The sequence below is a fragment of the Sciurus carolinensis genome, chromosome 2 (genome assembly GCF_902686445.1).
Source record: "Sciurus carolinensis chromosome 2, mSciCar1.2, whole genome shotgun sequence".
NCBI classification, from domain to species: domain Eukaryota; kingdom Metazoa; phylum Chordata; class Mammalia; order Rodentia; family Sciuridae; genus Sciurus; species Sciurus carolinensis.
In genome coordinates, this window is record NC_062214.1 from 11,021,701 (window position 1) to 11,162,568 (window position 140,868).

The 140,868-nt window shown below is 51.0% G+C and overlaps 1 protein-coding gene across 1 annotated transcript; it reads left to right on the forward strand.

Annotated features, from left to right (window-relative positions):
* The first annotated feature begins 19,212 nt into the window (after positions 1-19,212).
* B4galt5 (beta-1,4-galactosyltransferase 5) lies at positions 19,213-96,062 on the forward strand. The gene is made up of 9 exons (XM_047540867.1): positions 19,213-19,495; positions 71,909-72,043; positions 83,721-83,834; positions 84,997-85,121; positions 88,364-88,480; positions 89,845-90,032; positions 90,654-90,776; positions 92,612-92,713; positions 93,420-96,062. The coding sequence occupies exons 1-9, from the start codon at positions 19,381-19,383 to the stop codon at positions 93,565-93,567; spliced, it is 1,167 nt and encodes a 388-aa protein (XP_047396823.1). The 5' UTR covers positions 19,213-19,380; the 3' UTR covers positions 93,568-96,062.
* The last annotated feature ends 44,806 nt before the right edge of the window (positions 96,063-140,868 follow it).

The following is a 140,868-nucleotide window of genomic DNA, read 5'->3' on the forward strand; positions in this document are numbered from 1 at the left end:
CTCAGTGGTCGAGTGCCCCTGCTTTCAATCCCTGGTACCCTAAATAAAACAATAAATAAATATGAATGATATTATTATTAAAATAGTAACTATGGTTATTGGCACAGGTCCGGCATCCCTAATCCCAAAATGTGCAACCTGAAATGCTCCAAAATTGGGATTTTAAGATTGGAGGTTCTCAACTGGTAAAGCCCATATTCCAAAGCAAATATTCCAAATCCCCAAACTCCAAAATTGGAAGTTACTATGGGTCCCAGCATTTCAGACAAGGGACACTCAACCTTTAGTCACTAGAGGAGAAAGGTCACACTTGTGCCCAAAGAGGTATGAACAGTAATGCTCGATTGTCTTTCTTTCTTTTTTGGGGCATGGGGTGGGGGTGCTGGAGATTGAACTCAGGGTCGCTTAACCACTGAACCACACCCCAGGCCTTTTTTTCTTTTTCTTTTTCTTTTTTTTTAAATTTTGAGACAGGGTCTTGCTGAGTTGCTGAAGCTGACTTTGAACTTGGCATCCTCCTGCCTCAGCCTACTGAGTGGCTCAGCACAGCAAGTTGAAAACCTTCCAAGTGTTTCTCAATAGGGGACAAATGAATGCATGAAGACACATCTCCCCTATGGAATCCTGTGCGGTGATTCAGCAGAAAAAGGAGAAAAAGGAGAGCCAGGTGTGGAATCCCAGCAACCTGGGAGGCTGAGGAGGGAGGATGACAAGTGGGAGGCCAATGAGGCAACTTGGCAAGACCCTGTCTTAAAATAAAAATAAAATAAAAAAATAAGGGCTGGGGCTGTAGCTCAGTGGCACTTGCGTAGCACGTGTGAGGCACTGGTTTCCGTCCTTAGCATCGCATCAAAATAAACAAATAAAATAAGACATGCTCTCTATCTATAGCTACAAATTTTTTAAAAAAATAATTAAAAGTAAAAAAAAAAGTAAAAGGACTAGAGATGTAGCTCAGAGGTAGAGCACTTGCTTAGCATGGGTAAATCCCCAGTACCCAAAGGAAAAAAAGAAGAAGAAGAAGAATGAGGTATCTATATGGCCTGATATGAAAAGACTTCCAAAGTACAGTGTTCAGTGAAAGAGAAGGAAGTCGCAGCATATAGAGAGGGTGAAAATTTACATAAAACACAAAGTGGTCCACCGGCTTCACATATTTGTGAACGCCCAGAAAGAAGGTGTTAGGTCAGTGTGGTCTCCAGTCACATGTGGCTATTTACATTTAGATGCAAATTAATTCAAATTAAGTTAAATTTAGAGTTCCTCAAACCCTCAGTCGTCCTTGAAGTGCATCCATTGCTAAGGATAATTTTTCCACTGTTGCAGAACATTCTACTGGATGGTGCTGATCTGGGTGGAAACAAAGGTCACTGATAACAGCAGTCACCCCAGCACGGTGGCAAGGGTCACAGGAATCATTTTTTTAGACACACATTTATTGCACTGCACTGTGCCGTAGGCCCTGTCCTCAGCACCGGGACTCCAGCCATGGCTGAAACAGACCCAGCAGCGCTGCCGGGGTTTGTCAAACGGGAAAGTGGAGCCCAGAGCCTGGGTAGAGAATGGGGGCAGGTGACTCGGGTGGCCACGAGACATCCTTTTCATTGGCAGACATGATTTTTAGATGAGGAGACTCCTTACTTGTATAATTGGCACTTTGTAAAAGGAAACAAAAGTACCCCAGAGAGGAAACTTGGACTCCCCCTGCATCTGTGATCCTCTCCACCTGTCCAGGAGACCCACGGAGCCCCCCAGAGGTTGAAACTACTGAAAGCACCTCTGGGCACCTGGGCTAGAGTGATCCAAGCTCCTGAGAAATGCACGCTCTGGCAGCGAGGACGGACCCGACATTTAGCAAGTGCTTGCCTTCCCCGGGCCCTTTTACTCATTTCATCCTCAGGACAACTCTGCAGGTCCGCATGATCTACCACCTCCAGTTTACAGATGGAGAAACTGACACCGATTACTATTTTGGTGGAGGAGATACCAGGGATTGAACCGGGGGCTCTTTAACCACCGAGCCACATCCTCAGCCCCTTTTTGGATTTTGTTTAAAGACAGGGTCTTGCTGAGTTGCTTAGAACCTCACTGAGTTGCTGAGGCTGGCTGTGAACTCCTGATCCTCCTGCCTCAGCCTCCTGAGCCCTGGGATCACAGGCATGGCCATGTGCCCAGTCTCACACCTGATTATTTAGTGGGAAGCTGGCCTTCGACTCAGAAGGCAGCCTCCCGAACCCTGGGTCTGAACCCCCCTGCTTCAGCACGTGTCGCCTGCAGCCAACCAGGACGGTAAACAGAAGCAACCAAGGCTTTGTGTGTTCAAGGCCGTGTCACTTGTGTTTGGGAGCATAGACCAAGCGGGAGGAGCTCTGGTGGAGGATGTCGGAGGCTCCCTGCTTCCTCCTTTGCCTACCATTCCCTGGACATCAGAGCAACCCAAAGCCAGTCCGGGCTTCTCTGCTGTGGGACTGGGGTAGAGCCTGGGCGAGGCCTAGGTTCCTTCCCTGCACCACAAAACAGAACAAGCCACATCCTCCCGCGGCCCGCACCACATCCAGAGCAAAAGCCCAAGCCGGCCTGCCATGCCACGGCCCTCTGCGATGGCCCTGCACCTGTCCCCAACCTCGCCCTCAATGCCTGCTCTCCACTCCAGCCACGCGGGCCTCCTCGCTGCCACTCTGACCCACCAGCTGTGCTCCGGTTCCTTACGCGCCCTAGAATGTCTTCCAGAAAACCTCCAGAGTCTGTGTGTCTCTTGGCCAGCAAGAGTGGGATGGGGAAGGGAGAGTCCCAGGGAAAGACGTCACACACAGAAAGAGCAAGCACGCCTCAGTTCAGGATACAGGGGCACAGCTGTGTTCCTGAGAAAAGAGACAGAGGACGAGGTGGCAGGTGGGCAGGGTCGGTCAAGGCAGAGTCTGCAGCAGCCACTGGGGCTTTCGTGAGCTGTGCAAGGCTCCAGGGCAGAGGAGGCACATCCGGGTTTGCTTTCCCAGGCACTGGGTCTCTGCAGGGCCTCCTTGCTGCTTGTGGCTCCCGTGGTTTGCCTAGGAGGGACCCTCTGTCTCGTCTCCATCACCAACTTACTCAATAGCTATTTAACAGACACCCCTGATCTCCCCAGGAGGTGGAGACGCAGCAGCAAATGTGACTCTTTGGTGGCCAGTCATCAGCTTTCTCTTTAGACAAACAGTAGAAATGACTGGCCTCAAACCTGTGATCTTCCTGTCTCAGCCTCCAGAATTGCTGGGATTACAGGTGTGCACCACCACACCTGGCTTCAGTCCCTATTGCTGCAAATGGGGATGAAAATGTTACTAATTAATAGGGTTGTTGACTGGATTAACTAAGTTAATACGCATGACATATTTGGTCTTGTGTCCAGCTAAGTGCCGGCTATTTTGATTGTTGCTGCTGCTGCTTTCTTCTTTCTTTCTTCCAGTTGGCCCTGGGAATTGAACCCAGGAGCACTTTACCACTGAGCCACATCCCCGTCCTTTTTCTTACTTTGAGACAGATCTCCCTAAGTTGCCTAGGGCCTCACTGAGTTGCTGAGTCTGACCTGGAACTTGAGATCCTCCTGCCTCAGCCTCCTGAGATGCTGATTGCAGATGGACGCCCCCACACCTGGTTCTTTCATCCTTCTCTCTCTCTTTTTCTTCTGAGTTCACAGTGCTAGGAATCAACACCAGGGCCTCGTGCATACTAAGCTCTTGCTCTACCGCTGAGCTACGCACCCAGCCGTGTTTCTTAAACAAGTCCGGGGGCCCAATCCCCACTGGTCAAAAACTTTCCCACCCTTTGAAGCACACAAGGTGTTAAGATACAAGCTTGGCAGTGTGGAGATTCCTTAGAAAACTTGGAATGGAACCACCATTTGACCCAGCTATCCCACTCCTTGGCCTATACCCAAAGGATTTAAAATCAGCATAGTACAGAGATACAGCCACATCAGTGTTCATAGCTGCTCAATTCACAATAGCCAGATTGTGGCACCAACCTAGATGCCCTTCAATTGATGAATGGATAAAGAAACGGTGGTATATATATACAATGGAATATTACTCAGCCATAAAGAATAATAAAATTATGGCATTTGCAGGCAAATGGATGAAATTGGAGAATATCATGCTAAATGAGATAAGCCAATCTCAAAAATCCAAAAGACGAATGATCTCACTGATAAGCGGATGATGACACATAATGGGGGGTGGGAGGGGGGCAAGAATGGAGGAAGGAGGGACTGTAAAGAGGAAAAAGAGGGGTGGGAGGGGTGAGAGGGAAGGAAAAAACAACAATGAATCAAACATCATTACCCTATGTAAATGTATGATTATGCAAATCGTATGCTGTTACTCCATGTACAAACAGAAACAACATGTATCCCATTTGTTTACAATAAAAATAAATTAAAAAAATAAAAAATAAAAATGAAACAAAACAAAACAAAAAAAAAGATACAAGCTTGGGAGTTCAGCAGAGCTCCTGACCTCTGGCACGAACCTAGATACATTTCTGTCGCTTATAAGTCACCTGAGCAACCCCAAAAAACAAAGCTTGGAAGTTGGTACCAGGAAGTGTGGAAGTGTCTGTACATTGCTTCACAGTGTGGAAGCAGCTTTGGGGCAGAAAGCTGAGGTATCTAGGAACAGGAAGTCATTTGGATAAGAAATGCTACTGGAGACTGAGGGAAAGGTCAACCTTGTTATAAAGTGACAAAGAACTTGGCTGGGTCGTGTCCACATCACAGTGCTTCACGGAAGACAGAACCCATGTGCGTGAAATTGGCTACTGCAGGGTGTGGTGGCGCATGCCTGTAACCCCAGTGCCAGGGGAGGCTTGAGGCAGGAGGATCGCAACTTAGTGAGACCCTGTCTTGAAATAAAAAGCAGAAAGGCTGGGGATATCGCCCCGTGGTGGAGTGTGTTCAATCCCCAATCCCTCGTACCACCAAAACAAAACAAAAAGTATGTTTCTAAGCGGAGTGTTGAAGGTGTGGCTTGTCGTAGATGGGAGAAGACAGAAACGTTAATCAAAAGGGAAGCAGAACTGGAATATTTGGAGGATTCTGAGCCCAGGTACATTGGGGAAAAATGAAAAACTCTTCAGGAGAAAACAAAGGTGTCACCCAAGGACCATCCGATAAGGGTAGTGTGGGTCTATTGTCCAAGAGAACTGGCGAGTTCACGGGTGGGGTGGGGAGTGCCAGAGCCCAGCAGGAGGCCAGCACAGAACAATCTCAAGGAGGGCTGAAAGCGCCTGTCCTTGCTGCCACTCCAATAACGAGGACATGGTTTTGAGAAAAGGGGAAAAGAAGGTTTATTGCTTTGCTAGCAAAGGAGAAGCACAGCAGACTCCTGTCCCGAAGGCTGCGATTCAGCCCATCGGCAGGAACAGGGGACTTTTAAAGAGCTGACTCCAAGGCTCCAGTCCACGCTTCTCTGTTGGAGCTGTGATTCACGTGTTAACGCAGGAGATGGTCATTTCTGAGACCTTCTGGTGCTGTCCCCAGAGTCTGAATGACTTCGTTCCCGTGGTGGGAGTGTGCTCAGGGACAGGTGACTCTGCCCAGGATGGGGAGGAAAGGTGATCCTGTTTCCCCTGGGATTAGGGAGGGGGAGAGATCAGGGAGGAGCAGAGAGAGAGGAAGAGAAAAAAAAGTCCATTTTTAAAATAAGTGGCAGTGGCAGAGCAGCAAGGGCCGTATTCAAAGCTTAAAGTGGTCCAGAGGTGTGGGTGCCGAGGGGCTCGGGCTGCCAGTGTCACCCCAGGGCTCCCCACACTCCACTTCACCTCCTCAGCTACCCATCCGTAGCCCCGGGGCACCCAGCATGGCATGTGCTTTGATCCCCAAAGCTGGGGATGGTATGGCCACCTCTACCTAGGATTTCAAGAATGCCCATAAGCTGTGGGACCCAGGCAGAGAGCTGCTGTGGGGACAACAGAATCCCCCAGGGATCAGCAGAGCTGAGGACAGGGCTGCCTGTGAGCCCCCAAATCATGAGTCCAGCCCGAGAGAGCCACAGGCTAGACTCCAACCGCTGAGCTGGGCACCAGCTGCAGCCGGCCAAGCCTTGGGGACAGGGCCACCCTAGGCGTCAGGGCCTAACTGCGGCCCAGCAAGACTACGGAGGCAGGAGGGCCACCCCTGAGGGTCTGGAAAGTGTGAGCCAACCCCAGTGAGCCTGGGGCAGAGACGTGAGTGGAAGAGTTGGGAGCTGCTCGGGACCTTCCTGTTCCTTCCCTTAGGAATGGGAATGTCTATCCTGAGCAATCTGCCTCAGCATGAGTCACACCTTGAGTTGTGCCCATATCTAATTTAGATAATCTCAGAGAAGACTTTGGACTTAGACTTTAAGGTTCAAGAAGTGAATTCAGACTTTGAGTCTGTTGGGGCAGAAGGAATGTATTTTGCAGGAGAGAAGAACAGGAAATGGAGGTGGGGCAGGGTGGCTGGGAAGGAGCGCTCTAGTCTGAACGTTCCGGATTCTCTGGAATTCATATGTAGACACTGGAGGGTGGAGGGGAAACTTCCCTCCACCCTCTGAAGTTTTACTGGAGTGAATTGACAATAGACAGATTAAACAGGAGAAAAGCTACACGCATATATTAACATGAGTGGGAAAATATCACAGCACAGGAGTCACACACAAAATATGAGACTTTCGGCAGCCAGATGGTTGAGGCTTGAATAACTTTCTGAGCTACATTATTGAATAGCCATGAATAGGGAGGTTCTTGGGGGATCTGGAGGTGCTGATGACCAGGGATGGCTGAGGTTAGGGGAAGGATACATGGTAACAAAGTTTGCTTTATTTATTTTGGTCCCAGGGATTGACCTCAGGGGCCCTCAACCACTGAGCCACATCCCCAGTCCTATTTTGTATTTTATTTAGAGACAGGGTCTCCCTGAGTTGCTTATCGCCTCGCTTTTGTGAGGCTGACTTTGAACTCACAATCCTCCTGCCTCAACCTCTGGAATTACAGGTGTGTGCCACCACGCCTGGACAAAGTTTGTTTTATTATGTAGATAAAGTATCTCAGGTAATCTCTCTGTTGTCCTCTGAAGAATAGATGAAAATTCTGTCCAGACAGGCAGGTGCCCTGGCATGGAGGTCTTTAGTCTAAAAAGATTGGTCAATCTTGCCTGATTAATGAAATTTCATGATTGTTACATTCCTTCTGGGATGGAGCTTTAGAGGAAGTTCCTCCCTGCACTTTGGGAGATAAAGACTAAGAGAGGAGAAAGTAGGGGACCAGAAACGTGGGCAGGGCTTTAGAGAGCAACCTTGAGGTTGCTTTCTTGAGTTCCAAGTCATCACACTTTGGTTTGGTTTTTCATATTCTCCTTATGATGTGTACACACAGAACCTAACCTAAGTGGATTTTAAAGTACTTCCTCAAGCTTCTTATTACTATTGTGATTTAAGTTAGAGCTGACAACTTATTCCTACTTCTGTTGGCTGAGAAGTAGGAATGACATCTCTCCTCCTGATGGGGGATGATAGGGTCGATCAGGCTCAGATACGGCAGCCCTTCAAGTCATCTTATGTATCAGAATCCTGCATAGTCAGTGCCATCGAATCAGGTTTCAGGGGTCAGGAACTCGCCAAGTGATGGAGTGCACCTGGATGGAGTTCATAAAAGGGGCCCCAGGGAACTGCCTCCTCTTCCCCCATTGAGAGCTGCGAGAAGACACCAGCTAACCAGAGCGCAGGGCTTGGCTAGGCACCGAATCTGCCAGGGTCTTGGTCTTGAACTTCTCAGTCTCCAGAAGTGTGAAAAATGCACTTCTGTTGTTTATAAGCCACCCAGTTTAAGGCATTTGGTTATAGCACCGCAGGGACTAAGACAGTGGGTGGGAGGACGGAGGTTCCAGGGGGCAGGTAACGGGGAGTTTAGCAGGCCAAGAAGCTCAAAGTACAGGACGGAGAAGCACCAAAGCCACGTCAAGGGACAAGCAACACACTAGAAACATCGTCAGCTCGTGTACAAAAGGGCTAATGTCTCCTAGTAGATAGCATCTTCTTTTCAGAAATAGAAAGAGAAGTGCGCATCCATCCGGAAAGTGACAAAATGACCAGAAAAATACAGATGGTTCCTAAACACGTTGAAAGATGCTCAAGTGCGCACATAAAACGAAATGCAAATTAAACTACACAGAGACGCTACTTCCACTCAATCAGCCTGGTGAAATCAGGCACCATGACAGTTTACTGCTGGGGACCAAATGGTAGGGCCAGAGTGGCACAGTTGGGTGGGGTCAGTCACCAGTACAAAGATGCACCTGTTGATTCAGAACGTCCATTTCTGGTCTTTTATCCTGCAGGCTAATCTCCTGGGCAAAATAACGTCTGTACTTTGTAACATTGTTAAGGTAAAAAGTGTAGAGGTTGGGGTGGAGTGGAGGGTGGGGGTGGAGTGGAGACTGGGGTTGGAGTGGAGGCTGGGGTTGTAGCCCAGTGGTAGAAAACCAGGCCACCAGTTCTATCCCCAGCACAAGAACAAACAGATTTAGGAACAACCCAAATGTCTATCAGAAGACTAGTTAAACAAATTACAATTTATCCATAAAATTGAATGCTATGTAGCCATAAAAAAGAATTGGCAAAGTCTAAATGCATTGGTAGATTATAGGAAAGGCAAAGTATGATTGTATGCTATTCTTGTGTACCAGGGTAAGGGAGAAGAATCTAGATTTATATTAATTTTTACATGCATGAAAACTCTGGAAAAATGGACAAGAAACAAACAATAGTGGTTAGTTCTCTCTGTGTGTGTGTGATGAGAGGCTGGTAGTGATGAGAACTGGTTCAATAAAAAATAAGAGTGGAAGTTGACTTTATTTATTTTTTTATTTTTATTTTTTGTTTTTTGGGGGTACCGGAGATTGAACTCAGGGACACTCAGTCACTGAGCCACACCCCCAGCCCCATTTTGTGTTTTATTTAGAGACAGGGTCTCACTGATTTGTTTAGCACCTCACTTTTCCTGAGGCTGGCTTTGAACTCTGGATCCTCCTGCCTCAGCCTCCAGAGCTCCTGGGATTACAGGTTCACTCCACTGCTCTTGGCAGATTTTTTTCTTACTGGATTTAACACACACTCTCTCATCCACATATATATCAACTTTATTGAGAAACATTACCCATACCATACAACATATCCATTTGAAACATACAATTTAAAAAAGCTGAATAAAACATGCAATTCAATGTTTTTTAGTGTATTCACAGAGTTGTTCAACCGCCATCACAATTGATTTTAGAACACTTGCTTCCCACGCATTAGGAACCCCACTCCCATTTCCCAGCCTCCCTAGACAGCTCCTGTCTATAGATCTGCCTATTCTGTACATTGTCTTAAACGAACTCAAACCCCAATGTGGCCTTTTGCTACTTCTTTCACTTGCATAACGTTTCCAAGATGTATCCCGTAGTACCATGTGTCAGCACTTGATTCTTTTTTTTGGCTGAATAATATTCCATTATACAGACACAACACATTTTGTCTGTTCACCAGTCAATGGACATTTGAATTGCTTCCCCTCCTGGGCTGGGGTACCTAACGCTGCGCACAAGTTTTCCTGTGGATGGACGTTTCCATTTCTCTTGGGTCTACCCCAGGAGCCAAATAGCGGATTCATAGGGTAACTCTGATTTTAACTCTGTTTGAGGAACCGCTAGATTGTTTTCCAAAGTAGCTGCACCATGTCACACTTCCCTCCAGCAGCGCACGAGGGTCCCGATCTTTGATCCCTCTTAGTACTTTTCCCCTGGTGTCGGCGCTGGGGTGGCGGCCAGCCCTCCCGTGCGCCAAGCTCGTGCTCGGCGCTGAGCTGCAGGCTGCTCCTCCTGCGCTATCGGTAGCGCCCAGCCGTCCGCACGTGCAGGTAGGCAGCGCCGCAGGTGAGCCGGGGACGGCAGACGTGGACTGTGCCCTCGGCAGCCAGCGTCGCCCACTGCGTGTCTGGTTTTTAGCTCCCTCTTTTCTCATAACATTATATATATTAATGACTGAGGGAGTTCTGGGTCGCTGGTGGTAACTGCTGCGTGGGGTGCCACCAAGTGCCCAATCGGTATCTCATTCGCCCTTTCGGACCGTGGGATTTGGCGCCCACAGTTTCTCTGCCACGCTAGGCCGCGCCCAGCATCTTTCTAGAACTCTCCTCCTGCTCGCTTGGCCAGGGTTTCCTTGGAGCACATTTCTAGAAGTAGAATTTCTGGCAATCTCTGGATGCAACTGGTATCTGGTTGTGATCTTAATTGCATTTCTTTTATTATTTTTTTTTTTTGGGACAGGGTCTCTCTATTGTTACCCAGGCTGACCTTGATCTCGTGACCCTCCTGAGTCAACCTCCTGAGAGCTGTATTTACAGGCACGCGCCACCACGCCTGGCTGGAATACTGAACTCCGATGTAGGCAAGTGTACCAATCTTCCCCCGATACTTTGGGCTTTTTATGCCTGGTTTAAGAAATTCCTTTCTTGGAGTCGGGGTACAGCTCAGGGGTATAGCATGTGCTTAGCTCCAGCACCACACACACACGCACACACACGCACACACACACACACACACACACAACCAACAAACAAGAATTATCTTTCTCTCTCAGCTAACATAAAGACATTCTGTATCTGCCTTAAATCGTCTTTGAGGGGCTGTGGCTGTGGCTCAGTGGTGGAGCGCTTGCCTAGCATGTGTGAGGCACTGGGTTCGATCCTCAGCACCACATAAAAATAAATAAATAAGGTATTGTGTCCATAAAAGAAAAATCATCTTAGAGCTTTTGGAAAAACTACTTTTAAAAGTATAATGATGCCAAGGGGAAGCCAGGCTTAGTGGTGCTTGCCTATAATTTCAGCAAGTCTGAGAGGCCGAGGCAGGAGGATCATAAGTTTAAGGACTTCCTGGGCAATTTAGCATGACCCTGGCTAGAAAATTATATTAAGGAATGACGCCAGAGGAATCTGTAAGATGGCTTTATATTCCTTGAAAGGGGGCATGATTTAAAAACTTGAGAAGCCACAGCTACATCCTCTTCCCATCCTGTGGCATGTAAGGGTACCAGAGAAGGCACTGAAATGTGCCTCTTTGGCATAGGAATATTTTGAGTTAAAGGTCACTGAGAACCAGCAGAAAAGCTTAAAAAAAAGGAAACATGTTTTCCTTTTGTAGAGGAAATTCACATTGAAAGAGGAAATTTAGTCACTTTCCTGTGAATTTCCGCACCCCCCCCCGCCCCCGCCCCCAAGCTCTTTGTCCTACGTTTAGGCCAAGATGTTATTGAAGCCCAAGTTCTACTCAGCCCTGAGGTCACTCAGCACTGGGTGCTCCCACGCGTTCGTGCTGGATGCCTGTGTTAATGAACTTCTGTTTCTACTTCTTGTTAGTTCATCTTTGACTAGTTTAAAGCACCCCAGCAGAGGAACCTCAGAAAAGATTTTGTGTCTTCTCTACAGACTTCTAGCTAAGGCCGGAATTATATCTGCTGTCATGTGGGGTTGATTGATCGTGGCTGGGCTCTGGGATGCTAAGACCCTGGACTCAGATTCTCTTTCCCTGCCTTTGATCAACAGCCTTCATTCCTGCTTGTGACCCTGGGGCTTAGCTGGGCCATAACTCCCCCTTCGGGCCCCCATTTCCACGCTCTGGCTGGCTCAAAGCCCTCCCCTGGGATGCCTGGAACACTTGTGGAGAGAGGGAGAGAGAAGCTGAAACAGCTGTGGTTCCTTCCTGAGACCGTGACAATATCTGATTCCTTCAGACACCTGCCACAGCATAATGTCCTTGGCTAATCGGCTTCCACTGCTGCCGACATGGATGGCTTTTCCTCTGAGCGGTGGGTGCTATCTGGAGCCCTGTCCATCTCCTGAGAGTCAAGATATTTTCTCACCTACTGGTGAATGACCGAGCCTGGCTTTGGGATGTCAGCTATCGGGGCTGGGCTGGAGCAGGGGCCACAAGTGGCTTGAAAATAGGAACTTCCCATGGGAACTTGCCAGCAACTTCCTTGACCAGGGCCATTTCAGGGTCTTCCTGGGCCCCTCGCATTTTTTTTAAGTCCTTTCCCCATCCTATTAAACATAAGAAAATTGCCCCTCCCCCTTGTCCATTAGATGCATGCAATTAGATAGAATCATCTGAGTCCAGAGGCTATATTTTGTAGACATTTTAAACAAACATTGATTATTTTCAATTTGCAGTTGCTTTTTTGATTTTGGAGTCAGTATGGGTTTTCGGGTCTCACATCTTTACGTGCCCTTGAAATAGTCATACACTCGGGCTCTGCATAATGGTGTCCGTTGGTGAAACTGCCCAGCCACCAACTTTCCATCATCAGACCAGATTGGCCAAGCCCACAATAGTCACAGAATCTCCAAGTACTCGCCGAACACCTTCCTGGGTTTAAAACCACCGGCTGCTTCCAAACCTCCTTTTTTCCTTTACGTAGTGTAAGTGGATATTTGTAGGGATTCTTTCTCCTCTTGGCAGAATCAAGGAATCTTGCTGAACCCTTCATCTGTGTATAATCTTGGAATGTGGCCTGAACCCCCTTCTCTGTATAAGACCACAGGATATTTGCAGACCACCAAATTGTAGGTAGTCATGACCCGTTGGCCTTGCGCTCCTCTGTGTGAGGGGAATATTTAGAGAACAGCCTCCCATCTGTAGGGTCATGAACTGCAAGCAGAGGCCCCAGGTTCATCCCATGGGACCTCGACCTCCATCTAAGAAGAATCCAGAAAATGAACGCCTTCCTCTGGGCAGAATCATTCATTGTTTGAAGAGTATGCTCCTGCTTTAGAATTGCCAGTTGTGTGAAATCTTTTACAAAAGGTCTACACAGCCCGTCTCTGTCTGTACACTATGTAACATCGTCAAGCCTCCTTATTAGGTATGAAATCATGAAACGTTTCCTGAGTACTTCCTGCTTTTGGGGGCAGTAGAATAACTTTTCCTTCTTGTATAAAGAATTATGAAGAATAGCTAGTTAATCATGGAAAGTGTACAGAGCCCCTTCTTGTGACTTGAGTTTTGTACTGTTTACAGACCCCCTGCCTGGGTATAAAATCACTGAATGTCTGCAGAACCTCTTTTCTTATCATGATGGAATATCTTATCTGTGTGGACTTGGAATGTTAGCAAAACCCCTCCTGAGTGGATTTATGGGATGTGGATTGAGGATTGAGCTCCCTGCCACATATGTGCTCCGGGAACATTGCCTGAGCCCTTGACCATGCAGACTCCTGAAATGTTGGCTGATCTCCCTGTGGTATGGAATCACAGGATGTTACTTAAGCACATTCTTCAGTACAAAATCCTGAAATCATCGGAGGACCAGAGGGCTGGAAGAGAGCAGAAATTGGACATGTCCATGCTCCATTACATGTTGGAGAGAAGCAGGGGCTAAAAAGCACCATGGTCAGATCATGGAGGGTCTTAAAGACCAAATGAAGGTTACGAATAGTTCTATAAACTATCAAGAGCCACTAGAGTTTTGAGTAGACGAATGATGTGATACCAATTGTGTTTGAAGAAGCTTAATCTGGTAAGAGAAATAGGTAAAAAAACGGAAGGGTGCTGGTTTATAAAAATAATCTTTAAAGACAAAACAAAAAATTGACTTTTATGCACATTTCTTTACTTACTACCTATGGTGGCTTTTGTGCTACAGTAGTAGAATTAAGTAGTTGTGACAGGGATTGTACAGCTTGTTAAAACCAACAATATTTACTATCTGCCTTTTACAAAAGAACTTTGCTTACCAGTGTTCTAGTGGGAAAATGTAGCCTGAACTTTTTTTTTAATGTTTGGAGTTTTTTGGTATATTTTTTCTTATAGCAGTCTCAACTGAATTCATAAGTAGCTCATTTGTTCCTTTATTTGACCAATATTTACTAAACACCTGGCATACGCCAGACACTTATTGAGGCACCGGGAGTGTAAGGATTAAAACCGAATTTTTGCCCTTAAGGACATGTGAAATGTAGCCATGTGGAATTTAAGGAAGGGGAGGAAGAAGTTGGGACTGTTGCAGAAGTCAGGTGGATAGGTGTTAGGTGGTCCAGAAAAGTCCAGCTGACTCCTGGCACCCAGGTGGCACCGTCATCATCATTACTCTTATTTTCTCAGAAGCTGCAGTTCCTCAGCAGGCATACGTGTCAATTCCACCTTTTCCTCCCTTTCTTTCTCTTTTTCTTCCTTCCTGCCTTCCTTCCTTCCTTTTTTTTTTTTTTGTAACAATAATTGAATTCACTTAACCACTTAACCACTGAGGCACATTCCCAGCCCCCTTTTTTTAAAATTTTGAGACAGGGTCTCACTAAGTTGCTTAGAGTTTCACTACACTGCTGAGGCTGGTCTTGAACTCGAGATCCTCCTGCCTCAGCCTCCCAAGCGCTGGGATTACAGGTGTGCTCCACCTTGCCTGGCTCCATCTATTTCTCTTTGCAGCAAGAGATTCACAATCCCAAGTAGATTCAAAGGCAGGGGAATTAGAAAAAGTTTTAGAAGAGCATAAGTTGGACTGTAGTCAAGGGTATCTTTGGAATGTCTGTTCTGCTCAGAAAGACACTGCAGCAAGGTTTGTGCTGGACCGGCATCCCTCATCCAAACACTAGGGCTAGATGTGTTTTTTGTGTGCTGGGGATTGAACCCAGGGCCCTGTGCTTGTGAGGCAAACTCTCTACCAACTGAGCTATCTCCCCAGCCCTAGATGTGTTTTAAAATTTAGAAATTCTGAGAACTTGAAAGGTAATATGGTGTATTCACTAGATATTGTATTATCCTTTAAGCATAAATTTAAATATTTCCTCAGTGGGAACATATAAATATTCGTATTAAGTGGGATAATGATTATAAATAGCTTTCTGTCCTTTAAGGCCAGGTCTTGTTGTCAAATAAATTGTGAAACAACTTTAAGTTTATATATTTGTCTAAGGTTTGAATTGTGGCTACAGATCTATGAAAACTAAGAAGAAAAAAAATTGTAAATTACTTAAATAGACCTCATCAGAAAAGTGATTTTAAAAAGTGTGACCTAGTTATATGATGAAATATTATATAGCAGTGGAAATGAATAAACTCTTTTCATGTGTCATTATGGATATGTCTTATAGAAATGATGTCAAGAGAAAGCAAGTTGCAAAACAGTACATTCATAATTAGCTAGGATATGCCAGGTTATGCCACAGTAACAAACAGCCCCTATATCTGAAGCTTAAAGTTTTCTTTCTTGTTCATGCTATGAGCTCAGCACTGGCCCAAGGCAGTTGGAGGAGTTTCCTTCTTGTTCTGGAACTCAGCTGCTCTGTGGAACATGATGATTATTTGGTAGAGGGAAAAGAGCGGCATAGAGTCACTGGTTTTTAAAGATGCTGGCAGGAAGTGACATGTTCCTTCTGCTCTGAGTCTTGTTTCTCCTGAGAGGGGCTGGCTAGCCATAGCTCAGTTGGAGGTTATTAGGGTGAACCTCGTGGTCAACCAATGTTCAGCCCTCAGGAGTTGCTGGCGGGAGCCCCTGGTGGCTGCTGGGACCTGGCGAGCAGTTATCTGCATGCCCGAGCTCTTTATCTGCTACTACTCCTGGAGTTTGAACTGATAGTCACCACTCTGTGATGTTATCTTACTTCTGCGTGTTTATAGATCATGCAATGGCGTCCTCAGGGTGTGGACCTGGAACCTTCTCTAGGAGAGTCTGAAGGGGTGAACAGGGCACCATGTTGCTTGTGATTTTTGCCTTTAGGCTGGATCCTTTTCTTTGTGTTTGGATGGACCAGCCTGCAGTTGGGCATTTAAAAGCACAGGAAGCTCAACTAAGCTCTTCTGAGATCTGTCCAGGGACCTCCCTTTCTTTAGGCCACTCCCCTGCTCCAGAACCTCCAAGAGCTCTGTACAGCTCACAGGAAAGATCACAAAAATAGCAATGGCCCCCAGGGATTGAGCACCTGTTACATGCCAGGTACTGTATGGACTCCCTCCCAAATCCTCATGGCAACCCTGGGGGAAGGAACTGTATGATCTCCATTTCACAGACGTGGAAATGAAGGTCCAGGGAGGTGAAGCATTTAACTGGTGAGGATGAAAGAGGAAGGCAAGGAAGAGGCAGGACCAGATGGTCACCAGATCTGGCTGGCTCCAGGGGCCTGCTGAGCCCCAGGGTCAGCGTCCTGCGGTCTCATCCTCACCTCTTCCTGTTCCTTGCAGGGACCAGCTGCTCCAGCCAGCCAGGCCCCCCTCACTGCCCCTTGAGCAAATCTGTCTGACGTCCCTTCCAAGTCAATCTAGAATCCCTCAGGTTGCCTTTCCCCAACGCCAGCTCAACAAGTCCTGCTCTGGCTCACTTCCCCACCATCCCACAGCTAGCCTACAGGAACCTCCGCTTAGTCATCTCTGCCTCCGCCGTGCCCCGCATGCGCTCAGGGCACATCTGGTGTCCTTCCAGCATTTCTTCAACAATTATTGAGCACCTACTGGCCACTGGGCACTGTTATGTGCAAAAATATGGCAGAGAATGAAACGAAATCCCTGCCTGTGGGAAGCTTAGTGTGTCTTGAGGACAAACATGAACAAGTAAACAGGTCCCTGTACCGTGGGATGCCAGGCGATGAAAAGTGTCACAGAGAGCCACAGGTGGGCCAGGGCGTGGATGGAGAGGCCAGGGTCAGGGAAGTCCTGGGGTTGGTGACACTCGCACAGGGAGCAGATGCAATGAGTCTGTTTGCCTGCGGGACTGAGCAGCCCAGGGAAAAGGAGTGAATACCTGGGTGAGCTGGAAGCCACGTGGAGGCGAAAAAGGAGTGTGAGGAAGGGGTTTGAGATAGGAACCCCAGCATCCATCTTCTTCTCCATTTAAAAGTACAACCAACTGGCAGGCCTGTAATCCCAGCTACGTGGGAGGCTGAGGCAGGAAGATTGCGAGTTCGATCCCGCCAGATCCTGACTCAAAATAAAATAAGACAAAAAGAGCTGGGGATGTAGTTCAGAGGTAGAATTCTCCTTGGTTCAGTCCCCAGTACTGCCAAAGGGGAGGGAAAAAAGGGAGAGATGTAACAGGGACTGGTCATCAGCATTTACTCTAGATATGGCAAGACCTCCTGGCTTCTGTCTATCCAGAATAGACTGGATGTTAGAAGGATCTTGTGATATCATTGCTAATTTACTTTTTCTTTTTCCCCTAGCACTGGAAATTGAGCCCAGGGGCACTCTCCCACTGAACTTTATCCATAGTCCTTTTCATATTTTTATTTTGAGACAGGGTCTTGCTAAATTGCCTGGACCGGCCTCACATTTGTGATCCTCCTGTCTCAGCCTCCAGACTTGCTGGGATTACAGGCATGTGCCATAGCACTTTGTAAGGATAATAATTGTTGAATTCAGGTGCAGAGTGTGCAAGTGTTCCTTGTATTGTTCTTTCAACTTTTCTGTGCATTTAAAAATGTTTCTTAGACATGGGTGTTAAAAAGGATGATTATATTGGCTACAGGAAAAGTATTCAAAGTTGGATTAGTTTAGGGATTCTGGTCCACGGCCTTTCCTGCACTACCTCACATAATCCACTCACATCCCTGTGGGGTGGGCAGCCCTGGGCTGAAATGAAATGAACAGAAACTCAGAGGTAAGTGGTTTGCTCGAGGTCACACAGTCAGCTTAGGCCAAGTCAAGAGCTGATCCCACTTCTATCTGAATCAAAAATCCCTGCTTCTCTTTTTAAAACCACTTCTCTCCCGTCCCATTTCCCGGGGCTGTTGGATAAGGTGAGACCTATGTGCATTTACGATGTCCTAGGCATTGCCTGTATGCTCAGATCCTCACAAGCACCTCATATGGTCACTACTAATGACATGCCCATTGTATTGAGGCACAGAGAGTTTAAGTAAGTTGCTTAAGGCCGCACAGCTAAGAATGGAAGAGCTAGGAGCTAAAGAACCTGGGCAATCTGGCTCTAGAGCGCCCCCTTAAAAGGGTCAAGTTAACAGTGTAAAAATCGCTTTAGGAACATAGAGTTGTTTCTGGTTCTCACAGAATCCCTGAAGAGTTCTCCCCCTGGCTCTGGCACTCCAGGTCAGGGCCCTGGTTTCAGATGTGTCCACATGGGGGACACTTGCATCTTAGATCCCTCTGGGAGCTTCTTGAAGCTGGTGTGGGTGCTACCGCCTCTCCCCACGGGTCTTCAGCTATTGCTCACTACCTTCTGAGCTGCTCTGGATCAACTCTGGTCTTGAGGTGCTGTGTTCAGAATGGTCCGGTGCTAAAGCGATGGGGTAGGACACCAACCTGCCTACAGAATGAGCTGGGGGTCCAGACAGAACATGAAGCAGTTCCCCATCAGTGGTCAAGGTTGCCTTGGGAGACAGGCCAGTCTCCAGGGGAGGGGGTGACTTGCTTCTCCTATAGCAATGTCAGTCTCCTCATCTGTACTTGTTCTGTGGGATGTGCACCTGTCTTCCTACGGCCCTTGATTTTGTGCATGCCGGCCTTGGATTCACCCGGGGGCCAGTGTGCCTCTCCTACCTCAGGGCCTTTGCCGCTGCCGTTCCCCCTGGTGGTAGTGCTTTTCCTCACTTTAAGCTGGTTCCTTCTCGCTCTTCGGTCTCAGCTGACGTTCGCCGTTTGGGGAGACCTGCCTTGTCTACTCTAGCCTGTGGCCAACACGTTCTCCTGTTTTATTTTGCTCATATCTGCTATCAGTACCAGATCATTATGCATTGATTTGAGTTTATTCTCCTCCACATGAATGTGAGTTCAAAGAAGACGAGATTTTATCTGTTTTGTTCTCGGCACCAACAACTGCATCTGGCATTCCATAAACAAAGCGTGAACTGAATGAATGAACGACTGAACGAGACGCAGGCCAGGCCGACCCCCGGCCTACAGTCCCGTTCCTCTGCCGCAGTGGGCTGCCCGACGCGCCAGCCTTTGCAGACGGCCCCTTGGCCACCTTCTAGAGGCGCCCGGGCGCGGAGCGGGCGGGCACTGGAGAGACGCTCCCCTCCAGCCTGGGCTGTGGCCGCGCGGGGAGAGGGGCTGTCGACATTTGGCGACGTTCCCCGCGGCCGCCGCGCCGCCGCGGGGGCGCCGGGGGTCGGGCGGCGAGCGCGCGCGCGGGTCTTTTGCGACGGTGCCCGGCGGCGCTGGCCCCGCCCCCCGCCCCCGCGCGGCCGCCCGCCCCGCCCCCGCCGCCGCGCTCGCTCCGGGCCGCGCGGCCCCCGCCCGCTTCATGTGGCCCGGCCCGCGGCGGCCAGCGGCTGGGAGCGGCGAGGCGGCGGCGGCGGCGGCGGCGGCCCGCGAGGCCCGGGAGGCGGCGGCCGAGGCCCAGGCGGCGGCGCACGGGAGCGGCGGGAGCAGGCCCGGCCTTGGAGCGGCCGCCCGGCTGCAGCATGCGCGCCCGCCGGGGGCTGCTGCGGCTGCCGCGCCGCTCGCTGCTCGCCGCGCTCTTCTTCTTCTCGCTGTCGTCCTCGCTGCTCTACTTCGTCTATGTGGCGCCCGGCTTAGGTAGGCGGGCTGCCCCGCGGCGCCGACCCCCGCGCGGCCCGAGCCCGCGCGCCTCCCCGCCCTGCGCGCCCGGCTCCGGAGCCGCGCCCCGCGCCGCCCCGCGGGACCCCTTCCCGCGCCCCGCGCCGCCCGGGCCCGGCTCCCGGCATTCCGCGCACCGGCGCCGGCCGCAGCGCCCCACCTCCCGCGCATCCTCCGGGCGCGCCGCCGCCCCGAGCCCCCGGCCGCCGGTGCCCGGGCGCAGGTCCGCCGCGCCCGCGCCCGGCCCCGGGTCCTCCAGTCGGAGCGCGGGGCAGGGGTGTCGTCCGCGCTCCCCTTTCTTCCTCTCCGCCCGCGCCCAACCTGGCGGGTGGGAAAGAGGAGGCTCCGCGGTGCCGGATGGTCCTCGTTGGGGACCCGGGGAAGTTTGAGTGGGCCCTAGAGCAGGGACTGGGCCGGGGCCCCGGGGAGCGCGGCCAGGTGGAGGTGGGGGAGCTGGAGCGGAGGGACCGGCACCGGTTCTGCTCAGGCTTGGCCTTTAAAGGGAAGACCGCCTGGGAGCGGACACCCCTCCCGCACCGACTTCATCAGACAGCAGGCGTGGGGGACAGAGGACGCTGGGGTCAGACTGGGATCCCAGCCCCTGCCCGGGGTGACCTTGGGCAGGTGACCCAGCCTCAGCTTTTCTCCTCTGTAAAATGGGGGTACAAGTCCCAATCCCATAAGGTTTTAAGGGTAGAAGTAGATGAATGCTTTTTAAAGCTCTTATCACTATACCTGATGCATAAGAGTTTTCAAAAGAGTAAAATCTTTGATGATATGTGAGTTTCAGTAAAGAAGGGAGTCGTTGGAAGATTTAAGGAATGTATTACCTGACTTGGCATCGCCATGGAACTCTAGAGAAAACCTCAGTGTTGGGCGAAAAATGAGCAGAAGATGCTTGCTGTTGGGGGTGGAACAGGAAGAGAAAATTCTCCTAAAAATTTCTGGATTATTTGGGTGTTAGAGGTGATGGTTTAACTGTAGGGAGAACGCCTTTTAGTATTGTAGTAACTAGTGCCATTGTCTGTTGACTGCCAATTCTGAACTGGCTGAACAGAGAAATTTCCAGATACAGCAGGAGATTCTTTCCTGATTATCTTAAAAAGCATATTTCCCTTGGTGGTTAATATTGATATTTGGTACTGTAAACTGGATCTGGGAAGATGGAACAGGCAGCATCAGATTACCCTAACCATTTACCCAGTCTTAGGGAAATGCATGCCTCTAGGGAGGTACAGTGCATAGCTTGTTGGCACTTGATGAGTAGATGTAAAAGGATAGGGATTCTGGCAGAACAAGAATAGATAACTAATTAGTGGAATTAATTGAGAAAATAATTCATTAGCATATCAGATATTACATTCTCATAAAAGTGGGTGTGAAATGGTGGATTGGGACCTAAAGGTAGTCTTAGAGCCATTTTTTCCCTCCTTTTGTGAAAGTGATACATATTTCTGGTCTGGCTCCATAAGTCAGCTGTATCTAAAGGGGAAACTATGTCCCATTGAGAAGATAATCACCCTTTTGATTGGAAAGGTTAGGAGCCAGACTCTCTAACAGAAATGAAACTTAGGATTAATCAGGGTTCCCCAGTTGTAGGCTTTTGGTCCGTGGAACCCCTGCGTGAATAGATGTGCTATTTCCATGCCATATCTCGTGTCACTGAAGGATGTAAAGCACTTTGGTTTTCATTACCATCTCCTTGGATATGCGTTTGCAAAGGCAGATATATTTAGGTCTTGGTTCTGTTAGTGGGAAAGAGGAACAGTAAAAAGGATGTGGAGGGCTTCACACAACTGCTGTTAGATTCAGCTGTTTGTTCTAGCCTCTGTTGTTAATGAACTTAATTTTTCAAATGTCTAGCTTTGGACTGGGGAGGCAGATGCTTCCAAAAGATTAGGGCAGCCTGGAGGAATACAAGGTTTTATGTACCTTGGGATATGAAGACCTTATTTGAGACAGTTATTAAAATGAGCTTAGAAAATATATTGGTTTGAACCACATGAAATTCCGTTTGTAGGTCAAAACAGCATATAGTAACTGTTTCATATAGTTTGGTCTAAAACCCTTGCAGATAATGATACTTCTGTTTTCTGGCGCCATGGAAAGTGGCAGACTTGTATTTCCTCCCAGTTTAATTTTTTTTCCGGTTCTTGCTCTTGATTTGTTTTGTAAAACTTGTGGCCATGTGCTCAAGGACAAAGAGAAATCATCCCTCCAAGAGTCCAGCTGTATTCAGAAATAGGTAGGCTTGAATTTGGGATGAGAAAAAGCACGTAAGCTCCAATAAGAGTTTTAAAGTTATTTGTGTTTAGTACAGCCTAGACAAAATTTCAGCCTAACTATTGGCTTAGTAGTTTTGAGATGATTGTAATTCTTAGTATTGTTGATCAGTTATCGAGAACAAGGTGAAATTTTCTTGGACTTGAGGGTTTTCTGTGAAATGGGGGTAATGTGGTACCATGTCCCCTAAAAAATTAGGTACCAGGAAAATTCCTGAATGTGACTATAGTGTGTTTGTGACAAATGCAAAGTACCCTAATATCCCCATCCCAATTCAGTTAATATTTTTAAAATATGGTTGCATTGGATATTATGTTTTTATTAATTCAGAAGTAGTGTTTTATATCAGCAGTTTAGGAGAAATTAAAAGGATGGGCAGAAAGTATGAGAAGAGTGGATTTGAAAGAGAAAGTGGAAGGCGGTCAGGTGCGTGGACGTGCCCAGATGTCGCCCTGTCGCTGATCATGTGTGTCACCTGAGGGTGGAGGCGTCCCTCTTCCTTTCAGGGTTCTGAAGAAAACTTTGAACTTATTTATGGCCCTTTAACTTAAAAAGAAATCTAAGAGCTCAGAGTACTTCTAATATTGTAGCCTGATCAGGTCTTTTAAAAGATAACAGGTGTGAACCATTTATAAATACACATATAAAGTGCTGATTTCAAGACTTTAGGGTTTATGGTGCCATCATATGGCAGGGTACAGGTTCCTGACCTCTGCAAATGTTAACACAGCAACCAGTATTGTGTGGTTATGGGTAGTAGTTTATACATTAATAGAATTTTGTTAATTAAAATTCTGTTCTACCATTTAAACTATTTTTTTTTTTTTTTTTTTTTTTTGCGGTACTGGGGATTGAACTCAGGGCCTTGTGCTTTCGAGGCAAGCACTCTACCAGCTGAGCTATCTCCCCAGCCCCATTTAAACTATTTTTCTCTTGTTCTTTGATTGCTGAAGAAAGGAAATGACTGATTTTTTTTTTTTTTTTTTTGGTGACCTTAGTTCCAAGAAAAGTTTGATTTATGACTGGGTTTTAGAAGGCCGGAAGCAGGAATTCTAATTTCACCTGACTTGATCAAATGACCTTGAGCAAGTCACTTGACTTCTCTGATCTGATACTTCAAAAAACAAAAAATGAAGCTGTTTTTGAAAAGCTAGAACTGCATCTTAGTAGAGCTTTTAGTTAGCTTTGAAAAAAATCATACTTCAATAGAGCTAGGGAAATGTTTAGTGTATAGAAGGCTGAGGGTTCATTTATATGCTATACAAATATTGGACCTGAGATTTTAGAGAAGATATGTATTTTATATGATCAAATACCATTTTTTCTAATAACCACTAGAAATTTTCATATTTCCCCCAGTCACGTATATCATGAAAATTGACTTTTTTTTTCCTTTACACAAAAATGCCCTCTGATCACCTCAGTGCACTTAATGCTTGGGCTTTTCTTGCACAAAATGTATATGGGGAAATGTGGGTTATTTCATTTTAGACAATTAAAGAACGTCATCCTGCTAAAGCCACCTTCTGAATTTCCCTCAACCCCCACACACTGGCTCACATATTTGAGTGTAGTGTCCTGCATTCTTTCATGGAAGGAATCCATATTTGGAGAACAGGTTGGCGTTATGCAACTGAGCAGCAGCACCACTGTTGACCAGGATTTTGGTGGTGGTTTGTGCCCTCTCTGTAGAGGTTTTGCTATTTTGGAGGCAAGGTCTTGGGTTTGGAGTTGAAATTTTGTTTAATAGTAAAAACAGGCTAGCCCTGGACAATCTTTGGAAGCAGCTGTTCAAACAGGCTGGGTTACTGTTCTGGGACATGGGTACTCTGGTCAGTGAGCACCTTCTGCTCCAGTCCTGTTTTCACCCCTGAGCTGACCGGGCCAGCTCTCTGGGAGGACAGAAATGCAAAGTGGTGGCAGGCCACAGTGCTGCCGGCCCTCTCGTGGCCTTGTATCTTGTGCTTTTTCGACGCTGGAAGATGTGTTGCACGCATCCAGTAGTGTGGGGCACACAGGCTTGTAGCAGGCCAGAAGCGAGGATGCGTGGGAGCCCTGGGAGAGGAGTGGGGAAAGTGGCAGTAACGAGGTCTAGAGGCACAATCGGAAGCCAGCAGACTGGGCGTGGGTCTGGGGGAGGGAGCAGGCGGCTGTGTGTCTATCAGTGAAGGCACAGTTGTCCTTCAGGTTCTGATGCTCCCCAGTGAAGGCACGTCCGCCCACCTTTGCCACGGTGAGAAAGTTAAAGGAATCTTAAGATCAGTGGTCGCTAGTCTGACATTTGAGTGTTTTTGCTTGTTCCTAGATATGGGGGATCTTTGAATTCAGGGTTTGTTTTTTTTTTTTTTTACTTAAACAGTAAGAAATTTTATTACTTTATTTAACAAAAGTCTTCAAGTTGGCAGTTCCAGGGTGGATTCTAAAATTTGACTGCTGTTTTCATTTCATAGATGATCATATGAACCCAAGTTGAGTTATGAACTTGCCCTAATTTGAGAATTAAGATATTCCCAGGTATGGTTGAAAAGACAAGATTAATCACAAGAAAAAATTAGAGGGAAATAGGAGGGAGAGTGTAATCAGGTGCTCGGTTGCAGATACTGACCCTTAGTGAGATGGGGTTCAGATCTGGGAGAGAGGTATGTGGAGAGCTGTTTGTTGCTTGCTTAGCATAGTGTTTGTGGCACCTCCTCTTGTCAGATGTGCTTTGGGAACTGAGCGCTTTAGAAGGGGTGAGGCGGAGCTGTCTCATCAGGGTACTTCCCTTCTAGGAGAAGGGCTTTGTACTTGTGCTTTTATTATGGTGGGGAGACCTGTAATACAGGCTACTTTGGATTGTGCTGGGAGTGACTTGGGAGAGCTTTTTGAAGAGGCGGTGTTTGACCTGGGGTAGAGCCAGTCACTCGTAAGTTTTGGGTGCCATGGGGTGCCCAGTACACATGAGGACTCTGAGACAGGAGCCAGCTTGGGTGGAGGTTGGCTGGAGTTTTGTGAGTGAGGGGCCAAGGGTAGATGAGCTTGGGAAGGTAGGAGGCCAGGTAGGGCCTGCTGGCCACGGGAGGACTGGCGCAGAGGAGTGAAACTTGGCGGAAAAATCAGCCAACCCCGTCCCCCTGACGGAGCAGGCACATCAATTTTCTTGCTCCTCAGATAGAGGGTGCTGCTCTTCTTAGGGTGGTGGTCAGAGTGAAGAGGGACCTGCCTGGGAAGGGGTGTGGCACAGCGTGGCACGAAGGCCCCGGTGCTCCGATGCTGCCGGTAAAGTGAGAGGCTCAGAACCCACTGTGCCGCCCAGTAACCTGATGTGCCTTCGTCTGCTCTTCTCTTGAACCGAGAGGCTTGACTACAGTCCGGACCCCAGGGTCCCTCCCACATCTGGAGTTACTTGATTGGAGCTCGAGGTAGAAGCAGGATGGTGACTCCTTTACCTAGTGAGGACCTCCCCAGCTCTTTGTGAGCTTGCAGTGCTGGGGATGGAACCCGGGACTTCCTGTGGGCTAGGCAAGTAAGCACTCCACCACGGAGACGCGGCCCAGCTCTGGGAACCACCTCCCTTTTTTTCCTGGTACTGGGGACTGGACCTAGGGGAGCTTTACCATTGAGCTACATCCCCTATCTCTGCGCTCCCCCCCGCCCAGCTGTTTTTTTTTTTAATTTGGAGATATTTTGAGACAAGGTCTCACTAAGATTCCCAGGGCTGACCTTGAACCTGCAGTGCTCCTGCCTCGGCCTCCTGAGTTGCTGGGATTACAGGTGTGCACTACCACCCCTGGCTAAGGAATGCCATTTTTAAAGGTGGGACTGAGAATTCCCCTCCTCCCTTCCTGGAGTGCAGAGCCAGCTTCTGTGCAGCTGCAGAGTGGCCAGGGCCCTGGCAGCTTCAGGCACACAGCCTCAGTCTTTGGGGTGAACGAAGAACCCCCAGAGAGCAGTGCTGTTTCTTTAGGACATTTCCCTGGGAATACAGGTCTTTAAATTTCTGCACGAAGTCTGTCCTGGAAATCATTTTGACAAAGAAAGGGGAAAAAAAGAAGGTGTGTTGTTTTGGTCAAAGGGAAGAACTTGAAGAATTTCATGGGACTGTCTCTGGGGTGGTAAGAATATATTTTTTTCCCCCTTTTTCTTTTCAGGCCTCTTTTGTCCTCAGGGTAATCCTTTTAAATTTTAATTTGCAAAGTCAGTCCTTTGCTCCAGCTTCACACTTCAGCTTTTAAGCACGAAATAGAGCCCTGGACTCATTACCTCAGTCCTCTAGGTAGTTGGATGTTAAATGAAATGGATACTACGTTTTGACCCAGTAATTCTTTTTATATGGTGGCTTTGTATTGAGGAGCATCCCGACTCCTGCCAGTGCTGGGGAGTCCGTGTTTTCCCAAGCATGGGAATCACATTCAATTATTCACAGTGCTGCTTCTCTCAAAGTCCTCTCTCCTTCCCCCTCCTTTTGTTAGTTGGAGTGAACAATTATTTGCTCCTGGGCATTGTTCCCCTCCTTTTCAGGTTTGAGATGCCCAAGTACTTTGCTGCCAGCAGAAGGGAGCCGGCCATTGTTTCTGAGGTGCCTTAGTTACAGCATCAATTATGAACAACTCTCCTGGCGTTGGCCTGGGCTGCGGTGAACAGGCGGGTGCAGGAGAGCGCAGACAAAGCGGCCCAGGGCTGTGTCTAAGACTTAAGTTCACGGGGGTGTACTGGTAAGCACGACTGTTTATTATTTTTTATTAAGAGGAGATAAGATGTTTAAATAAATATTAGTACACAGGGAGCTTTTTCACCCTCCAGGGGTCTTAAAAGCACAATTATAGATATTGAAATATTTTGCTTAATTCCCATGTGTTGAACAACCATAAACTTGGAAAGATGGAGAAAAAAGAAAAAGAAAACAGTGTTTTTTTCCCCTAAAAAACTGCTGGTTATTCCATTTCGAGGAGCTCTACCTCGAAGCCTAAAGTGTATTCGTGGTTGGATGCGTGTGTGTTCTGTTTGGGGACCAGTGGCTTGTGAAGGTCAGGAAACAGTGTTTTCCACATGATGTGGTGTTGTCTTTTTGTGTGTAGAGTGTTGGGGAACGAACCAAGGTACCCCTCAGCTACCTCCCCGTCCCTTTTTATCTTTAATTTTGAGGTGGACTCTCGCTAAATTGTCAAGGCTTTGAATGTTTGATCCTCCTGCTTCATCCTGGCGTTCGCTGGGGTGACAGGTGTGCACACACACCTGGTGTTGTGGTCATTTTTGTGAAATTAAAAAAGGAAAAATCCTTTGTTTCTTTTCAGAAAAATAACAGTCATCAGTTTAAGGAAGTCAGATCAGATGGACCAAAAGTGATAGTAGATTGACTGCAGGATTTATGCCGTCTTATTTATTCCAATTATTTTCCTATCATGTTCCTGTTATCCTACCAACACTTGTCATTGTCTTTCTTTTTAAATTAGTCATGCAGCTCAGTGGTTGAGTGCTTCCCCTTGTGCCTGGGTTCCATCCCCACACTGGAAGGAAAAGAAGATCGCAGACTTCCTAGCGGACGCAGAATGACGTCCCGTGGCGGTTCAGCGCATCTCCCTCCCACTGGCAGTGCTCAGCATCTTTCCGTTGGTACCTGGCCATTTGCATATCTTGTTTAGAGAAATGTCTATCCAGGTCTTTTACTTTTTTTTTAATTTATTTTTTGGTACTGGGGATTGAACCCAGGGGCACTTTAACCACTGAGCCACATCCTTGGCCCTTTTTTATTTTTTATTTTGAGACAGGGTCTCACTGTGCTGAGACTGGCATTGAACTTCCAGTCCTCCTGCCTCAGCCTTCCGAGCTGCTGGGATTACAGGCCTGCACCACCATGCCTGGCTGCCCATTTTGAAACTGGGTTGATTGTCTTTTTGTTACTGAGTTGTTAGGAGTTCTTATTTTATTTTTTAATGCTATTAAAACTCTTATCAGATTTGTGATTGTCAAATACTTGGTTCCATTATGTGGCTAGTCTCATTCCCCTGATAGTGTCCTTTGATGCACAGTGTTTAAATTTTAAAAATATATATTTTTTCATGGTACTGGGATTAAATCCAGGGCCTTGTGCGTGCTGGACAAAAACTTACAGTTTTAATGAGGTCCGATTTTTTATTTTTTCATTTGTACTTTAAAAAGATACCCTGTCCTGTAAGTAGTGCCACTTAACTTTTACTCTGTACGATGTTTCTATTTCTTTTTCTGCCCATGGTGCTACTGAGCTGATTGCATTTTATTTTTTTGGTAGTGAGGATTGAACCCAGGGGTGCTTAACCATTGAGCCGCATCCCCAGGCATTTTTTTTTTTAGTTGTTGATGGATCTTTATTCATTTATCTAATATGCTGTACTGAGAATCGAACCCAGTGCCTCACACATGCAAGGCAAGGGCTCTACCACTGAGCCACAACCCCAGCCCCACAGCCATTCTTACATTTTATTTTGAAACAGGGTCTCACTGAGTTGCTGAGACTGGCTTTGAGCTTGTGATCCTCCTGCCTCAGCCTCCTGAGCTGCTGGGATTACAGGTGTGCCCTACCAAGCCTGACCCAATCTGATTTTTGAGAAAGCTAGAATCAGTTTTTTTTTTTTTTGGTTGGTTTGTTTCTCTTGTGCTAAATGTAAGCTTGGTGCTAGTTTCTTGGTTTCAGTTTATCTTTAAAATGGTTCTTCTGTTGGCCAGAGCTGAGATGCTCTCCGTGGTTAGAAGTCTGAAATGTTTGAATGAAAAGTCCCCTGGCACCTCTTCTAAGCCTGGGGTCAGGGTCTGTCCTCATCTCTGATATTTCTTGTTTGCCAGTGATTTTGTTCAGCAGGACTGAAATAGAATTCAGGTTTTAACATCTGCTTCTAACTGCAGTTCTCTAAACCTGAGACAGGGCTAAATGTGGGGGACAGTACAATTTACAGGTTATGCATAATACAGAAGAGAAGTTTGTAAAATATAGGTTGAGAAACAGTTAAGGAGACTAGGTTCAGTGTTGGGTCTCCCTCCACCATGACCTGTTTGTATTGTCCTACTTAATAATAAGTAATAAAAATAAATAGTAAAGACACTGAGGCGGGGCTTCCAGCCTGGTATTGTGGGATTTTGTGTGTGTGTGTGTCTGTAGATTCTAAATTGGAAATTCTTTATTCACCAGAACATTCCATCTGTCTCCCCCTTCCTCCCTAGTCCATGACATGGACACTGGCTCCCAAGATGGTCCTTGATGACCAAAGATGGGTGTGCTGTGACCACAGGATTTTTCCCCCCTCTTCTTTATAATATCATCTGAAAATGAAGAGTCTTTGAAGAATGGGGAAATAGTCTAACTTAGAGAAACCTGCTGGACTCCTGCAACTCTGATGTGGTAAAATCTGGCAGTTTTATTAAGTTTTTCTTGATATCTCCTGAATTGTATGTGTTCTTATCCAAGTGAGAAGGATAATGGTAGTGATTATAAGCAGTTGGTACTTGCAAGTATTTAGAATTTGGGGCTTAGGCTGAAAGGCTGAATCACAGCCGTGGCTTCGCATCTGCCGGACTTGCCCCTGTTTGCATGTCCGGTTGAGAGAATGGTTGGTAACCAAATGAGGGCCAGTGGAGGGTGGCGGATCTCAGGTTCTCTGCTCATTTGTGTATGTTGAAACTTGCTGCACAGTTGGGCCTTTAAGGTAAAGAACTGAAAGGATCAAATAAAAACATGGATTTGTAAAAATGTTAATTACAATTGGAAGTATACTTCATAGCACAGGTTCGGATTCATGACACCCTGCAGTCAGATGCTTGGCGGCTCTTGGGGCCGGGTTTGTGAAGACTTGACAAATGTGTTTTTTGGTCCACTTAGGACTCAAGACAATTTTAACCTTAATTTCAAGTCGCAGTACTTTGTATTTTATGTAGCATTGATATAATAATCCTTTGATATCGTAAATCACAAGTGAATGTATTAATGGTTTGTCTTATACCTAAAACTGAAATCTATATGAAAAAAATTGACAAACATAAGAAAACAATCCGTACTGACAAGAATTGGGTTAGGGCATTTCACCCTAGTCGTGATAGCCCTCCCTCTACCACTGAGCTACATCCCAGCCCTTTTAAAATTTTCATTTTGATCCTGCCGCAGTGGTGTACATTTGTAACCTGATTCAGGAGACTAAGGCAGGAGAATTGCAAGTTCGAGGCCAGCCTGAGCAATTTAGTGAGATTCTGTCTCAAACAGCAACAACTGTGTGGGTGGCAGTGGCTTGGGGGCCTGAGGTAGGAGGTTCACAAGTTCAAAGCCAGCCTCAGCAACTTAGTGAGGCCCTAAGCAACTCAGTGAGACCCTGTTTGTAAAAAAAAATATAAAAAGGGCTGGGGATGTGGCTCAGTGGTTGAGTGCCCCTGGGTTCAATCCCTGGTACCAAACAACAACAACAGAGTGGCTGGGGACCTTGGGGATGGTAAGTGCTCCTGGGTTAAATCCTGTCTGCCATGTCCTGAGTAGCTGGGATTATAGGGGTGTATCACTGCACCCATTGGTATAGTAATTCTTATCTATTGCTGTGAACATTGCTTCTAATTTTCATTAGAAAATATTTGGGTTAATGTTTCCGAGTTTATGGTAAGATATACATTTATGGCTTGAATATGGTTGCCAGTCCTTGCTTTGGACATGAGAAACTGTTTTGTCCTTTACTTCTTTGAAAGAGGGATAAAGAAGAAACACTTTCTGAAATTGAAGTCCATAGGGGTGATGTGGACAGTAAGCCATCCTGCACAAATAGCTAAGCCTCTTGTGTTCCATACTATTGAGTAGAAAGTGCAAGTAATTTTTGCTCCGTTGCTAAGATATGCTTTTAATCTTAGCGAGGCCAGCACCCGTTGGTTGCATTGTCTGGAAGTGGCCGCAGGAACCCTTCCCTGTGCATACTGGGCCTTGCTGTGTGTGAGCGAGTGAGTGGGAGGAAGTTGAAGCTTGGGTGTTGGTGTTGGATTGATTTTCTGTTTCACGGTTGACTTGGCATGCTTGGCTTTTTCATTCTGGTTTAAGTATTAGGAATCTTAAGATTTGTAGGAGTTAGAAGATTTGGATTTATTTGAATTTCATTTGGCACTAGGGGAAATTAACTCTAGGTTAAGGGCTACTTTTTGGGTTGGCTTTATGTTAAAGGTAATTTTTTTCTTTGATAGTTATTACAGGAAATTTCAAATGTGTAAGTGTAAAGTGCATAGTATAGTGGACAAAAGTAATTTTTTGGTGTGACCAGGGATTTATGGTGCAACAAATAAAGGTGAAAGGGCCAGAAGAGTCCTCTCCCCGCAAAGCACAACATGACTACAGACTCATCCCAAACCTGGATTTTTAAAGCTTTTTGGTTCAGGCATCGTGCTGACCCAGGTCCCTGTGAAGAGGAATAACAGTGTATAAACTCCCGGGAATACTGTGGGGATTAAAGGAGAGACTGTCAGATGTTTGCAGGGCTTGCTGTACTTGAGTGTGCTTCAGATAAGGTGCCAGTCCCCTGACCACAGCAGTGAAAAGAGAGCTGGTCAGGTAAAGAAGGAAATTCCTTGTATTAGCAGCCCAGTGACCTCTGCATGCAGGGGAGTTTCTAGAGGATTTCAATTTTTTTTTTTTTTAACCCGGTGTTTTCATCTGAACTTGAAATTTAGAGCCACGAGTAAGAAACCTCCGAGGAGAAACCTCCCATGTGGGGGCTTTACCTTGAAGGTGCGGCTCAGCCCAGGGGCAGGTGCCGGGGCCGCTGGAGCTGCTGAAGTCTCTGAGGTGCCCAGGGATCACCTAGTGTACGTGGCACCTGTGTCCTTTTGACTCCCTCGGCTTTTTCCCCTGAGAATCTCTTGCTAATTTCTGCAGCTATTTATATCACTTTGATTCAAGCCACATCGGTGCTTACAAAGGAAAGGGTGGCAAAAAATGCCCACGTAGGACTTCTTTGGCACACAGATATTATGGTTTGTATTTAGTCACATTCCCCAGTAGCCACAAATTAAACGTCACCACTGGTCTCGTTTTAGTATTATTAGTTTTATTAATGTATTAGTTTTACAGTTAGAATAGTCCGCGCGGATTGAAGCCACCGTGTCAGGCGGTATTGTGCGGGTGAAGTTCGACTTCGTTGTGAAGTTTGAGACTTACTGGTAGATTATTCATGTGAGTGAGCTGTGTCATCAGAATGAATCATGTCTAATTAGGAGCTAACAAACGTGACCACCCTTGTTCTGCTGAACAATATTTTAAGCTATTAAATCAACTTCAAGAGTCGTAAGAGGAAATTCACTAATTTATTCACAGTGTTATCACAGGTGTTTGGCTGCCTCTCGCCTTTGTACACACACAGATGCCTCAGTTGGCACCTTGGGAGTTGCTAGGTCAAGAGAAGCAGCACAGGAACAGTTCAGTGACTGCGGGGTCTGTGATAGGGGACCTCGTGCTGTCTTCTTGCGGTGAACCCTTTTCCAGGGAGTTGCTCCCGGTTCTGTACCATACATCATGTCTGGGTGAAGATTATTTCTGGCCAGGGATTCTTGATAGCAAAGCTGTAAAGAAAACACGCGTGCTGTCTATACTGATCGGGGAACCTTAATGGGAATTTCTAGTCCCTCTGGTGTCAAGTCTGTTTACTCTCGTTCCTAAATGCTGTTGATAGGATTTGGTGGAAGGATTTCGAGTGTCGCTGAATGTCACACCAGCGTGGTCACTGTGAGAGCACCGTAGTCCTTTCTCCCTTTGCTTGGATCCCACTGAGTGGAGGTGCAGCCCTTTTCAGGGAGCCGTTTGGACTCAGTGATTGTTTCTTTGTCTGTCATGAATGAGTGAACTCGAGCCAGGCACCTTGAGCACCCCAAGCCGGGGAGGCTGAGGCTGGAGGATTTCAGTTCCAGGCCAGCAGGGCAACTTAGTGAGATTCTGTTTCAAATTAAAAGTTTTAAAAATGGGCTGCGGCTGCAGCTGCATGGTAAAGCACTTCTAGCACAACTGAGGCCTCAGGTTTGGTCCCGCCACTACAAAAAGAAAAGAAAAAGATTAGGAGATAGGGTCACCAGGTTTGTTTCTTTGGAGTGGAGACCTAAGGATTGACCCCTGGCCGCCGCCCGCTCTCCACTGCGTTCTCTCCTTCCTGGGACGCAGCGTGTGGCGCGCTTGTACTGTGAATCCGTGGGCAGGGTATACCTTCCCCTGCCTCCCCTAGCCCCACCCGGCTGTCCTCGCCCTTTGGGAGATCCCACGTGGAAGTGCTAGATATAATGAACATTCAGAATATTTCTTTGCTTTGCTTCTGAGTTGTTGGAAATGATTAGGTTGAAATTAAACGTGATGTTTTCTTTTTCCACCTCCCTTTTTAATATATATGTGCAGTATGAGAATACTGTTGATCTCATGTAATTTTTTTTTGTAATGGTAATTATATATAGTTAGTTTTGCTATAATGTGACTTAAGCATTAAGTCCCAAAAATCACTGTATTATACAAAATTGTTCAATAAAAGTCATAGAGCTTTTGGAAAATTAACGGTATAGGTAACTATCATTCACAAACTCCGTTAGTGACACATTAAAAAAAAAAGGACCAGGCAAGGTGGTTCTTGCCTGTAACCCCAGTGACTTGGGAGACTGAGGCAGGAAGGCAGAAGGGTCGCAAGTTTGAAACCAGCCTTGGTAACATAGGGAGAGATCCTGTCTCAAAATAAGAAATAAAAAGGGCTGGGCTGTAGCTCTGGGGTAGAGCACTCGCCCGGCATGTGCGAGACCCTGGGTTTGATCCCTAGCACTACCAAAAATAAGGACCCTAGTGAAAACATTAGCACAGTTTTGCACATTAAATGTTTAAGAAATACCACAAATATGACATTTTTACTTTGAAATAGTCCTAAAGTTTGTTTGTGGAACTGGGTCTTCACAGACTTGTGGCCTGTGAGTCATTGTGAAGTGGTGGCAGGAAGGTGTCAGCTGAGCGTGGCTCACTGGTGTGCTGAGTAGCCACTGTAGTGTGCCTATGTGCGTGGGTGTCTCTTCAGGCCGGGGTGGTTTTCTGGGTGTTCACCAGGGAGGAAGTTGCACATGCAGAAACAGAATTTGGCTTATGCTCATTGTACCTAGATATTTCAGTTGTGCTGGAACAAACTTGACTTGCAAAACAAGCCTTGTAGCAGAACTGACAGTATAAGGCAAAATGTGACATGTAATTTGAATAAATATATGGAATTTTAAAAAAGCTTTGAAATGTCAATTTGCAGAAAAGTTGCAAGTTGGGTCCAGTAGCTTTTTCTTGAACTGTTTGGTGACATGATGTTCCCTCTTCCCCAGATCCTACAGTTTTACCAGCAAGGACTTTCCAAGAGAAGCCCAACCATTCTAATTAAGAAAATGATATTAATACTTTACTGTCTAATCCTCCGATATCTATTAAAAAGTTTTGCCAGTTTCCCCAATGGTGTCCCTTTTATATCAAAAGGATCCAACTCAATCATTGTATTCCTTGTCCTGTTTCTTTGGTCTTTGGTCTCCTGGAAAATCTGGAAAAGTTCTCAGTCCCTTCCTTGGCTTTGTGACTTTGACACTTTGAAGGATGACAGGCTGTCCCTCACTGGGAATCTGTCCGGTGGTCACATGTTCATTTTTTTCTCTTCTGGGAATGGAACCCGGTGATGGTGTGCGAGGCAGGCGCCCTTCCACCGAGCCACCTGCTCAGCCCCTTCTGTTTTGAGGCAGGGTCTCCCTGAGTTGCCCAAACTGGCTTCAGTTTGTGATCCTCTGGCCTCAGCCTCCTGTGGAGCCGGCCTCACAGGTGTGCGCGCCGCACCCAGAGGTCCTGCGTTCTTGATGCTGTGCAGGCGATGTGGCCGGTGACCTGTCCCGCTGCTGTGGACGGTCACAGGGTCACTGTTCGGGGGTCTGCTGGTCCTTTCACTTTGGTTGGCGGCGCGTGTGGAGCGGCAGAACCAGGTGCACGCTCTTCTTCCTGACTTTGCGGGGTGGTGGTCTCTCTGTCGGTAAGGACTGGGCCCTTTTTCTTTTTGTGGTGCTGGGGAGCCTTCTTTTTGATCGGCACAGACCTGCATTCTGCTGTTAGTTTCCGTGCGTGATCGTGCTGACCCGGCCAGGGGAGCCCTCGCTGCGGCCGCGTCCTGAGCCCCCGTGCTGGTGGGACTAGGCGGTTCAGAGCGCGCCGTGCCGTCCCGCCCCCCAGCTTTGGACAGGCTCTTTCTTCAGACGGCCCTTGGTTCTGGCGCGTGGAGGACGGCCGCTGGGGAACCAGGGTCAGGGCGCTGGCGGTGCCGTGGCTCCTGGGCCCTATCACGAGGTGGTGCCAGGCTCCTTGGTGGAGGGAGTGCGCCCGGCAAGCGGAACGCCCCCCATCCCCCCACCGCAGGGCCAGTTGCGGGGGGTAGGGGCGCCCCCTTCCCCTCTTTATCTCCCGCTGCCCTTGGCACACTTCTTGGGTCAGCCCCCTCTGCGGCTGAGTTGCCCTGCCAGCCGCCTGTCTGCGCTCCTGCTTGTGCCCCAGCACCCCTGCTGGCTGCCAGCAGGGGCGCCCTCCTGACCACGTGGACACCGGCACCTTGCTCTTGGGGCGAGGCTCCCAGGGCAGGCTCCCCACCCTGAGCTCAGGCATCCCTTGGCTGCCACCTCTCCCATTCCCCAGCAAGGGATGTCTCTCCGGTTTGCAGCCCCACCTCGCATACCCACAGAAAGGGGAAAAAGCCCCGAAACAACAATTCTGGGGTGCCGTACCAATGAGCTACATCCCCAGCTCCCCCTTTTCTTTTTAATTTTGAGACAGGGCGTCACCAAGTTGCTGAGGCTGGCCTTGATCCTGTGTTCCTGCCTCAGCCTCCTGGGGTTACCGGTGTGTGTCCGCAGACCTGACTTGTGTAAAACTTTTGGATAAGTAAATTCATATTTTAGGGAAAAATATTTGTCTTGGCCATGTCATCTAGTTTTACATTCTGACAATAAAGTCACCATATCTGCCTGATTTTCTTTTCTTTCTTTTTTTTTTTGCTTTGTTTCGTTTGGGGCACAGGGTAGCCTTCCGTGTCCTGGGCTGGGCTCCAACTCCTCACCTCAGTTGATCCTCCTGCCTCAGCCTTCCAAGTAGCTGAGACTGTGGGCACACGGGCCACATTTGAGACTCTTTAAGACTGTTTTCTATGTCTCTTGGTGTTCCAGATAATCTTGATTTCTTCGTGTGGACTGCACATTTTTAGCTAACCATAGGGTGAGGTTGTGAAAGGGCCATCCCTTATGATTGTGATCGGTTTTCCCCTCCCCTCTTCAACCCTCCTCCTGGACAGGGACTGGGGTTTGAGAAGCCCTTTTCCCACACGTGCTAACTGAGTCTGGTTTGTCTGCTGGCGCCCTGCTACCCCAGCAGCCCATCTCCCCCTCTTGCTCTGACAGGGGCCACAGGCAGGGCGGGCTCTCTGAGACGTAGTTGTGGTCCCTACAAGAAAACCAAGGCTTAAAACAATCCAAGAACTGGTTCACAGCTAGGTGTGGTGGCACATGCCTGCAGTCCCAGCAGCTCAGGAGGCTGAGGCAGGAGGATCACATGTTTAGACAAAGCCAGCCTCAGCAGCTTAGCAAGGCCCTAAGCCTTAGGGAGACCCTGTCTCAAAATAAAAAAAGCTGGGATGTTACTCAGTGGTTAAGCATCCCTGGGTTCAATCCCTGGTACCAAAAGTAAAAGAAAAAAAAAAAAAAAAAAAAAAAAAGAATTGGTTCACAGTGACTGAATTTTTTTTTTTTTTTTTCCACATAAGGGAGTTTATTAAGCAAACAGAGTGTTTCCCTGCAGGGTAAGAGAGAAAATGAGAGGAAAAGAAAAAGGGCGCGCTCTAGAGAGAGTGTGGAAAGTGAGGAGGAGAAAGTGAGTAGGAGAAGAGAGCATGAAAAAAGCCAGTGACTGAATTTGTAGCGGACAGATCCGTAGTTGGACCCCAAGTGGTCACCCCTACCCCAGCCTGTGCTCTTGAATAAGGTTTTTTGGCTTTTTGCTGAGGCTGGCCTCAAACTTGCAATCCTCCCGCCTCAGTCTCCTCAGTAGCTGAGATTATAGGCTTAGGCCACCATGCCCAACAAAGAGGTGTAAACTCTTGAAAGTTGTGGTTGGAAAATGAAAAGTAGATGCCATTAACGGTCTGGAAGCACGGTGCTTAAGTGGCTGTATTGCTTGAATAGGCCCAAAGTAGCGGTGGGCAGAATATGAAGAACAGAGCTTTTCTGATTTCCCTCTGGAAACTGTTGTGAAGATCAGTCTTAAAAATGGGTACTTAAACTGACCGGTGCTTTTGAAGGAAGAGCAGGGCAGACCTCTGCGCGGAGCCTTCAGCTCTGCTTGCGTGGAGTAATGCGGCTAATTATTCAGAGGGGAGTGTTTCCAGGTGCAGAACTTAACCACTTTGTGCCTTTGTTGCCTTTCACCTCAGCTCTCCCTTGTCCCTGGCATTAGGCAGGTGTGAGGTGGCTGTCTGGGAGCGGGAACCTCCCAGCCTACGCGCTTTGCAGGATCGTTCTTTATGCAGAGCTGCAGGCCTGCCCTGGAGTCAGGCTGGCACCTCACCCTCCTCTAACTGCAGAGCCAGGCCAGTCATGTCTGAGCAGAAGCACCCACTACTGGCCAGGTGTGTTTTTTTTTTTTTTTTTTGGATTTTGTTTTCCTGTCCTTGGTGCCAGGGCCTCACAAATGCTAGGCAAGTGCTGTCCCACTGCGCCACAGCCCAGCCAGGCTTTTTGAAGTCTCTTAAAAGTGGCACAACTGAAGGAAGCTGGCGTCTTGATGCATAGGCTGTAGGAGAACAAGGCCATTCATACCCAGAATTCCTGAACTCCGGAAGTCAGAGGTGTAGACAGCTTAGCCTACAGGCCCTAAGAAGCAGCTAGCAAGTTCCACGCCACGTGTGAGCTCTGTGTGGGACAACAGGAATTGCCTGTAGCTGGGCCATCACACACTGCCATGAGCTCAGGGCCAGCCATTCCTCCCTTGCTCCCATCCCAGCTCTGCAGTTTGCTGGTTTTGTGACTTGGGGCAACTTACTGAACGTCCTGTTTCTACATCAGTTTCCTTAGGGGATTGATCATAGGGAAGGGCTTATTAGCGAGTCCCTGCAGTGGTAAGCATTTCCAGTAAATGCTAGCTGATGCTAGGATTGATATTCTGCCTGTTGGGATGGTATAATCTTAGATGTGGTCTAGGCATGAATTCACATGTAGAACAGGATCTGAGGAGTCAGCCTTTTAAAGAGCAGCAGATATTCAAGATTACTGGGCCTACCTCTGTGTTTTACAGATGGGAAAGTGGGACTCTTAGCACTGTTACTGGGTTTGCTCAGCTAGACTAGAACCGAGTCCCAGCCGGCTCTACTGTGGAATTACCCAGCTAATCAGGAGCTCCCCTGGTGTCCAGGTGATGAAGCTGGTGTGGTGGTGCCGGGCGGTGGGGTCGAGCTGGGACAGCCGGGGAGAGGCTGTGTAAGTAGAAGCAGGGCACTTGGTGGACTTGATCTTATAATTCAGACGACAGTAAATAGGTACAAGAAAGTTGACGCAGGAGAAGGCCTGTTTCTAGGGGAGGGGTTGGAGCCGGGGCACGGCCTGCTGCTGCACAAACCTGGGGCGAGTGGGGTGCCCAGGTGTTCCGTTGCTGGGAGAGCCAGGTTGTGTGGGTCTTTGAAGTGGCAGCAGGGCAGATCAGGTACAAAGGGCATTGTGGCTCCATCATCACCAGGGTGTGATAAGATCAGTCACGTAGGGGTCACTGCAGGTCAGGTTTGTTTTTTCCCCAGTAGCTTTTTCTTATTTGGATTATAAAATAATATATTCAGTGTATAAAATGGGAAATACAGCAAAGCATAAAGAAAATCAAGGCAGCCTGAAGTCTCATAACCTAGTGATAATGTGCTGTTTCCTTCTGGCTTCTTGTTTTTGTATCTGTGTAATTTTAAAAAAACATAATTGAGCTTGTATTGCGTGTACAAGTTTAGGAATTGACCGAAAGTGTTAAAGAATATTCTAGAGGTGAAGCTAGTGTCCGGTTTTCAGTCTGCTAAAAAAAAAAAAAAAAAAAAAAAAAAAAAGTCAACTCTACAAATCCCACAGAAGACCTACTTTGGGGTGCGCTTTATTAAGGGGGGGTCTAAAACTGGTGACTGTCCCATATCTTTGAGGTTTTTTTTTTTTTATTACTATGTATTTTTAATTGACACACAGTAATAGCACATATTTGTGGGCTGTGGGGTGCCTTCCAATGCGTGTATTAACGTGTACTGATCCGGTCAAGTTATCGACACATTACCTCAGTCACGTGTCATTTCTTCGTGTTGGGGACATGCAGACTCGTAATTTGGAAGTCATTTGATTGTTGTCGATCATGGTTATCCCACCGTGCTGTAGAACACCAGGGGCCCTTCCTCCCGTCCACCTCCTGAGCCCTCTCGCTGTCCTCTCCCCCCAGAGCCTCTCCAGGCTTGGTTTGGGATCAACTGGCTTCCACGCATACGTGAGAACTGCGGTATTTGCCTTTCTCTGTGTACCTCTGTTTTTATCAGAATGACTCATATTTTCCACCCATAGGTTGTTTTAAATTAAAATCATAATAAATTCCTTAATCATCAAGGAGGCTGCCTGATTTGACAAACCATTTTGATCATTTACAGCTCTTATCTGCCATTTGTTAAATAATACCCAGAGCACAGCCATAGTCTGCTAATTTATGTTAAATTAACTGATTGCAGGGTAACTCTAGGTCACAGCAGGAACAGCATTCCATTCTCTCTAAGCAAGCGTTCTATTTGGTCATAGGCAGAAGAGAAAGCCAAGTATTCAAGGAATATAAATTATAGATACATTGAAATCTGAAGATAGAGATTCTTCCCTAGAAAATTTTATGCCTCTACGAATTCATAAAAACAACATTTCAGGAAACAAGAATTGTTGTTGTACCTATGTTGGGCATATTAATCAGTGTGCCTTCTTTGGGACTACACGTGGAATTATTCCATTGGAAAATACCAGCAGTACATTAACCATTACTTTTCCAGCAAAACATGACTTTTCTAAGATTGACACCAGAGGCGATTGTTCAAATGCAGTGGTTAAAAAACAGTGCTTTTTCTTGGAGGGGAAAAGAAGGGTAGGATTTGGGGGAGGGGCTTGAGGAAACTTTTAGGGGAGATGGTGAGGCTCCTGGTAAGAGATTTGGGTTACACGGGTGTGCATTTGCCAATGCCCAGCATGTGTACACTGACTTGTGTGAAATTTTACCTTACCAGGAGGGGAGAAAGATAAGCTAATCTTGATTGCTAATATGCATGCTGAAGTATTTAGCAGGAAGGGTGCGGATCTCTAGTTTACTTGGAAAGGATCACAGAGTAAAATGGTGAATGGACGGGTGGGAAGACGGATGTGTGTGGCAGGTGAGTCAAGGTGCTGAGTGTAGGGGAGCGTCCACTGAAATTCTTTGAACTTCCCTGAATGTTTGAAGATTTTCATGATGAAATGTTGGTGTAAGCATACTATAGTTAGCATCTTTAAAGTTCTCATGACCCTAGGGCAGCAATGGAGCCATGTGAATCCCACACCTGCTCTGATCGTTTTAACTTGGAGATGGGCAGACAGGGAGCCAAAGGTTCTTTACTACCTGAAGGGTCTCCCATTGTGTTTCTTGTCTGAAGATTTTTTTTTTCCTCATGAATGTACTATCCTGGGAGTGATTAAGTAAAATAAACACTGTATAACTGTCAAAGTGCGCTCTGTCACTGAGCTATATCCTTCTACTTTATCGAATAGTTATTTTAAAAAAACCTATGAGTGATATCTCTGGATCTTTTCCTATTGTTTTCTCTTTCTTTTTTGTTCTGTCTCTTGGTAATTTTGATTTAAAACCTGGGCATCGTATATAAAAAAGTGTAGTAGCCCTGGATGGTTTTTATCTTATTTCAAAGAAATCTCATTCCGTTTGTTAGGCAAACAGGATAGGGACTGGTCCCATGTAGCCCCTTGGCAGCAGCTGGCGTCTCCCCCAGGCCCCTGTGTGTTGCGGGCTTGGTCCCAGGAGGATGCCTTTGAGAGTGCTAGGACCTTTGAGATGTGGGCCTAGTGGGAGGAGGTCACCCAGGACCTACCTTTGAAGTTCCCTTCCTCACTTCTTTTTGCTTCCAAGTGAGTGGTTTTGCTGTTACTCATTCCCATCATGATGTACCGCCAACTGGTCATGGACCACTAAAATTGTGAGCCAGAATAAACCCTTTTCTCTTTTCTAAGTTGGTTATCTCAGGTATTTTGTTACAGGAACAGAAAGCTGTCTAACACAGCACCTGAGCTGAGCACAGATATCATGTGGTTTGGAGTCAGGCTCCTTCTCCCTGTCTGGGCCCAGCAGTAGTTCCATCTGAGGACCTGGGCTTGCACTGTGGCCCTTGCCCCGTGTTGTCTTCACTTCAATTTTTATCTCCCAAGTGCATGGAATCAGTGAAGACTGCTGTGCTCCTCAGAGGCTTTCTACAGGAGCCTCCGCCCTTCGTACTTGGAGATTCTGCAAATGCCTTCAGGAGAAAACTGACTCAGTCCTTTTCGCCAGGATGCTGGCCCCTTGTGTCTACTTTTGTTTCTCCAGACCTGAGCTGCTGTCACAGGCTCTGTTGATTCCCTGCCTGTTAGGAGCCACTCCAGTCCTGTGCTCAGGCTGGTCGCCTGCTGCCTCAGCCTTCTGGCACCCAGATTGTCCAGGGTCTGGAGGACACAGCAGCAGCGGTGCGCTGTGCACCCCGAGGGCTCACCCTTCTCTTGGATTTTGTCTTTTCAAGCGTGGTTGCCTTGGACGCTCTCTGAAGGCTGCACGCTTTTTTTTTTTTTTTTTTTTTTTTTGTATTCTGGCTGTTCTGGTTCTCCTAGGGATCTCTGGTCTGCCATAACTACCTGGTCATAACCCAGAGCAGGAGCAAGTCTGGACGCCATGAGAAAGCTCCAGGACATCCTGAACAGTAAAGATAAGGAGCCTGGCAGTTCTCAGTAGCAGAAGCTACTTCTCGCAAACCTTTATACAAATCTTGCAAGTGTTCTTTATGTTATAGAAAAGATGATGTTGATTAGCCTGTATTCGACTTACTAAGGAAGAAACAGTTTAAGGATAATTGAAAAGCAGTGTATTTGTTGATCTGTGAGTGACCCAGCCAGTATAAACTTAATACTTGCTGGTCACTGCTGCTCTTGGTGTCCGCAGTACCGGTGGTGAATGTGAGGCAGAGTTGGTTCCTGGGCTCGCACTTTTGCCATTGGGCTGGACAGTTCTGTGGGCTGGCATTCCTGCTGGCCTTTACCCACTTAGATACCAGTAGCTCTTTTCCCTGGTTTTGACAACTAAAAATGTCATCAGATATTGCCAGAAGTGCCCTGAGACCAGCAGCAGACTGCTGGTCTAAAGGAAGGGATTAACATTTTTAATTTTCCAATATTGCCAGAGGAGTAGAGTTGAATGTTGAATTACTCAGGTGATTGTTTTTGACCATCATGCCATCTGCAGCCTCGGGCTGACTGACAGTCTGAGCCTGTGGGGACTCCTGGGGTCCCCACGGTTCTAGGAGTAAATGGATGCTTTTTCATCATTGGCTTGCCTTCTGGGTATTGAGAGCTCTGGTCGCTTTTTCTCTGTCCTAGGTAGAGAAGACAGTCTCTGGTTTCTGGGTGGCGGAAGTGCACAGCCTGGGCGTGCCTTCGCTTGCGCTTCTGCGGAGCAGGGAGTACTGTTGCCTCCTGTCTTCTTTGCTAGCTAACGCACGTCCAGTAGTTTCTGAAAGCTGACAGGGCAGATCAACGCAGAGAATGACCATAAGAAATTCAAGGTAGGAAGCACATTGGAAAAACTAAAACAGAGTTAAAAGAGAGCAAAGGTTCGGGATCAGCCTGGGCAAAAAGACCCTGTCTCAGTGACAACAAGAGTGGGAGGATAGCTTGGAAGACGAGCTGGAGTGGACATTCCGAGTGGTGAGATGGCCAAACATAATTGGAGCTGTTGGTCACTGTTCCTCTTGCCCTGCAGCTGTCTCTGGTTTTCTGAGTCATCTGCTTGGAGGCAGAGCTGCGATTGGTAACGCGTGCCTTTTACACAGTCCTCCCGCCCGGGCTGGACTCGTGCTGAGGCCCTCGGAAGAGGAGGCCCTCCGCGGTGCTCAGGTCTGCCGTCGTTTGTACCTGTTTGTTTGTGGCAAGTTTTCCCTTAAATACGTTGAAGTTTCTCTTCAGAGGAGGCTTTTTTATTATTCCTAAAGAACAAGACTTTAAAAGCTCTCCAGAAATGTCCGACGACCCAAGGTGTCTGCATGCCCGAAACCCGAGTCTGAGTGTTGACGAGAATCGCGTTCGCCTTCCGGGTGGTGGCGGTCATTTTCCTGCCTGGATAAGGTTTCTTCTGAGTTCTAATTTCTGTTTTGTACGATTAAAAGTCCTTTCACACCCCCTTTATGATGGACAGGTAGAAGAGAGAGATACGAAGGAATGGGACAAAACTCAGTTGTTCTGCGGACGCCGGTGCAGGCGCGGGCCCAGCGCGCTCCTCCCGCCTTCCGTGCCCACGGCCCTCTGGTGGCCGCTCCAGAGTCTGGCCTCAGGGCTCAGCAGCGCTCTTCCTGCTGCTCTCACACGCAGCCCCGGCCGGGACGCAGGGGTTGCCTCTGTCTTGAGAGCCCGGGGTACACAGCTGTGCTGTGGTTAGAAGGCACCGCGGCCGCCTCTCCCAGGAGCCGGCTGCCCGGAGAAGGGCCGCCCAGGCCGCAGGAGCATCTGCGTCTCACTCTTGCCGCCTTTAAACTCAGACCCACCCAGCAGACCTGTTGAACGGGCCCCTGAGGTGAGATGGCACGTCTGCGTGCCGGAACCGGAGTGTCCCTGTGGTAGGGCCGCTGGCTGTCGTGATAAGTTGTCTTCCTTCGCGTTCCGAGTAGCCATCGGGGGACTGCTTGCACCAGGGTCAGGACTTCCCTTAAATCTGCACTCTCTCAGAGAAGGCCTTGTAAAGGTGACCGCACCACGGCTGACCCGAGGCCCCTCGCGTTCTGGCCACCACCTCACGAGTCTCACCTTTGTTGTTTCTCGCGCTCGCAGGGCCAGGAAGCCCAGTCGTGAGCGGGGGACCACGCAGCTGGCAGGGTTGGGAGCTGGGGAGGATGGTCGGAACCCGGGAGGGCCCGGTGGCTTCTCCCGGCACTCCGCAGACGCGCCTCGGCTTCTTGGAAGACTGCTGCGCACGGGTGGCTTTGCACACTCTTCCTGACTTGCACACTGTCCTCTTCCACGTGTGGAAGCAGCTTCTCTTTTGTTAATTGAAAGGTAAGTTCGGAGCTGGCAGGTTCAGAGCTCGCGCGTTGCTTCTCTCCCTGCCGGGGCAGGGTGCCACTGCCCTCCCCAGGAGGGGCGCCACTGTCCTCCCCGTGAGGCCGAGGGCCCTGCAGTGCGTTTGGGTAGCGGGCAGGGGTGCGCAGCTCATGTGGCAGAGCCGACGCTCGGGTCCAGCTGGTCCTTGAGGCTGGGCCGCGCGCCTCTCAGCCAGCGGTGCTTCTGTTTCGGGTCTGCGGGGCTCCTTGGCTGCACTGGAGACCCTCAGGTGTTGATGGTGGATGAGTTAATGCACCTAAAGGCAGCTTGGGGGTAGAAACAAGGACAGCCTCATTTTCATCCGTCTCACTTCCCTCCGAGGGCCTGACGCATGCTGACGTCCTGAGCGCTGGCAGGCCCCAGGTGCGGGCCCACTGTGGAGGGTGTTCTCTGAGGGAGGCAGCTCCGGGCCCCTTCACACCACCGTTAGGCCTCTTGGTAGAGGTCCTTTGACTGTTGTTCTAGACCATTTGGTATTTCCAGAGAAGCTGGAAATGTGAATTTTTGTGTGAATTATAATAGCACATATTGAGATAAATATTGTATGTACTGTTTCAGGCTTTATTCTTCAGTATTTTACAAATATTAATTCATTTAATTCTGAGATATGGATATTATCCCCATTTCATGGATGAGAAAACTGAAACAAAATAGTTAAATAATTTGTCCACAGTCACTTGGCTGATGAGGATTTAAACTTACATAGTCCCCTTCCAGGGTTGGTTGTTAGGAAGAAAACCAGAAAACACCTGGCAGACCAGACAGAACACACTGATGTGCAGATAGTTGCACCTTCTGAATTGAACATGAGCTATTCCTGAGTCAGAACAGCTTACGAGGGATCTAGCTTGACGTGATCACAGCTGTTTGCCCAGCTTGTGGCCCCCGCATGCATCCCAAGCCCTGCAGGGTAGCAGAATCATTATTTGCCAGCCAAGTGGCTTGCGTTGGCCACCAGGCTGTTTCTTAGCTGACGTTCAACATGTTAATGACGTTGAGAGCCCAGGAGTGTCCCCATGTCAGCTTAGCACACAGAGGTCCACCTATCCTGTTGCCTTTCAAGGCATGTCTGTCTTTAAATCCCTAACAAATTGTTCTCTGTGCAATCCTGGATTTGCTGGCCTTTTTATTTTTTTAGAGGCGCTTTACCACTGAACCACATCCCCAGCCCTTTTTTATATTTTATCTTGAGACAGGGCCTTGCAGAGTTGCTCAGGGCCTCACTAAAGTGCTGAGGCTGGCTTTGAACTCTCCAACCTCCCACCTCAGCCTCCTGAGCCACTGGGATTACAGGTGTGCGCCGCCAGGCACAGCCTTGCCTGCTTCTTTCTTCCATTTCTCTGTACCTTTCCCCTTTGCAGCGGATTCTCCATACACTGGGTTTTATTTTTCTCTTACGAAAGGAGATAAAGTTTCATAAAATTTAAATATCTTGGAGCCAGGCACAGTGGTGCACTCCTGTATTCCCAGCAGCTCAGGAGGCTGAGGCAGGAGGATCACAGAGTTCAAAACTAGCCTTAGCAACTTAGCAAGGCCCTAAGCAACTCAGTGAGACCCTGTCTCTAAATAAAGTATAAAAAGGGCTGGAATGTGACTCAGTGGTTACACACCCCTGGGTTCAACACCGGGTACCAAAAAAGAAAAAAAAAGTAATATAATCTATAAAGTTAGAAGTTCTGTAATAATTCTGTTAATTCCTCCAAGTAACTGTCATTAACATTCTTTTATGCTTTTTCCTAAATATAAATAAATATAATTTCTGAGTTTATTTCAGGTATATTAGTCTCTTTTTTGGGGGTTTTATGGGGGTGTGAACCCAGTAGCACTTTACCACTGAGCTACATTTAAAATTTTGTTTTTGAGACAGGGTTTCACTAAGTCACTGAGGCTGGTCTGGAATTTATGATCCTCCTGCCTCAGCCTCCTGTGTTACTGGGATTACAGGTGTGTGCTGTGCCCAGCAGCGTTGAATATAAAAATCACATTTGTTAAGCCCTTTGCCTGTCAGCTGGTTTGATACTTTACCTGGTAAGTTCAAAACCTAGAGTTCTTATAAAGTGGCCTTTGGGGTTTCCTTGATGTTCTTGATTGTGAGGTAAAGAATTTCCTATCGCTCTCCATCTTTGATTTTTCTTGTGTGATACAATACTCTTTTCTTTGGTTAAATACTGCCTCTAAAAAGTAAGGTACCAATTTTTTAGCACAGGTTTGGTTGTTTTTTGCTAACCTATACCATTTTATTAACCCACTCCATCAAAACAGAATTTTTTCCCCCTCTGGTTCTGATTATTTTAGCTGAGGAGGTGGAATGAGAAGCAGTACTAGGAGATATTGGAAGAGGATAATAGCATATTTATGAATTAAGGTGTTGACTTTTTGGGGGGTGGTGCAGGGATTAAGGCCAGGCCTTACGCATGCTAAGACACTTGCTATAACATGGGCCTACCCAGTCCTGATTCTTTTTTTTTTTTTTTGAATTGAGAAATTTACCTTTAATTTTGGAGCATTTCTTTGTATTTGGAATGTGTCATAAATTGCATTTTCAGATTCTAGTTTCAGTCACGTTCTGATCTTTACCATCTCTGTTGACTATTATAACGCCCCCTCCCCAGTTAGGATAGAAATGGCCAGCTTTTCCCGAAGGCTCGCTGAGTACGTCACGTATAGTTTTTCCTCTGCATTGGACAGATATTTATTGGGACGCTCCCAAATGCTCTGCACTGCTCTGGGCACTGGGGTACATGAGCAGAACATACGAAAACACGTGGAGCTGTGTTCTGTATGCAGGGATCAAATCGAATAAGAAAGCAAATCCGTTGTCATATTAGGTGATCAGTGCTAAGCAGGGGAAGGGAAAGGCGAGCTTCTGGAGGGAGAGCCGGGAGTCTGTAACGCTACGCAGGGTTCAGGGCCGGGAGGGGGAGCACGCGGGCAGCGGCCCTGAGGTGGGAGCTGGCACGGGCGTCTGCGCAAGAGCCAGGCCACTGTGGCTGGTGCGGAGTGAGGGAGGCCAGCAGCAGAGCTCAGAGGGGAACGCAGACCGTGGGGCTGGGGTGGACGGGCTTGCTCCATTAAGGGGCGGGTGCAGATGTGTAGGCTTGGCCTTGCCCTGCGCTAAAGCATCCAGGTCTGTGCCCGGACAGTGGGGCCTGACCACGTTCCTCCAGTGGCCGACCTTTGTGGATTCCGCCTCCTGCTCTGCCAGCCTCGGGTGAAAAAACACGGGGCGCGGAGGCTGGGAGTGTGGCACGGTGGCAAGGGTAGCACTTGTCTGGTTTGTGCAAGGGGTGGATTCAAGTCCCAGCCCACACACTCACATGGTCTGAAAAATAATTCTACGCTGAACGTTTTTTTCCACACTGCAGACATTTTTCCTGGTGTCATTGTTCCATTCACAGTAAAGCATAACAACTATTTATGCAGCATTATGTTGTATTACACATTCTAATAGCTATTACGGTGCACAGAGCACTTGCGACTCTTAATGGATTTTAAGTTCAGAACTTTAATGTTCTTGGGTTAGGTTTCTTACTTGCTACTTGTCATCTGAAGTTATAATTCTGGTTTTTACATGCAGCTTTAAAAATTGTTCAACTGATACTGGGCATGGTGGCTCACACCTGTAATCCCAGCAACTTGGGAGGCTGAGTCAGGAGGATCCCAAGTTCAAGGCCAGCTGGTCTTAGCAATTTAGTGAGGACTTGAGCAACTTCATGAGGCCCTATCTCTAAATAAAAAGTAAAAAGGACTGGAGATGTGGCTCAGTGGTTGACCACCCATAGGTGGTTAATGTATAGGGAGGATGTGCACCGCTTATGCCAAACACTATGCCATTTTTTTACAAGGAACTTAAGCATCCATCTTGCTGATATTTCATTTATAACTGTACTTATAAAAACGTACAGTAGGCAGGATTCAGCCCCCAAGGTTTCTGACTTCTGATTTGGAGCCTTGCAAGTCGTTGTCCAGAGTTTGATGCTTTCTCTGAGTAAGATGAGGATTCACTGTAGGGTTTTTTTTTTTTTTTTTTTTTTTTCAGTATTTTTATTTGTTGTTAATGAACCTTTATTTAACTTTACATTGAATGAATGGGTTGAGAATTGAACCCAGTGCCTCACACATGCTAGGCAAGTGCTCTCACAGTCCCAGCCTCTTCCCGAAGGTTTTTGAATAGAGTGGAACAGTTTGCTATTTGAAGGGGACAGATTTCTGTTAACAAGGACAGGAAGAGCATAGATGGAGTGGGTTTGTAGGTGGGAAGGACAGTCATCTGGTGCTGGACAAGTGCGGGTTCCCTGTTAGACTTCTAGGTGGAGAGCCTTTTAATATGCAAACCTGGTGCTTAGGGTAGAAGGCTGGGCACATAGGTATTCAAAATCATGAGTCAGGATAGAGTCATCAAGGGAGTAAGTGTAGAGAGGGAAGCCAAGGTCTGAGTCCGGGGGCTTGCAGCATTAAAATGAGAATGAAAAGTGAAAAAAGAGGGGCTGGGGATGTAGCTCAGTTGGCAGAGTGCTTACCTCGCATGCACGAGGCCCTGGGTTCAACCCCCAGCACCACCAAAAAAAAGGAAGAAAGAAAAATGGAAAAAATGCGTTGTCAGACTGCTCTCTCTTGGGGAGCATTGACTCTGATTATAGCCGTATATAAAGCATTTTGACTCTAAAATGGATTCAAAATACAGAACCTTGCTGGATGTGCTGCACCTGCCTGTAATCCCAGTGGCTGGGAAGCTGAGGCAAGAGGATCATGAGTTCAAAGCCAGCCTCAGCAACTTAGGGAGGCCCTAAGCAACTCAGTGAGACCCTGTCTCTAAATTAAATATAAAAAGGGCTAGGGGTGTGACTCAGTGGTTGAGCCCTTGGGTTCAACCTCTGGTACCAAGAAAACAAACAAAACAGAATACAGAACATTAATGTCCCTAAATAGTAAACTTAATAAAGGTTAAGTTTATTATTTACTCCTATAATCTTATAATTCTAATTTTAAAAAAATTTAAGTTGTAGATGGACACGATACCTTTATTTTATTTATTTATTTTTACGTGGTGCTGTGGATCCAACCCAGTGCCTCACACATGCCAGGCAAGCGCTCTACCGCTGAGCCCCAGCCCCAGCCCTATAATTCTGATTTTTACGTGCAGCTTTTAGAAGTCGTGGTAAAATACTCATAATATAAAACTTACAATTGTTTAACGGGCGAGCAATTCAGTGGCATTAAATATATTGCAGTACTGTGCAGCCTCATCACCGTTGTCTTTTTCCAGAAGTTGATTCCATCATCACAGCAGAAACTCTGCGCCCCTTACACGGTGACTCCCCCGCCACCCTGGCTGCCCCTGCCCTACCTCACGAAGGCGCAGCCGTCCAGTGTCTGCATGTTTGTCTGGCGTATTTCACAGAGCAGGTTTCAAGGTTCACCTCTGTCACAGCGTTACCACTTGTGCTTGTTGTGGCACTTGTGATGAAACCCAGGGTACCCTCCTGTGAGCTACACCCCCAGCCCTTTTTATTTTATTTTTGAGACAGGGTCTCACTAAGTTGCTGAGGCTGGCCTTGAACCTGCCATCCTCCTACCTCAGCCTCCTGAATTGCTGGGATTACGGTGTATGCCGCCGTGCTCAGCATTGGTTTTCTTCTTTGTCCCCGGGGATTGAACCCTGGGCTCTCTCCATTGAGCTTCACACCCAGCCCTTTTTATTTTGAGATCTGGTCTCACTAAGTTGCTGCCATCGACTGTAGCTGATTATTGTCACATGGGAATGCAGGTACAGGGCTGCGGGGTGGCTCCATGCTAGATCATGCCCAGTGTGTTTGATCTCCAACACCACAAAGTGTCAAGTTAGGATTTTATAGTAGCGTTTACTTTTTGTGTATGTATGATACCACGGATTGAACCCAGGGGTGTTTTACCAATGAGCCACATCCCCTGGCCCCTTTTTATGTTTTATTTTGATACAGGGTCTCACTGTGTGCTTAGAGCCTTGCTAAGTTCCTGAGGTTGGTCTTGAATTACTATCCTCCTGCCTCAGCCTCCCGAGTCACTGGGATTACTGGTGTGTGTCCCTGCACCTGTCTCTGGTTTTCTTGTTAGTTTTGTTTTTTTAAACATTTCTTTCTTTCTTTTCTTTTCTTTTTTTTTTTTTGCAGTGCTGGGGATTGAACCCAGGGCCCTGTACTTATTTACCAACTGAGCTATCTCCCCAGCCCTTCTTTTTTTTAATAACCTCTTATTAAGTCTTCTAAGAGGAATTCTTTGCCACAGAGAGGCTTTTGAGCTCGGCCTTGTGCTCCTTCCGCATGTGCAGGAAGTGTCAGGAGTCGGTGAAGAGCTCCCTGGCGCGTGCGGCCCCTCCCTCACCGCGTGGTGCTGGTAAAGTCGCAGCAGTGGCGTTAAGTAGCTGGATGGTTTGTTCTCCAACGAACATGATTGTAGCGACCTACGATATTATACGTATGACATTTTAAATCAAAGGGTAGGTCTCATTTGAAATAGAAGACATGGAAAAGCTCCAGCTTCAGGGTGATCATCGAGTCAGAATAGGCTTCTTTTGAAAATGGGATCAGTTGTATGTAGCGAGAGGTATTTGGAGAACATGGTTTCATGGTTTCGTAGCTTGCTCATTTGACAAATCGCTGAGCTTGGGGGCATGTCCTGTAATGCTTCCTTACTGCTTTAAGGTACGTACTGTGGCAAAGTGAGTTATTTGCCTTATCTTCTAAATAAGCTATTCAGTCTTTGTCCGATAACTGTCTTTATGGCAGTGGTATGCATCAAGGGACAGCCTGACTCTCCCTTGGGGTTCAGGAGTCAAGTCCACTGAAAGCTCAGCTGGCATGTGAATAAGGTGTTGTTTCTTTAGCCAACGTCCAGTATTGTGGGCAATGTTCAGTAGTGTCTTGACTGAGGTGGCCAAGAATTACCACGTAGAGAACGAAAGTTGATTTTTAGTTTCACATCAGGACTGGCAGTTGCAGGAACAGACCTTTTCAGTTAAGAGTCAGAGGAGAAGAAAATTAAGAGGCAAGAGCTCACGTTTAAGATGGAGCCTGTTTAGTCTAGTGTCCAGGTAAACCTTCCAGGTCATTTCCCATAAGCTACTGAGTCATCTCAGCAGTTCTGAAAGCAGCTATAATGAAGATTGAAAAGGAAGATCAAGAGTCCATGGTTCTCTCCTTTGCACTGTGGTTAGTTCTGGGCTTGGCCTTACTGTCCCTGTCCCCATGTAATCATCTGGTAAGCAGAAATTTGAGTATATCTCAGAGATCGGAGGGGACTTTGCTGTGGGTTCCAGGAGCCCTGAGGACATGTACTTCTGTCCTTTAGCAGTACCAGCAGTACCAGCAGTGTTCATCTGAAGTGGCTCTGGAGGCCAAGAATCTCCAAGGCCTTAGTATTAATAGCTCACTTAGCAGTGGGCTCTTAGCAGATCAGAACAACGATTGATTCTCAGTTTGATTTTCCATAAATGGGAATAGTACCTTCTTTCTCAAAATTAAATGAAACTTCTTGGCCTTAATTTTCTTTTTGATTAAGGCATGAGGAAGTCTGAGAAGAACATGTGTCTTTGTTACACTTCCACCTCGGCTCATCCTCCGAGCCTCTGTCTGCTCCTGGATGTCTTCCAGGGCTTGGTGATTTCCTGAGTGTGCATTAGTAGGCTTTCTTACAGATCTCTTGGCCAGCTGGCTGCCACATTTGCCCTTCAGAGAGAGCACCTGCACCCAGTGGCTGTGTCCTCTCGAGGACTTGTGACTCCTGGCTGGTGCCTGTCCTGCGGCTGCAACAGGACAGCAGCTACAGTCTTGGAACGGAGGTGAGTGAGCCCAGGCAAGGCCTCCCCTCTGGTCCAACCACATTTCCGTTCACTTGTTCAGGGCTGCAAATAACACTGGGCCATGTTTCCAGTCCTGTTTGAGTTCCAAGGCTGGCTTTGCTTTTCCGTGTTGATTCCCGTGAGCTGTCCCTGGGACATTAGCGGCCGTGTTGACCTTGGTCTTCACTTAGCTCAGGGGCCCGTGCCATTTTGCATTGGAATACCAGGAGCACGGTCCAGGCCAGCTTGCAGTACTGTTCTCTGCCTTTACGTTCTCCTCTGCTCTCAAAAAACAAGGTGTTTACTCTCTTGCCTGAGGTGGAATGACTTTTAGAGCATATGCCAACATATAATTTAAAAGACATTTTACCCATAACATCACCCAAACAAGAGATGTAATTCTGGAGAGTGTGACCTATATTTTATATGGTCTTCTGATTACATATGGTTTTTGTTTTATCCATTTACGTGCATGAGGGAAAAAGCAGTTTCCACTCTTCCCATGAGCAGACACTTCCACTTCAGAAATCAGAAATTCATTGGATTAATATTCTTATTCATTTTACCACTTGTTCTTGAGGAGCCCTACTTTAACAGAATAGCCAGCAAACGTTCACACCTAGCCTTTGGGCTCAGAGATTGGTGTCTTTACGGTCTAAGTGGTGTGTGAGGGCATCAAAAGGAAAACTAGCCCCCGTGACCGACGCGCAGGTTGTCAGCATAGCGCTGTCCTGCTGGGTGTGGGGGGGTAGGCGGCGGTGAGGCTGCGTTGCAGGCTCAGTGTCCATGGTGGTGCTTTTAAGTCTAGACTGTTGGGAAGGAGGCTAGAGACTTCTCTTACGCAGGATGAAACACTTCAGCGTGCTCTCGGGTCGATTCTGTACGGCAGGTTGTGTTTACTGACATCTCCGATACTCTGCAGTCCCTTTTCAGCCCCTGCTCAGCGGGTGCCATTAAAAAGTTGTAGCATTCTCTAATATTCAAGGTTCTTCTGAAAAACCTGCAGAAATACCCAGGGAACCAAAAAATTGCAAAAACAGAATGACTATTGAAAGATTATTAGCACAGGTACCCATCCTCGAGCACTCAGAGTGTCCCATCACACAGTTGTGAATGGCTGTGTAGGTGGCGGAATACAGAAGGCTTCGCTGCACCTCGGGATGACCCCCGCATCACTCAGCAGAAAACAGCAGAGTGGTCTTAAACATGGGAACTAATGCTGTCTAAGGTGTCCTTTTACCTTTCGGTCTGATGTCCCCTGCCTTACAGGGCCAGACAGAAGCGCATACGCTCCTACCCAGGTTTGGCCCTTGATCAGCCACCCTTCAAGCATCTTGTGTGCCCCTGCTCCGGTGCTAGGATGGTGGTGCCTACCCCAGGCACAGCCACAGGAGCTTTCAAGAGGCGAAAAGTGAATTGGCAGGCCATAGAGCTGGTCTTAAAGGTGCTCATTCTTTTTTTTTTTTTTTGGTCCTGGGGATTGAGCTTGGGGGCACTCAACCACTCAGCCACATCTCCAGCCCTGTTTTGTTTTTTATTTAGAGACAGGGTCTCATTGAGTTGCTTAGTGCTGCCCCTTTGTTGAGACTGGCTTTGAACTCATGATCCTCCTGCCTCAGCCTCCCGAGCCGCTGGGATTACAGTGTGTGTCACTGTGTCCAGCCTTTTTTATTTTTTTAAAGTACTAGTATGATCTTCAATCAACAGCTTAACTTCCTCTCTGCTTTTATTACTGCTTCCACCATCAGTTTTTCAGCACAGATGCAGATACAGTCTCTAGAATCGCTTGGTATTGGTGTCTTGCTGTGAGCATCATCCTGAGCGGGTGGTGCTCTGACTGCCAGTGAGCAAGACACCTTAAGAGTCTGTGGCTTCATTTAGAGGGGTGGTTTGGTTGCCATCAGTTCTACTTGATACATTTTTTTTTTCTGATGAGTGAATTTTTCATTTATTCTTAATATATTTAACAGCTTTCCTGTAACCATTTAGGTGTTTTTAATTTACTTTTTTACCAAATAATATTTTAATCCTTTAAAGGGGAAGAGTCATTTTGTACATAGGGACCCAGAAAATGTGGTGCTTTGAGTGAGGCTGGGTTTGGGGTGAGACAGTAGTGAGCATGGGGACTGAGGACTCTGGATGGGCGGCTTGCTGTCATTGGGGTTCAGCAGTGGGGTGTGCACTGAGTTGAAGGTGAAGTCACTCACCCCGTAACGATTTGCCAGATCATAGAAGCAAAGCCTTGAGCTGAAAAATGTGCTCCTTTCTAGCCCCGATCTGATTGTGAGCAGCACAGGTGGCTGCTGACAGTTCCTGAGTGTCAGGCATTTGCTAAGTGTAAAAATAACTCCCGAGAAGGGAAAGCCAAGGAAAGGAGGGATTTGGATCTTCAGGCAGCAAGAGAAACAAAGCCCCAGATACTGGATTTGCTGGGGCAGTTCTGTTAGTATGGAGCTGCCTCCTGGCACGGAACCGGGTGCGCATCGGCGGAGGCTCTGGGGCAGAGGCCGCCGGGAAATCCACGGCCACCAGCAGAGGAGCGCGGGCGCCTGTGGTGGGAAATGTTAATTGGCCTCTGAGTGAGTGAGGAGAGACTGTTAGGATTCTTATCCCTTGACAAAGGTTCTCCCTCTGGCAGCTTGTTAGTATTTAAAAATAGAGCGCCAAATCTATTACAGAGCATCGTAATTTAATTTTTGTTGCTTTTCAGAGCTGTATGGCTGCCAGCACAGGATCCATATCCAGAGGTCTTTGGGCCGACTGAGTTTTAACTGCTAACCTCTTTAGCTTCTTTACAAAATTTATTAATTTTTCTTATCATGGTGTGCGCCGGCCTGGGGCTTGAGAGTAACGCGGGCCTCCTGTGTGACTGAAGCGAGCTGCGGGATGCGGCTTTGGTCTTCCTTGGGGTCTTTCCCGCTCCCTCTCCTCTCATCCCTTCCCCTCGCTCCTTCCTCAGCTCCTGGTTTCTATAGGTTGTGAGTCCCTTCCAACGCTTGTTTGGGGCTTTACCTTCAGGATCAGCGTTGTCTGGGACATGGGCTGGTTCCTGAGAGCTGCTCTTGTCCCTTGTGGCCAGATCGGGAGAGGCGAGAACTCAAGTGGCAGAGGCAGGGGCGGCAGTTTTAAGGGCTCTTCCAAGGCATGCTAAGCAGGAGGAATTTAGACTTGACCTTGAATGCAGTGGAAGCCTTTCAGAGACTTTCTGTGAGAGAGCAGCAGGAAGGTATATTTGTAATTTCTTTTAATTTTTCTATAAAATTATAGGAAAAGAATGAAGTTTTTTTTTTTTTTTGGTACCAGAGGTTGAACGCAGTGGCACTTAACCACTGAGCCACATCCCCAACCCTTTTTTTTGGTATTTTATTTAGAGACAGGGTCTTGCTGAGTTGCTCAGGCCTTGCTAAATTGCTGAGGCTGATTTTGAACTTGGGATCCTCCTGCCTCAGACTCCTGAGCCACTGGGGTTACAGGCTGCGGGTAGTGTAGGCGGGACCGCTGCGCCTGGCCCAGGAATGGAATTTCTTAATTCCAGAAAACAAATGAGGAGCGTGGGGAGTGCAGTGTTGCCGCCAGGTGCTTTAACTGCACATGCGAACTTGACTAGGCTCTTTATTCCCTGAGTTTCAGTTCTTTTTAAAAAAAGTTTTCTCTGGCACGTTGTGATAGTGTACGGGGCTCGCGGGACACACGCAGGCGTGCCCTTGACGTTCGGCCCCATTAACTCCGTACTTTGCCTTCCCACCCTTACTCTGCTGGTCTCCCTTCTCTCTGCCCACTGGTACCTCGTGATCCTACTCAGGCACATTTCTCTGTGCCGAGTTGCGCGTGCGCGTGGGGTCACTCGGTGCCTTTCTCTGTGCGGAGTTCACATGCGCGCGGGGTCACTCGGTGCGTTTCTCTGCGGAGTTCACGCGTGCGCGCGGGGTCACTAGGTGCGTTTCTCTGTGCGGAGTTCACGTGTGCACGCGGGGTCACTCGGTGCGTTTCTCTGCGCCGAGTTCACGCGTGCGCGCGGGGTCACTAGGTGCGTTTCTCTGCGCCGAGTTCAGGCGTGCACGCGGGGTCACTCGGTGCGTTTAACTGTGCGGAGTTCGCGTGTGTGCGCGGGGTCACTTGGTGCGTTTCTCTGTGCCGAGTTCACGTGTGCACGAGGGGTCACTTGGTGCGTTTCTCTGTGCCGAGTTCACGTGTGCACGAGGGGTCACTTGGTGCGTTTCTCTGTGCCGAGTTCGCGTGTGCACGAGGGGTCACTCGGTGCGTTTAACTGTGCGGAGTTCGCGTGTGCACGCGGGGTCACTCGGTGCATTTCGTCCCCGGCCTCCGTTCCCCTTCTCCCTCCACTGTGATGCCCTTTCTCTGCTGCTCTCTCTTCTACTGAATTAGTTCTTGACCCACTTACGGAATTCTTAGTGTGCTTGAACTTAGATTTAACTGGCAATTTAGGCACACCCATCTTTTATTCATCTTTTTATTATGAAAAAGTCAAACGTGGGAAAGTTAACCCAGTGAACACGTCACTTTCCATCCAGAGTCAGCAGTCATTATCATTGTGCTCTTTTGTTGCTGTTCTGGGGATTGATCCAAGGGGTACTCTATATCTACTACTGAGCTTTTTCAATATTTTATTTGGAGACAGGGTCTCACTACATTTCTAAGGCTGGTCTCTAATTTATAATCCTGCCTGTGCCTCCTGAGTAGCTGGGATCGCAAGGTGTGTACCACTGTCCTGTCCTTTTGAAGCTGTTTTTTCTCCTGAGCCATGTGAAATCGAATCCTTGACAGTTACCAAGACGGTTAACTTCTAAATATTTAAGTTCATGGCTCTTTTAAAAAAGCAATATTCCTCTGTATAACTTGCAACTAAGAAAACTAACAGTACTTTCATGATATCTTCTGATATCCAGCCCACATCTGGATTTCCCAGGCGTTCAGGTGTGTTTTATAGCCGCCCCGGTGCTGCCCCTTGTCCGTCTCCTTGGTCTAGCACACTTCTGTCCCTTCTCCAGGCCCAGGCTTGTGTTGTATCCTACATCCTGGAATTGCCTGTTGTCAGTGTGATGTGTTCCTTAACCACCTATGGTTTTGTAAACTAGAAGATGGCTCCAAAATCTTGATTAGATTTAGGTTAAAAGCATGTGGTGAGACTCTTCTGAAGGTAATATTAGCCGGTTCCAGTGTTAGTGGTACCCAGTTTAGTCCCTTGGTTAATAGTACCCGTCTGATCACTCCTCTGTAAATGCACATTTCCCCCCTCGGAAATGAAGTGATCTGTGGGAAAATTTGTTTTTAATGTTCCAGAATACACTCTAAGTTTCGATTAGTCTTTGTGCTGTTCCAGCATTGCCTGTGGAGTAGATTGGCCCTTCTGTTTCTGGACTTGGGTCTGAATTGTTTTACTGTGTGAACATCACATAGCCCAAGAAAGCTGGGGGTGTAGCTTAGTGCTAGAGTGCTTGCCCAGCAAGTGCAAAGCTCTGAGTTGGTCCCCAACACTGCCAGGGGGGAAAAGGGAAAATGAATGATGATTCTGGATGAAATGGAAGAAAAAAAGAGGCTTCTTTTTCCTTTCTATTGAAGGCATGGCTCTGATCTCAAATTCTGGGCATTGATAACAGTCAGAATGATGCCTTATTGAAACACATTCCCAGAGTGTAGTTAACCCCGAATGGGGATGGAGCGCATGTGCCTAGAACGTGCGAGTCCCTGGGTTCCATCCCTAGCAAACCCCCCTCCCCCCAAAAAAGTAGATAACCCCATTAGTCTGTTACAGTCTTCCAGGCTAACAGTAATGTGATTATAATATATTATCCCCACAGGACATGAAGAATAATCTCCTTTTCAAAAGAGGATCAGGACTGAGACCAAAGAACAGTCTATGGAAGAATGCATTTGGATTGTAGGCCAGATAGAGGAGTCTGGCTGGGCAGAGCTCGGCTGAAGCACCCAGAGTCCGCAGGGTAATTATGAGTCATGCAGGAGCAGGTGAAGGTGGAGTAATGGTTTAGGATTAGGGGAGTTACCCGAATCTGGAGCAGGAAAGGGGGAAACCCTGAGTGAGACAGCTTGGTTCTGTTTTCACGTCATCTCATACAAAGTGCATGATCACGGTTTAAAAAGGAAAGGGAAGAGCCACGTGCTAGGGCAGCTGCCTAAGTGTGCTCAGAGCTGATAAGCAGGTGCTGTGTGAGGGGGGTCTCCTTAGGATCTCTGGAAACTGAAACTGCAGGTGGGTCAATTCAGACTTGGTTACTGCAGGGTTTTCACTGTTGGAACGGAGAACCCCTCTGTCATATGAAGGTTTTCCTGATAGGGCAGCGCTGCATCGTAAGTGGAGATAAACACTGAATGTCTCCACGTGTAGTTTCTAAAATGGTTTTTGTTCTATCTACAGTGGTGTATATTATGATGTTTTAATTAAATAAATTGTGGGTACTCCTAAAACCATGCCTACCCCTTATTTGGGATTAAACCCAGGGACACTTTAGCACTGAGCTACATCCCCAACCCTTTAGACTTTTTATTTTGAGACAGGGTCTCCTTGAGCTTGCCAGGTTGGCCTTGAATTTGTGATCTTTCTGCCTCAGCCTCCAGCAGCAGCTGGGATTACAGCTGTGCCTCAACACTGTGGCAACAATAACTTAAAAAAAAAGAAAAAGAAAAACAACAACAACAGTAACTTTTAAAATGATTGCTTTGCCGTCATATATTTTTCCTAGTCCCTTAGCACATTTAGCTGGGTTTTCAGTTTACTTTGTAAACACTACTGAGATAGACACCCTGGAACACACGTCTTTTTCTGGGGAGTACCTCAAACTCTGCGCTACCTTACCTTCAAAAGTGAGTGATCTATATGTCCAAGAACCAAATTAGATACTGCCGATTACAATCAGTTCCTCTGCTCCGTTACTAATTCAGTGCACGAAGAAACAAACACTTCCAGTTCTACCTCAGAGAACGGCGTTCTCTCATCTCTCCTTTTTTTTACCATTCTTATTACCAAACCTTTAAAACTTCATTTTCTCTTTGCCATAAAAGTTCATATTCCATTGCTGTCTTCAACACTGGACCAGAGTTCCTCTTTGTATATTTGTTCTTCAAGAGGGACGCCCGAAAGCAGGAGCTCTTGGGTTGGTGCTGCGAGCCGCTCGCTTTGATCTGTGTGGCCAAGTTGCCCTCTAGAGGCAGTTAACCAGTTGATGCCAGCTTACGCTTCCACCAACAAGGTAGGAGGTACTCATTTCAGCATAGCGTCACCAAAATTCTTCATTATTGGCTATTTGGTTTAGAAGAGAGGTGTCCCCCAGCCAGTCATGTGTGAGGCAGTGCCAGAATGTTCAGAGGTGGAATGATTCGCCCATGAGAGCGGACATCGGATCCGTGGATGAGTCCACTTGGCGGGTCGACTGGTAGGCTAGGTAGGGAAGCAGGTCACGGGCGTGCCTTCGGGATTCTTACTCTGTCCCTGAGGAGTGGCGCTCAGCTTCCTGGTTGCCGTGTCCCGAACGGCTTTCCTCTGCCACGCTCTTCCGCAGTGATGCTCTGCCTCCGGCCCAGAGCCATGAAGTCGGCTGACCGTGGACCAAGCCTCTGGAATCACGAGCCAAAATAAACTTTCCCTCTAATAAGTTGTTCTTGTCAGGTCTTTTGGTCACAGCGATGCAAAAGCTGGCTAAAACATTAGTTTTTTGAGTCATTTAGATAGACAGCTTCTAGCTTTGTCTTAGAATTTTATCACACGTTTACAGAGGGCTGGAAGAAATTTAGTTGTAGGCAGGTAACATTTCAGAGTTGAAGATACTAAGCTCTTTGCTCTAGAATTGCATTCTTTTAAATCGTAACTCATCGTGAGGAACTTCACAGGAGACCAAAGGAAGCAGACATTAAAATTCTTTTTCTTTTTACCATGACAAAGGAGGACACAGATTAGATGCCTTCTGTGGTTCCTGCTGGCCTTAGGTAGGCCCCGTGACTTCTTCACATGCCTGACTCGGGTCCGCTGCGCACCCCTGCTCTGGAGGGACTGGCAGGCAGCAGAGGGCATCAAGCCGGAGCCCCCTTGTGGGAAGTGGGGACAGAGAAGGGGAAGAATTCTGAATGTAGGAGTGTGAAAGCCAGTCTCTTCTTTTGGGAAGAAGGGAGAAACAGTGAGTTTATTTGTAATTGTGAGATTTAAAAAAGTTTTTTTTCGTATATGGACACGGTACCTGGTACCTTTATTTTATTTATTTTTATGCACTGCTGAGAATCAAACCCAGCGCCTCACACACGCTAGGCAAGCGCTCTACCTCTGAGCCCCAGCCCCAGCCCCTGCCCCTGTGATGGTGAGATTCTGAAAGAGACTTGGCATCCTAGTGTTTTTCAAGTCCAAGAGGAAGGGAGGTGAGTCGAAATTTCCAGGGTTTGTGTGATTTTGCAGAATCCCATTTAAGGTTATGTAACTTATATTTGGGAAGTAGTCAATGTAAATATAAACTGGTAACATTTTTTATTTAGGAAACCGTTCTGTAACACAACAAAATGAGTTTGCAGATGATTTCCTGGGCTGTCAGGACTTGATTGAAAAGGTTCTAAAAGCCATATCCAGTTCACTAATGCCACTGTACAGATTAGGAGCTGAGGGTCAAGAGCCAGCCAGGGACAGACTCTCCCCAGGCCGGCAGTGCCCGCTCTGCCCCCCCATCTTTTCCTTAGAAGGAGGTTCTTACCAGGGGTTCCTTGCCTTCCCATGGTGGCTGCTGTTTAGGTGGTAGGATGTGCGCGGCTCCCAAGAGATGGTGTACCGGAGCTCTCGGTCATTCCTGAATTCTTGGTTTCTGTGGACAGTTCTGGTACTGAGAAGCTCTTCAGGGAGAACTTAAGAACACGGTACCATACTGGCAGCCTCTCTGGAAGGAAGTGGTGCTGTGGAAGTGATTCAGGTATGGCAGCCACAAGTGGCTCTGTGCCAAGCTGTAATTCATTAACGTAATAAGTAGCCAGTGCCTGTTATTCACCTGACATCCTGGAGGAAAAACGTAATTGGAGCCTGTAAAAGGGAGAGGCGAGACTAGGAGGTCAGGGGTCAGTTGGAAAAGAGAGTGGACAGTCTAGTTTTGGGGGTAGGGTGACATCAGAAAAGCTAAGAAAGGTACTATCAGAGCTTACACCCAGCTCCTTGCTGAGACAGGAGGATGGCAATTTCAGGGCCAGCCTGGGCAGCTGTCTCAGAATTAAAAAGGACCGGGGAGGTGGCTCCGGGATGGAGCACTTGCCCAGTATGGGTGAGACCCTTGGTTCAGTCAGTGCTGCAAATAAAAAGAGAAGAGCAGAGGGAAAAGCTTAGTGTGAGCGTTAGGAGCCTGGAACCGTAAACAGACAGGGACTAGAGAGGTGGACACAGCCCTAGTCTGGCGCCCGTGCCTCCTGCAGTCCAGCAGCAAGCCGTGACTCCCCAGCCAGGACAGCAGGCTTCAGAGAGGCAGCATTCAGTGCTGGCAGTGCCCAAGGGTGTCTGTGGTTTTCTCGGCTGGGGATTCCAGTCAGGCGAGAGGCAGGAGATTTGGCGTCTTCACTTGCATCCCCTCCTGCTCCTGGGGGTGGTCATTGGTGGTGCCCTTCTAACGACACAGGATGGCGGGTGTCTTGGTGGCACACTTTCATGGTGTGCAGCCCGTTACCCGCCTGCCTCCCTCACTCCCTCTCTAGGCCCTCCTTGCTACTTTCATGCCATCTCTTTACCCCAAGGTTCCGCATATGCAGGGAAGCTTGTGGAAATTCTTTCTAGAACGTACCTTCTCAGTTAAGTGGTTACGTAGGTTGCCCCATCAGTTTGATTTTGTTCAGATAACATCTTCACGTCTTGTCTCACGTACAGCTTAGCAACACACAGGCCAGGGGACATGCTTGCAGATACTTCATGGCTGTTCACTTTTACCATTTTGTTTTGTTTTAACGTGGGAATACTAGCATGGAAAACAACTCATGATTGACCTGGTGGGTTTCTGTCTCAGAGGGGAAGGACTGGGTTTGCGTTTCTCCTCCCAATTTTTTCTGGGGAGGCAGTGGGCATTTAACCCAGGGGTGCTTAACCACTGAGCCACATCCCTGGATCTTGCTGAGTTTTTTAGGGCCTCTCTTAAGTTGCTGAGGCTGCTTTGAACTTGTAATCCTCCTGCTCAGCCTCCTGAACCTCTAGGATTACAGGCGTGCACCACCGTTCCCGGTCCCCAAAGTAATTTTTGGAATTCTTTTTTCTGTTATTATGTGTCTACCCAGTTTTCTTTTTTTAAAAAATTAATTAGTTTATTTCCTATAGCTTTATGGAGGTAAAATTGAAGTACAATAAAATGCACATATTTGAAACCCAGTTTTCTTTAACCACTTTTTATGTGAAAATAGTCCAGTTGCTCCAAAACATTTAAATAGATGTGACAATGGGTGCAAATTTTGTTGCCAAAAAATTCCTTGCATCTTAAGAAAGCTGTGTTTCTTTCTTAAATGTGTCACTGTGTGCTCACAACCTTGGACCCCAGCGTCTCCCAGTGTATACTCTGAGTGTCCAGGATTTTAAGTAGATTGGAAATGCAGACGTTCATGGTTCACATTAGAGCTTTGAACTTTGAGGATTTCATGAACCGTATCAAATGCTGGGGGCGCGTGGTACCGTTGTGAGTATTGGCAGCCACCACTGAGGTGGAACGTTGGAAGCCGATTACACGTGAGGCTACACAGGAAGGGCCCAGCTCAACGGAGTGGGCAGCCCCGTGGGAGCAGCAGCTGAGGACCTGGAGACTCAGTGGAGCTGCTGAGGACGCGGGCTCTGGACACACAGACCTGCTGTGGGATCTCTGCTCCAGAGGTCCCTTACTCCTCGGACCTCAGTTCCCTCGTCTGTAAAATGGGGGTGACAACCCGCCTATAGTTACTGTGAAGATGAAGCAAGATACACACAGGGATCTGGGAACACAGCACCCGAGGACTCAATAAATGCATCAGTATTTTCATAGGAATCCATTTCTTTTCAAATTTTTGTTGTTGTTGTTGATGGACTTTTATTTATTCTTTAATTCATTTACTCACTTATTTAAGTGTGATGCTGAGAATTGAACCCATGCCTCACACGTGCTAGGCCGGTGCTCCGCCGCTGAGCCCTGACCCAACCCTGGAAACCAGTTCATAGCAGAACAGGTGGATTCCGGCTGTGGTGGAGCAGGTTCACTCCAGCGGAGGCTAGAGTGGGTTATTTTTTAGGTTCTGATTTTTTTGCAGAAAATGTTGGTCAGAAATTCACAGGTTTTGCAGATACCCTAGCATGGAAAAAAGCCAAACATCGGGGGCAGGGCTGTGGCTCAGTGGTGGAGCGCTTGTGGATCTCAGTGAGGCACTGGGTTCGATCCTCAGCACCACATAAAAATAAATGAATAAAATAAAGGCATTGTGCCTTCTACAACTGAAAAAACACATAAAACCAAACAGCTGTGTTCCTTTGACACACTCTGTTGTGGGATGGGGCAAGAAGCAGCAAACAGGGCTTGAAGAGTAGGAGAAACCAAACTTTATGTTGGGCTGGCAGCCCGGAGGAGACCCGCACTCCAGGTTCTGAGTGCCACCCTGACCAGTTTTTCCCAGTATTTATAGGCCATCTAGTGTCATAAATCATCTAGTCTAAAATGATACGTAGTTGTGCACAAGGTTTCAAAAAACGATAGATGATGGTGTGTAAGGGTTTCCAAGCGGAAGTGTTTGCAGAAGCAGACGGTCAGATCAGGGGACTGGCCTTGGGGGGAGCTCTGGCCTGGGCAGAGCCTCCACCGGGCAGGTGCTTACATGAAGAAGGAAGTAGTTAGGTCCTAAAGTGCTTTACCATCCAAAAGGAAGGAGTGGATGGCCTGGTTAGGGTCCCTGAGAACCAGCTGGCGGGACGGGGAGGGGACCGCTCTCCCTTTCCCAGGCACTGTACAGACAGTGCCCTTGGTTTGCTTTAGGTCCCGGCTGGGTCAGCCACCGGCCCCGCTGTCTGGGGATGGAACTCGCACCTAGGCAAGCACTTTGCCCCAGTCTCCTAGTTCTCCTTGCCTCCTGTGGACGCACTTCGCACGCAGGAAGGGCAGAGTGCCAGATGGCAGCGAGCCACTTCCCATTTCCTTCTGTTCAGTCTCCTTTGGCCTCTGCCTCTGTATTCCCCGCTCCTCCCTGTCCTTAGTTCCGTTTTAAAGCATGGACGTGCAGAGGAGGTGTGACCACTCATTCAGAGGTTGGCTCCAGTGTTTTCCTGAGAATCAGGGTGGGAGTGTGGAGGGGATGTGGAGAAGAGAGACGCGTGATGAGAGTGGCCCACGGGCAGCCCCCTGCTGGCTCTTCAGCCCCACTCCCCATCTCCCCGACTGGGTGAGGGTCTCCATTGCTTCACTCCACCCTCCCATCGTCAGGCTTCTGGAGACACGCGTTCCTCGTGCTGCTTCCTGTGGGAGAAAGGATGTTCTGGTAGGGCGTGGGTGCCCAGCTTACGGTGGCCAGAAGCGATCGTGCATACAAAGCCTCCCTTGCTTCATCCAGGAGACGTGGGTCCGGACACTGGAGTCCACCATCATCTGGAGCTCCGGATTTCGAGTCGGGTAATTTCCTTGTTTGATTGATTCCTGCTAGTCGGTCCCCTTGATTCAAGTCCAGCCCCAGCCATTTCTTCCATGCAGGGCTCTGAGAGTGGATTCCAGCCCCAGGTGCAGCACAGGAAGCCTCTAGCCGCCTGGCTGCCCCCTTCCCAGCCTCACCGCAGGCAGCCTCATCGGAGTCACCGGGCTGACTTCAGTTCCTCGGGTGTGTTTTCTGCCTGCGCCCAAAGGTCGTCGTGTGTGCTGTTCCTTCCCCGTCTTAGGGCTCTTCCTTCAAGACCCTGTGGTAGGACGCCCCCACCCGCGCGGCCCCAGGTGGACTTTCCTGGCCCTCTTCCCGGTATAGGCTGGCCACCGCTCTCCTGTTCCCAGACAGATGTGTGACTGGAGGTCGAGCCTCCCTGTCAGCCTTCTCCACTGCGAGGTGACCCAGGACTGTCTTGAGGTCGGCTCTCAGAGCAAAGGCAGTCCTGGCACGTGACGCTTATGGGGGACTCGTGACTGGTGCCTGAATCTCAGCCGGGGACAGTTAGGAGGGCTCCTCGCCAGCCTCCGTGACCGGGCTCTGCGTCTCTTCTGAGGTTGGGAGAGGTCACAGGACTCTTTGCTAGTGAGCACATTTGGGAACCGTGGCTTTCCGAATTCTCCCCTCAGAGACCCTGAGCCCTAGGTCAGCCCCGAGTCTGGCGGAGTAGTAAGGAACCTGTTTAACCTGGCAGTTGCAACGAATTTAATCAACAACTCTTTCTTTTGGAAAGAAAGAAATTGCAAGTTCATGGGGACCCGGAGACAGGCAGCCAGAGACCGTGGTGGTGATCACGCACACCATCCTGACCTGCACGCACCTCTTGCCCGCACTTTGCCACACCCACGTGCTCCACAGACGCGCCCTGCTGCGTGCATGTGCACGTTTTTCTGAGCCATTTGGAAGTAAAGTTGTCCGTGTCCTCGGCCCCCACGTACTTCAGTGCACACCTCCTAAGAAGAGCGCCACTCTGCATAACCGCGCGCTGTGATCACACCTAAGGCCCCGACGTGTGCTCAGTAGTGTCTGATGACAAGCGTTCCGTTTTCAGTTTTTTACTTGTCTCTGTCTTTCTTCGCCATTCCTGTTTCCTGGTCAGGTCTAGTCAGCGTTCAGGTCCTGCGTTTGGTTATGTCTTTAGGACAGTTCCTGCCTTTTTTTTTTTTCTTCTTCTTTTTTCTTTCTTTCAAGTAGACAGACCAGTAGTTTGTGGGATGCCCCGCGTTTGGGAATTCTCTTCTAGTCTCCTCTTCAGTAGGTAAGCAGGACCACCAGATGGGAGCGGCTGGGTCCTTCTACTTGCCTGGTGTTAGGAGGTGCGGACCTGAGGCTGCTGGATGCTGGGGTGCTGGTGGGGACCCTGGTGAAGGGGTGAGGGCCCTCCTTTGCAGCGTTACACTTCTGGTGTGCCCAGCGTGTGATGCGTGGGGTGAGGTGTGAGCCTGTGCGGTGGTTCCCCTTCCAGTGAGCTTTTCCCCCTCCCCTGTGGGTTTCAGCAGCCTTGAGACCCCTGCCATGGTGGTGGCTCAGTGAGGCTCCAGAGACCTTCCAGAGCCCCAGATCCTTGACCTTTTTTTGTACCAGGGATTGAACCCAGGGGCTGTAACCACTAAGCCACAGGGTCTCGCTGAGTTGCCGAGGCTGGAGGCTGGCCTTGAACTTGGGATCCTCCTGCCTCAGCCTCCTGAGCTGGGACGACAAGTGTCCTTAGTGGTTCCTTTTGTCCTTCAAGTATGCCCCATTAAGAATGGAATGTGGAGTTTGTGTTCACTGGTTCCTTGAGTTGTTTTCTGTGGGCTGTTTTCCTTCCTGGTAATTAGTTCAGAGATTTTCCTCTTTCTTTTTTTGGAACTATTATTGAAGTGTAATGTACGTATTAAAACCTGTGTAAATAAGTGAGCAGCTTGATGGATCTTTACAACATGAATGTGCCTCTGTAACCAGAACCCCGGTCAGAAGATAGGACCAGCAGCCGCCCTCAACCCTCCCGCCTCACCCTGGATCCCCGGATCCCCCTGGTGCTGTCTAGGGTGTGGCGCGCAGGTGCCCCCCACCTGTGGGCTCTTGGGTCTGCCCACTTTGCTCCTCGGGGTGTGTGGGAGGCCCGCCCGTGGCTTCCGTGGTCCCAGCTCTTTCCTGTTGTGTGCAGTCGCCCCCACATTGGGGACTTGACTGGCGAAGTTCAGGACCATCGCCAGCGAGCCCTTGCTCATTTTATGACCTCACGGTACTCATCCATGTGGGTCACCTACTCGGCCACTTTCCCTTGGATGAACTTGTAGGGTTTTTGTTTTTTCCCCCGGGGTTTTCCTCTTACAATAATGTTGCACAAGGATTTGAATAAACTTGTACTTTAGAGTAAGGAACATTTTTTAAAAGGAACGTTTTAAAAAAGCTTTCTATGAGGAGTGAGAGTAACAGGAGCAGTTTTGGGGAGAAAGCGAATCTGTTTGGCAGCCCTGCCCACTTGTGCAAAGGAACCAGGAACCAGCTTTCCTTGGCACCAGGTTAACGTAGTGCTTGGGTTCTCTCACAGAGGCGTCGGGGCCGATGTGATGCGGTCCCCTCTCCATGTCCCCTGTAGCAAGGCGGAGCTCAGAGGAGTCCGCTGAGGCTGTCACGGTTCTTAGCATTGGCTGATCATTGATTTACGTGAGTAAACCTTACTCCTGTGTCTGCTGTGCATCCTGTGTTCCAGGTGCCCTGCCCTGTGTGGCCCCGGGGCGCACCCTTCTCCCTTGGAACTTGTGTTCTAGTGGGGGACCAGACAGATCAGAGCTATGTGGCCTGCCAAGAGAAATAAGGCGGCAGGGCTGAGGAGAGCCTGCAGAGGCCGGCTTCCTCTTCTCTCCGCTCTCGCCCAGCCCAGCCTGTTAGCTCTCCGGGAGGACTGGCAGGCAGAAGGGATGTGCGCACCTCGTGTAAAAATCACAGTTAAGTGCGTTGGGTTCATGGTGTCAAATTAGTTGGCTCCTGATCTGGAGAGTCAGATTTCATTATTTTGTGAGGAATTTTTCCAAGTCGTGGGTTTTTTTTTTGCCAGGGATTGAACTCAGGGGCCCTCAACCACTGAGCCACCTCCCCAGCCCTGTTTTGTATTTTATTTAGAGACAGGGTCTCGCTGAGTTGCTTAGGGCCTTGCTTTTGCTGAGGCTGGCTTTGAACTTGTGATCCTCCTGCCTCAGCCTCCTGAGCTGCTGGGATTATAGGCACCACCATGCCGCCTCGTGGTCATTTTTGTGTGTGTCGCACACCTGATTGACAAGATGGAGGCTGCTGGAATCCTGAGGGAGGGGGACAGTAGATCTTCCTGTGAGAGTCCAGGGCAGAGGAGGAAAGGCTGCCCACTTGGCCAAGAGGTGACCTCGGGGCAGAGCCCCAGGCCTGGCTCCCTTGCCGCAGGTGAAGCGGTGGCCCAGGGCTGCCGCATGGGCCTCTGGGTGGACGGTCTTGGTGGTAAACCTGAGCGGCGCTTCCTTTTCTCAGCTGCACCAGGGTTTCCAGAGATTCCTCACCTGGACTCAAGGAAGAGGTGGTGATTACTGTCCGGTGGCAGTGCCAGCGCTTGGTAGTGTCCTGGACTCTGCTAGCAGTCCTGGCAGCCGCTGCCCGGCCGCCCTGCGGGTTGGCTCTGTTTCCTGCTCATCCTCGCACCTGGGGGCGAAAGCCGCGCCCAGTGAGGCCGGTGCTCAGTGGGTACTTGCTGGAACAGCGAGGAGTGACAACCACAGCAGCCGCGTGCCTGCGTGGTATTGGTCTTCTCACCGCTGTTCAGCCATCGCTGATCAGGCGCACGCCACTGGAAAGTAGTGCCATCGGGATGTCCTGAAACACCTGACCTTTTTTTTTTTTTTTTTTTTTTGCGGTACTGGGGATCGAACTCAGGGCCTTGTGCTTGCGAGGCAAGCACTCTACCAGCTGAGCTGTCTCCCCAGCCCCAAACACCTGACCTTTACCGCCGGGTTCTGACTTCTAGTCACACGACCTTCTTTACCTCGAGGCTCCACTTCCTTATCTGAAATAAAAAGTTGAGATGGCATCTGCTTCACAGAGGTGAACGAGATACTTGAGATGGGAAGCCCTGTGTGTCGTTAGGCCAGAGCCACAGGCTGAGTTTGGTGACAGGACTCGTCATAGGGATACTTGTGAGGCCCTGCGTTTCATTCTGTACCACCAGGTGGCACGAACAGCGTAGCAGCAGCCTCTCCAGTAAGATGCAGGGGTCCCACCTCCAGTGAGCTTAGTGTGGGTCCATGGGGTGTGGCCCTGTCCTCACAGGTAGCAAGTACCAGCTGAATACCTGACCGAGTGATGGACGCCCTAAAGTCCACTCACAGAAATAGCCAGGACAGAAGTTCCCGAAGCCAGCTCTCTAGAGAACCACTGCATGGCACTGGTTACACAGAGAAAGGTGCTGGATCGGGAAGTTGCAGGTTAGGTAACCAAACATTCTGGGAACTTCTGGGCCTTGAGTTACTGTAGATCATGAATCTCCAGAGGGGGCCCGAGGTGACAGTTCCTTGTAACAGATGGAGCAGGGCTCCTGCGACTGCACCTGGACCACTCTGTCTGCGTGGGCAGACAGCTGGGCCAGTGTTCAGAAAGCAGCCGGGGCGGGAGGCAGCTGTGGCGCTGTGGGTGGGCCACACAGCAGGGGGAAGTCTGGGGCGGGGTGGGGGTGGCCGAGAGAGGGCAGGTGAGGAGCGCTAGCTAAAGGTGACCAGGAAACACCTGGGCCCAACCCCACGTAGAACTCTATTGCCAGTGGCTTGTAGACTGTCCCCGCGTTCTTGGACTTGGTCATTTCTGGGGAGTGTGGAGCATGAGATGATGCTGAGGCATGTCCTTAAAATCCCAAGCTGTCCCAAGCCTGTGAACCTGCGATTGTTTCCTTTTGCTTGACGGTATTTACTTCCTCCTCCTTGTATTTTTTAAGCATTGTGCTAGTTCTGTGGATAATTAGAAGAATCGTCAGGTGTGACTGTATTAGCTGAACAGTGAGACTCGCGCAGGGGACGCGGGCAGACACTTATGACAAGTGAACAAAAGCCAGCTGTGGACGATCTGTCTGAGAAGGGGAGAATGGGCTGGGGCCAAGGCTTCCTCCAGAACTCGTCTCCTAGGGTCGGAGGGCTTATTCCTGGCAGGAAAGGGCAGGCCCCTGTGGGTGAGTGGAGTCTCACGGAGGCGGGATACGCCGGGGCGGGGAGCGGAGCTGGGGGCCAGGCTGTGATGAAGGGGACCCGGCAGCCGTGCAGGGGCGAGGCTCCAGAGCTCTTCCGAGCAGGTGTGTCCGGGCCAGGTGGTGAAGCAGTCAGAGCACAGGCACGCTGGGCCACTCCAGCGCCGTCAGGGGCCCTGATGCAGATGCCCAGGAGTCTGAAGGCCCATGGTGACTGGCCTTCGGGCCATAGTTGCTGACCTTTCAGGATCATTTCAAGGATTGAGAGAAAGGATTATGCAACTTAGTGCACAATACGTGTTGGCGACTATTTTTATTATGTAACTGAAGTTCCCTGTAGGAGGAGGACTCAGAGTGTGGCCCTCAGTCCAGCAGCACTGGTACCTGTCACCCAAGAGCTGGTCACAGGTACAAGCTCGTGGGCCCTGCACACCCAAGGACTCAGAGCCTCTGCCGGGTGGGGGTCCTGCCTGGCAGGAAATGGGCTTCCAGCAGCTCTGGAGGAGCCCAGGACAGGCGGGGAGAGGGGTGAGGAGGCCCCCCCCTGAGCAGTCCTGCAGCCAGAAGTCCAAGGCCGAGGGGGGAGGGGGAGGAGGAGAGAACCTGAGGGAAAGCTCTCCCGCTGCTTGGTCATCCCCGTCGGTGGGCGACACAGCACGGCACTGGAGGTGAAGGAAAGCGTTCAGGGCCATGGGAACGTATTGAGCAGCCCAAATGATGACACCGACATAGGACAAAACTAGAAATTTGGTGCGAAATTTAAATCTTAGGTTGGATGGATACTTATGGACTGCCCACCTGCCGTGGCCCAGCACCGCACCGCCTCAGGAATCAGAAAATGAGCGTTATTCTTGTTGCACGGGCTCCGCGGAACGACGTCTTCTAAGGTTTCGAAGGTGCTTTTCCCTTCGCTTTTCCTAGCCACCGTGTCCGACCTGTTTTCTGGCAGAGCCGGGAGGCACGCTCCCCCGGCTGGTGTGGAGCCTGCTCTGAGCCTCGCCCGCTCTGAAAGCGGCCTCAGCCTTGACTTGGGCGAAGCCTTGTGAGAGAGCTCTGTCCATTCGTGCTGGCCTCTGGGTTGGCCTGGGAGTTTGCCCGCCGGTCATTGTCTGTGGCCTCATGCCCGTCACTTCACCAGTACAGACACCAAGCTCAACAGCTTGGAATAAAGGACATTGATTTTTGAGCTTCGTCCATTCACCCGCTCAGTTACCCTTTATTCCCATTATGTCCAGGACACTGGTAGTAATGATGGGCGTCAGCGGGCAGAACTGGTGGCCTAAGGCTGCACTCGCTGCACGGCAGGTCACCCTGCCGAGGCCAGTGCTGCCTGCGGCTACGCTGGAGGCTGGCCAAGTGTTGGGTGGGTCCAACTTCAGACACAGAGCTCAGATTGCAAGTGGCCACCTTCAAAAAACACCCCTTCTCCAGGATGAGGGAGACAGAGTCAATAGAGCGCCTGTTGGGAGACGGCTTTAACTCCGTACAGTTGCTTTAAAATAGGTGCCGTTGGGTTGAGAGGGCGGATGGGTGCAGGTGCTCCATTAGCGTGGTCACCCTGCAGAGAGCAGTGCTGGGCTGTCTCATCTGTTCCGCGTGCGCCCAGGTGACTCCACACGCTGCCTGCTTTCCCTGTGTGCTGTTGGGTGGGTAGCAAGGGCAGCTGGCATTCTGTTACTGTCTTGTCTCTCCAAACCCGAAGGAGGGTGTTGCGCCTTAGTCTGCCATTCTAGAAAGGTTGACAGGACCAGGCCTGGATGTCAGCGTTTGTAGAAGCAGAGTAGTTAACAGATTCGAGTTCTGTGTAGAGTCATCTAGTTTAGAAAGGGTGGTCTTAAGGAGAGCAGATGCCTTTTAAAAACGATTTACTTGATTCACAGAAGTCTTCCTGATCATCTCAGTGCTAGAACATAGAGACCAGCTCTTCTACAACTGTGGAATACTAACAGCAATTCCCCTGAACCCTCCCGAGAAATGTTAGTGTCCTGAAAACATGGAATCCAGTGTGGGAAATAGAGACATGGCATCATAGGGTTTTAGAGGTTTATTTAGAAGGTGCAAAAAGAAAAGAAATCCAGAGTTGCATGCTTCCATGCTCACCTCTGATCCCCGCTCTTGTTCTTGTTTTCCGCAGTGAACACCTACCTCTTCATGATGCAGGCTCAAGGCATCCTGCTGCGGGACAACGTGCGAACAATCGGTGCTCAGGTGTATGAGCAGGTGGTGCGCAGCGCTTACGCCAAGAGGAACAGCAGCCTGAATGACTCCGGTATGTTCCTAGTGGAAGGCGGGTAAATTTGGCTTGTGTAACTGTTCAAAGGAGAGGAGTGCGTTGTCCAGACCAGGCGGGAGGCCTGGCCCCGGCTCACTTCTGCCAACAGGATGGGTGACCGTGTTTCCTCCCTGCTGCTTTTCAGGGAGGCGGAGGGCCTTTCAGAGTACTCTTCAAGCTGTCCCTTTCCAGGGTGGTGGCCACTCATATCCTGCCAGTAAGCAGATTAAGTGTCCATTTAGGACCCCAGCCGAGCAGGAGCACCAGATGCTGTTCAAGGAAATAATTTTGATTTATTTTCAGAAAATGCATTCAGCCAGCTAGTGGAAGGGGAAGAACCCGGTGGTGCTTCCTGGGAATGACTTCAGGGCTAACACCGTGGGTTGTGTTGCTCTGTTCTTGAGACCCGCGCTGTGGTGGGGGTCTGCTTATGTCATCATCTGGCCCTGTTGCTGCATGAGAAGGGGTGGGCCAGCTCTCTGTCCTGCTGGACCCACTTGAATTTGTCCAGCCCCAGAGACGTCTCCAGGCTTTCTTCATGGATGCCATTGTCGAATCTGAATAGATCTTCTTCTCGTAATGATTGTGTGATTCAGGGACAGTTTTACAAATCGCAGTTACAGAGGGGCAGCCTCTGACTTTCCCTCCGGGTCAGGCGTGGCCTTCTGTGGCTTGGTCTCAGCCACGTGGTTGAGTTTGCTGTCAGCTTCTGTGCTGTCACTAACACCACCAGCCTAGGAAGGTCTGTTGGGCCCACCGTTCTGGAGGTCCAGACCATGACCATTTGGCCCTGTTCCTTTTGGGCCTGTGACAAGGCAGCACATCGGCAGAACAAACTGCCCACCTCCTGGCCAGAAAGCAGGAGAGAGGAAGAAGAGTGCCTCTCCTCTCAGGGGCGCACCCCAGTGACCTGTAGACCTCGCTACACTCGGCTCGCTTCTAGAGTTTCCACACGTCTCCGTGGTACCAAGCCTGGCACCAAACTTCAGTCCTGGGACACACGCTAGATTCAGGCCCTGGCATGGTCGACCTCACCTTGAGAAAGACTTTTCAGCTAAGCATTGCGATGAGGACCACAGAACAGACATTTCCGCCTCAACCTTTGGGGCTTTGACCTGTGGCTTTTCTTACCTGCGAGCAGCAACTGTGCAGAGAAAGGCAGATGGAGGTCAGATGGCAGCTACTTGGCCCAGGATGGTGAGGACCTTAGTCCTGAACCACAGTTTTTGACTTGAAAAGACTGTGCCCGGCAAGTTCTTCACCTTTAAGACGAAGCTTTCCATTCTTTTTAAATTTTCCAGAAACTGAATGTAACAAACCTTATAAAAGGAGATTTTCCTTGTCCAGCCAGGGATGGTTTAAAAAAAAAAGTGTTTGAGATTTTTGCTTAAGCACTCAAGATTTGCCTCCTATTTAATCAAGGATAATGTGCTTTTCTGTGGCGTCTTCCTTATTTCATCCAAGCCCAGTTATATATTTTTTTTAAAGTTCTGGGCTGGGGAGATAGCTCAGCTGGTAGAGTGCTTGCCTCGCAAGCACAAGGCCCTGAGTTCGATCCCCAGTACCGCAAAAAAAACAAAGTTCTTTCTTCTGAATCAGTCCTCTCTTCTGTAATGAGTTCTAAGATTGCCTGAAGTTCAGTGTAGAAAGTGAAATTGCTTTACAAATGAGAATTACTCTGCAGTACGCAGGAAATCAAGAGGAAGTATTGCTTCTTAAAGGGAAGTTAAATTCTTAAAAGGATGGATCGCATCCTAGTTCATCAGTCTGCCTGCTGGCCAGTTTGGCAGCAGCAGAGGACTTGAGTCAGCCAAGGCGTAAGCCCCTCGTCCCCCTCTCCCCCCTGGGGCTTGTACCCAGGGGTGCTGTACTACTGACCTACATCTGTGGCCCACTTTGCTTTGTATCTGGAGGCAGGGTCTCACTGAGTTGCTGAGGATTTGGAATCCTTCTGCCTCAGCCTCCTGAGTGGCTGGGGTTTGCTTTAACCCTGTTTTGTCTTCTGAGTTTTGCCAGTGATGCCTGTGCACTGTTTTGCTGGCTTCAGTCTGACTTTGAAGGCAGGCAGGATTTTATGTCCGTCTCCTCTCCTCCCTCCTTTCCTGTTCTTGCTGTTGATCAAAGCCAGGGCCCCGAGTGCGCTAAGCGTGCAGCACCCCGGCCCTGCCCCAGCCCTCCATTGCTTCATGGGGAGAGTGAGCTTGGAGCAGGAGCAGCTTGGTCACAGGACTCTTCCTCACGCCCTGCCATAGAACCTCAGCAAGCCTGGTTTCTCCCTCAGCACTTGCCTCATTCAGTAGGCATGGAAGACGCCAGCGTTGGGTAGGGGACCCCTGCGGATCGAGTTGGGGCTGCCACAGTCCCGAGTCTTCCCAAGGCACGAGCAGCTGCTTCCTCTGCCTCTTCCACACCTTGTTTTTTCTTCTTTTGGGACCAGGGATTGAACCAGGGCCACTTAACCACTGAGCCACATCCCCAGCCTTTTTTATTTTATTTTGAGACAGGGTCTCACTAAGTTGCTGACTCTGGCTTTGAACTTGCAAGCCTCCTGCCTCAGCCTCTGGAGTTGGTAGAACTACAGGCTTGTTCCACTGCACCCGGCTCTCTCCCACTTCTTTAAAAGGCTTCTGTGGTTACTAAGAAAGTGGGTTTTAATCTTGTTTATTTTTTTAAAATTTATTTTGATTGTAAACAAATGGAATACATGTTGTTTCTGTTTGTACATGGAGTAACAGCATACCATTTGCGTAATCATACATTCACATAGGGTAATGATGTTTGATTCATTCTGTTATATTTTCCTTCCCCCCACCCCTCCCACCCCTCTTTTCCCTCTATACAGTCCCTCCTTCCTCCATTCTTGCCCCCCTCCCACCCCCCAATTATGTGTCATCATCCGCTTCTCAGCGAGATCATTCATCCTTTGGTTTTTTTGAGATAGGCTTATCTCACTTAGAATGATATTCTCCAATTTCATCCATTTGCCTGCAAATGCCATAATTTTATTATTCTTTATAACTAATATTCCTCTCTCTCTCTCTCTCTCTCTATATATATATATATACACACACACACACACACACACACAAACACACACCACAGTTTCTTTATCCATTCATCAATTGAAGGACATCTAGGTTGGTTCCACAGTCTGGCTATTGTGAATTGAGCAGCTATGAACATTGATGTGACAGTATCTCTGTAGTATGCTGATTTTAAGTCCTTTGAGTATAGGCCGAGGAGTGGGCTAGCTGGGTCAAATGGTGTTTCCATTCCAAGTTTTCTAAGGAATCTCCACACTGTTCCAGAGTGGCTGCACTAATTTGCAGTTCCACCAGCAATGTATGAGTGTACCTTTCTCCCCACATCCTCGCCAACACCTATTGTTGCTTGTATTCTTGATAATCGCCATTCTACTTGGGGTGAGATGGAATCTTAGTGTAGTTTTGATTTGCATTTCTCTTATTACTAAAGATGGTGAACATTTTTGCATTGTTTGTTGATTGCTTGTAGATCTTCTGTGAAGTGTCTGTTCATATCCTTAGCCCATTTGTTGACTGGGTTATTTGTATTCTTGGTGTAGAGTTTTTTGAGTTCTTTATATATTCTGGAAATTAGTGCTCTTTCTGAAGTATGAGTGGCAAAGATTTTCTCCCACTCTGTAGGCTCTCTCTTTGCATTGCTGATAGTTTCCTTTGCTGAGAGAAAGCTATTTAGTTTGAATCTATCCCAATTATTGATTCTTGCTTTTATTTCTTGTGCTATGGGAGTCCGGTTAAGGAAGTCTGATCCTAAACCAACAAGTTGAAGATTTGGACCTACTTTTTCTTCTATAAGATGCAGGGTCTCTGATCTGATTTCAAGGTCCTTGATCCATTGTGAGTTGATTTTTGTGCAGGGTGAGAGATAGGGGTTTAGTTTCATTCTGTTGCATATGGATTTCCAGTTTTCCCAGCACCATTTGTTGAAGAAGCTATCTTTTCTCCATTGCATATTTTTGGCACCTTTGTCTAGTGTGAGAAAATTGTATTTATTTGGGTTTGTGTCCATGCCCTCTATTCTGTACCATTGATCTACCTGTCTATTTTGGTGCCAATACCATGCTGTTTTTGTTACTATTGCTTTGTAGTATAGTTGAAGTTCTGGTATTGCGATACCCCCTGTTTCATTCTTCCTGCTAAGGATTGCTTTAGCTTTTCTGGGTTTCTTATTCTTCCAGATGAATTTCATGATTGCTTGCTCTATTTCTGTAATGTATTCAATGATGTATTTCTGGTACATCATTGGGATTTTAAGTGGAATTGCATTGAATACTGTATAGCACTTTTGGTAATATGGCCATTTTGACTATATTAATTCTGCATATCCAAGAACATGGGAGATCTTTCCATCTTCTAAGGTCTTCCTCAGTTTCTTTCCTCAGTGTTTTGTAGTTTTCATTGTAGAGATCTTTTATCTCTTTGGTTAGATTGATGCCCAAGTATTTTATTTTTTTTGAGGCTATTGCAAATAGAGTTGTTTTCCTCATTTCCCTTTCAGATGTTTCATCGCTTACATATAAAAATGCTTCAGATTTATACATGTTGATTTTATAGCCTGCTATTTTGCTGAATTCATTGATGAGGTCTAGAAGTTTTCTGGAGGAGGTTTTTGGATCCTCTAAATATAGAATCATGTCATCAGCAAATAGTGGGAGCTTAAGTTCCTCTTTTCCTATTCGTATCCCTTTAATTTCTTTAGTCTGTCTAATTGCTCTGGCTAGAGTTTCGAGGACATTGTTGAATAGAAGTGGTGAAAGAGGACATCCCAGTCTTGTTCCCGTTTTTAAAGGGAATGGTTTCAGTTTTTCTCCATTAAGAATGATGTTGGCCATGGGCTTAGCATAAATAGCCTTTACAATGTTCAGGTATGTTCCTACTATCCATATTTTTTCTAGTGTTTTGAGCATGAAGGGGTGTTGTATTTTGTCGAACACTTTTTCTGCGTCAATTGAAATAACCATATGATTCTTATCCTTAAGTCTATTGACATGATGGATTACGTTTATTGATTTATGAATGTTAAACCATCCTTGCATTCCAGGGATGAACCCCACTTGATTGTGGTGCACGATTTTCTTAATATGTTTTTGGATACGGTTTGCCAATATTTTGTTAAGGATCTTTGCATCTATATTCATCAAGGATATTGGTCTAAAATTTTCTTTCCTTGATGTGTCTTTGCCTGGTTTGGGTATGAGGGTGATATTAGCTTCATAGAATGAGTTCGGTAGGGTACCCTCCTTTTCTATTTCCTGGAATACTTTGAGAAGTATTGGAATGAGTTCCTCTTTGAAGGTCTTGTAGAACTCGGCTGAGAATCCGTCTGGTCCTGGGCTTTTCTTGGATGGTAGGTTTTTAATGGCTTCTTCTATTTTATTGCTTGATATTGATCTGCTGAAATTGTGTATGTTCTCCTGGTTAAGTTTGAGAGGAGCATATGTCTCTAGAAATTTGTCAATGTCTTTGGTAGTTTCTATTTTATTGGAATACAGATTTCGAAGTAGCTTCTCATTATGTTAAGTATCTTAGTGGTGTCTGTCGTGATATTTCCTTTTCCATCATCTATTTTAGTAATTTGAGTCTTCTCTCTCCTTCTCTTTGTTAGTGTGGCTAAGGGTTTGTCTATTTTGTTTACTTTTTCAAAGAACCAACTTTTTGTTTTATCAATTTTTTGAATTGTTTCTTTTGTTTCAGTTTCTTTGATTTCAGCTCTGTTTTTAATTATTTCCTGTCTTCTATTACTTTTGCTGTTATTCTGTTCTTCTTTTTCTAGGGCTTTGAGCTGTAATGTTAGGTCATTTAGTTGTTGACTTTTCATTCTTTCCTGGAATGCGCTCCATGCAATGAATTTTCCTCTTAGTACACTTTCATAGTGTCCCAGAGATTTTGAGATGTTGTATCGTCATTCTCATTGACCTCTAAGAATTTTTTTATCTCCTTCCTGATGTTTTCTGTTATCCATGTTTCATTCAATAGCATATTATTTAGTCTCCATGTGTTGGAGTAATTTCTGTTTTTTATTTTTTTATTGATTTCTACTCTCAGTCCATTATGATCTGATAGAACACAAGGCAGTATCTCTATTTTTTTGCATTTCCTAAGGGCTGCTCTGTGGCATAACATATGGTCTATTTTCGAGAAGGTTCCATGTGCTGCTGAGAAGAAAGTGAATCTGCTCATTGATGGATGGAATATTCTGTATATGTCTATTAAGTCTAGGTTATTGTTTGTGTTATTGAGTTCTATGGTTTCTTTGGTTAGATTTTGTTTGGAAGATCTTTCTAGTGGTGACAGCGTTGCGTTAAAGTCACCCAGAATTATTGTGTTGTGGTCTATGTGATTCCTGAAATTGAGAAGGATTTTTTTGATGTACAGGGATGCACCATTGTTTGGGGCATAAATATTTACTATCGTTATGTCTTCCTTATGGTTCCCTTAAGCAGTATGAAATGTCCTTCTTTATCCCTTCTGACTAACTTTGGCTTGAAGTCCACTTTATCTAATATAAGGATGGAAAACCCTGCTTTTTTACTGAGTCCATGTGCATGGTAGGTTTTCTCCCATCCTTTCACCTTTAGTCTGTGGATGTCTTTTTCTATGAGATGAGTCTCTTGCAGGTAGCATATTGTTGGGTCTTTCTTTTTAATCCATTCTGCCAGTCTATGTCTTTTGATTGATGAGTTTAGGCCATTAACGTTCAAGGTTATTATTGAGATATGATTTGTATTCCCAGTCATTTGGCTTATTTTTGGTTTTTAAGTTGGCTTGGTTTCTCCTTTGAGTGGTTTTTCTCTAAGGTAGTTCCTCCCTTTGTTGACCTCCATTGTTGTTTTTCATTTCCTCCTCATGGAATATTTTGTTGAGAACATTCTGTAGCGCAGGCTTTCTATTTGTAAATTCTTTTAACTTTTGTTTATCATGGAAGGATTTTATTTCATCTTCAAATCTGAAGGTTAGTTTTGCTGGGTATAGGATTCTTGGTTGGCAACCATGTTCTTTCAGAGCTTGAAATATGTTGTTCCAGGCCCTTCTAGCTTTTAGAGTCTGGATTGAGAAGTCGGCTGCTATCCATATTGGTCTCCCCCTATATGTAATCTGATGCTTTTCTCTCGCGGCCTTCAAAATCCTAACTTTATTTTGAATGTTAGGCATTTTCATTATAATGTGCCTTGGTGTGAATCTGTTGTGATTTTGTGCATTTGGTGTTCTGTAAGCCTCTTGTATTTGATTTTCCATTTCATTCTTCAGGTTTGGGAAATTTTGATATTATTTCATTGAATAGGTTGTTCATTCCTTTGGTTTGTGTCTCTGTGCCTTCCTCAATCCCAATAATTCTTAAATTTGGTCTTTTCATGATGTCCCATAGTTCTTGGAGATTCTGTTTATGATTTCTTACCATCTTCTCTGTTTGAGCAACTTTATTTTCAAGATTCAATATTTTGTCTTCATTGTCTGAGGTTCTGTCTTCCAAGTGGTCTAGTCTTTTGGTGATGCTTTCCATTGAGTTTTTTATTTGGTTTATTGTTTCCCTCATTTCAAGGATTTCCGTTTTTTTTTTTTTTTTTTTTTTTGAGAATCTCTATCTTGCTTCTAACCAATAGAACATGGCAAGAGTGATGGGATGTTACTACCCTATTAACATTGCTTAAAGGTCTGTCTTGCTAGTAGGCTTGCTTAGAGTCTTTTGTTGTTAATGACTGTGAAGACACAAACTACCATGAATCCTATAGCTGTTAAGAAACTGAATGCTGCCAACAACCACACTGAATGGGGAAGTCGACCCTTTGCTAGTTGAACTTCCGGATGAAAACTTGGCCAACAACTTGGATTACAACCTTGTAAGACCCTGAAACACAGAACCCAGAAAAGCCATGCCTGAACCTCTGACCCACAGGAACTGCCACACGTGTAGTATGTGTTTAAGTCATTAAGTTTGTGCAAATTTGTCACCCACAACAAGAAAATTATATACCAAGTTTCAAACTCAAAAAAAAAAAAAAAGAATCTCTATCTCATTGTTGAAATGATCTTTTGCTTCCTGTAGTTGCTCTTTCACCTTACTGGTATTATCATTCATTGCCTGCATTTGCTTTCTTATCTCATCCTTTCCTTCACGAATCATCTTAATCATGTATAATCTGAAGTCCTTTTCTGACATTTCTTCTACCATACTGTCATTGGATTCTATTAATATAGAATCTAGATTTGTTTGGATCATTTTCTTCCCTTGTTTTTTCATGTTGTTCATGTATCTTTCCCTCTAGCAGTGCAGATCTGGGGTATTGAAGATTTCCCCCTATAGGCTTATAGTGGCCCTATAGGTTTTCAAAACCGTTTCTTTAAGGGGAGATCAGTATTAGCAGTGCCCAGTTCAGACACTATGCAATCCTAGACCAAATGGCCCCTATGAGGACAATAACAAAATTGTCATAATAAACAGAATGAGTTCAAATATTACCTTCAGTAAAACAAACAGGTTTGCAAATAAGGTCTGCAGTTTCAAATGGAGGACAAAGAGGATGCAGAGGGATGTAGAATGTAGCTGTTAATGCAATAAGAAAAGATTATACAGAAGCTCTAGATAATAGAAAGGGTGAGAGTGTAATCAAAAGAAATTGGATGTTAGCATGCAAAAAGGGAGAAAGAGACTCTGAGGGAACAGATAAACAAAAGGAAAAGAGAGCAAGAAAAGTAAAGAAATAAAAACTTAAAATTTTTCAATAAGGAGAAAAAAGAAAATCTACAGTATAACAGTCATGTAGTAATGAAACCTCCCAGAGTTCAGTAGCCTGATGCATGAGAGGTACTTGACAGTGAGCTTCAAGCCTCCAGCAGGCGTCTCAGGATGGGATTTGCCCCACCTAAAGATCGGAGCTACGGCTTGCAGGATTATCCAAGATGGCCGCTCTAGCTTCAAAATGTGTTGGCAAATGGGGAGCTGCAGCTCAGGGGTGGACATGGTCAGCTGGAGGTCCTGGAGACGGGATGCGGTTGGTCATGCAGGGGTCCTGGAGGTCAGGTGTGTTTGGTGTGGTTGCGGGATCCTGGAGGCCGGGTGCAATCAGTTGGTCTGGGATCCCGGTGATAGGGTGCAGTCAGTTGGTCTGGGGGTCCTGGCAGCAGGGAGCAGTCAGTCGATGTGAGGGCCCTGTAGAGAGGGAGTGATCAGTCGGGCTGAGGGATCCTGGAGACGGGGCTCAGTCAGTCCGGCCAGGGGTCCTACGGGGCCTGGCTGTCTCAAGATGGCGGCAGCTACGTGTAATCAAACCTGCAGGTACTGTGGCAGGGAACTTCCAGGCAACAGCAGGCAGCTGGAGCTCCACTGGCAATTGGCGATCAGTTTGCTGACTGTTGTCAGATGATCGGGAGGTGAACCTCGTGCATTGGGTGATGGATAGGTGAAAGGCAGGCAATGGACAGGCGAGAGGCAGGCAAATGGTGGATGATAGGTGCCTGACAGTGAGCAATCTGCACTCAAAAAAGGTGTCGATATGCTGGCAGACTGCAGGTCATCACAGCAGACAAATGGGGTAAACAGCAGGGGATCGATAAGCAGCAAAAACTGCCTCACCAAGAAACAGATATCCTCTGCTTGAAACTGGAGTTACGGAGCGACGAGGAACGCAGCCTCCCTCTAGTCCGCCATCTTGGATCTCTTGGTTATTTTTTGCAGTGCTCAGGTGGAACCCAGGGCCTGATGGGTGCTGGGTAGGCACCTTGCCATGGAGCCTCACCCCAGTCCTTATTTACTTTTTTGCTTAAAGAATTTAAAATAAGCAATGAGGAAATTAGGTTTGGTTTTGTTTCATCTCTAAGGCGTAGTATATTTGAGGTGTGTCTTTTTCCCTTAAATGACACGATATTAATTTAGTAGTCAGAAGAAAAGTATTGTTTTGTTTCACGCCACTCGTTACCATGTTTATGTTATCTGTGTTTGAAGGAAGTAGGAAGCACTTTATGTGTGTCTTCAGACACACCCCCCGTAGGAGGATCCTTCAGATAAAAATGTCTTGTCTATTTTTTTTTTTTTCTTTTCTCAAATGCCCTGTTTGGTGGTAGCTTTAGGCTTCAAACTGCCTTTGCCTAGATTACTCCTCTTCTGATTTGTAGCATGGCCTGTGGAGATGCTCAGCACAGTACCGGGGGAGTTTGTCGCCTTGGTGTGGGTGGCGATGGCTGCTGTTCCCAACCGGCCTCCACAGGCCCGCGCAGGCTCGCAGACGCCTGGGACACGTTTGTCAGCACCTGGGAGATCCTCGATTTTTAAGAGAAATGCGCCTCCCAGAATCACCCAGGGTGATGACTAGTACTTGGTTCTTCAGTGGATTTGAAGCAGTCATTACCCCCGGGAGGGGGCTCGACCTGGGCTGGGTCTGCGTGTGTGAACTGAGGACTTTGAGCCACTTTCTGTGAAACAGTTCGCCTGTGAGGCTTATGCTTCCTGGTCCACGTCTTCAGTCTGCTTTCCATGAAGGCAGGTTTAGCGTTCCTCACGAGAGTCTCCCCTTGTTGGGATACGGCCCAAGTTCCCTCCAAGCTGCCTCTCTTTGAATTTCGCCACAGGTGCTCTGAGTAGTTGCCAAGTCCACATATTTTGCAAGAGTTCAAGGATTCACTTGATTGCTGGAGACCCTCTCTCAGTGCTTTTTTAAAAAATAACCCGAGTTAGAGATTCTGCAATTCTGGGTTGCAAAATGGATGTGAACACAGTTTTAATTTTCATGGAATCATCACGACTCTACAAGGACTGGTGACAGAGACTAATGACTTTGAAAAAGGCTGCACAGCTCAAGGGAAAGGCGCAGCCCGGGCCTGAGCCCCACCATGCGCCAGCCCTCTCCTGCGCGGGGTGCACGCACTCAGTGCTCCCCTCTCGCAGTCTGCAAAGATGAGGGCAGAAGGTCCCCTTCCTGGGCCCAGTTACAGTCCCTAGGAGAGGCCAAAGTGGCCTTTAGGAATGAAGAGCTGAGTGCGTCCCGAGAGGTGGAGGTGGTCTCCGGAGACTGGCCGGTCTGCGGTGGCGCTGGCACAGCAGGCAGGTGGGAAAGCCCAGGGGTCTTATCTCCTCCGGGAGGGGGCATTGATGGGATCGGCTCCGTTCCATAGTGAGCTGAGCCAGCGGCAAGGGAAGGTAGTTGCTCCTGGAAGAAAACGACGCGCAGCGCTCCGTGTTTCTCGGCTCCGACGTTCACAGCAGCATGTCAACACTGAAGGCTGCCCTACCCCCTTAGGGTGTGTGACGGTGGGGACGTGGGGGTGGGACTGGGGCGGGGCGGGACGACCTCCTCCCCTCCTGCAGTGGGAAGTGGCTGATGAGGTGAAGTGGAACCTCAGGGCTAGCCACGCGCTGGTGGGGGCCCAGGTGATGTCCAGAGGAGCCAGTGTTGCTTGGAGTCAGAGGTGAGGGGCCGCTGCCGTTAGCTCGCTCCCTGATCACACCTGACTAAACAGAGCAGAGACGGCTGTGATGCCAAGAGGAAGGGAAAAGGGCCCCGATGAAGCCGTCCCCTCCTCCCGTGCCTCTGTGTCCGTGGGTTCTTGCTTTTGCCGCACTGAGGAAAGGCCTTCCCAGGAGGCTGTAGGGGAGCATGATTGCTCGGCGGTGCTGAGTTCCTTTCCCCTTGTCCCCCCAGATTACCCTCTTGACTTGAACCACAGTGAGACCTTCCTCCAAACCACGACATTTCTTCCTGAAGACTTCACCTACTTCGCCAACCATCCCTGCCCCGAGAGGCTCCCTTCCATGAGTGAGTACAGCGCCTGCTCCGCCTCCTCTGCCTTGGGGCAGATGGCCTCCGCGCGTGGACTGCCGAGTCTCCCTTCGCTGGCCTCCCTCTGCGGCTCGCAGGCACTCCTGGACTCCGGAGACGGCTCGGGCAGTCGATCGCGCCCCGGCTCCTCCCCAGCACGCTCCCAGGCTCCCCTGTCTTTCCTCTCTCCTCTGCACCTGCCCCTTGTGTGTAAGCTGGGGTCTGTTAGGACGTCTTGGAAACAGCAGAGACAGACAGCTGTGTCCTTTTAGCCCAAGTCACACTGATGAAAACTAGTTTGAATGACACATGTTACTTTCTTTACAAGTTGCTGTGTGTTTGCGTAAGTCTTGGGCCAAGCGTGGTGGCACACGCCACTTACCCTGGTGACTTGGGATGCTGAGGGAAGAGGATCACAAGTTTGTGGCTATCCTAGCAACTTAGCAAGACCCTTTTTATAAATAGAAAATAAGAAGGGCTGAGGGTGTAGCTCAGTGCTAAAAAGCACCCCTGGGTTCAACACCCAGTATCAATCAGTCAATCCCTAGAGTCTTGGATATTTTCTTTTTGGAACTCGATGTGTAATCTGAAACTCCATGTGTAATCGTGGCGGTAAACTCATGCCTTTTCTGTACTTTGGGGCTTCTCACTTGTGCTTTTTATTTATTTTTTTATTTTCTTAAGGCAGAAGCTCGTGTTACCAGGTCATCCACTTGCTAGCCCCTATTGACTGTCCTGTTTCTGCTTCCCAGCCTAAGTGGAAGACTAGTGTCTGAGACCGGACACGATCCACTAGGGCCCAGCTCACTGGTGGGCGAGTCCAGAGACAGCAGTGCATCTGGACCTGCTTCAGGAGCAAGCCACCACGGCCTGAGCCCGGCCACTTGTGTCCTCCTCCTTTGAGAGATTTAGCTGCCATTTCACTTAAAATCTGATTTCTGGCTGCACCCTTGGAAGAGCCCCAAACTCTGAACTCCTTGACGTGCTTCCTTTCGGAGCAGTGCTGCCCAGAGGTGCAGAGATGGAAGGCGGAGCACGGGCCACCCCCACGGCATACAGTCTGCTGAGAAAGCATTGAACTTCTCCAGAGAGTAAACCCTGGGCCAGGGGGAAACCGGTCACTTTCTGGCCTTTTAATTGTTTTTCCCTCTCTATTCAGAGGGCCCAATAGACATAAACATGAGTGAAATCGGAATGGACGACATTCACGCCCTCTTCTCCAGAGACCCGACCATCAAGCTGGGAGGTCACTGGAAGCCTTCTGATTGCGTGCCTCGGTGGAAGGTGGGCTGTGACGCTGCACCCCAGTGCTGGAGGGGCATCTGGGCTTGCTGTCCCATGTCATCACTGGGGATTTCCTAATTGTGACCTTTCTCATTTGCCCCCCTCTCACACACACCCCCAAAGTATTTGCATTTGATATTGCAACATGTTGGCTGTTTTAGAGACGTGGTTAACATGTTGGCTGGTTTAGAGACGTGGTTAACATGTTGGCTGGTTTAGAGACGTGGTTAACATGTTGGCTAGTTTAGAGACGTGGTTAACATGTTGGCTGGTTTAGAGACGTGGGTTAACATGTTGGCTGGTTTAGAGACGTGGGTTAACATGTTGGCTGGTTTAGAGACGTGGTTAACATGTTGGCTGGTTTAGAGACGTGGGTTAACATGTTGGCTGGTTTAGAGACGTGGGTTAACATGTTGGCTGGTTTAGAGATGTGGGTTAACATGTTGGCTGGTTTAGAGATGTGGGTTAACATGTTGGCTAGTTTAGAGACGTGGTTAACATGCTGGCTGTTTTAGAGACGTGGGTAACATTTGGCTGTTTTAGAGACGTGGTTAACATTTGGCTGTTTTAGAGATGTGGGTTAACATGTTGGCTGGTTTAGAGACGTGGTTAACATGTTGGCTGGTTTAGAGACGTGGTTAACATGTTGGCTGGTTTAGAGACGTGGTTAACATGTTGGCTGGTTTAGAGACGTGGGTTAACATGTTGGCTGGTTTAGAGACGTGGTTAACATGTTGGCTGGTTTAGAGATGTGGTTAACATGCTGACTGTTTTAGAGACGTGGTTAACATGCTGGCTGTTTTAGAGACGTGGGCTGGTTTAGAGACGTGGGTTAACATGTTGGCTGGTTTAGAGACGTGGTTAACATGTTGGCTGGTTTAGAGATGTGGTTAACATGCTGACTGTTTTAGAGACGTGGTTAACATGCTGGCTGTTTTAGAGACGTGGGCTGGTTTAGAGACGTGGGTTAACATGTTGGCTGGTTTAGAGACGTGGGTCAACATGTTGGCTGGTTTAGAGACGTGGGTTAACATGTTGGCTGGTTTAGAGATGTGGTTAACATGTTGGCTGGTTTAGAGACGTGGGTTAACATGTTGGCTGTTTTAGAGACATGGTTAACATGTTGGCTGTTTTAAAGATGTGGGTCAACATGTTGGCTGTTTTAGAGACGTGGTTAACATGATGGCTGTTTTAGAGACGTGGGCTGGTTTAGAGACGTGGGTTAACGTGTTGACTGGTTTAGAGACGTGGGTTAACATGTTGGCTGGTTTAGAGACGTGGGTCAACATGTTGGCTGTTTTAGAGACGTGGGTCAACATGCTGGCTGTTTTAGAGACGTGGGTAACATTTGGCTGTTTTAGAGACGTGGTTAACATGTTGGCTGTTTGAGAGACGTGGGTAACATTTGGCTGTTTTAGAGACGTGGGTCAACATGCTGGCTGTTTTAGAGACGTGGGTAACATTTGGCTGTTTTAGAGACGTGGTTAACATGTTGGCTGTTTGAGAGACGTGGGTAACATTTGGCTGTTTTAGAGACGTGGGTCAACATGTTGGCTGTTTTAGAGACGTGGGTCAACGCTGGCTGTTTTAGAGACGTGGGTAACATTTGGCTGTTTTAGAGACGTGGGTCAACATGCTGGCTGTTTTAGAGACGTGGGTAACATTTGGCTGTTTTAGAGACGTGGTTAACATGTTGGCTGTTTGAGAGACGTGGGTAACATTTGGCTGTTTTAGAGACGTGGGTTAACATGTTGGCTGTTTTAGAGACGTGGTTAACATGCTGGCTGTTTTAGAGACGTGGTTAACATGCTGGCTGTTTTAGAGAAGTGGGTTAACATGTTGGCTGTTTGAGAGACGTGGTTAACATGCTGGCTGTTTTAGAGACGTGGGTTAACATGTTGGCTGGTTTAGAGACGTGGTTAACATGCTGGCTGTTTTAGAGAAGTGGGTTAACATGTTGGCTGTTTGAGAGACGTGGTTAACATGCTGGCTGTTTTAGAGACGTGGTTAACATGCTGGCTGTTTTAGAGAAGTGGGTTAACATGTTGGCTGTTTGAGAGACGTGGTTAACATGCTGGCTGTTTTAGAGAAGTGGGTTAACATGTTGGCTGGTTTAGAGACGTGGTTAACATGCTGGCTGTTTTAGAGACGTGGTTAACATGCTGGCTGTTTGAGAGACGTGGTTAACATGCTGGCTGTTTTAGAGATGTGGGCTAGTTTAGAGACGTGGGTTCTCCCAGGGGCTCTTGTGCAGCCAGGAATTCCCATCGTTCTGAGGATGGATGAAGCAAGGCCCTTTTGTCTTCCTCACGGGAACACTAGGAAGCAGGGTGTCTGTAGGCCCCTCTCCAGGGGCCTTGATTTTGCAGAAATCATCTCCAGGGCCAGTGTATCAAGCCCACACGGTCAGCTTCTAGATCAGCGGGAGAGAAAGCAGACTCTCTAGTTGGACGCTGAGGTTTGCCCAGTGTTGTTCTGCCTGCCCACAGTGAGAGGGGACCCCAGTAGTGCAGATGAAGCTTGTGACCCCAGCTTAAGTCTGTCCCTTCAGCACGTGTCTGATGAGGTGCAGGTTCTGTGCTGGCCCTTTCAGGTACTTGTGGTGACCATGATCAGGCAGGTTGATGGAACAGCGTTCCCAGCTCATCACTGGAATATAAAATCAATATAGCAAGCACGTAGAGCCAGGTACAGCATTCACACCTGTAATCCCAGCAGTTCAGGAGGTTGAGGCCGAAGGATCACAAGTTCGAGGCCAGCCTGGGCCACTTAGTCAGACCCTGTCTAAATGAAAAGGGCTGGGGCCTGGCTCGTGGTAGAGCCCTTTTGGATTCAGTCCCTAGCACCGCTCCTCCAAAATAAGCACACGTGCTCGCCCTTTATCCATGCGTATGGAATGCCGCCTGGGATTGCCGTGAGCGCAGCGTGCTACAGCCGAACGCTGGCTTTGCCCAGCTGTGTGTTTGCCTGTTGTGCCACAGTGCAGAGCAGGCGTCTTCCTGGTGAGGTCGAGTGGGTTGGTAGAGCAGGCCTGGCCCGGGCAAGGCGTGGGGTGTGAGGATGAGAGTCCTCCAGTCCCAGGGGTGGACTTGCCAGCAGGGTCTGCTCTGGAGGAGGTCAGGCATGACAGCCAGCCTCTCGAACTCTCCAAGGACTGCCAGCCAGTCTGCAGAGTGGTCAGGCCGTGAAGCAGAAGTTGGAGGAACTAACAAGGCGACTCGCTTTGCTCTGCTTGGCTCCAGGTGGCGATCCTTGTCCCCTTCCGGAACCGCCACGAGCACCTCCCGGTCCTGCTCAGACACCTGATCCCCATGCTTCAGCGCCAGCGCCTGCAGTTTGCCTTTTACGTGGTTGAGCAGGTGAGCAGTCCTTTCTCTCCCTTTCTTCTTTCCCTTCGGGGACGGCAGTTTAGTATGCTAAGCCGTCTTCAGTGTGAGGAGCCTGTGCGCCGCAGTCCTAGAACTGAGTGGCCCTGAGGCGGGAAGGGGGCAGCGTCCGTGCAGACCCGAGTCCAGGCTGGAAGGCTGCCTGCCCGCCAGCCGAGGCTCCTGTTACGGGTTTTGCTGGAAGCTGCCGTGGCTCACGGCCTGAGGCTCCCCCGCCCCCGGGAATGCTTCCTGGTGCAGCACAGACCGTGGCCCTGGAGTCGGGAGGCGGCACCTGCCCTTAACTGCCGCGTGTCTGTGGCCGGGACTCCGCAGCCTGGTTTCACCTCAGTCTGGGAGTGCTTGGATTGAAGGCTCACGTGACAGATTGAGTCTGATGTCTCCCAGTCCTGTGTGGTATTTTGCCTGACCCAGTTTCGGTCACATTATTGACCAGGCTTCTTAGGCATCTTTGAACATGTGATCCTCGAGCTGGAGGCTCCAGGGACGAACGAAAGGTTTGCAGGCCCCCTCCCTCCAGGCACCTGCTGACCCTTGCTGCTGGCCACTTTAGGCAGTCGCAGTGTGGCTTGGCTGCCTCACACGGAATGAGGACAAAGGAATAAGCACCACTGTTCTAAAAAGGGAAGTTTCGTGGGCGTGGGGTGAAACAGCCCGGGTGCTCTAGAAAGGACTTCCATTCCTGCATTGCTCGTGGCTGGTTGAAGGTGTTATGAAACGGCTCCTGTTCGTCAAGTATCACATCAGATACTTTGGTTTGTCGCACTCCTGTCCTGAGTCGGGTCTTTGCTGCTGACAAGGGTGAGCAGACGCCAGCATGTAGATTCCTCCGGCTCTGCCTCTGTGAACGGGTCTCTTCGTGATCACCAGCTGCTTTTTATTGCAGAGGCTTGGGTCTCTGGTGCGTTCAGGGACGGTTGTCTTAGTTGAACCTTCAAAATAAAAGAATTCAAACAGAAAGCTCTCTTACTAGATTTGGTTATGAAGTAGAAATGGTAGGTGGGTCAACATGCTGGTGGGCAGGTATGGTGACGTGAGAAGCAGAAGTGGCCGTGTCCCCACCCGCCACCTATGTCTCCCTGTGCTGGCCAGACGTGGTGGAACTTCTGCCTTTGGCAGTCGTGGGAGAAGCTTGGGTTTCTCACCTCTTATTGCTAAAGAAATCGAGGCCAGAGGTCATCTGACTGCTGGGCCACACCAGGTGTCATTGATAGGAGGTGCCAGACCTACTGGCGGGAGCCCAGGTGTCCCCCAGCTGTTCTGATAAGCCCTTCTTGCCTAGCCGAGGCAGTGGGGGCACTGTTCCACGGCGCCTTTTAAAGCGAGCTCTCCTTTAGGTTGGGACCCAGCCCTTCAATCGAGCCATGCTTTTCAACGTTGGGTTTCAAGAAGCAATGAAGGACTTGGATTGGGACTGTCTGATTTTTCATGATGTGGATCACATCCCAGAAAGCGATCGCAACTACTACGGATGTGGACAGATGCCCAGGCACTTCGCAACTAAACTGGATAAGTATATGTATCTGTGAGTGTCACCTCCTCTGATTAACGAGGTTTCATCCCAGGGATGAGCGGTCAAGGACGCACGGTGTAGTTAGCTGCAGCGCCAGTGTCCGGCCGCTGCTGGAGGGATAAGCAGAGTGCGTATCCACACAGTGGAGCGCTGGTGGACACCCGGCCTGGGTCGGCCTTGAACAGCCAGGTGGGAGCAGCCGACACAAAGGCCATGGTTTGGGTCACCCACTTACTGCCTGTGAGATGCCCAATCAGGGCAAATCTGTGAGATAGATAGCAGATCAGTGGGCTCCTAGGCTGGGGCTCGCGGGTGGTGACTGCTGGTGGGTACAGGCTGTGGCAGATGTGAAATACACTAGTAATGATTGTGGCCTGGTTATGCAGCTCAGTGAATATGCAAAACGCTGTTGAATCACACACTTTGAATTGTATGTCAGTAGTGTCTCAGTCAAGCTGTGGTCAAAAATTAAATGGGGAAGATACAGCCACCTCCGTCGGTGGTGTATGTCGGCACCAGGAAGCCAGTTCAGGTGGCTCAGGGCAGCAGCTGTGCCCAGAGCTCTGGTGAGCTGGCCTCCTGCAGAGGAGGTGACCCTTGGACACAGGAAACCCACGCTCGCCCTCCCTGCAGGCTTCCGTACACCGAGTTCTTTGGTGGAGTAAGTGGCTTGACTGTCGAGCAGTTTCGGAAGATCAATGGCTTTCCCAATGCCTTCTGGGGCTGGGGCGGAGAAGACGACGACCTCTGGAACAGGTACTGCCCGTCCCGTGTGTCTCGGAAACGCTGCTGAGATCGCGCAGAGCAGCCGCCTGCCCGCAGAGGCGGCAGCCGCGTGGGGTACACATGTTCCAGGAGCTGCTCTTCTTTCCTTGGGGATTGAATCCAGGGGTGCCCTGCCCCTGAGCTTCATCCCCCCATGCATCAGTCATTTAGATCTGATGCTACTGTAAAATAACAGTAGCATAAGTCGCAGGATGTAAGGCCGAATCGCCATTAAACAAGTCACGCTCGGTGGCTGGTCTCTGTTCTGTGGCTGTGCCCTGACCGCTCTGACTGTCCCTGTGGTATCGTCTTCGCTTTTCCTCCCACTGTGGGTCATAACTTAGTGGATATTATTTTCGTCTGTCACTTGTCCTACCTGGGAAGAATCCCTAGGTCTTAAGCTGCATTGTGCCAAGCCGATGCCCCGACTGGCACTTCCCAGCATTCTGCGTACCGAGTGCCGTGGCACTGAGGCCTCCCCAGCAAGGAGGCGTCTTGGTAGTGTCACAGCTTTGTCCCTGCCGTTCCAGGAGCCCACTCTGTACACGTGGTGTGAACTGTCCTGTGTGGGGGGACCGTCCGCACAGTGATGAGTACGAGGAATGAAAGGCACAGGTGCTCAAGAGTCCCCGCGTCCGTCCGCTTTCAGGCTTAGCTTTTAAACAGCAAACGCTGGTCGTTAGCTGCAAGCTAATGTCCCTAAGAATCGAGATGACACGAAGGTGTACACACCCAAGGGCCCGAGTGTCATCCCAGTGCCCCTGTGACAGGCTCTCTGCTCACACCCAGGCAGCCAGGAGGCCGCTTCCCCGGCCCCCATCGGTAGGGGATCTGTAGTAAGAGTTGCTGGGCATTTCCTGTGTGTAGACGCACTGACTGAGTGTGCTCCTCCCCGTTGGTGACCCTCCGAAGTCGTGACTGTGACCCTCCTGTGTTGGTGTGCAGGCACTCATTTAGACTAGATTCCTGGTTGTGGAGCTTATAGCCAAGGCCACATGCTGGGCATGGTGGTGCACACTGGGGACCCCAGCCAAGCGAGATCTCAGAATAAGGCGTGGAGAGGCCTGGGGAGCTCAGTGGTAGAGCACCCCGTCCTCTAGTGTGGGGGTGGGGTGCAGAGCAAAGTACTTACAAAATTCAGGTTTTCTGCCAAACTGTCCTTCAGGAATGCTATGGCAGTGCTGCCCTAGTGTACCCATGCTCTTTCCAGGGCTGGAAAAAGTGGGCTGAGAATGGCTTTAAAAGAATCTGAGGGCTGGGGATGCAGCTCAGTTGGCAGAGCGCTTGCCTCACATGCACAAGGCCCTGGGTTCAATCCCCAGCACCACCAAAAAAAATCAGTGTCAAATTCTCCTAAGTATTTATAATGTCCCCTTTCTATTCTAAGTTCCATACCTGATTCATTCACCAGAATTTTTTTTCTTAAATCACTTTGCCTTTAATTCTGTTCAAAGCAGTCAACTCTTTTTTTCACGGAAAGAACTACTTTTGCTATATTTTGTTGGTTCGTATATGGTTTAGTTAAATTGCAAGACTGTGGTATTAAGCACAGTCGGCGTAAGTCTGGGTGGGTCCCGCAGACCCTCGGTGAGCGGGGGCCGCGGGAGGGTGATGCAGGCTAGAGCGAGGCACGCCGGCCTTGAAGGCCACAGAGCCCAGCCGCCTTCCGCGTTCCTGGGTGCGGAGAGCTAGGGGGTGACCCGAGGGTCCGTGGAGGTGAGTGAGAAGACGCCAGCTTGCCCTGTTCATCGGGTGGGCTTGTAACGTGTCGTGGAAGGCTTTGGTCACCTCAGGACATGACCGTGGCATCTCTTGGTCCCGCACAGAGTGCAGAACGCAGGCTATTCTGTGAGCCGACCGGAAGGCGACACGGGGAAGTACAAGTCCATTCCTCACCACCATCGAGGAGAAGTGCAGTTTCTGGGAAGGTTGGTGCGGCTTCCCGCTCCCGCTGCCTGTGTCCCCTGGGCTTTGTTCCAGCGCCCCCAGGCCCGGTCCACAGTGGTCACAGCGCAGGCTGCGGGTTATCATTTACTGTGGGGCAGGTGTCGGTGACAGCCCCTTGGAGGAAATGTGGGCAGCAGCGCCTCGGGGCTGTCCCTCGACTCCTGTCAGCGCTAGGGAGGTGGAGGAAGCCCCCGGGGCAAGGGCGCCCTCCGGTGCTCCTGGGCTTCACCAGGTGGCCGCAGCAGCCGGGTCCCTCTTGTCTTTCATAAGTTGCAGGTGGGCACAGTGACACTTCGTGCTCGCGTGGCTTTTCTTGGGTCTTTTGCAGACTCTGAGGTGACCTTCTCTAGACGAGCGTTCTGATTGCTCAGCTCTGTCCCTGGGGCAGTGAAGGGCACAGACACACTGTGCTCTGCCATCAGAGCTGTTGGTGATGTCCCACCTCCCTTCCCCGCCCCCTCACTGCCAGCAAGTCACCTACTGGGACTGAGCCTTGGTCTCCTTGTTGACTTGGGGCTGGGGGGACATTAAATGAGAAAACATAGCCAAGCCCTGGCAGACCTGGACCTGTTCCTAGTAATAGCTGCCACCATGGAGCCTGCAGCAGGTGGCTGGGCTGCCCGCGCTGCGTGGTCCCTGAGGCGCTGTGTCCCCGCTCAGGAACACCTCTGTTCTCGGTTCTGGCAGGTACGCGCTGCTGAGGAAGTCCAAAGAACGGCAGGGGCTGGATGGGCTCAACAACCTGAACTACTTTGCAAACGTCACATTCGACGCCTTGTATAAGAACATAACTGTCAACTTGACACCTGAGCTGGCTCAGGTGAACGAGTACTGAGACGCGGGGAGGACACATCTGCGTTCCCGCCGCCACACGGAAGCTGCCTAACGAGCTCCTGGGTCTTCACAGGATGAGAATAGAAACAGTCCAGCGAAGGCCCACGAGGTTCCAGGAAAATGTGACCGAGCACACGCACAACGCCTCCTCTCGAGGACCCGCTGGGATGGGGGCCAGCCTGGAGCCCTCCTCACGCTGGCTTCCTGTGCCCACCAGGTGGACGTCTGTCCTGCTGCTCTTTTCTGTCTCCCACCCCGCGTCCTGACGTAGCCACAGTCTCCAGAACCCTGGCGGGCCTGAGCCTCGCGGGCCTGCCGTCAGCCTGCCCCACGGAGGCCGGGCCGGCGCGGCGGGCAGGCGGGCGGCAGCTGGACTCCAGCCGTTCTCTGCATCTCTGGTGTTCTCTTTGGTTTCATTTTAAGAAAAAAAAAATCATGCTTTGGGCGGGGATTGGGGGTGGAGGGGAGGGATTTCGGGACAGTAACTAGACATAAATATATATCAGTCACTTCTTGAAGAAGTATAATTGTAAATAAGCCGTGTAAAATGCCTTTTTAAAATTTAATTTTATAGCTGGCTCCAATTCAAAGTGAGGATTTCTACATTAGAGCACTTATTTGGCAAATGCAGGAACTCGGTTAAAACGCAGTTGAAGAATATCACCTCCCAGGTTGCCGTCACTTGGAAGGAGTGGGCACGGGGCACGTCACCGAAGAACAAAATAACCTGAGCTCCTCGCCAGTAGCTGGCCTGCCCGTTCCCTCTCTGCCCCTCCAGGAGAGGTCCCGCCGTGGAGACCCTGCCCGTGGCACCGAGGCCCACCCCGGCCCTGCTGGGCAGGAGCAGCTCTGCTCGCCCGTGCCGGGGAGTCACCGTGGGCTCCCAGCACACCGCGGCTCTCTGGACTTCAGTTCTGGGTCTTTCAACATCATAAACAAGTGGGTGTTGGGTGGTATTTTCCCTCCGTGTTTCTTCTCTCCTGTGGAACTTGGCCACGGTTCCTGAGAGCTGCTGACTTCAGGGATTCCTCCATTTCTTTTTGGTTTCTGCAAAGACTTTCTCCTCATCGATCTGCTCTGAACTAAAGAGCAGTTGAACTGGGGGGAGTGAAGCCAGGGAGCAAGGGACACGTGTGTCCAGGGTCAGCTGGGTCCAGGGGAGACCCACCCACCCCAGCTTGAGATTCAGCACAGCGCCCGGCTCTGAGGTCAGAGTCTCCATTGCGTTTGGATTTGTGCCTCTTTCTTTTCCCCCGAGCCAAAGCCCTCAGTCTGTCTCTGTCCCCTTCTGCAGGATTCTGGAGCGTGCCAGGCGTCCCCTCCTTTCCGTACATCGTGTCGGGTGCTTTCTGGAGAGCACCTCGGGTTTCTTTTACTTGCCTTGTTTGCCTTCAGCCTCCTGAATCTTCATGGTTTACATGGGTGTGTGTTGGCGAGCGTGAGCGCGTGCGTGGACGGTCGGGGTCCGTGGACGTATGATCCCCACAGACTGTGGGAGTGATGGGCCAGGCCTTGGTTCTTGTTTTTGGTTTTCCTGGTTTGTTTGTGTTTTTGTTCTTTTGAAGAACAGAGTGGTGTTTAGGGAATAAATCGCATTGCAAAGCTCTTACCGGCTCACATGAGAGAGCAGGCAGCTGCCCTGGAACACGCTGGTAAGGTGTGTCACGTTCTGAAAGAATTCCAAGCATCTCGTGCTGTGAAATCCCCAAGGGAGCAGCGTACACAGGCCCACCAGATGTCCCTTGGATGTCCCCGCCTCACGATGCCCGTAGGGATCCCCTCTCCACCGCCCGCCGGCCTCGCTCCTCTCTCCTCACTGAAGGCTGTGGCGTGCCTTCCCTGTGACGGGCTGGATGTCACTTGGGACGGTCCAGAACAGACGCGTTCTGGCCGGGGTGAGGTGCGCGCAGCTGCGTGAGCAGGGCGTACGAGGCCAAGCCCCGCGGTCACCTCTGCGCCCTCCGAGGGCGCCGCTCCCGGGGTCGTTCAGATTCTCCTGGGTCGTGTCGCGGTCTGATGCGTCCACGTGGAGGTTGCAGCGTGCGCTGTTCCCGTCCATCCCCACGTCGAATGCCACTGGGAAATGTAGTGGTGAGAACGTGCAGCCAGGCGAGATTCTCACGTAGAAACCTCAGGAACCGGCTGTGACCTTGCGTGTCGGCAGCTGACGCTCTTCAAGGCTGCTGCCGGGGACCCCGGAGTTCATCTCGCTGGGGTTGCCGTGTGCAGGAACGGCGTCCCTCGGGCGCTGGTTTTGGGGTGGTGTTTGCTGAGCTATCGTTCTGACCTTACGGGGACCCTTCAGAGCTCCTCGGACACCAGTAGCCTAGCAGCGGCTGCCCATCTTGATCCTGTCCACTCACAGCGACGATGGCGTTGAACGTAGCTAGCTTATTTCCATCACTACATTTTTTTGAGCTTGCTCTTATGTTTTAAGAGGTGCCAGGGGTACATTTTTGCACTGAAATCTAAAGATGTTTTAAAAAACACTTTTCACAAAAATAGTCCTTTGTCATTACATTATTTACTCATGTGTTTGTACATTTTTGTATGTTAATTTATGAATGATTTTTTCAGTAAAAAATACATACTCAAGAACCAAACCTTGGTGGCCTCTCTCTTGTCTAGCACGCTGTGGCTCCTTGGGGCCTTTCCTTTCTCAGGAAGTTCCCCTTCCAGCGGCCCTGCTGGCCTCCTGCTGTCCCTGAGGTGAGTGCTGTGCAGACGCGCGGAGCCAGAGCGCCAGCTGCCCACGAGTCGCCACGGAACACCTGTGAAGTTGAGTGTGGTTCTGGAGGGTTCTCTGGGGCCTGGCTCAGCTGGGAGGTTATACCACAGCCTCTACTGGTGCTCGCCACTGGGCTGTCGGGTCGGAGGTGCTGGCGTGCACCTCTGTGGGTGCCGGGTCCCGCCTCGCGTGTTCTGCAGGTGCAGTTACAGGGACAGAAGGGAAGGGCCGCTGAACGGCCAGGGGATGGGCCAGGCCGCACAGGATGGGGCCTGTGAGACCCCAGCAGGGAGGCTTCTCAGCGGGATGAGACTGCACAGCAGCTTTAAGATGCCCAGGGTGAGGGATGGAGAGGAGGAGGGTGCGAGAGGCCAGGCAGGAGGCCGGGGTGCGCGTGGGGGGCCGTCCACGCTGCTGGCTGTCCCCTGGGTAGGCAGCAGGGCCCTTCCCCGACATGCATGCCGGAAGATCACAAGGTTGGCCCTGACTGGTGCCTTCCGGGCTTTGGACACAACCCAGCAGAAACAGCCAGGAAGCGGCCGCATGCAGGCTGGCGTAGGACTCAGGCCAGCCAGGCCCCAAGCGGAGCGAGCGTCCCTGTGCGGCAGGTAAGTGAAGGGCTGCGAGAGGACCAGCAGGGTGCAGCGCCTAGCGGCCAGAGCAGCAGGAGGGACTCAGGAGTGGCCGGCGGGGGAGGTCCGGGAGGTTCCAGAGGGAGCGGTGAGCCTCGAGGCAGCCAGCAGTGTAGACGGCGGAAGCAGCCTGGAGTGCCGGAGGCCCCTGGGGACCCGAGGGCGGCCTGCGGCGGGTGGGCCTCTCAAGAGTCACCAGCCGGGTGGGAAGCAGAGAGGAGAACGTGGGTGCTGGAGAGTTCGGGCTCCGATTCTGGCAGGAGAAGCTTGAGGGACTTTTTTTGATATTTTAGTTGCAGGTGGACACGTGCCTTATTTTATTCATTTATTTTTATGTGGTGCGGAGGGTGGAGCCCAGGTCATGCGTGCCAGGCAGGTGCTTTGCCACCGCGCCACGACCCAACCTCCAGGAGCTCAAGTTCTTTTGAGCCATAGGGACTCAAAAGAACCAGGAAAGGTGGCAGAACGTGCCCGGGGACAGGATGTTCCTGCAGGAGTTTCCCCGCGTTGGTGGCAGGGGACGAGGTCCCTTGAAGCTCCTGCTGTGGGGCTCAAGGGGGGCCTCGGTCAGTCACCAGGGTCTGACTCGGCCTGTCAGGTTGCCCCACTGCCACTTCCTTCTCACTCCAGTGTCCCCACCTGGGGGACGTCCAGTTGTGGAAACAGCAGTTCCGCCTACTGGGTGCCTGTTTGGCCGGGTCTGCGCGAAGCCCAGTGTGGACAGGAGCCCTCAGCCTGCTGGCCGGCACTGCCCGTGTCTCTAGTGGGGCTTCTCAACTGCACACTGGACGTTTGGGTCCAGGTCATTGCTGGGTGGAGGTGGGGAGAAGCGGGCAGGACAGTTGTGAAATGTAGGGTGTCACCAGAGCCGGTGTGGCACATGCCTGTAATCCAGGCCACTTGGGAGGTGAGGCAGGAGGATTGCTCAGTTCGAGACCAGCCTTAGCAAGACCCTGCATCTAAAAATAAAAAAGGGCTGGGGACGTAGCTCAGCAGAAAAGCACCCCTGGGTTCAGTCTTTAGGATGGGGGGTGGAGGGAGATAGGGGCTGTCCCCAGGCGTCACGTGACTCCAGGGAAGCAGTGGGATCAGCTTTCTCGATGATCGAAGCCCCCAGCTTGCCTGGAGTCACAGTTAGCAGCTGAGCCATCCTGGACCCCTGGGCCACTTCTGACCCAACTTTTTTTTGCGTTTCTGCTCTTATCAGCTTTCTCGTCTTAATAGCTTTTGCTCCCATCACAGTTCAAAAGTTTGTTTTGTTATAAAAACAACGAGAGGGTACGAGCTTGCTGGGAGGAATTGGAGTCCACTTGGACTGGGCAGTTTGACGTCTGCTCTGGAACCTGTTCACTTGCGTGTGTAGGGAGATGGTCAGTCCTAGGTCTTCCGCACCCTGCAGTTACCTAGGCTCATTCTAGTAGCCTTGGAGGCCTTTCTCCCATGAGTGACGGCAGAGGCCCCTCGTTGGGGAGCCTTCACATAAGGACTGGGGCAGGGGCCCCCCTCCCTGGCTCCTTGCCTGGCTGTGTTGCCTCCCAGGGTCTCACTGCGCCTCACAGTGTATCTGTGTCACTCTTTGTTCAGTGACTGTCAGCCTCACTAAAGGTCCCCACCAAGACAGAGACTCTTGTTCTGCACTCCATCACCTGTGCCAAGAACTCATCCTGGCACATAGTAAATGCTCAATAAAGGTTTGTCCAGTGCATGACTGGACCTGTCTTGCTCCTTGGATGACTGCATGTAGTAATTCACCGTATACATGTATGTGATCTACTTAGCCACTCCCCACCATGGAGCCAGAGGTTTCTTCGTTTTTCCACAATTGCGTCTCATACAGCGCAGAGAACACAGCCCTGCATGAATCCACGAGAGCATAGAGGAGCAGGCCACCTTGAGAGAGAGCAGGCATGGCGTTGACGGAACGAAGGATCCTCGCGTGACAGAATATGCAAGCTGTAAAAATGCAGTGCGAGCCAGACGTGCTGGTGCACACCTGTGATCCCGGTGACCCAGGAGACTGAGAAGGATCGTAGGTTCGAGGCCAGACTCAGCAACTTAGTGAGGCCCTAAGCAGTCCAGTGAGACTCAAAAACGAAGAAGAGGGCTGGGGCTGGGGCTCGGTGGCAGAGCGCTTGCCTTGCACGTGTGAGGCGCTGGGTTCCATCCTCAGGCAAACTGTCCATCTACAACTACGAAAAATAAAAAAATAAGGGCTGGGGTTGTGACTCAGTGATAAAGCGTCTCTGGGTTCAAGCCCCATTACCCCTCAAAAAAGAGAAAAAAGCTACAGAGCAAATTGGCCCTCCAGCATCTGTAAATGACCTCGCCCTTTGTGTCCCCAGCCCCTGGAGCTGAGTGTGTATATGAGGTTGGGGATCTAAGTTCATTTTTTCTGAATGGATTGCTACTTGTCCCAAAGAATCTCGAATTGCTCGGAATCGCCCCATTTCTTTGGCACACCGTGTCCCCTGCGTGTGGGCTCCCGAGGCCCAGCCCCCGGCCTCCCTGAGCCCGTCGTCTCCTTGGCCGTCTCTAGTTGTCGTCATAAGAGGCACGTGTCCCCTCCCGCCGTGGTCCGTCTTTAGCAGCCATGACGACGCTGGCGAGTTCAGCAGTTTTCTTGGCTGGTGCTTCTGGAGGATTCCAAGAGCAGGTGCCTGGCGAGGGCCGTCGCGCTGTGTCATCGTGGCGGGAGGCGGAGGGCGACGGGTTGCCAGGCCCAGGCGCACCTGTGGCCCCAGCGGCTCAGGAGACCGAGGCAGGAGGGTCACTCCCTAGCCAGACCCCGTCTAAAGGAGGGGACGGTCACTGTGATAAGGACATTAGTCCATCTAGGAGGCCTGGCTCTCTCCAGGCCGCACCCGCAACACCCCTGCATCAGGATCGAGTTCCTAGTCTAACAGGAACTTTTGGGACACGCGCAAACCCTAGCACCTCCACTTCTTCAGCTTTTATAAAAGGTGTGGTCAACACAGTCCACAAGGCCTAAGCCGGCGGCTCTTGAGTCGTTGATGTGAATGTGGTCGTGTCCCTCCATCATTGTTTCTTTAACTTTTTCAGTTGTAGGTGGACACCTTTACTTATGTATCTTTCTGTGGTGCTGAGGATCGAACCTGGCACCTCACATGCGCTAGGCGAGCGCTGTACCACTGAGCCACGACCCAGCCCCTCCATCATTGTTACCAAAATTTTCTCAGCAGTTCTTTCTCTGGGGATTAAGCCAGTGCTGCTTAACCACGGAGCCACATCCCAGCCCTTTATTTATATTTTAGTTTGAAACAGGGTCTCCAGAAGTTGCTCAGGGCCTCGCTAAGTTGCTGAGGCTGGCTTTGAACTCCCATCCTCCTGCCCCAGCCTCCCGAGCCGCTGGGATTACAGGTGTGCGCCACTGTGCCCGGCTTTCTTTACAGTATTTACAGTTTCTCAATCCAGTGAAATTGACACTGAATTTCTCAGGTTCTCTCGCAAACCTATTTAAGTGGCCGGAGATGTGGTTTAGTGGTAAAGCCCTTGCCCAGCATGCACCAGGTCCTGGGTTCAATTCCCAGCACCTCCCAAAAAAGGAATCCTACGTAGGGACCGGGCGTTGCTTGTGCGAGGCTCTGGGTTTCGTCCCCAGCACTGTGGGGAAAAGAAGACGTCTTAGGACGATGACCGTCATCGTGGCCACTGCACTCAGTCATCGAGCGGGAGCAGCGTCCTGAGCACGTCTGTGTACTCAGGCTTGCTTCTAGAACTACTCAACTTTTTGGCCTAGAGAGCCTTGGACCGTGACGCTGCAAATACATTTTTATTAGATTTACGACCACGAACAGTGTGAAAAAGAAGAACCAATGAGAGGCAGCGATTTTTTCTTTTTGGTGGTATCTTTTTTGTGGGGGTGAGGGGGGTGGCAGAGCCGGGGATTGAACTCGGGTGCACTCAGCCACAGAGCCACCCCCCAGCCCTGTTTTGTATTTTATTTAGAGACAGGGTCTCACCGAGCTGCTTAGCACCTCACTTTTGCTGAGGCTGACCTCAAGCCTGTGGTCCTCCCACCTCAGCCTCCTGAGCCGCTGGGATTACAGGCGTGCACCACCGGGCCCGGGTGTTGTCTTGTGTGTAGTCCACGAAGAATTTCCTTCACGGGGGTGTCGGTGGCTGTGCCACCAACCTGCAGCCTTGGCTCCGAGGTGCTGTGGCTTGGTCTCGGGACAGGCTTCCTGCGTTGCTGCAGGGTAAGCCTCCACTGGCTGCAGGCCTGTGGCTCAGGCATTGCGTGTGGCTCCTCCGCCAGCTGCAGTGTCTACTGTCACAGACCTGGGATGGAAAGCCATCACCTTCCTCTCCAAAGGAGAAAACCGGACCAGAGAACTGCGGCTTCACCACGGCGGGGCTCCAGCGGGAATCAGCGTGGGCTCTGGGCTCCTCCTCCTGCTGTGGCCTTCCCTCACCTGGGACCCCGAGGGCTCCTCCTTCCCCTCAGCAAATATGTGGCCCCTCGCTGCGCCTGCGCCCTAAGGAGGTGCTGGGGACGGAATGGAGCTGGGGGCGGCTCCCCTCCCCAGGGCTCCCGCTGGCCAGCGCTCCCAGCGACCACACCAGCCTTCCTTTCCACTCTGACCTGCTTCCTGGTTGGACGGGTGTTCAGGTGTGCCTGCGTGATTGGTCGCGGTGGGTCACTTCCTTTCCTCAAGTGCTCGGCGGGTCTCCTCTGGCTGCCGGTCTCCTGTCCTCCCGTGTCCTTGCCGTCCGTCGTGTTACCTGGCCTCGAGCCAGCCAGGACACGCGGTGGTTTTTCTTCCTGGATGCCTGGCTCTGTGGTCTGGCGCGGAACCCAGGCAGCGCTCTACCCCTGGCCACACCCCAGCCCTTTTAAAATCTTACTTTCAGACAGGGCCTCCCTATGTTGCTGAGGCTGGCCTCAAACCTGCGATCCTCCTGCCTCCGCCTCCCGAGCGCTGGGGTCACAGGGTGCGCCACCACGCCTGGATTCACCGTGGGGCTGCTGTTCACTTTTACCTTCTTCACTCAGAAGCGGGCGGGTTGCGGCCGCCAGTTGCTGGTGTTCACAGATGTTTTGTTGACACACAGCCACGCCCATTTGTTTGTCCTGTCTGTAACTGTTCCCAGCTACGATGGCAGAACCAGGTAGTTGAGTAGTGGCAGCGGCTATGAACAGCCCCCAAGGTCACGGCCACCAGAGCAATTAGACAGACCAAAGAAATTAAAGGGATATGAATAGGAAAAGCAGAACTCAAACTATCCCTATTTGCTGATGATATGATTATATACTTAGAGGAACCAGGAAATTCCACCAGAAAACTTTTAGATCTCATAAGTAAATTCAGTAAAGTAGCAGGATATAAGATCAATGCACGTAAATCTAAGGCATTTTTATACATAAGTGATGAATCTTCAGAAAGAGAATTTAGGAAAACTACCCCATTCACAATAGCATCGAAAAAAATAAAATACTTGGGAATCAATCTCACAAAAGAGGTGAAAGACCTCTACAATGAGAACTACAGAACACAAAAGAAAGAAATTAAAGAAAACCTCAGAAGATGGAAAGATCTCCCATGTTCTTGGATAGGAAGAATTAATATTGTCAAAATGGCCATACTACCAAAAGTGCTATACAGATTCAATGCAATTCCAATTAAAATCCCAATGATGTACCTTACAGAAATAGAGCAAGAAATTATGAAATTCATCTGGAAGAATAAAAAACCCAGAATAACTAAAGCAATCCTTGGCAGAAAGAGTGAAGCAGGGGGTATCGCAATATCGGATCTTCAACTCTACTTCAAAGCAATAGTAACAAAAACGGCATGGTATTGGTACCAAAATAGAAAGGTGGATCAAAGGTACAGAATAGAGGACATGGACACAAACCCAAATAAATACAATTTTCTCATACTAGACAAAGGGGCCAAAAATATGCAATGAAGAAAAGATAGCCTCTTCAACAAATGGTGCTGGGAGAATTGGAAATCCATATGCAACAGAATGAAACTAAACCCATATCTCTCACCATGCACGAAACTAAACTCAAAATGGATTAAGGACCTCAGAATCAGACCAGAGACCTTGCATCTTATAGAAGAAAAAGTAGGTCCAGAGCTTCAACATGTCGGCTTAGGACCAGACTTCCTCAACAGGACTCCCATAGCACAAGAAATAAAAGCAAGAATCAATAACTGGGATAGATTCAAACTAAAAAGCTTTCTCTCAGCAAAGGAAACTATCAGCAATGTGAAGAAAGAGCCTACAGAGTGGGAGAAAATCTTTGCCAATCATACTTCAGATAGAGCACTAATCTCCAGAATCTATAAAGAACTCAAAAAACTCTACACCAAGAATGCAAATAATCCAATCGACAAATGGGCTAAGGAAATGAATAGACACTTCACAGAAGATCTACAAACAATCAACAAACATATGGAAAAATGTTCAACATCTCTAGTAATAAGAAAAATGCAAATCAAAACCACCCTAAGATTCCATCTCACCCCAATTAGAATGGTGATTATCAAGAATACAAGTAACAACAGGTGTTGGAGATGATGTGGGGAGAAAGGTACACTCATACATTGCTGGTGGAACTGCAAATTAGTGCAGCCACTCTGGAAAGCAGTGTGGAGACTCCTTAGAAAACTTGGAATGGACCCACCATTTGACCCAGCTGTCCCACTCCTTGGCCTATACCCAAAGGACTTAAAATCAGCATATTACAGAGATGCAGCCACATCAATGTTCATAGCTGCTCAGTTCACAATAGCCAGATTGTGGAACCAACCTAGATGTCCTTCAATTGATGAATGGATAAAGAAACTGTGGTATATATATACAATGGAATATTACTCAGCCATAAAGAATGATTAAATTATGGCATTTGCAGGCAAATGGATGAAATTGGAGAATATCATGCTAAGTGAGATAAGCCAATCTCAAAAAGCCAAAGGACGAATGATATTGCTAATAAGTGGATGATGACATATAATGGGGGGTGGGAGGGGTTAGTGTTAGGGTTAGGGTTAGGGTTAGGGAGGGGGACAAGAATGGAGGAAGGAGGGACTGTATAGAGGGAAAAGAGGGGTGGGCGGGGTGGGAGGGAAGGGAAAAAATAACAGAATGAATCAAACAGCATTACCCTATGTAAATTTATGATTACACAAATGGTACGCCTTCACGCCATGTACAGAGAAACAACATGTATCCCATTTGTTTACAATAAAAAAAAATAAAAATAAATTAAAAAAAGAAAAGAAAAGAAATATTCCCGGCCAGGCGCGGGACAGAGGCAGCCTGCTGGCCCCTGCTTCCGTTGGAAGGACACGAAAGTCGGATTTGTGGTTTGAGGCTGGCACTTCTTATGTGGGGTGGCCAGTCCCGTGGACCTTGGCTTCGGGAGTTTCCTTGCTCCGCCCCTCAGTCTGGACCATGTGACCGTCCCTGCCCCCCTCTGATTTTTCCTCGGACGGTGTGTGGCTCGGTGAACCCCTTCCTCCCCTCAACGCTGGAACTGGCCGAGCGGAGCCTGGCCCCACTGGCCAAGGCTGGGGGGACAAGAGGTGGTGTGGGGGATTCGTCCAGTGAGCGAGTCACGTGCTCCTGCCAGGTGTCGCGAGGTGCTGCGGCCCAGGCCTGGTTCTGAGTTCTGCCCTCTGCCGAGGAAAGAATTGCAGAGAGGGCGGCGGCTTCCCGGCCACAGCGCTGGCTGGGTGCAGCCCGCTCGTGGAACAGCTTCCCGGTCCTGGCTCCCTGTAGGATGAGGGCAGGGGTCTGCTACCCCACCTGTTCCTCCCTCGGCCTCTGCACGGGGTGGGGCCCCACCATCGGCCTGAACGTGAGTCGACAGCAGCCATCGGGTGCAGAAGCTGTGGGCAAAGGTGGCAGCGAGGTTTGCGGTGGGGCCAGAGGAGGGACAGGCCTTGTTGGTGGCCCCGGCCTGCGGGGAAGGTTTCTGGTGGCACCCAGAGAGCAGGGTCCACAGATGGCGCCAGCTGCTCCTAACAGCCTGTCCTTGCTGCTGACTCACCAGGGTACAGGTGACTCATTCGTCCTGTATTTAAGAACAGCTCCGCCCGTCCTGCGGCTCTGAGGCCCTGAGCCGGCCGCCCCTGTCAGCTGGGCCTTAGGCTCAGTGTGGGAGGCCCAGGCCCGGCCCCTCCTCTAACACCCCAGACCACCCCAGGAGGCACAAACGGCCTCAGCAAACCCCAGCCCCTGCTTTTGACCAGGTGCCCAAAACCCTGCCTGGGCAGAAACGTCCGCAGTTGCTCATTGTCCCCGCCCCACAGGCGAGGAGACTGGCCCCAGAGGCAAAGCCACTTGGGCTAGGCTCACAGTGGAGATTCTTCCACTCCACATTCTCATTTCATGACCCAACATAATTGGGAGTGAATGACCCACAGGCCCCAAATTCTTAACTTCTTAAGAAATAGGAGCCGCTCTTCTAAGCAGACCCCTGAATCAGAGAAGAATCCACATGGAAGTGACAAATTACATAGACTAGTGTATGGACCACAGTGGATACCGTTCATACCAAAGTGTGTGAGTCTGTTGCTGCACATAAATGAGAATTCAAGGTCCTTAAAATGTTCGTTATTAAAAAAAAAAAAGCACAAATGGATCAATTAACTTAATAGTATAATTTAAAATCGGAAGGGTAGAAGTATGAAATTAAAGGTAAACTCTGCAGTTAATGAAAACAAATTAGTAGAAGTGAAGAGTAAAATGAAAAAGATTTCTCTAAAAAGCAAGCGCCTGAGCCAGGTGTGGTGGAGAACGCCTGTAATCCCAGCAGCTCGGGAGGCTGAGGCAGGAGGATGGCAAGTTGGAGACCAGCCTCAGTAACTGGGCTTCCGAGCCTCTTGCCTGCGGCTTCTGGGGTTACCATGTGGGGCTTTCCCTCACTCACACACCCTCCAAGTCACACGTCCTTCATCAACAGGCCCTGAGGTGGGTTGGGCCCCGAGTGCCAGGCACAGAGATGCAGGTGGCCCTGCCCCCATACAGCTCCTGGCCTAAGGCTTCAGAAAGAGTGACCTGTGTATTTCCTGAGGGTGCAGCGAGCACCCAGGTGGGACCAGTTCCGAAAGGTCTGAAGGTCCCAAAGAAGCATCTGCTGTCTGTTCTGTAGACAGTGGGCAGCCAAGCTGGGTTCTGGAGAGGCAGAGTCTAGTTGTGGCTGCACAGCCACCCACCTACCCATTAAGTTTTATTGAGCACCTACTGTGTGCCAGGCTCTGTGCCGTGTACCTGGCTTCCATCCACAGCAGTGAACAAGACAGACACAGATCCCCGACATTGTGGAATCGGTGTTCTGGGGAGAAGAGGTAGATACACAAGAAATAGGCCAATAAGTGAACTCCAGGTGGGGATGGTAGGGTTGGCAATGTCCAGGTGGAAGTGGCCCCTTCAGTGGTCAGGGAAGTGACTCTGATGTGATGGTTGAGATGAGGCAGCCACAGGAAGAACAGGAGGTTGTTCTCAGCTCCCTAGGGAGAGTGAAGGGAAGGCTGCAGGGGATGGGGAGCTGCAGGTGGACCTGCAGGTGGAAAAGGTGAGAGCCCAGGAGTTTGGGGAGGGCAGCTGGGGCCACTGGAGGCTTTTCAGAGGCTGGTGACATTTGGTGTTGTTTCTGGAAGTTTCCTCTGGCTGCCGTGGCAGCAGAGAAATAAGCAAGGAGGCTGTGGGTGAGCGTGGCGGGGCCTGGACAGGGCAGCCGTAACAGTGGGCTGTGGACAGCACAGGAAGGAGCCTGAGGTGGTGGCGAGGGAGACGGGAATCCAGGCGACACCCAACTCAGGCCTGGCATGGAGGTGTCACTGAGGAGCGAGGCTGGAGGCCCGGTGGGATGGAGGACCGGCCCCTGGGAACCGAGCCTCTTCCCAGGATGCTTCGGGCAGATAATCAGGTGCCCCAGGGCGGAGCCCAGGAGAGGGACAGGGGCCGGGAGGGACTCCGAGGCTTTCTGTGGTTTGCTTTGCTGCCTCTTCGGCGCTGGGGCTGCGGTGCCAGCCAGCGCTCTGCCCCCGAGCCCCACGCTCCGCCCGTCCCAGGTTGAGAGAGCCTGGGCGGGAGACGGGCAGGGAGGCGGGTGGGTCCAGTGTCACCGATTGTGGGCTCTCTCCCTGGGTGACCTCAGAAAGTTATAGGGGCCTCTGAGCCCCAGGTCCCACGGGCCCAGACGACCTGTATGGGGAGGTGGGCGCTGCCCAGGTGGAGAGGACCCGGCAGGAGGCAGCTCTGGTGGCCAAGATCCTCAGTTGCTGATGGTCCTGCCCTGTCCCCAGGGAGGCCACCAGGCCCCACCAGGCCCACCTTCCCTCTCGAGACCCCCAAGGCCTGGTGGTCCAGGGTGACTGGTCCTGAACGCAGCACGTTGTGGGAGTGAGAGCTTTAAAGTCCAGGTGCTTCCTGACCAGTCCAAGGCCCGGGACAAGATGGGCCTGGGTCTGAGCCTGGCTCTGCTGCTTCTTGGCTTGGGGACCTTGAGCAAGGACTTGACCCTTCTGGACCTTTGTGTCCTCATCTGTGTAATAGACCCCCTCTCCCCTCCCCCTCCTCCCCTCCCTCCCCTCCCTCCCCCTCCCCCTCCTCCCCTCCCTCTCCCTTTTCCTCCCTTCCCCTCCCCCTCCATCCTCCCCCTCCCCTCCCCCTCCCCCTCCCCTCTCAGTTGTTAGGATGAAGTGAGGCAACAGCCGCAGCTCCCTGTGGGGACACCTGACGCCAGGTGTCCTAGACGCTGGCCTGCTCTGTCTTGTGAGCAGAGGTCCCCTGGAGGAGCCTCGCTCTTCCAATTCTGTGGGTGGGGCGGGGCCCTGGGGTTCTGCTGGGACAGCCTTGGCCTCTGCCACACCCACGGGGCCTGGGGCACCTTGGCTCCCCACGGCCTGCCCTTTCACCCTCTGGGCTGAACCCAGCGTCAGCAACCAGCCCAGCCCTCCAGCACACAGGTGGGGCCAGACAGCAGGTGCACCGCAGGCCCAGAAAGGGCAGGGCGCTTGCCTGAGGCCACACAGCAAAGGGAGGACCGCGCTGGCAGCGGCTTGTCCCTCAGGTTCCAGTGGGCAGTCAGCGGGTGGCAGTGACCCACACTGCCTGGGGAGCAAAGGGGCAGGTGCACTTGGCAAGTGCTGGGCGTTGCCAAGGGACTGGCCCTGGGGTGGCTTCCACCACCGGAGGTCAGCTCTGGGCCCAGCCTGGTGACTCAGCAGAGCCTGCTGGCCGGGCCTGGTCATGACCCCTGCTTCCCAGAGAGGAGGGGTCCTTCCTCCGCCCAAACCCAGCATTCCCAGAGGTCAGGGAGCAGGGCCTGGCCCGGCAGGCGACTCTGGGCTGCTTTCCTCCCGTCCTGCTCTGCTCGTGGCTATTCGCTGGCTCTGCTCGTGCCCTGCCGTCAGCCTGAGGGGCGGCCCTCACTTCCTCAGCCTCATGGAGGCCCAGAGTCAGCTCGTGCTAAGCTGGGTCACAGCCCCTCCTGGCTTCTGGCTCTGCAGAGTCCTGTCAGGCCTGCGCCGTCCCTGGCCTGTCCCCCGAGGCTGCCCTCCGGGAGCTCTGGAAGCTTCTGTGATCACAGTGCCCGACCCCGGGCTTTGTGCTTCTCGGCCATGGCCCTGCGTCCAGCTCTCGTTGTCCCCACCTCCTGAGGGGGAAACTGAGGCACGGGAAAGGGCAGCCGCACCTGCCCCAGGCAGAAAGCAGGAGGCCGTGGTCTGCCTGACCCCGAAACCTCAGCTGCGCTCCCCTCCGGGCTTCATGCTTAGCACCATGGTAGCCGGTACTGCAGATGGCCACCCAGAAGGCCACCAGAGCTGGCCACGGGGAAGTCCTCCTATTTTCCTATTGCTTTAGCAGGAGGGGTATGGCGTGGCCAAGGTCACTCAGCCAGCAGGAGGTGGGGCTGGACACAGAAGCAGGGCCACACGGGCCGTAGGGCGCACCAGGCCCTGCCCTGGCATGGAAGGTTCTGCAGTGGGCGACCCAGACCACTCTCTCTGCCCCCTGGAGGTCCCTCTAGGCACAGGGAAAACAAGGCTCAGAGACGCAGTGACTGGGGAGGCCCACGGAGCGAGGACGCCCCTCCTCTCTGTGCCTGCACTTCACTCTTGGTGTTCTGCTCCCTTGAATGGCCACGGGGCGGTCATCTGGGGGCCAGTGATCCCTGCTGGTGGCTCCTTGGGTGTGAGCCCCACTTGCCCACCCCTGGGAGCCCCAGCCAAGGCCAGGCGCGGGGCAGTGGCTCTGGAGCTGAGGTCCCCTCCCGACCGACTTGGCAATGTCTGCAACCTGAACAACTGTGTGTGTTCGTGCAGCGCTCGGATGGGACCCGGCTCTCTCCGTGTTCAGACGGGGTCTCTGAGTTGCCCAGGCTGGTCTTGGACGTGGATCTCCCGACCCCGGCCTCAGAGCAGCTGGGATCACGGTCCTGGGCCCGGCTCTGGCAGTGTCCGTGTTCCGACGGTTCTGCCTGTCACCTGGGGCAGGAGGGGTGCCTCAGACGTGGAGCAGCCAAGGCCAAGGATGCCGCCAACGGTCCCGCGGTGCAGAGGGAGGCCCTGCCTCCAGGATGGTGGGTCTCAGCCCAGCCAGTGGCAGAGGCCCCGGGTGCCAGGCTGGGGGCTGGTCCCCGATGTGGTGGCCTGGCGCCACCTGGTGGCTGCACAGATATTGCAGCCACAGGATCAGGCACTGTCCCTCCGGCGACCCTGTGCTGTTAACCCCCGGTCATCCCAATCACACGTGGTCGCCACTGGTCCCTGTGCCAGTCGACGCCCGGGGTTTGATCTGGAGACTCCAGACCCCACGTCCACGCCACAGGTGTCTCAGAGCAGGCGCATCTGTAGCCATCTCAGATCACCCCAGAGCCCCTCCAGGGAGCCGCCTAGTCCCTCTGTTGCCCATGGTTCATCCACCTTCAGGACAGAGCCGGACCGTGACTCGATTTCCCCCAGGTGCCACCACCTGGGCCGCCACCTTCGCCTTCTCCCTGGGGCCCCAGCGTCCACACTTGCCCCCGACGGTCTGGCCCACGGGATCCCAGAGGGATCCTGTGAGAGCCCAAGTCAGGCAGGGTCCTCCCGGGCCCAGAACCTTCCTTGTCCCCACACGGTGGAAGCCAAGGTCCCCAAGACCCAGGAGGCTGGCTCCATCTAAAGCGGGAACGCGCCCAGCCGCGTCACCCTCCCTCTTCGCTGTTGCTATAGCCGCAAGAAGCACCGGCGACGTGGACTTCACGTCCATCTCCAGGTGGCCCGCTCCTGGGGCAGGCAGGGGCGGGTCTGTCTGGTCCCAGCTGTGTCCACAGCGGGCGCCCAGTGTGGTCCAGAGGTGTCGGGCGGGAGGGTCTGCACAGGGGCAGCACTGGTACAAGCAGGGAACCCCAGAGGCGGGTCAAGGCTCAGGGGACAAGCGCGTGCCTGTCATGGTGAGGCACTGGGTTCCGTCCTCAGCACCACATAAAAACAAACAAATATGATAAAGATTAAGTCTAAAAAACATCCCTGCCTCACACTACGGCTTTGTGGGTTCTAGTCCCACCTCCACTTCCTATAAACTGTGCAACCTTGGACAGGGTAGTTAACCTCTCTGGGCCTCAGCTTCCTAACAGGAGTAAAAATAGTACCCATCTTGTGTTTTGACAGCATCAAATGCACCACCACACAAACTTCCAGCTAAATCTGGGCTCGGGCATACAGTGGGAGCTCAGTAAATGAACGCAGTTGAACAAGTATTATGGCTGCTGTGGAGGCAAGTAGTAGGCGCTCAAAAGAGACAGCATCTTCAGTCACATTGCCTCCTCCCGCCCTCTAAGCCCCGAAGGGATGGGCTCATGTCCAGCCAATGCACCCAGTAGGTGCTCACTAAGTGCTGGTGTTGAGGAAAGGACACTGGCCATGCATCCTGGGAGGCAGCCTCTGTTACCCCATCTTCTGTGAAGAAATCAGAGGGGCACAGGTGACACGGGGCCTGGGAGCTGGTGAGGTGCCCTGAGGCCGCCTCTGGGGGAGCAGAGGGAAGGGCTGTCATTGCGTGGAGCGACCAGCAGGGGGAGCGCAGAGTCCTGCACCCGCCGGTGGCTCCTGGACCAGGGCTGCAGGTGACCGCCCAGGAGGCCTCCTTACGTTTTGAGCCCCAAGCGCCCAGCCTTCCCCGCCCGAGTGCCAGCCGGCCAAGGGCCGTTCACTGGAGAACCCACTCTCCTGCCTTGCTGCACGCTGAGCCGGGGCCAAACCAGCTCGGGTCGCCTGAACTGCCCCATTACCAGAGGTGGGCACGGAGGCCAGCCGGGTGGCCACCAGCCCTGCTGCATGACAGGAGCCGAGGCCGAGACTCGGCCATCTTGTCGGTCCCCAGAGGGAGGGGCGGCCTGCGCCCCCTGCGAGGTGAGGAGGCAGACACGGGCCCAGAGCAGGGACAGCAGCAGCGATGGAACTTCTTTCCGACGTCACAGTCCTGGCCCACCAATGCCGGAGAACCAGCGGGGAGCCGGGAGGAGGCCCAGCCTCGGGGCCAGGGTCTGACGGTTGGAGGCAGGAGGAACCCGGGGTGCAAGTCCCGGGGTGCTGGAGGAAGCCCGCTGCAGACTCTGGTTCCAGAGGCGTGGAGGACGGGGCGGGAGACCAGCAGAGGCAGCAGGTGCCACTCCTGTCACCCCAGCAGCAGGCTCAGAACACACTGGTGCTGCTGTACCCAGGGGTGGCCTTCACCTCCTGCAGCACCTCAAGGGCTACCCATGATCCCCCGGGACTTTGATTGGCACAGGGGAGACCAGCCCTGCCAGAGTGACCGTGGGCTGCAGACTTGCACCTGCTCTGGGCAGGTCCACGTTTTGCTGCTTTTCAAGAAAGCCTGACGGTTTTGCAGTGTCACAACCTATGGTCCCAGAGGCTGGGAGGCTGAGGAAGGAGGACTGCAAGTTCAAGGCCAGCCTGTGCAACTCAGAGAGACCCTGACTCAGAATAGAAATAATAAGGGCCGAGGACGTAACTCAAGGGTAGAGCACTTCCTTGCATGCGTGAGGCCCTGGGTTCCGTTCTCAGCGCAGAAAGGAAGGAGGGAAGGGAGGGACATTGAGTAGGTTGTGACCGGATGAGCGAGGTCATGGGGTCCTTCACGTGCTGGCGCGGGTCTCCCCAGCACCTACTGAATCCTCAGAGGACCACCGGAGGAGGAGCAGCATTGGCCTTTCTTTTACAGAGAACAAAGGCTCGGAGACAGCCAGTGACTCACCCGGGATCACACGGGCCACATGCACCGGGCTGGAGTCCCAGCCCAGCCCCTTTGATCTGTAGTCCACACCCGAGTCGCCTCCAAACTCCGGCCAGCTCTGAGACAGGGCCGTCTCTGTTCTGCTTCCCCTAATATATATTTTAAGTGGACTCCCCACCCATCTTTTTAAAAAGGCGGCTAGATCTGTTCTGTACAAAGGACACTACATCATTAGCGAACGTGGAAAACTTGTATAAAAGCAAAGATAACAGGAGCCGAAGGACATCACCACGTTCTGCCAGCCGCTGGCTCTGGCCCCGTCTGACGTCGGAGGTCAGCTAGGGCTTTGTTAGGAGAGACAGGAGAGCTGGCCGGTCAAGACCTGAGCTGCGAGGGCCCTTTTCCCTTGAGATGCTCAGAGCAGCTGCAGAGAGCCCGGCGGGAGGCTCCCCTCCAGGAAGGGACGCCTGTGTGACCAGGGCCCCTGCTCTCCTTGGGGACCCTCCAGCCCAGGCCACACCCTTCTCCTCAGCTCCCCTGGGCCCTCCCAGCCCTGAATCCAGACCCTTGTCCGTGCACAGGGGGGGATGGGGGTCCTGGGAACGCAGCCCATCTCTCCCTCTGCCCCTCCTGCCAGAGCCCTGGAGGCAGGGTATACAGCTGGTGCTCAGCCAGGCCTCCAGCATCTGATCCTTGGTTTTATTTATTTTCATTTTGTTTGCAATAGCACAATGTTCCCTGAGCCACCAACTCTTTCCTGGGCAGGGTTTAGAAAACATTTCCAGATGGGAAATCATTTTAGGAAAGAAAAATGACTGAAATTACAGGCCATTCTCTCACCAGCTTCCCCAGGACTAGCTGGCTGCCCCTCGGAACCTTCCTGAAGCGGGAGGGTGGGTCTGAGTGCATTCAGGCCACAGGGCCTCCTGACGGTCTGGACGGCCACCTCTGGGGCTGCAGGCCCGGGTCCCACTCCTGGTCCGCCACAGTCCATTCCACCACCCCTGAGCTGGGCACTGTCCACCATGAAGCATCTGGGTCCAGAGTCCTCTAGCCAGAAGTCCTGCAGGTGGAAGGACAGCATAACCCGGAGCCAGGACCCTGCAGGCCACCGCCCAGGTTTGGCAACAGATCATCCGTAAGAGAGCAGGAGGAGGAGTGGAATGGACTCAAGTCACCGAGCTTTCAAAAAGGGACGAGGACACACACAGCCGCCATGAGACGGTCTACACCAGTGGGGGGACACCGGAGGCTGCAGTTGGAGGGAGGGAGCGGTGAGGGCGGTTCCACAGTGGGGGTGGGCAGGGTTGTGTTTCTTGGCCTGGGAGTGGGCGTGCGGTGTGTGGCCTTCTCGGAAGTCGTCGCTCTTTATAGTGCTGCTGTGTGTGCGATTGAGTTTTTAAAAACAAGTTTTTTAGGGTGGGGTGATGCCCACCTTAATCCCAGAGGCTGGAGAGGCCGAGACGGGAGGATTTTGAGTTCGAGGCCAGCCTCAACAACTTGGCGAGGCCCTAAGCAAGTCAACGAGAACCTGTCTCTAAATAAAATACAAAAAAAAAAGTTTTTTTAAAGACCAGGCAATCCCCATAGAGAGGAAGAAGGGCGCGGGGCTCTTCCCTGGGCGGGAGGGAGCGCTGCAGTCAACCGCAGCTGCTCCTTTTCCGTCCAACAAATATTTGCAGCCCACAGAGGGTGGACGAGGCAGCACCCCTCCTGAGCGGGACACCCTCCGGCGGTCAGGACACCTTGGGCTGGGGATCAACTCCAAGAGCAGAGCAGCCTTGGAAACGGAGAGCTCAGGAGGGAAGGGAGGTGCCCAGGCTGGCAAGGAATCTGGTGGGGCGCTGCGCGACGGCGACGTTTGGATACTTTGTTTCTTCCTCTGGATACTTTGTTTCTTCCTCGCCTTCCTTCCTTCCTTCCTTCCTTCCTTCCTTCCTTCCTTCAGCCGCTCTCCTCAGGACCACCCCGCACCCCGCCGGGCTCCACCACGCCTGGCGCCAGGGCTGTGCCCCCTGCTCTGGGGGAGGAGCCAAGAGGGCACAGCAGGGCTGAGCGGTAACGGGTCTGCTGTGCGCTCACCTCGCCCACCTCGCCAGCTCCCAGGGAGCCCGGATCTGCTGCATTCCCGGACCTGCGCAGGCCCCTCCTGCCAGGAGAGAAATGGGGGAATCCAGAGACCCTCAGGGTCCCCTGTGCTCAGAGAAGGGGGATGTGGGCCCCTGGCTGACGGGCAGACGCGTACTGACTGGGACAGATGCGGCTGCACCAGAGGGACTTTCAGAAGCAGGTTGATTTGGCTGCAGTGGTTCAGAGCGGCCACCGTCTAAGCCATCTCTGGACCCCGAGTCTGGAAACTCTGAACTTCACACTTAGTGAGGGGCTACGTGTCCGTGGGTGGTCACTCTGTCCCCTATTCTTAGGCTGGACCAGTTTTCACCTGTTTCGTCTGCAAACCTGGCACTTCCAAGAAAGAGGGAGCTCCAGCCCACGCCGAGCTCTCCGCAGAGCTCCTGAGACCCTGGGGACACTGTCAAAACCTTCCTGACAAGGAGAGGAGCTGAAGGGCTCTGGGGGGGGGACCTGGTCTGCTGCAGTAGGGGGACGTCAGGAGGGAGCACAGCCCAGGGGGCAGGGCTTGGGGAAAGGTGGAGTGGAGTGGGGGGCCGGGAGCAGGCCGCAGAGGCCCAGGGCGCTGGGGACGTGGGGAGCGGCGAGGAGGAGGCTGAAGTTTGGACCAGGCCTGGGGCTCTCGGCCTGTCCAGGACACGGAGGTTTCTCGAAGGCCAGTGAGGGAGCCAGTGGAGGCTTCATCGAGGGTGGGCTCCCAGCCTTGAGGGTAAGAAGGCCTGGCAGTGAGGGTCGGCAAGGGCAAGGGGCTCTCCTGACAGTGGGCCTGGCAGCCCTCGCCCGCCCCATCTCTGCTGCCCCAGCCCTGGCTGCGGGGCAGTGGGGCCTGGACTTTAGCCCTCCTCCTGGCTGCTCGGTACAGAAGGGACCGTGGGAGGGGAAGAGGGCAGCAGCAGGGGCCAGAGGAGGCGGGTGGGGACCCTGGGGTGTCAGGACCTCCTTTTCACTCAATGGCACACCTGCCCGCCCTCTGTCTCACACTGCTGTGTGACCTTGGGCAAGTTACTTAATCTCTCTGTGCCTTCTTCCTTTCCTTGCCTGTGAAGTGGGGATGGCGACGCTGATCTAGAGGGTGTTTGTGGGATGCAGTGAGCTCATGTGTAAAGCATTGGTTTCTGGTGAGAGCTGCAGTGCAGGCCACTGTTATTATAATTTTCATTATTATTATCATCACCTCCCTCCAAACGTCACAGCAGTGAACATAGTTTCCAGAACAACATGAGACCTACTGAACACATCTGTGACCTTCCTGATTCATCCCGTGCCCAGCCTGGGCCTCTGTGCATCTGTGTATCTGTTGGAGAAATTGCTGGAAGTCAGATACCGTGCAGGTTTGTGCATCCACGCTGTGCTCCGGACGGCTGGCCTGGCCGTAGAGGTTGCCCACCGAGGGCTGGCGGCTTGGCTTCCCCACCACTTGGGCGACACTGTGTATCAAGAGCGTTGGGGTTTTCGTTACTCGTAGAGGAAAACAGGCGTGTCGGTGGGAAAACTGCAGTAAGAACTGCTATTTTTAAACCAAGAGTGAAGCAGGGTACTTGTGTTTGTTGAGTTAACACAGTGTCATTGACCGTCTGGAAGCTCGGACGTTCTGTTTGCTGTGTTTTGCTGTAGTTTCTCCCTTGTCCTCGACACCCAGGCCCATGGCACTTGTCCCTGGAGGCATGCACGCCCTTCTGAAGCAGGGTCATCCCGCGTGTGGGACGCTCCCTCTGGGTCCCTCCTCGCGAGGGGCCTTCTATTGCAGAGTCTCTGCTGCTACCCTGCGTGCCTTCGCCCTCCCGGCCTGTGACACATTTATTTCTCCTTCCTGTGCTCATGTTCTTTGGGGTGGAACATTTTTCAGGCATGAGGAAACCTGGGCCCAGGCCTGTCTGCTCTTGAAGACACGCAGGACTGGGCGGGAGTGGGGCTCAGCTGCCTGGTGTCCAACCCTCCCCTCGGGCAGACAAGTCAGCTGTGACCGTGGCCGGCACGGCCAGAGCAGCTGTCCATGTTCTGCCTGGCTGGGCCGTGGGACGCTCAGGAAGGGAGGGTGCTTGGAGCCTGCTCAGGGCCGGGATGACCCCTCAAAGCTGCGCAGCCACAGGCCCTCTCTCCTGCTGGAGGCCAGGGCCTGCTGGAGGCACGGGAGGCTGGGCTCCTTCCAGGAATGCGGAGAGCTGAGTGGGGGGACTGGAGCCTCCAGGCCAACCCTTCTTTGTGGGCTCAGCATGATGGTGTGGGGCAGGGGAGGAGGCGGAGCAGGCCAGGGGCTGAGGCACAGGTCGCCCCGGGCGTGTTGGGTCTCTCTGAGCCACTGTGTCCACATCAGGAAGACGAGAGGATCGCTGGCACCTGAGTCCCCTTTCCTGCCTCCCTTCCTCCAGCCACCACACTCTTCTCACCAATCACGCGACCGTTCTGGCACATCCGCCAAGCCACCCACCAAGCCAGCCACCGGGCGTGAAGCGGCCAGCCACAGGCCCTGCCGGAGCCGAGGTGGAGGTGTGTGTGAGAGGATCATGCCCCTGCCCCAGAGGCCCTAGCCCCAGCGCCTGGGACCGTGACAGGTCACAGGGACAGGGGACATTAAGGCTGCTGGTGAAGTGTTTGCTAAGCAACTGTCAAATGGGGAGATGGGCCCGGGCCCTCCTGGTGGGCCCAGTGTCACCACACAGGTGCTCACGGTGCAGGAGGAAGCAGACACTCGGTGCCTACCGTCAGGGTAGCTGGCACCAACACCCCCAGAGACCCGGCTCTGAGTTCAAGCCACGGCTGATGACAGACGGAGCCTGCCAGGTTGCCCCTCTGCCCGGCACAGCAGCAGCAGGGAAACTTCCTAATACACAGTCACGAACAGCGGACTAGTTAAAAGCAACCCTCTGGCCCTGTGACCGCTAGGTGACGTCTTTGCTGTGGTTTTGGTACTTACAGGCTCTTTGGGGTGGGCCTACGGGAAGGTCATGCTGGGTGGGCAGGTGCTGATTTTCAAAATGGAGTGACTTTGGCCTTCAGACCTGAGAGTCCGGCCTTTTGTCTTATAATGATAGGGGCGTGGTTCCTTGTGGCTGCTTCCAGCTGAACCGGGAGAGGCAGAGAAGGCTTTAGGCTGGAAGCTCAGCGGGGGCTGGACTGGCTCATGAAGCGCTGGCTCACAGTCTGATTAGTAACCGCCTTCACTCAATCTTGTAAAAGAAATTTCAGGCAATTGACCAGACAAGGCCCTACCTAGAGCAGTGTGTAAGGAGAGGGCCCATCGACGGGAGCAGCGAGGGGAGAGTCTGGCCCAGAAGGTTCCCGGGGGCATTTCCCCATGTCCTCCCGGAGTGCGGCTATCTTTCCTTGGACTAGTGCAGACCTGTTGGCGCCATGAGAGTGTCCTCTCCTCAGAAGACAGGTGGCTCCCTCCTCTGCGTCTCCTGTTTTGGGGAACTGCATTGCTGAGGAGGCGCCTTGGATTTGAAGAGACTGGGGGATCTGCCACCCACTCCAAGTCCTCATTCAGGCCATGGGAGAGTTCACCGTAGAGACGGTGGCTGTGCCTATCCCTGCTGCCCCCGGCCACTCTGCCAATATGCCCGACCAAGGAGCACTGGGGCGGCGGTCGCTCTTTTGTGTCTGGGACGTTGAAGTGGAGTCCAGAGGGGAGGACGGAGCCAGTTCGACCTCCCCCTCAGAAGTTGTGAGGAGGACAGGGAGGCAGAAGGTGGGACGAGGGGTGTCAGGCAGTGAAGAATGGAGCTTGCCCAGAGGAAGAAGGTGCCGGGTTGGCTCTGGAGTGGCGGGGTGACGCTGCAGGCTGTGTGGCACGGGAACCGTTAGGTAGCACCGCGGGGTAGGGACAGGGTGGGGGTGCGGCAGAGCAGGAGGTGTGCAGTGGAGAGGTCCCAAGGAAGTGCAGGAGGAAGGGGCGAGGAGAGGTTGGACCGGCCGTCCGTGGAGGAGGGATGGGCTTTGCCACCAAGGAGCCGTGGGCAGGAGCCACACAGGTCACAAATACAGGGTGGCTTCGAATTGCGGAGGAGTGGCAAGGTTGTGCTGGGAGACATGAGCAGAGGGCCTGGGTGTGGGCGTGGCAGTGTCTGACGGTTTGAGCTGCGTTGTGGACGGGCTTGTCACCCGGATGGACGTAGGCCTTAGCAAGTTTGATTATTCCTACTGGATCTCCACCCTGCCCACCTCTCCGGACCCCAGCCTTAACGGTGGAGGCCCAAAGCGGGTTCCGAGGGTCAGGGGTGGTACACTGCACAGGGGAGCACTACTCTTACAGTTGGGAGGGGGATGGAGTTTGGGCAAGTGACTTCCTGGGGTGGCTGTGTGAACGTGTTGGAAGCACGTGCTCTTGCGTTGGAGCTTATTCTGGCTCCCCGTCGAGGGAGGCGCACCCTGTGGGGGAATCCGTGGCACGGGGATCATGCAGGCCTCAGGCTGGAGAAGGGCAGGCGCCCTGGGAGCACCAAGCCCGCAGGCGGAGGTAAGGAGAGCCCGTGTGCCCCGGCTTCTGGGGACCTGGAATTGCCCACAGCCTGACACTTTGGAGTGTCGGGACAGAAAAAGAGAACAGAAGTAAGGAAGAGAAAGGAGAGATCTCTCTGGAGAGAAGTCAGCGGGGTGCCTGGCTGATGGAGGGATGGGGTCCATGCCTGACATCGGGTGGGACTGCAGAGGAGATGTCCTCGAACTGCAGGAGAAGACTGGGTGACAGGGAGAGAAGAGAGAGCCGTAGCGAGTGCCTGGCCGAGGAAATGTCTCGAAATCCCTGGGGAGGACTGTCCAGGTGAGCTTGGGAGTGATGAGCATCCGGGTCAGTCCGCGTAGGGGCAGATTCCTTGTGAGTCGGGATGTGCGGGATGGAGAAGCATCCTCGCCATCTGTTACGGGGGCTTTTAGCCCTCCGATGGGTCCGGGAGGTTGGATATGAGGCTGACCTGGGAAAGAGGAGGGGTCCTTCAGGGACATGTGGATGGCGCATGGTGAGACGCAATAGCTGGATGGGTCAGATCCCGAACTTGGGGGGCGGGGGCACGTGTGGAGGCAGAGGGTGAAGGAGGCGGGACACTCGGGTCAGAGAAAGGAGCAAGGTGGCGTGTGTGCAGGGAACACGGGGCTGGCAGGAAGAGGCGGGAGAGAGGTGGGTGGCCGCCTGGGCTGTTCATGTTGGGGCCTACGGAAGGAAACGAGGGGGGGGAGGCTGGACATTCTGAGCGGAGGCCTCTCCTGTTAAGGGTGTGGGTGGCGAGGAAGGGGCAGAAGGAGACCCCTTGACGCTGCAGTGGAGGCCTGTTACGCGTGGTCGACCTCAGCATGGTGCTGGGGAGCCTCTGAGGGACGGGAGAGAACCTGGCTGGACTGTCACCTGCAGGTGCCCGGCGGCCCCAATCCTTCTCTCCTCAAGAAGGCGGAAGAGAGACTGGTGCAGATACCATGCTGCGTCAGAGGAGGGCTGGGAAAGGGACTGGCACTCCTCAGTATGGAATCAGGATCAGCATGGTGGGAATCGGGATCAGCGCGGTGGGAATCGGGATCAGCACGTGGGGACCTAGACGTTTCTGAGTCGGGGAGGGTTGTGGATGAGCTGGCACATGAAGGGCATGGTGCCCTTGGCTCCAGCTGCCTCCCGCAATGGCAGGAGGGCTGCCGGGGCCACGGGTGGGGCCCACGAGAGCGGGAGTGAGGAGAGAGGAGGAGGCGGGAGTGGGGATGTGGATGAGGTCGAGGGAAGGGGAGGGGGCGAGGGACGGGAACCACGGGGAGGACGGCCCCTGATGAGAGACGTGTGTCCCAGTGAGGGGACGAAGCTGTGGCTGGGCGAGCAGACGAAGGGGCCTGCGGTGGAGGTCGAGGGAGTGCAGAGTGACCGTGGCCAGCAGAGGTCAAGTCTAGGACTGGGAGGTGAGAGGTCAAGGGAGAGCAGCGAGGGGGACCTGCGCAGAGGAGCAGGGTTGGCGCAGGGGGCAAGGCGAGGAGGAGAGGAGTCTCTGCCCACGTCCCGCCGCGGTGACAGAAGCTGGGTGGTGGGGTTCAAAGTCCCATTCTCCGGCCAGGTGGAGGCGTTAGCCAACTTACACTGGGGCGAGCTCCGAGCTCTGGAGTCCAGTGGAGAGGCCGAAGGTGTCTGAGGAGGCAGCCGAGGGCGTGGGGTCGCAGAGTGTGAGGTCGGCCCAGCCCATGGCTAAGAGTCCTCGGGAGCCCGGAGAAGGGACGCAGGAGAGGAGGGGGCGTCCCCGCAACCTCTCTGGTTTCCCGCGTAAGACCGTCAGTGAGGGTCGTCACCGTCCCCGACAGGCCCGCAGCCAAAGCCAAGGGGGATCCTGACCCAGTACTGGGATTTTCATAGACAGAGAGAGCGAGAGGGCGCGCACACTCGGGGCCACCGTAGGAGAGCTCCGAGGACTCACCGCCAGGAGAGGGAAGGCTGTCGAGAGCCGGGTTCCGTGGTGGGCAAGGGGGTCGCAACGGCAAGAGGCAGAAACACCCTAAGCCTAAGGGCCAGGGAGGAGGGGGCACGGTCAAGGCGGCTCGGATCCCCGTGAGGGGAGAGCCAGCAGGCAACGACCGTGGATCCCCTCCCGGGTTTCAGCACCAGAACGTTAGGGTGACCGGTGCAAATATCCAGGAGACACAGCTCCGAGTTCCAGCGAAGGCTGACTGACAGTCTTTCAGGCTGCCCCTTCAGGTGCAGCAGCCTGCAGGAAAAGCTTCCTAACTACGCAGTCACGTTCAGCCGAGTAGCTAAAAAATAACCCTCTGGCCTGGGACACAGGACAGCGGACTTACCTCTGCTACCTCTGAAGATGGGAAGGAGCCACGCGCTGAGGGTCTCAGGAAGCTGGGAAACGCAAGAGACGGATCTGCCCAGAGTCCAGAACGGAGCCAGCCTGCCCACACCTGGATTTCAGCCAGCGACACCCTGTTGGACTTCTGACCTCCAGGAGTGTGAGAGTGTAAGTCTGCGTTATTTTCAGCTACACAGTTGGTGGCAGTTCGTTGTGACAGTAACAGGAACCAAAGACACAGCAGACAAGTAGAGAGCACGCCGGTCACCTGGTAAGAAGTGCTGGGGGGACAGAGCCGGCCGGAGCAGAGGGAATGCTGGGGGCGGTCTGGAATTCTAACAGGGTGAAGAGGCTGGGAGGGCCTCACTGAGAAGGTGACCGTTAAATAGGCCTAAGAGAGGTGAGGGTCTAAGCCACATGCTTCATGATGGAAGCCAAGCCAGGTGGTAAGTGCAAAGGCCCTGAGGTGGGAGCGTCTGGTGTATTCAGGGCGTGGCAGGGCAGCCCTGCGCAGCTGGGCAGAGTGAGTGGGGACAGGAGGTGGCCAGGGAGGTGTTGGGGGCTTCAGGTGGCGCTTTGGCGAGATAGGCCTGGCAACAGGATTTGATCAACGAACGCATTTCAAGATTGTAAGAGTCGCTCTGGGCCAGAGGGCCCAGCAGGGCATCAGAGTGTTTCTGCAGAAGCAGGACTTTAAATTCCCTCTGCCCAGGCCTGCTAAAGTGGTTTCCAAGCCCCTGGTGCAGGGAGTGTCCCTCGCCCGCCCTCCCCGCCTAGGCCAGCGGGATGTCAGAGCCTGGTACTGCCTGCTCCGGGCAGGGCAGGGAGGCCTCTGTGCTCCGGGAGGGACGCCCTGCCCCCCACACCTGGAACTGCCAGGCCTGGAGGAGAAGCCTGTGCTGCCTCCTGGGGTCCGAGCCCGGGCAGCGGCGAGAGGAAGGCCACCCTTTCCCTTCCAATTTCGAGGCTTTGTCTACTGGGGGTGGTGGCTCCCGCTCTCTGGGCCTTAGTCTCCCCATCCGGGCCACCAGAGGTCAGCCTAATCAGGGGTCTCAAGCAGCCTGCAGCCACTTCCTGCCCACAGATGCGCCTGAACGTTTTAAAATTAGTTACCAACACTTAAGGATTGAGAAACTTCTTGTAAAACTCAAGATCTCTGGTTTCGCTTGAGAAATCCGAATTGGAAGTGTGGGTGACCAGGGCTGAGTGGCCAGTGGCTGCCACGGTCCCCACCCAGCGTACGCGGACGGTTTCTGATCCCCGCCTGGCCCTGGAGGCTGGTTTGCAGCCCTGATCTCAAGACCCTCCCATGGCTGCTTTCGTTCCTTCGTGGGACCAAACGTCGTGCTGAGTACCTGTAGGACTAAGTGACACCGAGCTTGGTGGCGCCCGGAGCACAGGTGGCCAGGGAGACTTGGAGAGGGCGTGACTTCTAGGCACACAGGAGGGGTGGGGCTGCACCTGAGCCTCCGCGAGTGACAAGGGGTCTGTGGCCCCAGTTCATCAAGTGCTGACTCTGCAGCCACAGCCCTTCCCGACACAAGGCCCTGCCTTTGAGGGCGTCACCCAGGAGCCAGACCAGCGGGCAGTCTGCTCTCTACGGGGCTGGCTGGACCTGCGCAGAGGGGACAGAGCCACGGGGAGGAGTGACACGTGAGGCCCGGGCCAGTGTGGCTCCTTCCTCCTCCTGCGAACCCTGTGGTCACTTGGGTGAAGGACAGAGGGTGGGGGTCCCACTCCTGGTGGCTGATTTCCTACTAAACAGATGGTGACATGTGGCTCTGGAGCCAGATGGCCTCCAGGGTGCCTGCAGCTCACCCTCCATGTGACCTTGGATTAAGGAGTCTCATCTCTGGGACCTCAATTGCCAAATCTGTAAAACAGGGACATTGTGAGTGTCCACTACCCAGGGGTGTGGGCGGCAGGGTGGCGTGGGTCACGAATTCCAGTGAGTGAGTCGCCGGGACGGAGCTGTGGTCAGTGGACTTGGGACTGCAGCGGCCTCCACTGGGGAAGCGGAAGAGGCTGCAGCCCACCCAGGCCCCGGGGGACAGGGCAGCAGGGACCGGTGGGAACCTGGGGCGCCGGCGTCAACCAGCGAGGTGTGTGCTGTGTGGCGGGGTCCTGGCGCCTCTGCCGACTGCAGGAACTGCCCACCACGGCAAGGGGCCCGAGTCCACCCTGGGGCACACAGGAGGCCGCGATGGGTGTGGGACCTCTGTCCCCTGGCTGAGCCCAGCCCACCAGTGGGTACAGGCTGGGGCAGTGCTGGAGGAGGATGGAGGAGGGAGACGGTGCCTGAGGCCCTGGAACCCAGTGTCCCCTGGCAGAGGAGCCAGGTTCTTGGCTGATCCCGTGGAAACCGCCGCATTTCCCGACAGACCACAGGCTGGCTGCCCCCGCTCTCCGAGGGCCTGACGGGACACACAGGCTGGCCCTCCAGCTCATGCCCCTCCGTCCTCCTCAGGAGAATTTCTGCACCTCAACCCCTTCCAGGGCTCCAGGCCCCAACCCCAGCCCCAGGGCCTGGCTTCAGTCCTGGAGGGAATCAGGGATGGGCGGTTTTCACTTTTTCCACACCAGCAGGGCTGTGGCCTTGGCAGAGGGCCCTCACTCAGGTCCCAACCCTCCCCGCCCCACCCCACTACCCCTTGAGCTGCCCCAGGCCCTGCGTCTCCCAGGAGAGGGGTCCTGCCAGCCGGGGACAGGGCGAAGCAGGAATGCGGGAGGGTGGGGCTGGCAGTGTCCTGTCTGGTCCCCACTGTCCCTCACCCACACAGTGGCTGGCACGGAGTAGGCCTTCGCTCAATGTGCTGGATGGACAGATGGCAGGCGGGAGGGAGCGGCATGTCTGTGGATGGAGGAGTTGGTGGAGGGGGCGGTGGCTGCTGGATGGAGGATGAGGGACAACAGAGGGGTGTGTGGGTGGGTGGGAGGCAGGCGAGGCAGGAGAGAGGACCGGAGAGTGGAGGTGGGTGGACAGCAGAGGGGTGGCAAGGGCTTCATCCTAAAAAGCTGATCTTGGAGAAAAACCACTGGGTCATCGTGATCCTGACCTCAGGGTCACTGGGCCAGCTCCACTCCCTTCCCCGGGTCCCTCAGGTCCCAGGACTGCAGTGGAGAGGCGCGTCCCCAGCGCAGGACAGGAGGGCAGGCACAGCGGGCGGACGGATCCAGGCCCGCTGGGTGCGGCCTGTGGGGCGGCCGGGCGAGCAGCCATGGCGGCCTCTGGCCTCTGGCTCCCCAGGCTGCCCGGGATCAGACCCCACTCGCTGCTCCTGGGAAGCTCCCCGCCAAGCCCTTGGCCTCTGCCTCTGCCTGCCCCTGGGCCGGGGTGCTGAGGACACCGATCAGGGAAAGCCCCTGGGAGGGCTCGGCCTGCCAGGGCGGCCACGGTTCCTCGGGGTGCCACTGTTCACCTGCTTCCCACAAATGAGCCCGGCGACTCTCGACTGTGAGGCGTGGACTGTTCCCATTTTACGGTCGAGGCCGGGAGGGCCTCGGAGGCTCAGCCGAAGGAAAGCCCCCCAGGTCAGGTGCCTCAGCAGGTGGGGAGGCCTGGCCACCACAGGCCCGCTGCGTCCTGTCCTGGAGCTTTGGAGTCACTTCTGGGTCCCAGGGAACGAGGAAGGGAGGCGGGCATCCGTCGGAACCAGTCTGTCTCCAACGCCTCCTGACACCTGCCAGTCGCCTTTCTAAGGAGGAGGGCAGCCCGGCTCAGAATCTCCATCTGCAATAGTATCTGGCGAGGATGTGATGAGGTCACCTTTGGAATTTATGTGTAGTTTTCCTGCTGTTTATAGCAAGTAAGTGCCTGGCGCCGTGGCGCACGCCTGGAATCCCAGCTGCCTGGGAGGCTGGAGCAGGAGGATCACAAGTTCAAGGCCAGCCTAGCCACTCAGCAAGACCCTGTCTCTAAATAAAATTTTTAAAAGGGCTGGTGATGTGGATCAGGGGTTAAGTGCCCCTGGGTTCTTTTCCTGGTACCCAAAACACACAGTATTCCTTTAAGTAAGTTTCTTTAAATTAAAATAACCGGTTTAAAGAAAAATGTCAAGAGAATGGCGGTGATCACAGCGTTCCCCAGCCCAGCGATAGGTCACCTTCCCCTCAGCTCCGCTGAGTTGGGCCCTTACCTCTTGTCACAAAAACAAGGCCCACCTCAGAGAGCTTTCCGGTGCAGACATTCCCTGAATCCTCGCTGGCACAAACCCTGCCAGAGGAGCCGCCCTGTCCGGGAGAGCAGGCAGAGCCCAGTAGAGACCAGGTGGCAGGAACAGCAAGAGCCGAGGTCCAGAGGCAGCGTGGGGCATGTCAGGCTCTCCTCTGACGGTGACCTCAAGGTGAGCGCGGCCCTGCGCAGACCTAGGGTTTCCACCAAGACCCAGGTGGTTGGATATTAGAGATCGCTTTAAAATCACCAGAGACATTTTCATCCTGTGAGGGCGAGGGCACTGTCCTGCTATTTCTCTTTTCTCATCTCTCTCCAGCCTCTCCCAACACTTCCTAGGCTGGTGGCAGGACAAAGAAGGCGAAGAAATGGCGCTCCCGGGAGCGTGCATACACGGGAGCGTGCGCACACTGGGAGCATGTGCTTCCCCCGCACTGAGAGCGCATGCGCACACCAGGAGCAGGTGCCCCGCCCCAACCGCTAGCATGCGCACACGGGGAGCATGTGCTCCCCCCTCCACACACACACTGAGAGCGCATGCGCACAGCAGGAGCGGGTGCCCCGCGCCAGCCGCTAGCATGCGCACTCGGGGAGCATGTGCTCGCCCAGTACTGAGAGGCATGCGCACTCTGCTGTCCTTCGCAATCTCAGGAATGACCTATGATTTCCCCCCCCCTTTTAATGAATGCCATTTCCTGCAGAAAGCACGCACAAGGCTCCTCGCTCTCCTCCCACAAAGATTTGCAGGCTCTGGGGTCATCCTGGCCTGGGGATGAATGGTGACAGGAAATGGCCCTCGGGGCAGTGACATGGTCCGGCAGCCCCGGGGCCCTCCTTGCTGGACCCGGGAGGAGCGCCCTGGAGGGAGCCCGTCGGGTCTGATGGAGAGCAGAGCCCACCCGGACCCTGAGGATCTGGCCCTCCATTGCGACGCCCCCAGGCTGCCCGCATCATAAATCCACCTTCTCCAGGGCTCCTCGGGCCTCCTCCAGCCAACATCTGTGTAAACACAGTGTTCTGGGGCCTAGAAAAATATGACTTCTCTGGTCAAGATTTTTTGACTTGATTGTTCCCTCACCTCCAACTCCCTTGTTCAAAGATCAAGACGGGGCCAAAGAAACATGTAATTTTCTGAATGTCTCTTAGAAAACAAAACCACACTGTAGATTCCAGACCTCCCTGAGGGACCCGACTGTGGTGGCAGTGGGTCCCGCTCTGGAAGGCTGCGATGCCAACCCAGGGGGGAGGGACAGTTATTCCCAGAGTCTCACTGCTTCCTTAGGATCTTTGACACTTGGCCTTTGGCCTTTCCCGGGGTTCTGTCCCCCCAGATTTCTTGTACCTATTGCTAATCCTCCATCTGCAGACAGGAAGGAGTTTGCAGCATAAATATTTAGCCTGAAGTTCCTGGAGGGGTCTGGGGAGGCTCCTGGCAGTGGCGTCCAGGCCCAGCTGACTTGGAAGCTTCTCCTGGCAGCGCCATCTTGGTCCCTCCTGCTGTGCACAGGGCCACAGGTGAATCTGGTTCCCCCATAATCTCCATCGCCACTCCCAAGCCACCCCAGTAAGCACACAGCCTGAGTCAATGCAGGGGTCTCCAGGCCACTCCCACGTGGACCCCCGTGCCACTGCCTAGATGCCCCTTCTTCACAGTGGAGGTCAACATCGGGGCTCTGGGTCAGGCCTGGGGCTGGAGCTCTCCTGGCCGGATGACCATGGCCTAGGAGGCATGGCCGCCCAGCCCTCCGGTGCCTCCCCTGTACAGTGTGGACAAAGCTGGGTTCTTAACTAGGGGCGACCTTGCCCCCAGGAAGCTCGTGGCCGTGTCTGGACATGCCTCAGCTTGTTTCCACTGGGGGGGGGACTTGCTGTTGGCCCCAGCGGGAGGGGTCCAGCTGACAGTCACCACTGGCCCCCGACAGGGACTTGGCCAGGGCAATTCAACAGTGTTGAGGTTGAGGCACCCAGAGTGCAGGATGCCCCCTGGAGGGCACCTGACCCGGCCTGGCACCAGCCAAGCACAGATCTGGAACAGCAGATCCCGACTCTACCCGCCGCCTGCCCTGACCAGGGCCAGGGAGCATCTTCAGCCGTGTAGCCACGGATGGTGCCACCTGGCTTTGCATAGAGCCTGACCCATCCGTGGGTGGCATAGAGTGACCCATGGCTTTGCATAGAGCCATTTCCATGTCCCAGCCACAGGCCTCCACCCTGGAATCCTGCACTGGTCTCTCCACTGGCCTCCCTGCCTCCATGCTGGCTCTCCTCCTTCCTTCCTCCCTCCTGCTGCCAAGGGATTTTGCTGAGAACCAGCGTGTTTTGCGCAGTAGGAAGGTTTTCGGAGCTATGCTCAGTGCTTCATGTACATTATCTTTCCTAATCCTTAGAGTAACCCCAGGAGGCAAATGCTAAGATTGTCTCCATTTTAGAGGAGGGGAAAATGAGGCTCAGAGAAGTGCGGTAAGTGGCCTCGAGTCACACAGCAGTGGCAGAGCTGGGGCTTGAAACCAGGTTTGTCTGAGACCAGACGGTCTCTGCACTCACTAAAAGGTGGCGTGCTTCCGAATCCCCTGGACGGGGCCCAGGGATCTACACACTGACCGTCTTCCCCGTCTCCACTGTAGGCGTTCTGACTCTGCTGGTCATAAAGCACACTCAGATCCCGTTGCTCTTCTTCCTCAAACCACCAGTGGCTCCTTTCCCCTCAGAACGAGTCCAAGGTCCTGGGCGCGCAGACCCTTTCTCCTCCTCCAGCTTTGGCACGTCTGGTCTCCCTCACCCTGGGCCCAGCATGCCCCAACGCCTGTACTGCCCGCCTGGGAGCGAGGACTCCTGGGTGGTCGCCTCTTCAGACGGGGTCTCTCCGCACAACCTTGGACACGGCCTTCACTCTCAGGGCCTCAGTTTCTCCACCGAGGATGGGACCAGACGCCTGTGAACGGGCAGGAGGAGCAGGCCCCAGCTGTCCCGGCAGGAGGTCTGGGCTGCCCACGTGCTTGCAGGTCAGCACCCTGTGTTCCTGGCAGGTGCTGAGCGCTAACTCATCCTGCTGAGAAGTTCCAGGGAATCCAGCCCTGGCGCCCGGGCTGCAGTCGCTCCGGCCAAATCCATGTTTCCCCACCTTATCTCTAACCGGCTCACTCATAATATTTAGACACTTGGCCTCAAGTTGAGTGACTCACAGAGAGAGCAGCTGCGACTGAATCCTGACCCCTGGCCTCGACACCCCCACGCCCTTCCAGAAGGAGGAACGACTTTCTCTACCAGAAGCTCCAGGGAGGCAGAAGGAAACTGAGGACCAGGGAGGAGAAAGAACTTGTGCAACACCACACGGCCACACAGCGGTACGCACACATTCAACGTTTACTGAACACCTACTCTGTGCAAGTACCTTCGGCAGGCGCTCCCAAGGCCAACGAAGAGACAGGACAAAGAAAGGATCTGTGACCATGGGACTTTATCCCCAGCCAAGACTCTTGAGCATAGTAAAGGCCACCACTTACAAAGCTCTTACATGTGTTGAAACCCCTCCCAAGCGCCCTTGTGATTTATTTAATCTTCATAACAACCCAATGAGGTGGCTACTGTTGTTTTACAAATAAGGAAACCGAGGCACAGTGAGGTTAAGACACTTGCCTAAGGTCACACAGCTGCACAGTGGGCCTCTAACGTATTGGTCCTAATCCTGTAGCCTGTGAAGGTCTCCTTACATAGTCAAGTCTGGAGATTTGATTGAATGAAGGATTTTGAAATGAGATTCTCCTGGGTTACCCAGTTGGACTTTAAATGGCATCAGATGTATGGTAAGAGGAAGATGAGAAGGAGCAGACAGACACACCGAAGAGGAGGCAGCAAGGCGGAGACCGAGGCAGGGACCACAGTGACTCGGCTCTCAGCAAAGGAATGCTGGTAACCTCCAGGAGCAGGAAGGGGCGAGGAGTGATTCTCCCCTGGAGCCTTCTGAGAGAGTGTGACCTGTTGGCATCTGGATTTTGGCCTATTCAAACTGATGGCAACATGGAATGCTTGCTTTTTGGTGTGTGTGTGTGTGTGTGTGTGTGTGTGTGTGAGAGAGAGAGAGAGAGAGAGAGAGAGAGAGAGAGAGAGAATGCTTTGTTTCACTGGCCGGGGAGGTAGGTTTGAAGGCAGGAGCTGGAGCAACCACCTTGTACCCGGAGGTCAAGCCTGCATGTTGGACATAGCTAAGTTGCCTTACCAACTCTGCATTAGTGATCTCTAGATTGTAACACTAGAAACAAAACAAACGTAACATAAACAAACGTCTATGTTACTAAAAAAAAAAAAAAAAAAAAAAAAAAAAGGTGGAAAGACAGAAAAAAGAAAAGACCTCATAATTTGAGTGTCTCCCAGAAATGCCTGTGACTTCATAGGCTGCCTCCCACTTTGTGGACAGTGAAATGAGCAGCATCTGTTTCGACATTTTTTTCTATTAGTCGCACATGGATATCCCTCACAGTCATTGTCCTTGGAGCCAAGGCCAGGAAAACATTTATGCCTCCAAATAGACTTACATATATCTATATGTCCTCTTTTCCATTTTCTTTTTCTTCATTTCTTTTCTTTTTTTAAAAATCTTCAGCTAAATAGGCTGATGCAACCAACACATTTCCCTTTTCACCTTAGCTGCCAGGAGGCTGAAGTTGTTATTCAAACATAATGATTGGTTCATCTCAGGCACATGGTAACATAGGTGTTTATGCTCCATTGACTTGAGATTGACCACTTAATATTTTTAGTTTTTCTGAGATACTTTGTAGAACAGACAAAAGATCTAAATTCATTTCTGTCATCTGCACCAACTGAGGAAACTCTTGTGCTTGTTTCCCTGTTTGCAAAATGGGGATGATAGTCATACAGCAATAAATCCTTGAGATTTCTCATTCCCTCTTGTCATCTCTTGTTTCAGTCCTGATATCTGCTAGCTATTGCTGCATAACAAATTTCCCCAAAACTCGATGATTTAAAATTGTATGAATTTATTATTGCTCACAAGTCAGTGGATCTGCTGGGCAGCACTGGTCCCTGCTGGTCTCATGCAGCGTGGCCGGCAGTGGTCAGGTAAGCAGCTCTGCTGACGTTGATGGCTCATTCACATATCGGGAGGTCAGACGGCTGCTGACTGGTCTGGGGTGGCTTTTGCCGGAGGATGGGGCCCTCTTTCATGTAGTTTACCCATCTGAAGCAAATTAGTGCGGGTTGTTTCTCATGGAAGTTATCCAGAGTCCTCAGAGAAGGAGGAGAAACTGCAAGGACCCTTGAGGACCAGGCTAGGGACAGGCGCAGCCCCACTTCCCTTGTATTCACTCACCAGGCAAGTCTCACGCATGTGAGATTCAGATCATGTGAAAGTGCACTCAGATCCCAGAGGGTCTGGGTGCAGGGACAGCGCTGGTGGGGCCTCAGCGCACCAGCATGAGCCTGGCCGCCACCTCCAGCTCCCGCCATGGGCAGGAGACCTGGCCTGGTCAACAGGAGCCTCTCATGGCCACAGGAATTAGTAGAGAGATTTGAATTTGACCTCAAGAAGACCAACCTGAGCCAGCCCTGGGCTTCCATTAAGACCAGGGATAAAGAGGGTTGTCCTGCTGAGCTGGGGAGCGTAGGGCAGCTAAGGGCACCTGGACACAAGTCGGGAGAGGCAGCACTGCTGAGAGCTGGAGAGAGATGACCCCTGGGTCCCGCCATACCTGAAGCTGTTTTACTCCAGTTCCCGGAAGCCAAGAACCCCCTCCCCCGACTTGCCCTGCATAAGCCAATAAATCACTATTTTTTGGATTAAAAAATCTGGTAGTTTTTCTTGTAGGGACCAAGTGACATGGGTCAACTGGAGCACAGAATCCGAATGCTGTCCCATTTTCAGGATTGGGAACACAGTGAACAGGAGCAGAGATGGCGAGGTTTGGAGTCCCCCATCCTGGAGCTGCCCGGGGCCTCCATGGCTCCCAAGCGCCACAGCACGGGTTAAGGGTTTCTGGACGCTTCCTGCCGTCAGGGTAGCTGACACACATCCACCAGACACAGCTGAGTTCAAGACCGAGAGTCTGCCAGGCCGCCCCTCTGCCCGCGCAGCGGCCTGCAGGGAGAACCTACTAACTGTGCCGTCACGTGCAGCGGGGTGGTTGGACAATGGCCCATGTGTCCTGTGAGTGCCAGCTGACGTCTGGTCATGGTCCCGGTAGTTAGGGACTCTGGGGGCAGGCCTACCGGGAAGGTCGCGTCTGGGTGGGCAGGTGCTGACTTTCAAAACGGAGCGCCTTTGGCCTACAGACCTGCCACGGCCCAGGGGGTTGCGAGGGTCCAAGTTCTCCTGCACCTCTGCGCTGGCGGAAGAGGGGGTTCACTGAAGGACGCCTCCTGACCGCGGCCTCTCCCCTTGGGGCTGTTTCCTGGTGACCACGATGGGGTCCAGGCAGATGCCATCCAGGAGAAGAGCAGAGGATGGAGGGACACGGAACAGCTGAGCTTGTCCCTAAAACACCCCAAAGCCTGCTTTATGGGAATAGCTTAAATTAATGGTCTGGCTTCAGATTTCGTATTTCTTCCCACGTGAGGGCTCAAGACCAAGATCAGACCAGGGACGGAGAACAGTAATGGCATTTTTGCTGGTATTTGTACTATGCCAAACATCTCTTTGCCTGCATTCTTCTGCAAAGCAAACTGAGGCCCAGAGGGGTTAGTGACCTGCCTAAGGCCACACAGTATGAGACATGAGAATTAACCCAGACCCTCTGGTTTCAGAATATCTTGTGTGGCTAAACACAGCATTACATAGCTTCTGTGGAAAATGTAGAAAGCTGTTTTTCTTTCTTTCTTTTTCTTTTTGAGACTCAAACCCAAGGGTACTGTGCCACTGAGTTACATCCTAGTCCTTTTTAAATTGTGAGACAGTGTCTCTAAATTGTGGCTGACCTCAAACTGTGATCCTCCACCTCAGCCTCTGGAGTCGCTAGGATTACAGGTGACAGCTAGAAAGCTTGTTGTTGCAGATCTAAGTTCAGAGTGAATCTGCAACTCCAGCATGTAACAGTGATCCACTTCATGCCTTGAATATAGGCAACTTATTTTTTAAATGGACAAGTTTCTTTCTCTTCCTCTCTCCCTGCCCCCCCCCCCTTATCTCTCCCCCTCCCTAATCTCAGGGAAAATAGGATCACCTTTCCTCCCCATCCTGCGCAGGGTCACCTGTCCCTGAGCACACACCCATCATAGGAACGAAGTAATTCAGACTTTGGGGATGGCACGGGAGATCTCAGAAATGACTAACTCCCAAATTAACAAGTGAATCACGACTGGGACAGAGAACGCATGGAATGTAGCCTCTGAATCACCTCTTTAAATGCCCCCTGTTCCTGCCGGTGGGCAGACACACAGCCTCCGGGAAAGGAGTCCCTGACCTTCTCCTTTGCTAGCAAAGCAATAGAATTTCTTTGACCTTTTTTGTAAAACCATGTCCTCATGATTGGATTGTCATCCGGGACAAGGCGGAGCTTTCGGGGACAAGCACAGCAGCTATCTATGTAGATAGGGCCTTCATTTTTGGGGACATTCCAGGACTTACAGGCTAGTCCTGGGCCGTGTCCAGGCCTGGACATATTTTCTTCGGTCCACACTGTGTTTTACGCCCCGGGAAGACGCGCGCTGAAAAACGAGCCCCTGCTCCCGCTCCCACCCCTCTGGCCCGTTTCTCTCAAAACCCCAGGGCTGGGCGGACGCGGGGCTGGGGCTGGGCAGAGGAGGGCGCCCCAGAGGCCGCCCGGCAGCCAGGCTCATTCCTGCGGGGCACAGTGGCCTCCTGTCCCCTCCGGTTCCCGCCAGCCTGCTGTCCCGGGGCGAGGGGAGGCGGCCCGGGCTCCGCTGCCCCAGGCTGCACTGTCCCCGGCTCCGGGCTCGCCTGTCCTCCTCTCCGGGGGGAGCACGTGGCCGCGCTTCCCGCCCTCACTGGGACTCAGCCTTCCTGGCTTGGCTGTCCATCCGGATCAGTGGGCGGGCACATGCCCAAATCAGCCAATCAGGTCCCTCAGGACCGTGAGGGGAGCCAATGATAAGAGGAGAAGCGGCGGAGCCTGGAAGTGCGCGCCGGTCGCCTCCTGCTCCCCGGGACCCGGGAACCCGCCGTCCGGTGCTTTCCAGGGCCTGCCCCGCAGCACGCGAGTTCTCTGCTGACACCAGGGCGACAATCTCTGCTCCCGAAGTTGATGAGAGGGTCGCATGCTGTGGGCTGGAGCATAAGGCAGGACTCTAAAAAGTGCCACCCCAACTGGAATGGCCCGGGCACTGGCACATGTGCCTGCCCTTGGCCGAGGCTTGGACTCAGGGCCACCCCTCTCCTGCCGTCTGACCTTGGGTTCTTTGATTCCCCTGGTTTGACCGGTTTCCTCACCTGGATAATGGAGCTAATACCAGTATCAGGACCAGCTATATAATTTTGGGGGCCTGTTGCAGAATGAAATTTTGAGCCTCCTGTTCAAAATTATTAGGAATTTCGCCTCACATCTGTTAGGATAGCTGTAGTCAAAAAGACAAGCGGTGACAGGTGTTGGGGTTGTGGAGGAAAGGAACCTTGCACCCTGATGGTGGGAATGTGGATGGGTGCAGCCATGCTGGAAAGCAGAATGCAAGTTCCCAAAGAAATTAAAAATAGAACTGCCACATGACCTAGAAATCCCTCTTCTGGGTGTGTGGCCAAAGGAAAGAAATCCCTGCTCTGGAAAGATATCTGCACTCCCATGTTCGACGCAGTGTTATTCACAGTAGCCCAGATGTGGAAACCCAACTCAGTGTCCATCAATGAGTGAATGGCCAAAGAAACTGTGGCATGTATGTTCACAATGGAATATTACTCAGCCTTGAAAAGGAAGGTCTGTTTGTCACAACATGGGTCAGCCTGGAGGCTGTTATGCTAAATGAAATAAACTGCACACAGAAATACAAGTATTGCACAATTTTTAGTAAATGAATATAGATTATAGCCACTCTTGCCACAGCAGGGGGAAAGGGGTAGGTATGTGAGAAGACAGTTATGTAAATTTGTTCCACTGTAGTAAATAAATAAATATATATGTGCGTGTATGTGATATGTATATATATACACATGTTGTCTATCTGAAATATACACAACAAAACTATTATTATTATCAACAGGGTCTTGCTATGCTGCCCAAGTTGGCCCTGAACTTTTGGTCTCAAGCAATCCTCCTGCCTCAGCCTCCTGAATAGCTGGGACTACAGGCATGCACCACCATGCCTGGCTTATAAAATTTATTTTTAAAAAATATTAAGAATTTCAAGATGACGAGAGCAGAGCATTAGGCCACACACGGGACCACTGAGCACAGGGCCCAGGGTGGGCGCCAGGTTGGGGCCTTGAGGCTGCCTCTAATACGCAGCTTCCGTGGAGGAGCATGTACCCAGGCTGGCGAGGGGGCGGAAGAGGGCGCCATCGCTCTGACGGGTATCTGAGCCGGTGCAGCCTGGCTCTGCGGCTGAGCCTTCGCGCCATGGCCTGTGTGGAAGTGTGGAACCTGTGGATGTTGGGGCTTCGTGGTGGCCCGCAAGTCAGGTTTGGGGACTGCAGACACAAGCATGGTTCAGTGGCCCCAGGAGGTTTTCTAATTTTTTAAAAAGCGGTGGAGTGTTTGTTTGCGATGAGAGCTTTGTGAACGTAGAGCAGACTCAGGAGCTGGCACCTGGGAGGCAGGGTCGCCAACCCGGCACCCGGCAGGTCTGGCTCCCCGTCCTCTCCCTCCCCCACGACCCCAGAGGGTCCAGAGCACAGCCACCCGGATGGTGAGGACAAGACCTCATCGTTTCTAAGGGCTTTGTTCTGATTAGACATCTTCTCCAAAGGCTCTGGAAAGAAAGTCAAATCCTGACTTTCTTTGTGTGGAAACAGAATAATTGCAGTGTCCTTGCTTCACCCAGAGACGACACTGGAAAAGGAGACGGTCTTTTCTTCCAGACTCACGTCTATGCCACAGGCCTGGAAGTGAATCCGTGTGGACATGGGCACACAGCAAATCTATTTCTTGTTGAGAAAGTGGGTTCATGTCCTATCCGACATACTGTGTGGAGCCTCTTCTTTTCATTCGGTATTGCACACAGTGTGGCGTTTAATTTCCTGTCTGCAACCTCCTTCCTAATGGCCATGTACTATGGTAATGTGGACGCCAAAGGAAATACATTTCCCTCTATGGGCAGTGAGCAAATTCACACATCCAGTAAATGGGTAAGGCTCCCACTCATTCCCCGTGATCCACCAACAAGGCTTGTTACGAGATACTTGTCCTTCTGATGGGTAAACGTTTTCATCAGAGTTTTCTGGATTGCTTTGAGGTGAGATCCTGCTGGGTTGCTGAGGCTGGCCTTAAACTCAAGGCACCTGCCTCCGCCTCCTGAGTACCTGGGCTCACAGGCCTGTGGCACTGTCTGTCCAGCTAAGAGTGGAACTTGGGTTTGGGCCTCATTTACTCCGACTAGTGTTGAGCGTCTACTGAAATGCTCAAGATCCATTTGCATCCGCTTTCTGTGAGCTGCTCGTCTTCCTGTTACACCTGTCCCACTTCCCTGCAGAATAGCCGGTGGGCTGGCTCAACTCAGAGATGCCCCCCAAACAAGCCCACCCCTCCCTGAATGTGCATGGCTGGCCTTTCATGAATTCAGTCACGGTGCTGGGTGTTCATTAAGTGGAAGAAAGAGGTTCCACCAGTGTGTCTGAGAGGACACGGACCCACTTTCTCAAAGACAAATAGACCCGCCCTGTGCCCAGGTTGACACGGATGCACTTCCAGACCTGTTGCTTAGACACAGTCTAGAAGAGAAGTCCAGGTGGGGCCAGTGTCCCCCTCCCCTTGAATCAGGCCTGCCCTGTGACCGCTCTGACCAATGCAGTGTGGAGGAAGTGACATTCTGAGAATTCCACACTCAGGGCCGACAGCTTTGTCCAGCTTAGATCTCTGAGATACTGTGAAAGAAACCCAAGGCTTCCCTCGGGAGACCCAGCGCGGGATCACAGGAGGAACCATTCCGCTGAGCCGCTGAGCTGCTGAGCTGTGACCAGCCACAGACTGTGAGATATGAAGAAATGGTTGCTGTTTAAAGCCACTCAAGTTTCAGGTGTTTGTCATTCATCAGTGCATTACCAAAAATAATCGGTCTTTTCTCATTGACTTCTAGATTTTTATGTGTGATAGGGCGTTGACTTTGTTGTCTACGGTGAATATTTTTCCTAGTTTCCTGTTTATCCTTCATATATATTTTTGGCCACACACATTTTTAAATTTTTGTGCAGTCAAATTTATCAATCTTTTGCAGTCAGAGAGGCATTTCCCATTCTAAGCTTGCTTTCGTGTTTTACCCTAGTATTTTATGTTATTTTAAAAAATATTTTTAGTTGTAGATGGACCCAATACCTTTAATTTATTTATATGTGGTGCTGAGGATCGAACCCAGTGCCTCACACATGCTAGGCAAGCGCTCTACCACTGAGCTACGACCCCAGCCCTACCCTAGTGTTTTAAATATTTAGATTTATTCATATTTTATGTTATCATAGGTAGGGAGTATGCATCTTACACTCATTTTAGACAATTACCCAGTTGCCCCAATACCATTAATAGAATAACACATCTCTTCACCACTGATTTGAGATGTTGTTTCAGTTATTGATGCATAAAAACTGCCCTCAAAGTCAATATTTTAAAACAAAAATAATAATTTCACGAATGACTCTGTGATTTGACAGGGGTTGGTAGAGAAGACCTCTTCTGCTCAGCTTCCTGAGGCTGCAGGATCTACCGCCACATAACTCACAAATGTGGCTGGCAAGTTGGTGCTGGCTGTGGCCAAGAGCTTGGCTGAGGTTGGGCTCTGGGGCCCCTGAGTCATCTCCACATACCACGTTCCCTACAGCAGGGTGGATGGGTTTCCAGGGCAAGTGACCCATTTGCAGAGAAAGCCGGGGGTGAGCTGTATTTATTGCCCGTAATTGCCCGTCTGACCTAGCCTTGTGGCTATTTTTATAAAATAAAATATCTATTCCTAGATATTTCATCTCAATTTCCATACTGTGAATGAGAAATTTTATTATGTCTTCTAGTTGAGGGTTGTTTAGGAAAGTCCATGATCTAATGCATGTTAATTTCTTAGATTTTCCAGATATCAGGTTATTTCATATGCATGATGCTGTTCATTTCACCTTTATCGGTTCTGTTTTTTTTTTTTAAATATTTTTAGATGGACACAACACCTTTATTTTATTTATTTATCAAGTACTAGGCTGAGGATCGAACGCAGGACCTCCCACGTGTGAGGCAAGCACTCTACCACTGAGCTACAGCCCATCAGTTCTGTTTTGATGTCTCTATTTTTCAAATGGTCACCTGAATGTATTGACTGGGAATTCCAGGACTGTTTTTTTTTTTTTTTAATTTGTCGAAGGACCTTTATTTAATTTATTTATTTACATGTGGTGCTAAGAATTGAACCCAGGGCCTCACACATGCCAGGCAAGTGGTCTACCACTGAGCCACGACCCCAGCCCCTCCAGGACTGTTTTAACTGTCCAGTTCTACGTTACATCGCAATGGTGATGGGGAGCTATCAGTTTCTCTTTCAGTGAGTATCCCTATATATTTACGTACTGAATGCACATGTGTGTGACTTTCATCAAGAACGGGTGAACTTTCTTAAAGTCCTTTCAGTTTATGACTTTTCTCTTTGTATCTGTTAATAAGATAAGTTACATTGCTAAAATTCCTAGTATTGAACTATCTTTGCATTCCTGGAATAAAACCAGTTGGTCATGAAGTATCACTTTTCTTGTGGTGCTGGGGACATACCCAGGGCCTTGCACGTGCTGGGCAAGCGCTCCACCTCTGAGCCACGCCCCCAACCCTGCGGTATTCTTTTCTTGTGCTTCTGGTTTTTGTTTATTTTACTTGGAATTTTTGAATTGCTGTTACAGGTGCGACTTGTTGGTTTCTTTGTGAGGTCCTTGTAGGCTTCAATATCAATATCATACTTACTTCCTAAACATAATTTAAAAGCTTTCTTTCTTTGCTAATGCTCTGAAATAACTCGAACCCTTTAGAATTATCTCCTGTTTAAAAGTTTCATAAAATTTCCTTGTGAAGCTGTTTGGTGTTCTTTATTATTATTACTCTTGCTCCTGGGGATTGAACCCAGGTCCCCCTACCACAGACAGGGTCTCCCCAAGTTGCCCTTGAGCTTCTCATCCTCCTGCCTCAGCCCCTCCACGTTAGGGAGTTGGTTCGTTCTGTTCTCATTTTTGTTGAGGAGACCTCGACCATCTTCGTCCTTCTATGGCCTCGACACTGAAAGTGTCATTTAGAGGCCAGCAGCAGAACCACCACCACACCATCTGGGAGCTTCTTCAGAAATCCAAGGTCTGGACCAAATCTCTGAACCAGAAGCTGAACTTTCAACGAGGCCTGTAGGTGACGTGAACACTACACTGAAATTTGAGAAGCAGTTCCGAGGGGAAAGATCTGTTCTGGGGACACCAGGGCAAGTCACGATTTCCTGAAAAATCATCCTTTCCTCTAGATTTTCAATTGTCTATATAGAGGGGAAAAAACAGACCTTAGCAATTCTTTTAATTTTCTCTTTTTCTGTGGATAATTTTCCCTCTGTCTTTCCTGACTTAGCATCCTGTCCTGCCTCTGGTTCTCTGGATGTGTTCACAAGGTTAGCTATTTTCTTCTGGTTGCTCCCCTGATGTCATTGAAATAACCCATTAGGGGATTTATTTAAGGTCAGTTATTTTCCTGTAGCATACTCATCAGCTCCTGCTAATCACATTGATTACTTTTGTTTTCCTTCTGCTTGTTTTCTACACGAATGCCTTTCACATAAACCTTTCATTTATGTATTTATTTTACCTTATTTTTTATTTTTAATAAAAACTTTTAAACTGAATGCTTAATTTCCTTTTCTTTTTCTTCTTTTAGTGCTTGTTTAAGGCCCATATGGATATTTATTACTTTGTGGAAACTTCCAGGCTCTGATATGTAGGATTGCTGTTATGATTGTGTTTTAAGTATTCTAAAATATTGATTTTGTTTCCTCTTTGACTAAAGAATTGAGAGGTGTGCCTTTAAAAAAAAATTCCAAGTGAATGAATCCTTTAAAATCATTTTATTATTGGCTTCTAACCTAACTGCACTGTGATCCGAGACTAGTGTTTGTACTTTTATTTCGCTTTTAAAAAAAAAAAAATTCTGAAGCCGGGCTGGGCAGCCCACGCCTGTAATCCCAGTGGTTCAGGAGGCTAAGGCAGGAGGATCTCGAGCTCAAAGCCAGCCTCCACAAAAGCTAGGTGCTAAGCAACTCACTGAGGATAAATAAAATACAAACTAGGACTGGGTACGTGGCTCAGTGGTTAAGCACCCCTGAGTTCAATCCCTGGTACCCAAACAAAAACAGAAACAGAAGAACGATGGAGGTGCTGTCTGTAGCCTGCAGATGGTCTGTGTTTGCAGACGCTCACGACGAGCCTTTGACCTTGGCATCCTTTTATTTGTAATTTCCAGAACCGAAGAGTGCTGGGGACTCGAACCCGGGCCTCCAGCATGAGAGGTAGGCACTGTACAAGATGGTCTACATGGCCTGCACTTGACCTTGGTATCCTTAGCTTGTGTTCCCTTGGCCTTTCAAGGGCTGAGGTGAGTCAGGTCTCTGTCCTGTAAGGACTCGTTGCTGGGGTGTTTGGCGCAGGGATGCTCACCCCCCATCTCTGACGACAGTGCACCCTCGGCGCTGTAAAGAGCTCCTCTTGCTAGTTCAAGGCCCCTTCCTCCAACTCCAACTGCCGAGGACTGCAGTGCCGCCCCCATTCCGTGTGCACTTGCCTGCTGCATTTCTGCTCCCTGCCTCTCCCCTTACCTGTTTTTTTTTTTGAGGGGGTACCAGGGAATGAGCTCAGGAACACTCGACCCCTGAGCCACATCCCCAGTCCTATTTTGTATTTTATGTAGAGACTGGGTCCGTCTCACTGAGGTGCTTAGCACCTTGCTGTTGCTGAGGCTGAACTCTCCATCCTCCTGCTTCAGCCTCCCAAGCTGCTGGGATTACAGGTGTGCACCACCATGCTGGGTCCCTTTCCTGTTTCATCTTTCTCAGTTACTTTTGCTTGTTTTCTTTTTCTTTCTTTCTTTCTTTCTTTTTTTTTTTTTTTGTGGTTCAACTGGGGGTTGAACCCAGGGCCTTGGGCCAGGGGCGCTCTACCACTGAGCCACATCTCCAGTCCTTTTTTATTTTGGATTTTCAGATAGGGTCTCACTAAGTTGCTTAGGTCCTCACTAAGTAGCTAAGGGTGGCCTCGAACTTGGGGTCCTCCTGCCTAAGCCCGAGTCACTGGGATCACGGGTGTGCTTCTCTGCACCCAGTCTACTGTATTTCTTTTCTTTTCTTTTTCAAAGATATTTTTTAGTTGTAGATGAACACAATATCTTTATTTTATTTATTTATTTTTATGTAGTACTGAGAATTGAACCCCAGGCCTCACATGTGCTAGGCAAGTGCTCTACCACTGAGCCACAACCCAGCCCCTACTGTATTTCTTTTGTTGAGGGCTCCAGTTATGTATGTGTTGGCTCATCTTTGCCTGTGTCCTTATCTTTCTCTTTCTGTCTTGTCTTTCTAG

Coding starts and splice junctions, on each gene's coding strand:
- B4galt5 (XM_047540867.1), top strand. CDS start 19,381: ATGCGCGCCCGCCGGGGGCTGCTGCGGCTGCCGCGCCGCTCGCTGCTC. Junction 19,496..71,908: donor CTATGTGGCGCCCGGCTTAG/GTAGGCGGGCTG, acceptor TGTTTTCCGCAG/TGAACACCTACCTCTTCATG. Junction 83,835..84,996: donor CGAGAGGCTCCCTTCCATGA/GTGAGTACAGCG, acceptor CTCTCTATTCAG/AGGGCCCAATAGACATAAAC.